The sequence below is a fragment of the Corvus cornix genome, chromosome Z (assembly GCF_000738735.6).
Source record: "Corvus cornix cornix isolate S_Up_H32 chromosome Z, ASM73873v5, whole genome shotgun sequence".
Lineage (NCBI taxonomy): Eukaryota > Metazoa > Chordata > Aves > Passeriformes > Corvidae > Corvus > Corvus cornix.
This window is the reverse complement of record NC_046357.1, coordinates 48,856,750-48,978,744: the sequence shown is the minus strand read 5'-3', so window position 1 is coordinate 48,978,744 and position 121,995 is coordinate 48,856,750. Positions and strand designations below refer to the sequence as shown.

General features: G+C 37.8%; 1 protein-coding gene and 1 long non-coding RNA gene across 2 annotated transcripts; both read left to right on the top strand.

The window, feature by feature from the left end:
• Positions 1-23,405: 23,405 nt before the first annotated feature.
• Positions 23,406-101,153, top strand: DMXL1 (Dmx like 1). Its single transcript, XM_039566513.1, is given in 46 exon segments — positions 23,406-23,451; positions 23,454-23,506; positions 33,368-33,493; positions 37,012-37,089; positions 39,148-39,226; positions 39,726-39,858; positions 42,103-42,169; positions 44,813-44,988; positions 46,330-46,519; positions 47,988-48,156; positions 52,006-52,218; positions 52,965-53,218; positions 53,310-53,994; positions 54,529-54,650; positions 55,198-55,287; positions 55,573-55,675; positions 57,433-57,549; positions 58,769-58,993; positions 59,632-61,329; positions 61,893-62,003; positions 63,323-63,492; positions 64,694-64,791; positions 65,477-65,642; positions 66,429-66,681; positions 68,316-69,403; positions 69,671-69,862; positions 71,054-71,130; positions 71,305-71,432; positions 72,893-73,141; positions 79,682-79,845; positions 80,820-80,959; positions 81,294-81,379; positions 83,240-83,441; positions 84,683-84,800; positions 86,122-86,184; positions 88,042-88,128; positions 88,784-88,905; positions 89,021-89,162; positions 92,960-93,010; positions 93,287-93,347; positions 93,836-93,963; positions 94,146-94,238; positions 94,701-94,792; positions 95,708-95,760; positions 96,865-97,082; positions 97,482-101,153. Coding segments are annotated over 46 exon segments (9,186 nt in total). The 5' UTR covers positions 23,406-23,420; the 3' UTR covers positions 97,707-101,153.
• Positions 101,154-102,709: 1,556 nt separating this feature from the next.
• On the top strand, positions 102,710-103,449 carry LOC120411471. Its single transcript, XR_005603784.1, has 2 exons — positions 102,710-102,797; positions 103,174-103,449. It is a non-coding gene; the product is annotated as an uncharacterized LOC120411471 (long non-coding RNA).
• The last annotated feature ends 18,546 nt before the right edge of the window (positions 103,450-121,995 follow it).

Genomic DNA, 121,995 nt, shown 5'->3' with positions numbered 1-121,995 from the left:
CGCCACCCTAACCCGTGCCCTCACCGCACGGGTACCGGCACCGCCGAGAGTGACCGACGAAAACAGCCCAGCCCTGGACCCGACAGCGCCCCGCTCCGCGTGCATAGCAGCTCCTGGTGCTAGTGACACTCGGGTGGGAGATTGTACTTTTGATACTGTTTTTTTAAAATCACAGCCTTCTTGTCGTTAAATAATTATCTGTCCACTTTAATTGATATTTTACTCCAGGTGCTGCAGAGTAGATGTTTAGGACTTTCCATGCTCATAGATCCCTTATACCTTCTCCTGGGCTCACACAGCTCTGGGAGAGTTTTCTGCAGCACAAGACTAAATGTAAGTTATACTGTCATCATTAAGGTAGATACGTTAATCAGCTGGTTCTGTTGGACTCCACTATACAGTGCAATGAAACTCAACTCCAAAGTTTTGCAGTTTACATTAGAGATCTACTGAAATATGAAAGCCGGTAAATTTCCACAGAAGAGATCCTCTCTTGAAATTAGCAGCTGCAGATGAGTGGGCCGGTTGTGTTATTTCCTGTTTTCTGTTCTGCATCCAAAATAAACTGTACTGTGTGTATGTATTTACAATCATCAGAGCCATTCGATGTAATTCAGGCCTCCTGGTATTAGATTCATGCACAATATTAACATGGTTTTCCTTTTAGGTTGTGTATTTTTGTACAGTACTTTTGTATTTGTAGCTCAAGCTACATATACACTAATTTTCTTGTGTGGCCATTAAAAAAAATTTTACTCATGAGATTAAAAAAAACTTAGAGACCATTGGTTCTGAAGCTGGCTATATATTTACATACTGTAAATGCAAAACTAAACAAAATAAAAGAAAAATAAGTAAAAAGGAAACTACAAATTCTAAGTTTTAGATTCGTCTATTGCTAGTATTATAGGCCACCTAATTTAGGACAGGGAGACTAATGTGGGGGATGGGGAGAGCTGAAACTTTTTTATTAAGCTGAAAGCCTCGTTACAGGGTAAATTGTTACAACCTACAGCTTACTTGGGCCTGTTGTTAGAAGGATCACAGTTGAAGTGGACAAGACAAGGAGTATTGATGACTTAGTCCAGGGTCACTTTCCTACTTCCACCTTACTGAGAAGAGTCCCCATGCAGGGCTACTAACAGCAGCCTGGATATGCTTTCACAGCTTCCCACAAGTCTTCAAAGATTTTTATCTGCTCTGCAAAGTACAATAAGCTTCAGTTATCAGTTTAAAAGGAAAGTAAACCATTGTAAGCTGTTCTGGTCTGACCACGCAAAAGAACAAAATAGATCTGCAGATAGATGCCTAAAATAAATGTAATAACTTGGTCTGAAGTCATTTTGTTCCCAAGGAAATGCATGAATGTGGCAGTGAATACCTAGAGGCTCAGCAGTGAGAGAATGCTTTTCTCTGTATGCGTACATTAGAAGAGCCAAGTGAGTCAGTTGAAACTGAAGGAAAATGGAAACATGAGATCAGGTTAGGATAACCTGGCCATGACTAAAAGCTAGGCTTGAGGACAGAGGGTTCCTCTTAGCAGAACATTGCTGTTCTGGACTACCAACCACAGCAGAAGGGATTAAAAGCCAGCTGAACCCTAGCATTTTTATCTTTTTAAACAGAGCTAATGTTTGCTGTATCTTTGTTGTTTCAAAGCTTAACAGACCAGCATCTTGTCTCACTAAAGGCCAAAAAACTAAAAATCTGACACTAAATACTAATTTTTAAAAATTCGGAGCATTATTTTTCAACCAAAACATCTTCTTTGAGTAAGAGACATTTAAGAAGAAAAATGCCTGAATAGTGAATTTTGAGACAAAAAAGTAAAAGCCAGTGTATTTTATGGCAAATTTTGATAATCTTTTGGGGACTAATAGGTATTTATGTTCACACTATCTTTTTAATGCATGAATAGCTTGAGTATTCGATGTGCATACTTGAATGCAAATTAACACCTCCGCCATCGTATTAGAAACCTGAGGAATTCACAGCATCCCTTTGAACCAGTGTTTGCAATCTGTAAATTTACAGACCTGAATGAGATGGAGTGACTGGGAGCTTCTTGCTTGCATTTAATACATTTGATGTACTGCACTGTTCCCTTTTTGGGATCATAAACGGTCATGTGTTTAGTGACTAGCTGTAGACTCACTGTAGTATGGAAAGCCCATTAAATTTTGTGGAAAGTACCATTCTGCATGTCCGATCTCTTCTGCATCCTTATGTAAACCATTTCTCTTTTATTCTAGGATGTAATATTTATTTTATTCTGGGGTTAGCCCTTACTGGGTAAGAACAAGTTACATTTCCTGCTGTTAGAAGTCAGCAAAAAAGCCCTTCCGTGCCAAGAAGTTCAAATTTAATATACATTTATTTTAAGAGATGTGAAAAAGCTTTCAGGGTGGTAGTTGTCAAAGAAGTGTATTCAAACAGAAGGTGTAGTTTTCTGGCAGCTTTAGCCAGTTTAATTCCAAGTCCTATGTTTCTACTGCCTGGTTTGACTCAGAATTTCAAATACCAGCATAAGTAATCTGAAATTCTGCTGGACACATAGTATTTTTTCTTTTGTTTTCTTTGTAAAAGCTGTATCCTTGTACAGAATGTTCCTTCATGGCAGCTCACAGATGCTGAATTCAGGCTAGCTGTGGTTCATGTTTCCCGTCCATCCCCTTACTTGTCCATGCATTCAGGTGATTGATCCAGCAGTGAAGCTGGAGGGGCTGCCTGAGCTGTCTTACTGCAGAGTCACTGGTGTCAGCAAGAGGCATGGTCTGTGTAAGTGCAGTGGGAGCTGGGAGCTTGGAAGCCTTGCTGAGCTTGGATGCTGCCTCAGGGCACCACAGATGAGCCTGGAGAACTGACTAGCACTGAGAAATGTGAGCCAAGGGGAACAAGGCTGGAGACAGGTGAGCTGGGAGATGCTCATACAAGGGCTGCCATGAGAAGGAAGGGTGATGCTTTTGTTTGTTGTATGATTCTGCCTCGCTGCCTCACAACAGAAGACAGACAGACATCTCGGTGTTTGTACAGCAGAATGGTATCAACAAAGCACCTTCTAAGCTGGAAACGTGTGAACAGAAGCCCATGTGCAATATGGAAGCCAGTATATTAGATACGGGGGTTCCAGAGCAATGCTGGTAAATACCACTCAGGGTGGAAATAGCGCTCAGTGCAGGAGAAGTGTGGGGGTGTCTGAACTCAAAACCAGGAACTGTTGAATTTTGGGGAAGAACTTGCTTTCTGTTTGACCCAAGCATGTACTGACCTGATTTGTCAGCCCACTTGTTTCCCAAGACAGGCCTTTTTGAAGGAAAAAGAATGTTTTAGTGAGACAAGATAGCTGCCCAGAATAATCATCTCCAACTTCCCACCAAGGACTTGGTGACTATTGCTGGAGGTACTGTATTTTTCCATATGCACAGAGATACTGTGAGACTTAAGGGCAAAAATTGCCTATGGCTGTCTCTATTCTAGGAGATACTATATTATCACACATTTGCAACACAAAGGGTGGGAGTAAAGCACCCCATCTTCTTTGCCTGGCCAGCTAAGGATTACCTTTCAGGGAACAAAAAATAGAAACTAAAACAAAACAAACAAACAGAAAACCAAAACAAAACACAAAAAAAACCAGAACAAAACAAACCAAAAAAACAGTGGCAAGGATTTAGCCATCCAGTACTGAAAATCTGATTGCATGGTAAGAACTGTATAACAATTACATATGGTGTATAATGTTGTCTCCCAATCTGTTGATCCTGTGGATTTCAGACATTACTCATTATATTTAAAGTCTTTGGATTTGTCTGTCATTCATGACAACTTACTGCTTTGCAAATACTGACAGCAAGTGGCTTGAAAAATGAAGAATTCATTTCAGCTATTTTATTTGCTACTGGGGGCTTGGAAGTGTCCTTTACATAAACTAGAGAAGCAGCAGCAGCAATAGAAACAACCCAGTTTGTCACTTAATCTTGCTTTGTGGTTTTTTTCTCTTGACCTAAGAACTAAAATTTGTGCAGTTGTGTCCAAAATGCTTTGCAGCAGTGATTATGCCTTTATCTGATGAAAAGTCTCCTGCAGAGCTTGTTCTTTAGCAGCTCTCTTCCACATATTTGCCAAAAAAAGAGATACTTTCCATATCCTCATTTAGTTCCCAGAATCACAGCATTTGGGGGATAATAATGTTTGTCCATTGAAACTTCCCCACAGCTTGCAGATACCCTGTAAGAACATGCAGTTAGGAACTATTTTCATGTGAGGAAATCGCCAAAAATAACATTCCATCCCAACTGTCTCATGCTATGTCCTGTATATATATTTTCATTTTTGGCATAACTACACAGGTGAGTTACAGTGAAATAATCAGGGTGTGACTTTGCAAGGAACTACTGCATCTCAAAACTACTGGTTTACATGTTTTCACATACTGTTAATACCGGGAAGTGTTCTTTCTCTTTCTCCCTTAAGGATAATTACCAGCCATTTTGAAAAAAAAAAAATAGTGAAGACAATGATACTATGAGTAGAACCTTATTTCTTTACTCGGTCTTAAAACAGTGAAACCTTTTAGTGAATCTGCATTGGAATTAATTTCAATGAAGTTATATAAAGGTATTTACTTAGTAATACTTTCCTTCCAGGAATGTGAGGAGTACTGGGGTAGGACAAGTATCAGTACAAACTGGAGCTTCGCTTTTGAAGACTCACCCGGCTTAAGCCTCAGTGGCTTATATTAGTCTCAGTTTGAAGAGAGAAACCCTGACAAGGCCAAAGGTTGGTCTGCAACTGCACACTTCTGCAGATGCCATTCATCACTTGCAAACACTTCGTACTTCACACAGATAAACTAACAGAGCCCTAAGCCTCTGGCATAGATACAATTATGCCAGCAGACATTATTGAGAGTCAGCTTTTGAACATTTTGTTTACATTTGTTACTATAAAATGTTGCTATTTATACAGAAAGATTGCCACCTCCAAATGAACTTTATAAAAACTGCGGTGCTTGGATGGCTGTTTGCAGTCTACCTGTGCTGGGAGTTCAGCATTCTGCACTTGGTGGGCAGATGCCAGTGGCTCTGCAGATATTTGTGCCTGATAAAGTAGTCACTTTTAATGGTGGATTAGCAATTCCTTCTCCTAATGAGAACTGTAAACAAACATGCACATATTGGATTCTTATGAAACAATGTTGGGTTGTTCCAGCTCAAAACTGGTGAGTGTTGGCAGGGTAGCAGGTGTTAGACGATGCTGCTGCAGGCTGCCTCCAGCCAATTTCCATCAAACTTAAATCAGCATGTTTTTCAAGGCTACATACATTCAGCAAACTTTAAAAATTGCAGTTTATTTCTAAATGCAGCAAATAATGTGAAGTTGCACAGAAATTGTCAGAGCTGGTGAAGATTATGATCTTGCCTGCCTTCCCACACTCCCTATCTTGCCTGGTGCTACTGCGAGTCCCCATGTGCCCACACAGCCACCCTGCCTGTTTCTTTCTCTATTTCCTCTCAGATAGACCAGCTGGGTTTACCCTGTGGCCAGCCAGACACTCATGCTGGCATACGCATGCTGGTGGGAAGAATGAGGAGGAGAAAAATACCCAGCTTTCCATTCAGATCTCTAGTGTCACTGAAAAAGTGAAAGATCAGTAAAAATGTAAATGCTGGGGAAAACAAACTTGCTTTCCTGGGCATGTACTGCTGCCTGCAGAGGTTGACCTTGGTCACCAGTCACTGTTGTGGTGTGGGCCAGCCCTGTGAGGAGTACAATCATAATATACTGGAAGGGCATATGGCAATACATGCAAGTATTGCCAGCTAAAAATAACTCTTCATGGCAGCTTTACTTGTGTTTTTTTTCTGTCACCCTTCCTTTTGCGAGCTGCCACTCTTCCTTTCCCATTGCTCTGCTGCTGCAGTGTTAATCTCGCCCTTGCCACGGTGTGCTGTGAAACAACCTGCCAGCCTGCTGCCTGAGCTGTTCTCCCTGCCAGCACAACAGGCACAAGGCTTCACTGATTTAGAAAATCTCTGTGTACTCAATTCTTTGTTTTCAAAAGATGTGAAGAGATCGTAGTCCGGAAAAATACACTGAATTGTAGTTTGGTTGCCTAATTCAGCTCATGAGTCTGATTGCTTTTATGCTTGTAAAAACTAACTGCTTTCTCGGTTCCTATTGATTTTGTCTGTTGCAAGTAGATCTCTCATGTTGCATAAGAAAATCACATGGAACTTCATAAAGTTATTCTATGAGGTCACATGTAAGTGTCATCTCCTTTTTGAAACATCTTAGACTGAACATCTGAGGTAAGTGAAATATATCATGTGACAGATCACTCACATTCATTTGCTTCTTTCATAGAAGGAAAAAGCAAACATTTATAAGGTGTAAACACATTTTCAAACACAGTCATTTCATCACTGATTTGAAAGTTTGGTAACTTCTGATGGCTTCTGATGGCATCATGGCTTCACTCATGACACTGGGCTAATAACAGGTGATTCCAATCACTAAGCCTGTTAATTGCAGCGTGTGATTGCAATTCTGATGACTTGGAGCACATTACAGTAATAGGTAACTGAGACCTTCATGCTAATTCCAAAACACTTGACTAAAGTCAGATTCAAAAATCAAAATCTATACACTTGTATAGAGACAAGTGTAGTTGGTTGTATAATCTTGGTATGCTGTGTATGCCATTTTGTAACTGTAAAATGCATTTGAAAATACAAAGAGCAGGTATAAAACATGAGCAGGTAAACTTCAGTGATGGAAATCAAAATAAGTAGATGATAGATAGCCTTTGAAGTACTATCTGCTAAAATACTATAGGCAAGGGTCAATATGTCCTCCAGAGATTTATAGCTTTATGGCTAAACGATAAAGCTTCTCTTTCCAGGACTACCCAGTAGAGTCTCCTGTATGTTACATGTCTCTTGGAAGCTGAAAAGCATATCAGCAGAGAATTCACTTTTATCAGCTTGTACTGCTGATGTAGATGTGGCTTGTTACAGGGAGAGAAAAGGGTGCACTATTCAGAATACTGATGGAAATCTTTGAGGTTTTTATTAAAGTCCTCTACAAGTCAATGTTCCAATCAGCTGTACCTTTACAGGGCATTTTGAAATGTCAGAACCAACCCCTTTTTCCATTCAATTTAGAAGCTTTGCATTCAGCAACTCTTTTCAAAGCCGTAAGAAAATTATGACCTAAGTGTGAAGTTTCAGAGATCTCTGTTGGAAAGCTGGTCAAACACCATAATTTAAGTATTTTTTTAGTGTTTCCTGCTCCAGTGTCAGTAATGGTATGCCCTACCCTAGGTGATCAAAGGAGACAGGTTCCATATGTCTGGAAACTGTTTCCTGTTCTTTTAACTTCCCACAGTAAGTGTAGCTGAACTACTACTGCCCGTAATTAGCAGTGAAGGAAAAAGCTTTATTAAGGGTGGATGAAAGAAATCCAAACTGTACCTGTCTTGCAATGTAATATGCAGCTTGTGCTCTCTTTCTTCTATCAGAAAGGCATATGCAACTAACAGAGATGATTTATGGGCGAAAAGAATGCACGTCTGAAAAGCAGAAGTACCTCTCTCTTTAAATCCAAGATGTTTTGGTCATTTGGAAAATATGACAATGCGAAGGGGAAATGTCAGGGCAACTTTACTCATGTCCATGTGCTTAGCAAGATCTTGCCATTTCTTAGCCTGGGCAATTTCACAGATTGGATGCACAATACATTCTATAGGATTTATTTTTTCTGATTCTGGAAATACAGTCTTCCAGACGTGACTACATCAAATGGAGTAAAAGCCTCAGGTGACAGCAATAGCACAGGAAATTCAGCTGAGTCTTCGTGTAAAGAAAAAGAAAGTAACAACATTAATCTGTAAAATGTGAGCATTTGAATTTCATCTCTAGACTGTTTAAGAAAATGATTAATAGATGTGAAAGCATACAGTAAGTCAGAAAAGCTGTCTTCTTCCAAAGCAGCATCCATGCTGCACTATTGTCCTGGATTTATATATCAAACACTAGACTGGTATTAAATAGTATATCTGGATATCTGCCATGCTACTCTAGGACTAGGCTGTAGTTTGAATACAGATCACAGTAAAATGTGAGAGGGGCAATTATGGAAACAAAAGTTCATCCTGTGTAGTAAGAGAGAAGACAATAGTATGTCACATGGAAAGAAAGGTACATTAATGAAACACATATTTCCAGTAGAAAGAACTTTGAACAAAACTATGCCTTAGTGAAGTGTACAGCACAGGAGATCATTTTTGTCTCTGTGCTAGGAAGGGTGCAGTAAGTGGATTTATTCAGGGTGCTTCCTGGTCCTGGGCAGGACCTTTCTTGGATGCTTCTAGCTCACAGGGCAGATCAGTTCTTTTACTTTGCATCTAACAGTGTAGCTGTCCCAAATCTGGTGCTATTAGGTATGTTTCTTCTCCCTATCTTACACTCTGAGACACACTGCATCTATCACAGCAATATCTTTACTTTATAGTTATTCTAATGGTTAAGCCTGAATTGTTAAATGGATGCACATAAACAATTTGGATAATTTTTAGACAACGTGTTAGCAATGGTGCATGACATACTAAGTTGCCCCTGCTTCTTGGGTTCTGGGATTCTTTTTTTGCTTTGGTTCTGATCATTGTGCTTACTCTGGCATATACTTGCTAATCCTTCCTAATGCCAGCAATATCCTTAATGGCATCAGGCATTTAAAGAAGTTAAATTCAAGTTCATGGATTTGTATCCCCTACAAAGAGTTGTTTTAAATTATAAAATTATAAAAAGTACTGTCAGGCAAAACATCCTCTTTCTTTAAGTAGCTGGCAAATCAGAGGAAGTGAAAATAAACTGTCTTATTAATTTTAGGAGTCTTATTATTTTGCAGAGTAGACAGTTTCCTTCTTAATACCTTGATTTTAATGCTTTGTCAAACCCTGATCAAATTCTTTTCTTAGGCTGGACTGATTTCTTTTTTCCCCAAGAAATATTACTTTCTAGAAAAAGTTTTGAACAGAGCTAAATAACCTGAATGTGTAGTTGCATGAGTGACCTTGCAGAGTAAATTGTTGTGGTAGTGTCGATATATTTGTGCTACTCTACCATCTGTTTGACAGATAATGAAGTAGGCAAGATCAATGCCTAACATAATTATGTCAGTAGAAACCTTGACATAATGTAGACATAATGGCCCTGCCATGTACTTCCTAGGGCAGTCCCCAGACAAGGACATGGCATCTATTATCTTTCATCTGCAACCTTAACATGACTTCAGCCAGTCTACAAAACCCCTCTCACTTTGCAACAAGTCACAACAGGGATTTTCTTAAAAGAATGGTGGATTGACTTCTCTCTGGCTCTGTCCCTTTAAGGACAGCAAGCTACGCAGAGGTTAAATGGTGTGATGGGGTGTGTTTGCACACCTAAATAGAGCTGTCCCTATGCGGACAACAAATGTAGCAGTGATTTTAATGTAGAGGATTTTAGTCATGAGACTGCATAGGAGTGATGGGGAAGAGAGGAGGGTGTTTTATACCATACTGTAGATGCCAGGCCAGAAAAATTATTAGAAATATAAGGACACTGGAGGGAGGGAGTATGTCACTATTATAAGGTAGTTCACTGCTTAAGGAACACCCTGGACAGGAATTTAAGGAGTGTGTTTGCATTTTATAGCATTGTCTAGTAAGACAGAGCATGGTCACTCAAGGTGTCGGACAGACATTTCAGGAATGAGCCTATTCTCTGGGGAATCAGAGCCAGGTTTGATAGCAGTGGGGGCAGTGAATCCCAAAGGACCTGCTGGCATCATTTTCTTCCCAAGACCAAGACCTGATAGTTAGGTCATGGGTTGGACTTGATCTCAAAGTTCTTTGCCAACCTGATGATTCTGTGATTCTGTGATTTTTGGGATGAAAAGTAATAAAATTTGTAGGGGTTGGACTAGATAATCTCCGAAGGTCCATTACAGCCCTAACTATTCTGTGATTCTGTAAATTAGAAGGCTTGAAACTTAAAATATTGTGAAATCATGGGGAAAAGGCCACAAGGTTTTTAACAAGCTGGATCCGAGAAGAAACCAGAGAAGCTAGGAGACTCATAGAAGTTATCGATTTTCTTGAATATTGACGGAGTTTTTAACAAACCAGGATGAGAATGCAATCAATGAGATTTTATAAGACAGTAAGCAGGACATAGGGATAACTACATTCCTAGGAAAACCTTCTTTTGAAAAAAATGCAGATTTCACACCAGACTGCAGAAAGGAGGGGAAATCTCTGACAATTTTTTAAACTGAATTTAAAATAATTATTCAAACACACTTCATTATATTAATCATATTTATATTAATTATACATATTTGCTATTATACTGTAATTCAAATCAAGAATACAGAGTGTGGAAAAGACTGGCAGAAGATACAGACTAGCATTTATTAAACTTTCTGGGTGTCTTAGCTGAAATAAATTGGCTAGAAATGAAATGTTAGAGAGAAAAGATACAACAATACAGTAAGTACACTGTGGTGCTTGGAGATAATCAAATACATGATATTCCTTTTGAGATATTCTTTGTGACAGAAGCAAGTTAGAAATTCACAGTATCCATTGGAAAGGTGGAATAAGTGGGTATGCCTCCCAAATTACAGTGACTGGCTCTTTTTCCCCCAGATATTACTCTATGATTCAATAATAAGATACAAACAGGGAAATAAAGATTGATGAAGCATCTGATAAGATGAATTCTTTGAAAAGTATTTGACCATTGTATCTGAAAATTATACGATTACTTATACCCAAGTAATTTCCATAGATTATCCAGTCTCAGAAAGAATGAGGAATAAATTTGCAGCAAAAGATAAGACGTTGCAGAAACTCATTAAGTCCATCCCAGTAAGGCAGACAGGAAAGTACACATTAAGTGCCTTATTACCTGCTCAATTCAGAGATACATATCACTGATGACTTACCAGTCAAGGTAATAAAATTATGTCAGTGCAAGTCTTACAGCAGGCTTCAAAAAAATATGTAGAGGTCACATAGTATAACCAACTGTAAAAGAGAGAAGAAAAATGCATGAAGTATGAAACCTGTGAAAATTAGTGAAGTGGACAAATGCAGTTCTGGACATGCAGAATCCAAACCCTGAAGTGTGTACATTCCAGCAAAGATGATTTTATGACCTTGTGTCATTAAGATGAAATTACATTAGCAGAAACCCTAATAATGAATTATGTCCCATCATACCATAAATCTGTATTTGTCATAGATAAAATATTATAACAGATGTGCTTACCAGCAGCTCATCCTAGTTGGTCATGATTTTTTTAAAAAAGTGGCGGTTTGAAGGGTTAATTGAGAAACATAACATTCCCAGGTACTATCCACTACACTGTTTACTGGGAAGTGCAATAATAAAAGAGCAAACAGGTTTTTCCTTTAGTTTAGCCTTTGACAAAGGATCCCAGCTTGGCTATGCTGAACTGTGCCTTAAAATGCAGACCATCTCCAGGAGAGCTGTTAATTAACATCGAATAGTAGCCAGAAAGATTTCTTTAACAAAGACAGCAAAAACATAATTGAGCCAAATTAATTAAAAACACTAAGATGAAATTTGTATGCACAACAGCATGTGGTATTGTTACTGAAGAACCTACTCATAGCCCTGTGAAACAAAAGCTTTTTAATTACAGTCTTTCAGGAAAAGCCTGCCATTTCTTCCTTATCCTTTGTGGGTGTTACGAAGGAAGAACATGTAACAGCGAAGTAAACAATAAGTGGAACAAGTATAGAAATCTTTTTTTACCAGCTCTCACGTTGAAAAAGGAGTCAGCAACTGCAGTGAGCAGCTGGGTTGGAGAAGTGTCTCTTAGGGATCTGCTCCATCAAATACACTCTTGAAAGGGTTCTTCAGCACTCTCAAGCTGGTTAATACTGAAAATGCTTGCCAAATAGAAGATTGTAATAGAAAAATGTGAGGTTAAGTATTTTTCTCTTGATGTCAAGGATAGGCTCACCATCATTAAGAGTGAACAAAAACTAGGTTCAAAGGACCATAGTGTCACAGGCTAATCCAGATGAGGAGAGTACTCAGGAGGTGCCTAGTACAAGACATTGCTCCTAGCACTAGAAGCCATGGGGGTCAGACCAGGCTGTTCAGGGAGGGAGGGAGTGTGCACAGCCCCTGGGCAGCCTGAGCTGCTGCTCATCTGTCCTCCTGGGGAAAGGTTTCCAAATGGCTGGTTTCAGTCTCTCCTGCCCCTCACCTGCCCACTGTGCCCCACTGAGGAGATCCCAGCTTCTGACAGTCCCTCATAGGCACTGGAAGCTGGTGTTAGGTGCTCCCAAGCCTTGTCCAGGCTGACTCAGTTCTGGAGCACCAGCCACTGCAGGCAGCGCTGGAGCAGGCTATGAGCCGGTGACCCATTCTCCCTGGGTCATGTCCAGAGACTTTCTCCCATCTACTGTAGACTGTGCAGTCCCATTTGAACTGTGAGTTCAGGCCTGCTTCCTTAAGAAACTTGAAAGATCCCCATATTCCTCTCATAAAGACTGAAAAATTCAATGGGGGATAAAATCCAATATATAAAAGCGATATAGAAAGCTGTATTTGTTTTTAAATAGTATTAATTCTGTGTGTATATAGACTTGTGTCATGGTTTAACTGCTGAAACCAGCACGACTTGTATTTGAGGACTTGGGAGTATCTTGCTGAACAGGCCTAAAATAATCACACCCTATCATTTCCCATGACAAGTATGATCTGAAGCACAGAGGAATTTAAAGTCCCATGTTGCAACACTGCAGCACACAGACTATATAAGAATGTCTGTGAGATAATAAAAGATAGCTCAATGGACTTCCTACTGAGAACAGTAAAAAAAAATCAGCATTCACTTCAGTGAAGAGTGGGAAATAGGCTGGAAGGAATATATCTCATGCAGGTTCAGGCCAGCTAAGGTGACAGTCTCATGTAAAGAAAAAAAACCCCGAGAAAAGCAGCAGCACTGCGTCTATTCAATGCTGAAACAAAAGCCACTTAACAGCCAAACAACACAAATACTGCAATTATTAAGGCTTTTGGCTGCACAATATTACACAAAGTTGCACATTTCAGAATTTTCTGTAGCTTGAGCTGCATCTGACACTGATTTTTCTGTTGTGTATCTGTGTGATCATGTGCAGCAAAGGTCTTTGTTATGGTGCTGCCAACCAAAGTTATGGAGCAGAGAAAAAGTAGTAGTGTGTCAATTTTGTGTGTCCTTCTCAGGTGTAAAATTATGAAAACAGCCTCTATGTGAAAAAGTGTGTGCTGATATGAACAAAGGTGATGAATCCATATGTAGCTTGTAAAGGTTAATCCTCAGGTTACCTTGATCTGCACACAGCTTGTTTGCTACAGCACAATAGAAATTTTGTTGTGGGATGCATGCACTGCAAAGTCAGAGAAATGTATGAATGAGCAATTACATTACTGAGAGCATGTATTTACAGAATCTTCAGTCACTCACCGTGTGCATTGCACTCCTTTATGTAGAGGTAAGGAAGTGTTAAAAGGCAGCTTTTAATGGAGAGCAGCTCACTGTAAAATAATCTGGTTTGTAGCAGTCTACAGACCACCAGGTTTGTCCTGTGCCTATGGCACATTTGTGAGGAGATTGAAAGAGGCAACAATGGGAACGGCACGTGAGTCTGAGCGGACATGACAGGCAGGTTATGCAGCTGCTGGCTGCTGCAGTGGCACCCATCAGAAAAGCGCTAGAAGGTAAGTTTGTAAAAACTTAGACCCTAATAAGGGCACCTGTGAGTAAATTTAGTGTCCCAAGCATCTTAGGCCAAGGGCTCCCATATTTCACTTAACAGTGGTAATGAATGAGAAGGGACATACTTCCCTCTCTGCTCAGTTGATTTAGTCCTGTCTACTCTCTCTTGCAAGAGGCTCTTAGGGGGGCTATTGACAAATATTTGCAATAGACAGGCAACTAAGTACCATCTTCAGAGGGCACTAGTGAGCTTCTCAAAACACTCCATTGGCAACTGCCCAGATATATTGAGGGGTAAAGTGTTCCACCAACATTTATACACTTCTATATCCATCAATTTCACACTCCAAGTCATATATCACTTTTCTGATTTACATAAAAGATGATCAAGCTCTTATTTTTTGAGTATTTAGTAGCTATAAAATGGTTTGGAAAATTTCCAGATTCATCTCCCAGTTTTTGTCATCAGTGAATAAAATGCACACTTGGCCAAAATTAGATCACTTGTTTAATAACAAATGAAGCTATTTCTAGGTATTTTTCTTATTAGATTTCTCCAAATGGGATAAAACTAACAGCTGGACAATATGTTAATGATTTGCCTTGTGCTTTAATTTCCATTCTCCTTCCTGTTGTCAGACCAGTGGGCAATATAAAATTGTGCAGCAAGTCTACTCATTTTTCCTTCTTTTATGAAACTTTAAATTTCTTCCAATTCAATTATTTTATTTAATGCAATATTACGCAAAGTGGCCTTATAACAATTACCACTTCCCACATTTAAAATGCTTTTGTGGTCCTTGTGAAATGTAACTTCACAAAAAAGAATGCTGTGATAGCATTGAATTTGGAACCCTATAAATTAAAAGTCAGAACTAAAACAAGTTTAGAATTAACATGGAAGTCACAGACTATGAAACATGAACAATTCATTTGTTGTTTTTTTTTCCCCAAGATATATTTATATCCTTTGTTAAAGAGTTCTTGGGGGTTTTAATGCTTTCGGTTTGAGCCCTGCTTTTCCTTACAGTTTTGTAAGTTATTGAAGATGACAGTTTTAAAACTGCACAAGCAATACAGAAACCAAGACATAATACTCACTGGAGCTTTCCTGAGAACACTAGTTTTTATTTACATGTACATGAACAGTTCAGTGGAAAACTACCTTTGTCACAGTAAATTTTATCTATGGTAAAACCCAAATTGTTGATTTTAATCGTTTTCATATTTTATTTTGTATTTTCTGTTGCTTATTATATAGCACATTAAAATAGTTCAATATTGATTTGTCAAATAGTCACTTGGTGTTAATGCAAAAACTGTAGTAGTGCTGCATCTTGGAAAAAAATCTATTTCATATTAGACAGTACTTGTTGTGTAACATGAAAGCACTGTGACTTCTTAGAAAAATGAAAATCTGTAATGCAAAGGCTGATGTGCTGTTGTTTGAATCATCTACCAATGACATAATTAAACATTCATATCTCTTCATATTTCAAGCAATTATTGCTGATTGCTACATGTGCTGATAACATGCCAAATAGCATGTATTGGTGGTGATTCGTAGTCTCTTTCTCCCACACAAAAACACACATGGATGGATGCACACATTTGCACACACAGACTCACAATGAGGTACACAGGACTGGTGATGTTTACGTGGACCTGAAGTGCAGGAAACAATTTACCAGACTGAACTGCCAGTTTTAGGCTTTCTGGTGCTGGTTATTTATTTGGTCTCTTGTTTAATTATTTTCCTCTCTGGAGTAGTGTATTTAAACACAGGATCTAATTATAGATTATATATGATTGCTATCAGTTTTATTTCTCTCTCTTCCTGGGGCAAGACTTGGGCTTTCTATTTTTATTTAGATAGAAGATAGAGTAAGCTGCAAATGCACACCAGAAGACATATTTTACCATGTGACTGTATTTGCTACCTTTTTTTTTGTGAAGTCCCCCAGAAAAAATAGAGGTAATATACTTGATATTAAGCACAAGCAACAATTCCTTGTAGTCATTAGACTAATTAGAGCACTTCTGCTTATTTAGCAGGGCTACTGAGTCACAATGGTCTTTGCAATGGAAATTCTGCAGTTAACATACCAAATAGGACACTGGAATTGCAGAAGAGAAATTTATTTCTCTTCCTCAGCAATGGGTCTAAGGACAGTGTCTTTACAATACAGCTGACAGTCTACAACAAGCTGATACAATTTTTTACATGTGAGCTACATGTATTTACAGAAGAAAGCTTTGTACAGCTGTTTTTCATTTGTCCTGTTGGCATTTTAGTATCTGTACGTTTAAGCAGATTTTGTGTTTTTAAATCACTGCTGAAAACCTGTCAGAATAAACTGCTTACAAAGCCATATACCTACTTGCAGAAGAAAGACTGAAACAGGCCTGTCTGCAGTCTGCATTTACAAAGTGATTTAGCATATCAAAGCAGAGGACACCAGCTTCTTGATGGCTGATGTTATGTTATTTCTTTCATATTTCCTCTTATGTTTGGTTCCTTCTGAGGTGTATGTTTCTGGTACAACTGGATCCCTTCTGTTCACACATGCAGGGAAAAAGAAATCCTACTACTTGTTCCATGGTGTTAGAAAAAAACTGTGGAAAAAAAAGCACCTTCTAGGTTTTATATATGCCCTGCCTCACAGAGTATTTCCCCATTGCTTAATCAAGTCCTCTAGGGCTATTGCAATACAAGTAATAAACAATAATAACCAAGGCATTCTTAACTTTCACTAGAAACTCGTTGAATATGACAGGATTAAGGCCTGAAGCTTTAAAAAGCTCCTGGTACCATTCAGTTGCTCAGACAGGGATTAAAACTACTGCAGGCAGTAGCAAAGTGGTAAATATTGACTCAGCAGTAAATAAAATCAGTCCATTGAGGTGGACTGTACAATATGTGGTGGAAGAGAGTCATGAGAAAGCAATATTGCTCTTGGGCAATGTACACCACAAACCCACATGCTGTTTCAGGAAAGTCATAGTGTTCATAAAATACAGTGATATTTTACACTCTTAACAAACTTTAAACAAAGAAATTGCATGTGCTTTATTTCTTAATCTGGTAAAAAATTATTCTCTTTACCTGCAAAACAGATGAAGTACTGTTTTGCTGGTACTAATGAACAACCACCACCCTTTAATATGTTTTAAAATATGCATGTGTAAATTTTATTTCCTGTCCACAACTATTTTAAAAAATCTTACAGTTTTTTGTTTATGAAATGGAGGATGTTTCAAGACCATTCTCTCCTATAGAAACACAAACACTTTATTACCTTATAATGAAAAATAGATGACATATAGGTGATCAAGTGATGAGAAAGATAGCAATTTTAATAGCTTTTTTCCAGCTTTGTTAAGTGTGTGGTTTGTTCCACTCAAATCAATAACTGGAACACCATTTTCTACTCAGCATATAACAGTCAGTGGATAATTTACCACCAGGCTGAAACATTTCATTTGTCTCAGCACCTTTGTCAAATTATATGTTTCTAGAGCATTATGAATATGCCATTGAATGGTGGAATGATGTGCACTAACACAGACAAACCGTCCTTCGTTTGGTTGCTCTTCCTTTCTCTTCCCTACTTGTGGAATAAAATCTGTATTAAAAAGGTAATATTAATCTTGCAAATGCAAGTATGCCTGACAGTTCAGACACCCTGTATTTGCACATATGAATGTGAACTATGTTAATGAAATGTAGCAATCAGAAAAAGAAACAACTTGTGAGCAGCATACCATGAAAACTGCTGGCAAAAGAACAAAATACAGGTCTACCTCACAAAATGGCTGTGAAATAAGAAGGGGTGTATGCATTTGAGGATAAAATTGTTTGTTCCACTGCCACTGGAAAGAACAATGAGCTTTTGTGTTTTGTGTTTTTTTCTTTCTCAATACTTGAATGGCCATCTGTGTACAGGTATAAGGAATAACCAATCCTCCATCAAAAGCTCAGTCATCCTCCTAAGAGGTTAAAACCTAACCATTAACAGCCTAACCATTTCAACCTTAACAGGTTGAAATAATAGCATAAAATCACTTCTTTTTTTTTTTTTCCAGGCTAGTCCTTGAGCATCTCAAGCTCTTTTAAAGGCCTAAATACAAATGTCTGTATGCAAGAGATTTGTGGAGATGTGCTGATACTGAATTTGGAAACACACATATCCAAGCTCTTGATACAAACATGAAAAGAAAAGTAAAGTGATTGCATTATACCTCAGGTAAGTTTCTTAGGGACACATATAAGGGATGTCATTCTTCTAAGCCTGATATGGAAACCATATGCCATCTGAAATACCCCAGAGAGTTCAAAACTTATAAAAGAATATTCTTTATTGGAATAGACTGGCAGTATGACAATTCATTATGTGAATATGGAGTCTACATATTTATTTACATATCACTTCACATTTCACAGCAAACTAAAAAAAATAGTATTTGTTATTATGCTCAACCTGAAATTCACAGTTTATAAAAAAGAAATAGACTTACTGAATAATTCAGAATTGACATAAAAAGGACAAATACATTCTCGTAGATAATACTGCATAATGACTATTTCAACAGCTGTTCATGTGAATCTCAAGTAACAGACTATATATCAGCAGCCTAATCAGAGTTCAGTGCCAGCAGGTGAGCTGTCAGCAGAATTTCTCCAAGGCCAGATGGAACTTCCCAGGTCTACACAAATAACTGGCCAACTGTATGGGTGGAGAAAGACTGACTCAGTCATTTCCAGGATACTGACTATAGCACCATGGCAAAAAAGTACCCTGTGCAAATGAGACTGATGACATGACGTGAAAACTGATGTGAAAACTGACTGACACATCTGGAAATCGTCACTCTTTAGTATTTGCAGTAGGATAGGACTTCAACATGTCAAAAAAGATCACTCTCAACCATGCACTGCGGAATCCACCAGTAGATATTTTTCACTGCAGCTCCATGCCAGAGCAGCCCTCCTGGCTCTCCCAGCTCTGCTGTGGTGCAGATCCATGTCCTGGCAGCAGCCTGCTGGAAAGTGATGGGCAGACTTGCCAGGGCCCCCCATCACTCTCACTCAGGGGATAAAGTCCAGCTCAGCATCCTCAGCTGTCAGGGATCACAGAATATTTTATAAATACATGGGGAAGGAGTGGACAGTTAATGTATTATCTAGCAGCCCTTTCACGATTTTCTTCAAAAGTAGCTTAAATCTCAGTTATGTGAAATGAATGTAAAACTCTGAATACGAATGGAAATTTTAAAAGCCTGTTAACTGTAAACTGTTAATTTGCAAGCCTGAAGGATCTAGTAATGGTTGACTTTTACCTTAGAATCAACTAAGCTTTATGATACTCTCAGCTGGAACAAAAGTATCACCAAAAGCCAAATAAAACCTGAATTTAATAAATGAAAGTAGCTTTACCAATACCTTGTAAAAAGGGACACCAGTCAGTATATATTTCCCTCATCAAGTAAAAGGTTATATCAGATCACTGAAGTGAAAGGCAATGTACTGCACTGTATAGGAGATGTGACAGCAACATTAGCTGTTACAAACTGTCTTTGACCAAATGAAAACAGTACCAAAAAAAACCCCAAAAAAACCCAACCAAATATCACTCTAACCTTCAGGGCACAAATATGAAACTCAGGGTACTGAAGATATGAATAAAGCAAGCTTTTTGGAAAGAAAGGTTTCACAAAGTGGTCACCTGTTTAGAACCTCACTAATAAATGCCTGTATTTATGTATTTATGCATTTCACATTTTCCCAAGATTCTGTGGTGTGTTTTGACTCTTTACACTGTTTAAAGTCACAAAAGCTCAAAAGGAGAATCAAGTAATTCTTCAAGGGGTTCCTAGTGTGATCACAAAGGGGCAACACCAGATCTTGAGGAGATCAGTAAGGACTTTTCAGTCTTAACCTCACTAACGTCCAACTTTTGCCTTGTGTATTCACAAACCAGAGAAACCCTGAAGAAAGATCAAGGGCAACAAAGACAAGGTCAAACACTGTATGAGGCGGGACAGTTATTCCCAGCTGCAGTGCATTGGTTTTTTAACATGATAGGTAAAATATAGACATAAAAAAGTATCTTACTTTCCTGTAACTAATTATTAAGAAATACAGGAAGAACACAACATTTTCTAGTACTGTAGACAAACTCTAAGCATGCCACTTAAAATGCCAACTTCTTTCAAAGCTGCCTGTATATCATTGACATAAGCGGCCTCACAGCTGTTAATGAGTGACTCGCGGATGTTTCCTGTACAGAAAGAACACAAAATATGTTGTAATTCTGCAAGTGAAATAATTTACATATATATATCAATTTTGTACTGCATTACACTGAATAATATTGTTAATATGGATTTGCTGTGCAGATGTGCAATTTTGAATTTAGAAGAGACTTGTGGGATTAAGATTTAAAATGCTCCTTTGGACTTGGATACTGCCAGGAAAATATATGCAGGATTTACTAATGAAATGTGTGTATGCATATACTTGGTATAACTTTATGGTGCATTTAAGGGCCTCATTGTTATTGAAAAAGTAATACTTTTCTCAATAATCAAAAAGTGGTAAATTGTTCAGTTCCAAACCCTTTTGTACATGCACAAATGCTGCAATTCTGTCAGGCTTTCAGAACAGCCACAGACACTGTATGTTAAAATATTGGGGAAATTAGAGTCTTTCCTTTCTGACCTTCCTGGTGCTCTGATACTGACACTATTTTGTACAGCATCCCTCTAAAAACACAAAGTCAGGGACTGAGTGAGCATATTCATTAGCAATTGTGAATGACAGGAGTCATCAGCTTGTGAGAAGAACTGCAGCTCCTGAAACACTCAAATAAAGAAGATTTACTGAGGTTAGAGGGAAAAACAACGAAAAGGAGTTTATGATGGTACTTTATAATACCGTAGCTTAAACTTTATGCCCATTCTGGTTTTTTAGTTCTTCTGAGTGAAAGGCAAACCAAAGGTCTTCTTAAAAGAAAAAAAGTGGTTTTTGAGAAGGTGAGGAAATATGCGAAATGAACAAAAACACACGAAAAAACCTGTTGTTGTGGCTGTTAGTTTTCTGAGCTTTTTTTTTACCTTTGAGAAACTGTCGAGTTTTAAAATTCTGAGCTAAACCAACTTCTGTGTTTTTGTCAACAAGACAATGTATAAATACACTTTTAACTGTATTGAATAATTTAAAGTTTTTCTTTTTAAATGCCAGTGTGCTACAGTGCATTCGCTTTGACATTATAATAAAATATACAGTACATAATTTGTCTGCAGCTGAATTCACACATGTTGCAGAAGTGAGAAGGGGCATCAATCAAACTGCAGAACACATGCTAGTGTCTGTCCTTGCCATTTCCCAGGCTGAGAAGTGGAAGAAGCACAGCAGCAGTGTCAGGGATCAGCAGTGAGGTGAGGTGTGAAAGCTCCTGTGCTACTGTGCACTGCTGACAGCAAATTTGGGAGGGGGAAGGTAGTGCCCCATTCCTGGGAGCCTTGATATGGATTTATATGCCTGACAGGTCATTACATAGGCTCTCACTCTCTCCACAGAGGAGAGAACACAAGTTAATGTCCTTTCTTTTATAAAGTAAGCCAAACATACTAATCTGAGTAGTGACAAAGATCAAACCCACTCAGAAAGGAAAAGAGAAGTTCTGTATTTTCTTAGCGTATCAGCAGGTTAGGGTTATTCTAGTTATAAATGTCATACTGTGTTGTAAATAGATATAGATTAAACAGCAGTTATCAACTACAGAGTAAAATTTTCCTTTCATTATATTTGTTGGTGTCCTGAGTTTCCCCTCCTTCCTGAATTCTTCACCTTCCTCAGACAGGGGTCTGGGATTGCTGTCTACTGTTAGCCCTCTCTTTCGTTATACTGCAAATCCTATGAGCGCCTGTGGATTGAATAAGACTTGAAGAACCAATATAGATCTGTAGCACCTCTGACCTCTTCTGTCCAGTCTATTCCAGATCAGTCCTTGTGGGAAGAAGTTCCAGCTGGCTGCAAGCAAAGTCAGAGTGGTTCACAGTGTGAGCCCAGAAGTAGTTGGTTGTGCTGAAAATTGCAAGTGAGGGCCTCTTACTGTTTTCAGTCATAATTCACTTTCTTACCTAGAACCCAATGAACAGAATTTTTGTTACCATAAAAATTCACTAAGGTTGATTTTTGACATTCTCAAGCTGGCAGAAGAATTAAGATAATTTATCAGTGATCAGTAATCCTAGCCAGATTAAGATCACTATATATTGATAGGATAATTTGATACGCTTTTTGATCTTTTGCCAAACAAAAGTGATTAGGGTTATAAGAGTTTACAATTTTCTTTGGAGGAACATCTATATACACAGATTACCAAACCTGATGGATTTTTTTCTCATATCAGGAGACTCTAAAAACAAGAGAAATCTTTCTTTAGTATGCATGAATTACCAGCAGCAAATAGTGTTATGGTGACATGCTTGTCAATCTGCTTTTCAAAGGATGCAAGACTTATATTTACTAAAATGATGTGTAAGACATCATGCCCAAAGGGTATGAGATTGACCTTGCTTATGCAAAGACTGGAAACGTACATTGCCATCTACAGATACATAGTATGACTTTATAAGTGTCCGGGGATGTGGTACACAAAGTTATGCCTAACAGTGTCAAATTATTTTAATTTTGCATTTTTTCTCGGAAGAGCTGGTGGGCAGAAAGGGGCTCTAATATTTGATACAGAGATAATCTAAGAATGAAAATTGATGCAGGACCAGTAATTTACAAGAGAAAATACTTGTAGTGCTGAAATTCCTATGAGAAAATTATAGAAGACAAAAAACTAGCTACAGTGGAAAGAAATATTAAAAAGTGCTTTCAGTGTAGCAGAGAGAGTGGCCACGCTGCCTCACGACTGGGAGACACCTCAACTTTCCGTACATTTGGTGGTGAAGAGCTGCTGGAACGGTGAGGTGCGCCGGTAGGACGGGTCCGCAGAGCCGGAGCGTACACTGCCTGCTGAGCTCGGGCCTGGCTTGACCTTGCCTGGTCTCGTCGGGCCAGACCGGCCCGCACTAACCCCGCTCACGAGCTGCAGTGCCTATCCTTCACGGCTCCATTTCCTCTCATTTTATGAGGACGGTGAAAAGCCCTGCTGCCTACAGGCAATCTGATGTCCAAGTAAAAACGTTTTGTTTCCCAAGCCTCAGGGACCCACGACTCCCTTGACCACGTGCTTTCTCTTGTCACTGCCTGATGGGAGGGCTGCGGCTGAGCCCCTGCCCTTGTGAAAAGGCTGGGAGGGGATGCGCTTGGGGTCACCGCTGTCGGCCCCAGCAGGCGGGAGGCGCAGCGGCTCGGCAGGTTTCGAGTCCGCTCCGTCACCCACCGCCTGGCTCCGGCACGGCGGCAGCGTTTTCCAGGGCTGTTTTGACAGGAAAGTCAGGTTATTTTAACAGGAAAGTCGAGTTCGCCACGGCGCAGACGAAGCCCTCAGCCACCCCAGGGCCGGCGGCCAGGCCGGGCATGCGCGGCGCCCGCCCCGCCCCCGGGAAGCGCCGCCTCCGCCGCCGCCGGGCGCGGGGGGACGAGCGGCGGTGGCCGAGCGGCCGCGCCTTCCGCCATGAACCTGCACCAGGTGCTGACGGGCGCTGTGAACCCGGGGACAGCTGCTTCTCCGTGGGCAGCCTGCACGACCAGCCCTTCACGGTGAGCGTCCCCGGCCGCGGCGCCTCCGCAGGGCCCGGCGCCGAAAGCGGCTGCGTCAGGCGCGGCGGCCGCGGCGGCCCCGGGCGCGGGGCTCGCCCCGGTAGCGCCGTCCCGCGGCGGCGGCGGCACTGCTCGAGGGCCCCGGGGGTCCCGGCCCGGCGGGGGCGGGGACGCGCGGAACTTGTCTGGAGCGGCGGCCCCGGTGCCGGAGGCGGCCCGGGCAGGGCGCGGGGTCGGCGGGGCGGCGGGCACGTGCCGCGTCCGGGAACGCGGGGCATGGTGGCGGTGATAAAAGATTACATAAACGGCAGCCGGGACGTGCGGCTCGCTCGGGAAGGGAGTTTCAGCCCTGCCCTGCAGTCGGGAAGGTGGCTGAAATCTTCTCCTGGGCATTGCTGAGGAAGACCTTGGAATACCCAGCCCTAGTGTTGTTGAGGTTTTCAAAGCGTGTTTGAACTCCCTGTCGATGTTTGTTCTTAGAGTGGAGAGAAAACACCTGAGTGAGTTGTAAAGGCCAAAGTCTTTATTAGCGTGCGTTTTCCTTCCTTTTGCTTTTGTTTTGTAAACAGACTTCTGTTGTGCTCTTCTTCCTACCCTCCCTCTGCGTGAGGCTGAAGAGGAATGAAATCAGACGCAGCAAAGTTTCTCAGGGCAGCACGCTGGGGTATTTTTAACCTTACCTTTTATGGCTGCCCCCAGCTTCAGCATGGTGTGCTTTCCAGTTTGATAGGGAAATGGTAGATGGAAATGCAGGAATGAGAACTTGTTGTTTGCTGTCCCATCTGGTGTACGCAGTTAAGTTCATCTGGCTACTTGCAGCTTGGCTCTGGGGCAGTGGAGCAAAGAGCTGCTTCCCCCAGGGTTAGGCTGGCTCTGCGGAGTCTGTCTGCAGCGTTGTCCGGAGATGTCCTTGCTTCCTATAAATAAGTTCATATTGGAAGATTTCTTAAACTACAGCAATTGGGAATTCAGATACCAAACTGTGCCAAACCCTCTAATTTTACATATCCAGAAATGTCAAAGACTCACCTGTGGTGAGAAGCTGTTTGGTAAGAGACAAGGAGGTTTGCTTTACAGTGGAATGCTAGTAAGCTTTAAAAATATGTTCTCATAAGTTTCCCATTTTGATGACATTCTTTTTTGAGGGAATTATTTCAAGTCATTCATGTCACTAGAATCGCTTTCTACTTGTTACAGCTGAACTTACGTAAAGTTTTAGAGGTCTCCAGTGGATAAGAAGAGTAGGACTCTCTTCTTGAGGAGAAAGGAATGATTGGGAAGTGTAGTTTAGGATTTTCATTACTGTGGTCTCTCTTTTGGAGGAGCTGTTTTCATATAAGCATAGTGTAACAATGTTTCTGTGATATAAATGTAATAACAATGTTTCCTATAGTTGCATTCATCTTCCTTTCATTATCCATTTCCCTGGAAGGTTATTAATGGATTTCTTTTCCTCAGGTTTAAAAAGGCTAACAGAAATATCCTTGACTGCTTCAGGGCTGTTTTTGTTGTCTTTACTGATTCTATAAGGCTGTGTGAAGTTAGTGAGATTGTTCAGAAGGATTAAGAAGTGAAAGGTACTGAAGCTAATTTCTGCTTTTTTTGGAAAGCGACGATGGACTTAACCTTTAGAAAACCCAAGAAAAAAAAATTGACCATAGTTTTTCCCTGTCTGAAATTACGATATAAGCATTAATAAGTGTAAATACTATTGAATTGTATTTTAGAAATGGAAAAAAACCCCAAAAATGTCAAACTTCTATGCTTCCAGTTTTTGTGGCTGAGAACTCATAGGAGTTGATATTTCAGGGTTATGGACTATACAAGAGGGGCAAGTTGTCTTTTTCCAACAGCAGGACTTGGTCTATAATTTTTTTTTTTAGCTACAGTATGCTTCAGGATATTTTCTGATAGGCAGCACTGAATATTTAAAGTGCAGCGTTTTAAAATACTACAGTTTTGAGTTAAAAATATCAAGATTCTTCTCTTAAACTCTGAAAAATTTGAAGCAAAATTAGTGTAAGACTGCTTGTATGCACCAAATTGTATCCACCTTTTTGAATATGTGCAGTTATGTTTTAAGGAGGTATTTCAGAGATTTGTTCTAATGGGAGCAGGTTTGTTGTTCTGACTTTGTTTTAGAATGTGAAGTGTAAAGTGGAGCACGAGCATCCTTGGAGAGAACACTGATAAAAAGTTTTTAGTCCATCTCTTATTTATAGGTATAAAAAGGCTCATAAGCATCAAGATACCATAAGATGCGTACCTGTTGTTTCTCTGCTGAGGGCAGGTGGTAGTAGCGTATGGCACACTGAATCAATGAGAACCTGGCTCTCAGAATTTACCTGTTATTCTTTATGTCCCTCTCCTGATACTGAACTGTTTTATTTTCCATGTACTTGTCCACAGTGGAAGACATCTTTTGCTTTCTTTTATTTATTTCAGATCTGAAATATTTGAGTAAAAGTTTAAAAAGCTCATGGAGTTCATCACACAGGAGTCCTCTGAACTAGTTATTACTGAAGTTGTATTTAAGTTATTAAGTGGGTAACCAGCACTGATACAATTTGTTTGCATATTCGGTTCTGATTTGGTAAAGTTTTTTTATTACTTCTCCCCACCAAAGTAGCAGAAGATGGCAGGGGGGCAGGAAATCTCAGTGAGCAATAGCAACTTTGGAAGTACAAGTCTCAAGACTCATAATGAAAGTCACAAAAGAGCAATTGTTTGTAGAGGTAAAAATATGTTAGAGAAGGATTAATTACATGGATTATTTCAAAGGAATAAAAATATTTCCATGACAGATTTCGTCTCTATGTGTGATTAAACTAATTCTGGACTTGAGACTGCTTTGTATAATTAATAGAACTGGGAACTTGAAATATGAAGTTAAAAGGCACTTGTAAAATTTGGGCTGGGTTGGGGTTTGATAGCTTGGTCAAGACCGCACTGAATTTTCTAAAGATATTGGGTTGCAATAGAAAAAGGCTTCCCATTCTGCAAAGTTTTTTGATAAATAAAAGTAATTTCTGTGACTCAATGGTATTCTTACTTATCTGTCTAGAAAATAGTTAATATTTGTACTTAGAGCTCCCTGGTTATCTGTAGTCCAGAAAATTAACTGAGTGTTCATAAGAGTCAGTCAAGAAATTACACTGGTTACACCTCACCTGCTTCTTGGTTGGGATTAAATGAAGGGAAGGAATTTAGTAAGGGAACCTTTTTAAGACTTCCTTTTTTTTTTTTTTTTTTTTAATGGTATTTCAGTTAAGCTACTCTGGACATAAGAAATCAATTGTTTCTTAACTGAATTAATCTTAAAAAATTGGTAATATTTCTTTACACATCAGTGAAAAGTGCAGTTTCAGTGAAATATGATTCTAAGTGCATGGCCAATCAATTTGGTACTTATATATACTGTAATACAGTTGTAGTATAATATTTCAAGTATTTTTGATAAATTTGAAAGTTGGGGTTTCTTTTCCAAATATGATGAAAGATTATTTCTTAAAATTCAATTTAGCATCCTAATAGAAGAATTAAATTATTTAAAAGAAGATATTTAAGTGGAATACTTAGACTAGTGTAAGTTCTGATGCAAAAGTGGGGATGGAGGGAGACCGTACTAAAATAGAAAAAAATAATTTGGCAAGATACCATGTGGCTCACGATGACTCTTTTGATTTTGACCATTCTGTGCGCAGGGCAGAAAAGTATAGCAATTATTTCAGTATCATCTGCTTCATAGATTTGTCTTTAGTTTTTATCTTGACTTTTACTGGGTTCTGCATTACCTTTCTAGTGTATGTTCATCCCATATGTGCTTGCATGTGTTTAAATATATATATATATAAAGTCTTTATAAATATGCATGTGTGCACACACGTTCTGCCGCATTTAACCACGGATAATAGCTGCAAATTAATGTTAGGTGTACTTGTGCCATTCATGTAAGAGACATAGGTTAAATGAAGTTTGTACAAGTTGTCCAAGGTAATGTGTCAGTCCTTACGTAGCTGTAGCAGAAACTACAGCAAAACCTTTGTATGTCAGTACACAGAAGAAATATGTCAAGAAGGTTGAGCGTAAGGGAAATAATTGTATTAGAGGTGCTGTGCTACGTAAGAGGTCGAGACCCCTGATCGTTTGCTTTCCTTCTGTTGATAGTAATTTCCCAGTACCAGTCTCGAATTGTGAGTTGTGTATATCAGGCTTTCATGTTAGAAAGAAGTCAGAAGAGTTCATATAATTGTCTTCATTATTTTCTGTTAAAACTCCATGCTTTTAAAGCACTGCTAGAGTCAAAATATCTGTTATTCTTCTTCAAAGAAATATTAATTTAGAAATAAGAGCCGACATTGGATTGAAAGAATGGATTGAAATGTTTTTTGGTGAAAACCCGCTTCTGCAATGCAAAATCACATTTATTTTCACAGGCCTGGAACATCTTTTACTCCCTAATTTCAGGCTTGTTTGCTATGTCAGCAAGTGAGATCCATGGTCCTGCAGTTTGAACTAGTTCTATCTTGTTTATTTCTGTAACAGAAGAACAAAGCATTGTTTAATAAACATTCCAAGTACATGATAATATCACGTTATCTGCTTGTCTTACTGTGCAAAGACAACTTTCTTGTAAATGTTCTAGGGCATTCTTAAGGTGAAAGGCTTTATGGCCTGCCAGCATCAGACCTAGAGGCTCTGCTTGCTTCAAAAACTCATCTTAGGGTTCTAATATTATTACTATTTTTTAAAATTAATACATATTTAATACATTAATACATATTTAGGAATTCTTTCTTCATTCAACTGTCTGGCAGCATTTTGTGCTCCCTTTTCCCTCCCTTCCCCTCCCTGCCAAGGGCCAGGTAATATAGGTAAGAGTGTGTGTGTGTGTATATGTATGTTATAATACATATGTGTGTGTCTCTCTATATATATACATACAAGAAATTCTTGTACTGGAATCACTTCTTGCCCTCTGCTTAAGAGAAGACTGGAATTACCTTTTTTCTTAGTTACCATAGCTTATAAAAATGCACTCTTGTTAGCTGCTGTTAAAATTAAGATGAGTGGCATGTGAACTATCGTGGACAAGTCTCGCAGTAAAAGTTAGATAAAGTGACTGGTCGGCAGAATTAATATTTGTTGTATCTGAGACACTGTTAGGGTATGGAAGATATTTCTTACTCCTGAGTACAGTCTTCTATTATACTGCACTAAAATACCTCTGCAGTGAATAAAAAAATCTAAGTGTAAAATTAGTCCAGCAGTTAATTTTATGCACTTTGTTTAGAGAAATGTCTTGGTAAGATACTGCTGCTCAGGAACCTCATTTAGAGCTGGAGTCTGGGCTCCAGTGAGTGTGTAAAAGGATTTGATATCTTGGCACAGATAGAGTCTAATGGATGAGTTGCAGGGGGGACAACAAAGAACCAAAGGACCGACACCTTAGGAGGAGGGGAATACACAAGCTTCCCTCCTAAAGTGTCTGGTCAGTGTAAGGAGTAATGGGAACAGTAGGCAACAGTAGAAAAGGGTGCCAGTTGCGGTATTATTTGCCAGAAAACTTAGTCACCCTCTTATTTAGAGACTTCTTCCATTGCAATATGTAACTTCCCTACCCTCTGCATCCCTTGACTTTTGTCTTTGAAATTGTGGTTCTCCTGCAGGCCAGCATTAACTAAACATCAGAAGTAACCTCCAAGTCATCATCCTTCTGCTTGGCTGTAGTTGTATTTGGAAGCTCTTTGAAAATGTCTTTTTTTCTCTATCTCTTTGGGAACAGATCAGCTCCACAGGCTTCAGAGGTAGTCAGTGGTTCTGCAGCTTGTTGGGCACTGGGAAGCCAATGTGACCGAGTATGATCTAATCTATGTGAACAGACCAATGTCTGAAGTGATTCTTTTTTCTCCCCAAATATCATTTTTTTCAAGTAGTGTGGAGAAATACTAGAACATAAGGGTGGAATTATTATATTTTTCTTCTAAAGACAAAATTTTGAAAGGGCAGTCATCTTACCCTTACCTTCTTACAAGTGCACTTACAATTAATTGGTTGAACTGCTAGGATGAGAAGATACTCCCCAAGTTTTTATCACAAGTTTTTATCATCCCCAGTTTGACAATTTGATGTTTTTTTAAACACCTGGCATATGAAGCTATTATTGAATATAAAATAATAGCCATGTTTAAACATAGCAGAAGAGAGGAGGAGGTATAGTTCTCATTTCATATTCATAAAGGGGACACCTTCAGGAAACAGCAAGTCTAGGATGCTTGAATCCTTCTTTAATATTTCTTGTCCATCACATCCCAGGTTAGCAGGAGCTAGCCTGCGTTCTGGGTTTTGAGCAGCACAATGTAAAAATGGCATAAAGCTATGAGAAAGCATCCAAAGGAGACAGTGAAAGGTCTGGAAGCAAAGCCACATCAGCAGTGATAGCCTGGCTAAGAGGAGACTGAGGGGAGACCTCATGGCAACCTACATCTTCTTCATGAGGGAAAATGGAGGGGCAGGACTGACCCCTTCTTTCTGGTGATCAGTGACAGGACTCTATGGAATGTCCTGAAGGGCAGGTATAGGCTGGATATTAGGAAAAGGTTGCTGTCTCAGAGGGTGGTTGGGCACTGGAACAGGCTCCCCAGGGAAGTGGTCACAGTACCAGCCTGACAGAGTTCAAGAAATGTTTTGACACTGCTCTTGGGCATGTAGTGTGATTCTTGGAGCTTCCTGTGTAGGGCCAGGCGTTGGACTCCGATGGTCTTTGTGGGTCCCTTCCAGTTCAGTATATTCTGTGATTCTATTTAAAATCTTTTCTCCTGGTGCACTGATGAATATGCCAGTTCCTCAAGTCTCCAATGTATAATATTTGATAGTTACTAACAGAGTTCTTTTAGTGCAAAATGCGAGGTGTCCTGAGGACTTAAAACTGATGGAGTTATTGATCTCATTAAAATGGTTATTTTATGAATTTCGTAATTTCTACTAATAGTATGTGTTACTGCATGTGTTGGTCCCTGCTCACTATGATGGAAGTATAGAGCTTTATATGAAGTTTAACAAGTCCAGGTGCAAGGTGCTACACCTGGGTCAGGGCAGCTCCCAGTATCAACACAGGCTGGGGGATGAACAGATCAAAAGCAGCGAGGTGAAGGACTTGGGGATGCTGGTTGGTGTGAGACTGGACATGACCCAGCCATGGGCACTCACAGCCCAGAAAGTCAAACGTGTCCTGGGCTGCATCCAAAGCAGCGTGGGCAGAAGGGGAAGGAGGGGATTCTGCCCCTCTGCTCTGCTCCGTTCTGGTGAGAACCCACCTGGAACACTGCATTCAGGTCTGGGGTCCCCAGCACAGGAATGACATGGACCCTTTGGAGCAAGTCCAGAGGAGGGCCATGAATATAACTGGAGGGATGGAGCACCTCTGCATGAGAAAAGACTGAGAGAAGAAGTTCAGTCTGGAAAAGAGAGGGCTTAAGGACTACCTCATTGTGGTCTTCCAAAAACTGGAGGGACTCTACAAGAAAGGTGGAGAGAGACCAAGAACGTGTAGTGACAGGACAAGGGGGAATGGCTTCAGACTGAGAATAGATTTAGATTAGATGTTAGAAAGAAATTCTTTACTGTGAGGTAATGAGGCACTGGAATAGTTGTCCAGAGAAGCTGTGGATGCCTCATCCCTGGAAGTGTTCGAGGCTGGGTTGGATGGGGCTCTGAGCAACCTGGTCTAGTGAAAGATGTTGCTGCCGATTGCAAAGGAGTTGGAACTTTTAAGGTCCCTTCCAATCCAAGGCATTCTTTACGTTCTATCCTATGATTGTGGTGGTGGCATGAGGTGATTTCAGGCTTTCCTGTAAAACTAGAAATAGGAGCAGAAGAAGTAGATATGAGTAGTAAGTCTTTGAAGTGCTCATGAGGCCTAGGGGGGCATACACAGCAGGTGGGCTTCATACAGCCTTTGACACTTAAATCTTAAATACATTTTTAATAAAGCTATGTCTATGTTTCTATGTTGTATCTTTACATGGAAGCACTTCTTTTTGTTTGTATTTGTTTTCCTTAAAACTGCCTCTGTACAGAACTCTAAATTCTACAAAATGGCTTTGGGAAAAATTGTGCATAGGATACTTTTGAAAAAGCTTTTTCTGGAGAACTGTGGACTTCACCAGTGAGTCACCAGGTGAGATCGTTTTTAACTGAAGAAAAAAATGTTCTGTGATGAACAGGTCTAAAGTTCATGCCTTCACAGTATCAAAATAATTACTTTAACATTTGATCAAAAATTAGTACTCAAACTCCTCTTTTGGAATGAGTTTTCAGTTAGATTGCTTTGGAACCTGCCGTTCAGTATGTCAGTTAGTAATAAATGCTGCTCTTTTTACAAGAGGAATTACACTGCTTGAATGTCTTGAAGCTGAAGGGGGAACTGGACAGGAAGGGGCTCAAAAACTTACCAGTAGTAAGTGATCATAAATAAATACATGGTTCTGTTTGGTCTGCAGAATTATAGACAGCATTTTCAATTATGAGGTGGTGCCTAGTGTTCTGCTGGTTGCAATGTGGTAACTGAATATTGGCTGGTAATGGCGGTCACAGTCTTCTGGCTAAGACTCTTTTTTGAAGCATCACTTAATCCTTTGTGGGGAAAAATGTCTTTGAAAATCTCCATATTTTTAGTTTTATTTATTTTAAATGTGTGTAATGGTACATTAGTCTATGCCAGCCTTGGTAAAATATTATTTCATGTAAAACACCTGAAAACACGATCATCAGACTTCCAATTTATATATCTAGCCTTCAGTTATTCTGCTTTTGTTTTCAAGTCCACAGTTTTTATTTAATGTATCAGAAATTAGTAGAGGAGTTGGTTGTAAGGCATGATCATTTTTGTCAGTGTATGGAAATCTTCCATCTTCAGTTTCTGTGAGACTGTTCTGCTCTTGAAACTTTTAGTCAATTAAAATGGTATTTTTGATCCTTTTATCACTCTCTTGCTCTCTAACAGAACACTGTTGTTTGTGCTCTTAATTTTGTTGCTGTCTTTCTGACTAACGTTTTAATGGGCGTGCATTCCTTCTTCCAGGACTTTCATCCTTGAATGCTGCTTTCTTAGGCTAATTGGATGATGCTGCTCACTGTTGTTTCTACAAGTTTCTCCAGCATTTAATCTTCTATTTTTATCTGTACTCAGTATCTTATAAGACTTAATAGAATATAGGAAGAAATTTTGGCTCAAACATTGCAGGACTCAATGAACTGGCTCTGAATGTGTTAGATATATCAGCATGCTCAGTGAAACATAAACTTAAGAGAGAATAGAATTAATGCGGATAACAGGAGACTCAACAAGTCTGAGAGGACAGGTTTGCTTTTGTATAATTAAGCTTCATTTTGTTACCCTTTTGATTTTTTCCCATACAAAGTCCTTACTGAATGTTTCAGTAAAATAACTTCTAAAGTCTGTCTCCAGTCTAAGAAATATATTACTTTTTCCTAGATTGCAAGAACTTTGGTTTTTATGCTTTTCTTTTAGATGTTTTTGTATTTCCATCTTTTGTTTGCCTTTTCTATCATGAACCACTATTTGCTTGTTATTCAAGTGTTGTGATGCACTTGTAAGCATGGAGAAGGAGTAATTTGCCACTTCTGTTGCTCGGTTTTAAATTGCAGACATCTGTATGATCTCTGCAAATACCTCTGTTCTACTGTCTGTATAGTTTTTTACATGGATAGGATGCATGGACTATACTGTTTCATACTTCACTGATACACTGTGAGTAGATAAAGCTTTACGCTATTTTGGGGGGTTTTTGTTTTCTTTGGGGTGTTTTTATGTATTTTTTTTTTTTTTATATACTTTAGGCATATGCATCAGGATGTGATATTGTGGTACTTGGGACTGACTTTGAAAGATTACAGATAATCCCTGGAGCAAAACATGGAAACATTCAAGTGGGATGTGTGGACTGTTCAATGCAACAGGGGAAGGTATGTGGTGCAGTGTTTCTAATAATGTTCCGGCAATGTCATGTTAAGCACCTTCTCAGGAATGTGGATACTTGCAAGGTAGGGCAAATATACTACAATGAATAGTAAAATGACTGATTGCTTTCTGTCTTTATTTGTTGTAAGCAGCACAGTAAATGTGAAATAGTAACCATAGATATGATTGATAGTTGTAGAAGATAGGTAGGACTGCACGAAGGCTGTGGATTCAGGGCTACATAGAGGACATGGCAAGAATTTGACTATAGGATGACTAAGTTGGAAGCAAAAGTAATTTATTCACTATGGCTTTGCACTGCTAGACATGTCATTGGCATGCGTTGACATGTTAGGGGCTGGCAGGAGATGAGTGCCTCCACAAAAATTACTTTCAGATCATCCAGAAAAATGACATCTGTTTCAAGCAATTCATAAAGCCTCTCTTGGATGGGGTTTGCTGTCTTGAATTCTTAGCTTTTGTTTTTTGTAGGTAAGTCTGCATCAGAAATGTTGTATTTTAGACAAGATTGGGTTTTAAGTCTTTTTAACAGAGCATTTTTAAAAAATTTTCCTGCTAGAGTGAAAAAGAAATAACCAGGTAACTGTCCTTTGGGATGTCACAGTTATGTAACACCCTATTGGGATGTCACAGGGATTAAACTACTGACCAGTTCAGTAGGAACTCTGTCTGGATAAATATTTGCTCATGTAAGATGGGTTTTCTACCTCTTTTGTTTCTTTAAGCCTGTCCTTGTGAGTAGATAACATCAGCTTTCTGCTCATTACCACAAGCCTTATAAGCTGCTGAGACCTTTGGTTAGATTCTGGTGTCCATCTTGAGACAAGACCTCTGATGGAATCCAGTTTGTGTTTACATGTGAACTCTGTGCTGATGAAACCCTGGCCACGCCCTGTTCCTGCTTATTAGCATTTGAGTGATAAACTCTTGCAGTGGTAGTAAAGGAACGAAAATGAAAATGAGGAAATGTTCTCTGTGTCTCTGGCCTCTCATAGCCATAAAGTCTGCCTGGGTTTCTCCACTGGCTGCTGTTAACTAGAAGTTGTTTTTTGAGTTCACTGAGCATTATTTCTCTGAATTTGCAAGGTCATCTTGATTACATGATACCAATCCTGTATGCATTTAAATGACAAACTGTCATTGAATTATAAGTTAACATGTGAATATATCATACTGTAAGGCTTCCTAAGCTTCAGAATTTTTTCATTTCTTAAGTAGACCTATGAGGTCATTTTGAGTTGGCATGTTGGTATTGTTTGCTCTCAGGAAACTGAATGTGTTTCTGGAGTGCTGAAGTACTAATGGCTGGCTAGTGGATGGCTAGGAATTTGCCTATTGACCAGACTGATCAATGTATTTTCAGGCCTTTCTTAAAAGGATGGAATTTCTTCATAGAGCTTCTTCACTGGTGTTAACACACAGATTCCTCTTTGGTTTGTTGAAATGTTGTACAATTCCAACACACTCAGTGTGTCTTTATTGGAAAAGTACTCCAGCTCTCAGACCCTTCTTTGGACCCAACATGTCCATGTCTTCCTGGTGCTGAGCACCCTGGGTGTGGTACTCCAGGTGGTGTCTCACTAGGATAGGGAAAATCACTCCCCTCACCCTACTGGCCACCCTTCTTTTGAAGCAGTCCAGGACATGGTTGACTTTCTGGGCTACAGACACATGCTGCCGGGTCACGTACAGTTTTCCTGTCCACCAGTACCCCCAAATCCATGTCCATAGGGTTGCTCTCAATCTGTTAGTTTCTCTAGTCCATACTGAGAGTATTGATTTTGACTGACCCAGGTGCAGGACCTTGCCCTCGGCCTTGTTGAAGTAGATGATGTTCACATGGTCTCACCTCTCTAGCCTGCCAGGGTCCCTCTGGCGGGCATCCCTTCCCTCCAGTGTGTCACCTGCCCCACACGGCCTGGAATCATCAAGGAACTTGCTGAGGGTGCTTTCCATCCCACCATTATTCTTTTTGGTGGTGTGCAGCTCAGTGAGGATGAGGGCTGAGTGGCTGCATCACTGCGGAAGCCTGTGGGGATTTTCAAGGGGTAGCAGTTGCTCTAGACACTACAAGTTGAGCATTTTGGAATGCTAATCTTAGTTTGTCTTTAAAACCCATTAAACAATAAAATATGGAAAAAGTGTCCACATTTGGAGAAAAAGGAAAAATCTTATCAATATGAGTTTATATAAATTTTTTGCTGTTGGGTGTGGAATGGAATTATTCGAGAAAAAAACAGTAAGTGAGTTAGTTAAAGAGAATTAGAGAGGGCAGATATTAGTCTGAGATACAAAATGCCTGAAGAAACTTTTTCCTTGCAAATGTGACAAAATTATTCTTGGCATTTTTGGGTCAGGCTGATGTTTAGGTTGTTAGAAGGATAGAAATTTATTTAACTATCTGTTCTTCTAATGTAGAGGGTTTCTCTTAAGGCCATGGATCTGTGGATTTTAGGATCTGTATGAATCTCTGTGTTTGTATAGATCTTAGGTATGATGGTTTAGCTTTGTTATTTTTCAAGCTTTTGTGGTTGATACTGGAATCAAAATATATTTTATAGTGTAAATCTAACTTTCTTTATTATTTTTAAAGGAAAACTGTGAATACTTTCTAAGTCAGAATTTTACAGCAATACAAAATTGATTATTACAGCGTATCGTATCTGTAGATGTTCTTTTAGCAGCAAACATCACTTCAGAATGCAGGATGTCCGTTCTGTGTGAAACTGTAAACTCCTTCGTTTTTGTAATTCAGAACACTTTTTGGCAACTTTGCTCTGTGACAGTTCTCTCAGGCTGTCTGCCTGAGGTCTTCAACATACATTTGGCTTGTTTGGGCTCTTCCTAGCAAGCTTGCTTTTATATGGATACCTTGAGACCAAATACTGTTAATTTGTCTTGCTGCAAGTTTGAGGTGGATGATAGCCTGTAATGTAATAAGACTTTCAAACATCAGTTAAATGATCAAATGACCATATTGCAACTCTTTCTGAACTGTTTTATGTTAGCCTTTAGTAGTAGTTCTATATGCAGTTTTCTGCATTGAGTGTTTTGCTTGCATAGTCTTTTGAAAAAACTTTTTAAAAGATAGCCTGTTCTATGCTTGGAAAGTGCCCAAAAGTACTCTGAGCATATATTGGTTCCATGTCTGAGAATGTGAACTCTGCAGACTGTTTTGAGTATTTACCTAATTTAATATGGAAAGAATGTTGCTAATAATCTGATTTTTTAAAAAAAGGTACTTGTCCAGCTATAATCTCAGTAGTTCATCATGATTAATGAGTAAATAGAGGTTTGTATTTTTATTATTCACAACACTAACTTCTTGATTTTTGGTAGATGTCATTTTTCTGTTATCAAAAGGAAATATGGATGTGAGCTTCAATTTTATCTTACAAGCAGGGTTAAAAGTAAAATCAACCATTTGCATTTTGTTCTTGTTTGTTCAAAAGCTTGTTTCTTCTATGTGTGTTTATATACATTTAAATAAATACTACTTTAGGTTGCAGCTTCTTACGGCAAGGTGATTTGTATCTTTGAGCCAGTTAGCCTCTTGAAGCAGAACAGCAGTCATCATAATGTGAGTATTTCATCACTCCTTAATTTATTTGAGCAGTTACAAAGCCTGACTGATTTTATTGGTTTGCTTTAAAGTTGGAGTTACTTTGATGTCTTCTTATAATGCTAGAATAAAGTTGAGACGTAAGGTGGTCCTTGGGAAGTGAACATGGTGGGATAAGGAGAGAGGCCTGTAATTCAAAATAGTTTTAAGGAAGATAGGCTTTATGATAATGCTTCATATTACTTATTTATGTAACCCTGCAGTTCATTACCAAAATATTCCAGAACCCAAAAAGACGTACACAGCCCCATTCTGCAATGAGTGTAGCCATTAAAATACAAATTCCTTTTTGAACCATCCTGTGTAGCCTTTATGTTTTGATGTATTTTACAGTTCTTACTTTAACTTTAGTTTATGTATTTACATGCCCTTGGCCAAATTGTAATAGTTTCAGAAATCTGTGGCTTTTCAAGAATATCTGACTGGATGATTATATTTCATTGTTATAATGGTGAATAAGAACAATATTTATTCTTTTGGGGCTTACTTTTGGTGACAGTGGTTTAGTGATTAACGTCCAGAATCTTAATTTCTGAATAATATGATTTAGGGCAAGTTATTTAACCATGCGTCTTACATGAAGAGGAATATGGTTATAATTAGAAGCATTAGATTCTAATTAAAGTCAGTTTGTCGATATGAGACAGCGATTGCTCCAGGAGCTTCTGTCTCCCTCTTCAGGGGTTTGGTCTCCCTTTGTATTAACAAATTGTTTATGTGGCCGTCTAGTGTATTCCCCTCTTTGTATTAACCGGCTCAGTCATAAGATTCTTGGTGTACATGTAAACCTGTGGTATATTATATATTAAATAAATAGTTGGAAGTGAACACCTGTGTAATATTTACATCACTGGAAAACAGAATAAAATTATGGTAAGATGTAAGTTCTTACACTCCTGTGAACACTTTGGAAGTACTGCTCTTGTTTTTGGTCCATCCACCTCATTTTTCAGTCCTTCCTGAATGTTTTTCTATACTGGTAAAGAATACACTTAGTTTGAAACTTCAAAGTTAGAGCAATAACTGTAAGCAGAGGAAGCACTCACCACCCATGCTTTGCTTTCAAATGTTTATAGTTGAAGAAATACTCTGTTACTTCATTATGCAATAATTTCCAGCATATTGTTCAAAGTTATTGTAAGCTTGTCTCTGTCTTCCATTTACTAGAGTGTTCAGGGTCCAAAAACCCCAAGCAAACCAGCTTTGCAAATACTTTGTTTAGATCCTTATCTGCAGCTGCTTCTTACTGTCTTTTGCCAAACTTCTGAGAAGACCGAGTTGTCATGTTTTAACTTCACATCTATTTAGTGTGATATTTTTGGGGTGAGGGATGACTACTTTTAAAAAAGTCTGTGAATTAAGAAAGAAACCTGTTGGCTCCTAAAATTATTTCCAGAAATGTTTTAATTTTCTTCTATAATTCAAAACATCAAGCCTTTGTGGTCTATTAAGGAAACAGACAAGATAAATATTTTGTGAACTTAATCCTCAACTTGTCTTAGAGAGTGAAGTAGTGATGCAAAAATGAAAGATATTTGACAGTCCTAAGGTATATTTTTAAAAAAAAAGGGGGGTGGGGGGGAAAGGGGAAGTATCACCTCTGTTATCTTAACCTTTTTGAACTCCTCTAATTCAACAGCAGTACAGATATCAAATACCAGGTACATTTAACTTGTGTCATTTTTGATATCTTTTCTTTGTTCCAAAAATAAAATCTTACTTCCTCCTAAAAGAATTCTCAAATTCCAGGGTTTTTTTGTGTACTGATTTTTTTTCCAATCTAGATTTTTAAAATAAGAACTTAAAACCCTCTATAAGTATGGTCATATTAGTAAAAGGCTATTTTGTTTTAACATCAGAATGAATCAATTTTTATTAGATCAGCAGTAATTTATGTTAAACATTTTCATAAAATTTGAAGAATGCAGTGAACATGAGCTATTTAAAATTATAAAAAGCGGAGGGAGGAGAATGAAGTGTTTTCATGCTAATGTTTGTAAATACTTAAAATTTCAGGTGTTAGATTACCAGTGGCAGAAGAATGCTCAAATCTCACTGGATGCCATAGCACATAATCTAACATGGGATCCCGCAGGTAAAAACAGATTAAAAGAAACACTTATCTATTTGATACCACAACTGATTTCTTAATTTTAATTTTTTCATTCCTTGTGGACAAGGAAAAGGTTTTTGTTCTGTCCTAGCATGATAGAGAGCACCAAAGCAGAGTGAAAAATGTACCTTCTGTCACTTACTACAGGGGAACTAACATACTAAGTGCATCTGTATGGTCTGACTTGATTCTTCTTATCTGAACAGATAAGAAAACATGGCTTAAATGGTAAATATTTGTTGAGAAAGAGGAATGTCTACAGTAGACCTAGGCATTTTTTTTAGAGCATAACTAAAATTTGATTAATTTTCATGGTTGTAATTGTAGATGTTCAAGTCTACCAAAAAAAATCTAGTAAAGGTGTATCTGCCAGATTTTTTTCTGCAGTTTCAGATTTGTAGAACTTTTTTTCTCTCTCTTTACAGAAGTCTGTATTTTGGTACTTGTTTTGTAGTTAGATTTTCATAAATATTTGTTCCAGGAACTCGCCTTCTGACTGGTTCCAATTGTCTTCAACTTTGGTCCAGTGTTCCTTTGGAAAACCCTACTGACAATGACAGTACTGAAAGAACAGATGTTGGACTTGGAGAATGGAGATGTATCTGGCAATGCAAGTAAGAAACACATTTAAAGACACGTAATTCCTTTTTCCTTACTGATTCATACCTTTGGGATGAAATAATTCGTGTAGTTGAGTGAAATGCCATTGCATACTGTTATTTGATAAATATTATTGATATGAGATAAACTTGAATCATATTTTCCTTGACTATGTGACATTCTTTCTTCTTACAAGATCAGTTGCAGTTGGTTTTGGGACAGTTCCTCAGTTACACAGAACACTGGTAAAATGCTGAGGGAAGGCTAATATTGAAGTTGTCCCAATAGGCACTCTTCCTTGTACAAGAAATAAGGTGAAAGCTGTGTGATTGAAAACTATTGTGCTGGCAGGACTGATTAAAAAAACACTTCCTCCTGTGTTCAGTGTACTGCCTTGTTCTTTCCTTCTCACATCCCCCTGCCTTTCACTCTTACTTCTCAGTTTATTCTGGGTGTTTGGTACAGTCATGTCAAGATTGATACATTCTCTTTTCTGTGTCTCTGAATTCTTTTTGTATTCATGTTGAGTTTGATGTTTACAGCTGTGTATTATACGTTCAGAGGAGTTTTAGTTCAGTACTTAAGTTTATAAGACAATTTAAATCATGGTCCTTCTGCCATAGGCAGGCTTTTCTAGTACAGTGGGGTGCATTGTTCACTCAGGAGCAATGTACCATGTGACTGTCTCCTAAAGAAGTTTACCGAAGTGGCTGACTGGGCAGACCCACCTGAAATTCTTCTTTTTGAAGCATTTAGAATTCTAGTAGGTAGTTCTATAGGTAGTTCTCTGCATGTACCAGAAGAACGTCCTTTTTATAATCCTTCAATTGTTCCTTTTTCTCTGTACTTCAGCTTTTATCAATGACGTGTTTAAAAACCCGAGATCATCCAAATGACAACTGAAAAGCTTTTCTTTGCCTGTGATAAACTTTCCAAATACAAGAAGTTGAAGACTTAGTTTATTTTTTGAGACATCTCCAGGTGCTCATCTCTCAACCTAATAAGAGAAGTCAGGTTATAGACAGAATGCCATTGAGTGTGGCTTTAGAATCTGGGGTGTTGGTAACAGTAGTCAAAATCATACAGATAGTACTTTTCTTCTGTCCCTTCTATAATAGGTTTTGCATTTGTATCATGTATAAAGACTTACAGAACTCTTCTCAGGTCTCCACCTGCTTTCCTCTCTTTAACTCTTTTTGTTGGAGATAGAGCTTGGTGTCGTCTTCTTTGAAGGAGTAGGTCCTGGAAAGGATCAAGAGAACCTGCTTTTTTTGTTCTCCTTTGATGCCTGTATGCTGGCATTTGGACTGCAATTAGATTTAGAATAGGTTTTTCTTGTAGAGAAGTCTGCAAGAAAGTGATTTTGCCATACTACCCTTTGCCAGAATAATTTTTAATGCCTGAAGGAAACATTCCCAAATGTTTTCATATTTGCTGCAGTAGGAGAATTTTGCTTAAAACTGGGTGGATTTCTTTCATACACGACTCTTGTAATTGCCTTTCGCTTGTTACTGCACACACTAAATGCATCCTACTTGTGTTGACCTGTTGGATAACTTAATCCCTCTTGAAAGTTGTACCTCCACAACTTGTTACACATGTATTAAATTCAAGATGAAAATATACACCATATCTGTGCAGTGCAGTTAAATTCCTGTCTGTTGTTCTTCTTATTAATAAGCTTTGTTACTTAGTCAATAGCTGAGTGCTTCAAACCCTGTAAAAGAAGCTAAAACACTACAAAAGTTAACCACATAATTAGGCTTAGAATATTTTGGTGTAGCATCTTATATCAGTGTGACCATTCAAGTAAAAGCTACTTTCAGATACTTTTTAACTACATTATTCTTTTTATACCTTTTTGTTTTCCTAAGTTGTAACTGTAGAAAATATGAGAAGTGGAGCTATCTTTTAGAGAAGTTAGAAGATAATATGGTACAGCAGAGACCAGTTCAAGATCCGTGTTATCATGAAGTCGGAGCAGTTTAATCTATTAGCATCTGCTTTTCTCCTATGATATTTTTGAATATTGGCTATTCAGCTACAAGGGTTTGGTTCTCTGGATCACTACAGCCATGTGTTGTACATGAGTTTACGTCTTAGTCCTTTTGGACTTTGTTAAATCTTAACTGTTTCACACAACGCAATACACACTTGTATTTAAGAATTAAAAACCTCTCATGAGTTCAAGAAAAAGAATTTTTTAGAATTCTATAAAAGTTGTTAAAATTAATTTTCTCTTCTTCTTTATTCCGTAGAACTGCTTCTCAAGTTTGTTTGATGAAATTCTCACCAGATGGGGAGTTTTTTGCTACTGCTGGAAAGGTAAGCATTTTTTTTCTTTATAGCTTTGTACTAATTCAGGTAAGCTATTAAAGCAAACCAAGAAAAACGCATTAAACAAAAGGCTACTTAATGAAAAAACCACTTTTTTCATAATTTTTGCATAGTCTGTGTATGTGTCTTTACATTTTGGTAAACATGAATTTGGGAGAAAGGTAGTTAGAGGCAGGGAGGTAACACACTAAATATTCATTGCTTACTGTTCTAAAACACTAATTTTTAATTTGTACCAAATTATAAGACATCAGAAAAAGAAGAGTTTTGGGGAATGGGGGAAATCTGTGGATGAGATCACTGCTGGATATCCTACTAGTGAGGAAATATAATCAAAATACCAAAAAATTAAAAAATAATAAAATATGGCTCTTTCATATGTTTTTGTGTAAACATATCTGTATGCCTTTTTGTGTACATAGAAGAGAATTTGCATTCCCCTCTGTAGTTGTATTGGCACATAATTCATGCCAGTGTTTGTGGCCAGTCTCACTAATTAGTTCTGTATGCTCAACATTGAGCAGTTTATCAGCAAAAACAAAACCCCTTGGCAAAATAAGCAAAAAAATTGAAGTAAAATGTCAGTCTTTTCCTGAAACAAACAAATCTTTTATTTATACTCCAAAACTTGTTGTTCAGGTTTTGTAAGAGAGTGATGTCCTTATAAGTCAAAGCAGAAAAAAAAATCAAGACTCTGTAGAGGATCCAGTGAACAAATATGACAAACCCATACATGAATTTATACTGCTTGTTAAGGAATATGACTGAGATAAGTAGTTGTTTTCTGCATCAAGTTTCTGCTGCCAACTAAAGAACTTAGGAGAGGCTGCAGAATTACTAGATACGAAACAAAGTGCCAATATGTAAGGTTAATTAGAAGAATGCAGTTGCTGAGATTGGTGAAAACCTGGTTTAAGTGTCACAGAATCCTGAGTAGTAGTAACCTGACAGAATGTGTTTCAGACTGAAGAATAAAAGACAGTTTTGCAATTTGCTCTAGTCTGTCTTGGAAGTATGAGTGAAAAATAAGTGTGTGCACATAAAAAGTGGTTAGAACAGTGTTTGATTTAGTAATAATGTGGAACTTTGCTGTTTGGGTAATAATGTCTCTTAATACATGCTTGAAAAATAGAGTCAAGGATGATTCAGTCTGCAAATACATTTTGCTTTTGAAATGTAGTTGTCATGCATATTTTTGCAATTCAGTTACGTGTATCAGGAACAGATGAGTAATGTGCATCTTGATTAGTTGTACGTGTTTGTTTTTTCCTTTAAAGCTTGCTATCTCAGGTCATCATGCTTGATTGGAAGATTAACTTTTAAGGCATTTGCTATCTTTAAAGAAGAAACAAATCTGTAAAATCACCTAGATTTCCTTTTTCAGGGAAAATACTCCAACTGAGGAGCTTCCAACATATAAACTGAAATACTAGACTTTCCTAGCGATAAATTATTACCTGGATAACAACAAAGCAATAAGTTCTAATGGTCCATATTTTTGTGTTTATTTGAACGTTGTATTCCTTGCTGTAAGTTCTGTGTTGCCTTTAGCCATTTACTGACTGAAAGGAGAGCCATTCTAGCCATGTTTCAGATAACATAAAAATCTATGAGTATATGTTTTATGTAAAAATCAACTGTTTTTTCATTGTTGGCAATATATACTATATATATTCCCCCTTTTTTTGATGGGTAGCAGTTAATATTTTTTTACAAGCCAAGTTTGAGGATTTCTAATGTTACAATTTGATGGAATTCTGGAAAAATTATTTAATCTGCAAGTAGCTTGTATAGGGATAATATTCTTGCAGAGTTTTTGACTCTTATGTCACTTCTGTCCTGTTATCTTACATTATAAACTCCTGCAAAGCAAATTACTGAATAAGTAAGAAAATCAGTAAGTAGGAGAATTAGTATCATATTTTTTATCATAAATGCCTAAGTTAGTTACCTGCCTGGAGAATCTTTAAAACACATCTTTGTTCCTGGGTCTTATTCCTTTACTTAATTTTTTTATGGGGGATGGTCAGCAAAACTAACCCCTTCTCCCCCCAGTAGGGTAATGTTATGTATACCCAGGTTAATTCCAACTTTCAGTGCCATTCACATTTAGTAGCTGATCAACAACTTGTGAATCTAGGTCCAGATTAATTTATCTAGTCCTCGAAGGCATAATCAATATATGTGTATATCTGAAAAAAGCTGGCTGAGCAGTACTGAGCTTGGTTTTTGAGGTACCATCTGTGACCTTTATTTGTTTTCCTAGCAGTTAAATTTGTGCAGGCGGTTTGGGTGGTTTTCTGACAAGGTAGAATTAGTCATATTAACATTTGAATACCATCTCAGGCGAGTACAAGTTGTATCCTTGTCATTAAAAATTGGCAGTTAATCAGAAGGACCAAAATGAAATCCAAGTTAGTAATGGCAACAGTTAAATGGAGGCTCTGGTGCTGTGTTTCCTTTAAGATCAGGTTTTGAAGCTGTTCTTACAAACTGTTTCTCTCTGATCAGAAAAGTATTTTACTTTAAAGAAAAATCAAACCTCAAGAGATGAACTCAAAAGTACTTGAAACAAATCATATTCTTATGCAAGGTAGTCTTATTTACTGTCTTTTTTTTGTCTTTCCACAGGATGACTGTCTTGTGAAAGTATGGTACAACACGGAGAGCTGGCGGTCAGCTGTAACACCACCTGGTGCCAGTCCAGAAAACCAAGCAAAAGAACTTGATTTTTCGTTTGTTTATTTGGCTCATCCTCGATCAGTAAATGCATTTTCATGGAGAAAGACCAGTAAATTCATGCCACGGTCAGTAGTTCTAATAACATGAGGTTCATGCAATGCCCAAAAACCCCCTCGCTCTTTGCAGTCTGCCTCTCTCTACAGTCAACAGTCACGCTATTGTGTGGTTTACTTCAGTTATTGAGTGTGCACACCTTTTATACTGTTTGTGCTCTTGAGAGGATGGTAAGCATCCTCTTACCTGGCAAAGAGCTGGAAAGATAGAAGAGTAAGTCTCACAGACTGACTTAGGCATTGAACTTAATACAGAATCAGCTCTTGGAAAACCATTTCTCTTTGCATTTTTTTTGGTTGCACTAAATGTTCATTCATGCTTTTAAGCTCGACTTGTTCTGTCCTGATGGAATCAGAGCAAAGTCCTGTGACTTGAAGTCCTCTTTCACAAACATTCAAATATTTTCATGTCTTTTCATTTGTTTCTTAACCTAGTACAAAGCTAAATCTCTGTCAGAAGTAGTATCTGGAAATTGAATTCAAGTAATCATTTGGAACTGATATTTTGAGTTTGGGGTTTTAGGGTTGTGTTCAGGTGATTCCAAAATGACCTGTCCCTAGTTTTCATGAGTACTTGCAGTCTTAAACTGAAGTAGTGTTAGCAGTTTAGTTTTTTTATAGCAGTCTTTAAGACTCTTCATAAAGCCATTGCTGTAGTTCTTACTATATAGGTCACTTTTGAAAATCCACCTGCTCCGTGATTCCTAAGGGAGTTTGCTGCTGGACAGTCTGGTCATAGCTTTCAAGCCTTAGTTAGAGCTAAATTGTGAACTTACATGACCAGGAAACCTGATGATCTGCTTAGTTTTTTTACAGTGTACAGCTTAAGGTAATTGGATTTTTTGGCTATATATTTAACACAAACTGTACTTGGGAGAACAGTAATTAAAAATTCGTAGACTTAAATTTTCTGTTGTATCCCTTTTATTACCTGAGTTTCTTTCTTTTGGATGTGTAATTTTGTAAGTGGTAGATACCAGTAAGATCTGGAATTAAGATCAGGTATCCAGTATTATTATGGGCTTTTTATGTGAATGACTTTAAAAGATAAAAATACAGATTTTGCTGTTCTGGGTATGAATTTTTCTTTACATCGAAATCCACAATTTGCTATTGCACTGTTGTGTGATGGCATGTGAGGTAATTTATAGTCAGATACTTGAACAGATGGGAAAGTCTTTCCTACATCATTTATTTTCCTAACAATATATTGATGAGTTTTTCTTTTGCTGGTATCTTTAAGTTGGTTCAATTCCAAAAACTGATAGTGGAAAACTGTTTGGAACTGTTGGTTTATTTTGATGCTGTGTAATAGTTAGCAGCTTCTTCACTCCTTAACTTTTCTTTCATTAGTGGTGCTGTCTGCAATGTACTCCTGACTTGCTGTAAGGATAATGTTTGTCGTCTCTGGGCAGAGACTTTGTTACCCAATGACAGTCTGTTGTATGGGGGAGGATACAGCAATTGGAGTGAAGCGGCGAACTTCACAAATAACTTCAAGAGAAATATTTCAAGTAAAGAAAAAGTGCAGAGTGCATTAGAGGTAAGAATTGAAATTGAACAGTGAGAATAAACACACGTACAAACCTGTCATTTTAGACATGTTTGTCCTTTGTAACTCAGACATGTATCACAAACTGAAATCCTTTATACCGGAGATGTGCATAAAATGTTACGAAAGGATGAACTTCCTTGAAATCTTCCTTGGGCAGGCTAAGCTGACAGCTCTTCTGCTGAGCTTCTCACATTGAAGACACACTGTTCCAAAGTCACAACTGCCTATTTTGGTCTGGTGACTGAAGAAAAGTGCTTTGCAATATTTAGTTCAAAGGGCTAGAAACAGTATGGAGCACACATTATATATACGTTTTGTGAAACCCTGGAGTGATGCTGCCTTAAAATGTATGATAGGGGGGCTCACTTGTTACCTCTGATATTGTGGGATGCTCTCTCTGACTTCTGCAACTGGAGGAACAGTAATATGGAGGGAAGAAAAATAACTTTTCTGCTGTAGTCCTCAGAGCAGACTGCTCATAAGCATTAAGGCAAGTGATTTTTACTAGATAGTGTTTTCTAACCAGTGGGAATTAGTAAGAAAGTGTAGCATTAGTGGTCCGCATCAAAGGTATGTAGAACATATGTGGGCATTGTGCCTTTATCTTAATGAACTGATGTATTTTGCATGCTCACAGTGCTTTCTTAGCACATATAGCATACCTGAAAAATATGACAGGCTGAAAGGCACAACAGAGCAAGGAAAATAGAGAGGAGAGAAAAGGAAGATGGAAAAAGTTCTGTCTTCCTCTGGAGAATAAAAGGCAACATTAGAGATCCAAAGCAACAATTATGTGAGAATTGAGAGAAGACTGTTTGATATGAGCATGCTGTGTTAAGATGCAGAGCACAGCAAGTGAAAAGGAATACCAAGCATGTAATACCATCCTTAATACAGATTGTGTACCGCTGTGTAGCTTTGGGTGCTTGCATAGATGTCTACAGCACAAAAGGCTTGAACTGTGTGAGTCAGTCTTAAAAACTGAATATTATTTTTTTGCGTGGAAACATGTATTTATATAAAAGAGGAAGACCTTAAAACTCATTGTGCCCTTTTGAGGGGTGTTGAAGTGCGGATTTAATTAGATCCAAAGTACAGATCCTGTTTTTCAGACTGAAATGAGATTACTCAGATTTGCTGCTTTGTTCAGAATCCTGAATAAGCATGGCATATGTTTATGAAACCCAATAGTATCTTCTGTGTAAGTATAAAAATTCTATGAAAATTGTGCACTGAAGTAGTTACTATGTGAAGGTATTTTGTGGGCCTTCATAAATAAATCTAAAGGCACTGGTTTCTCTCAGCTGTGGACTCAACACAAACAATTTTGCAAGAAACAAAAATTAGCTTTTAATCTGAAAAGTAGCATTAATTAGTGCCTAGAAAACCACTTACAGATGAAATCTGCCTTTTTCTTTTTGGAAGGATTTTAAATGATACCTTATTCTTCATGCAGTTAAACCTGAGGCACTTCCGGCGAGGAAGGAGGAGGTCAGGTGCTGTTGTAGCACATACTGGATATGCTCTGCATCAGCAAGATCCTCATGAAGCTCACAGGAGCATTCCTCCTCATGCAAATGCCCTTTGCCACTTCCATATTGCTGCCAGTATCAATCCAGCCACAGGTAAGAAATTTAATGCTTGCTATGAAATAAACTCCAATTTCTGTTAGGTACGTGTTCTCTCTGGAAACTTAGCAGGTGTATTTGTAGAGTATATGATCATGCAAAATTGCTAGTATGTTGGTTTCATTTATGCATGAAAGGACTTTCTACAGTAATGAAATGATCTGAATAAATTTCCTCTGCAATAATCCTTTCTTTTATTTTGTATGTCTCTTAAGTGAGATTGATAGTGTCTAAGATGGAGAAAGCTAAGTATTTGTATCTGTGTTCAAAATTTACTGTGAATTGTGTATGATACTGGGAACCCACTGATAAAATAAAAAATTTCTAAGCTTCTTAAAGTGAGCACCTGACACTTAATTCTTGAAATAACCACACATTCCTGTACTTTTGTCTCAGAACCAGACAAAACATGCCTTCACCCTGCATTCCTTATAATTTGATATTGCCTTGAACTGGAACAACGTGTTGATAGGGGTTGAGGTAACACCCCTATAGCTGCTGATACTTCTGTCTTTATTATCTTTGGTATGCTGAAAATGAAGTGCCTGTCTGCTTGTTGAAAAACTGAATAGAAAAGCCATATTGACTAGCCTTTCATGAAGGTTGTGATGTGGTTTTCTGTGTCTAGAGTTAATGAACAAACATACTGTGTAATTCTTTTCTTAAACTAGTTAAGCTCTGTTTCATAGTATTGTTTTCCTGTTCCTCCTGTTTGAAAGGCCAGTTTTAAGCTAAGGGCACTCATGTTTTGTTCATATTGGTAGCTGTACAGCCGTTGGTATGATTGGAAAGAACAAGTAGTTTCCATTAACACTGCTGCACTAAGGAAATCTCTAAACACTTTCTCCTTGATTAGTCTTCAGTGTTTTGAGTAGTGGTTCATTGTTTCATATTTTAATAGATAGGACAAGAATCACATCGAGCCTACCAGAAGGAAACTTCCTGCATTTTTTTGCTGTACCATCAGTGCTATCCTATTTCTACAGTAAAAGTCTCCAGTGATTATTTATTACTGCCCAATGTCACACAGGAAAGTTTCTCGAAAGCTTCTTGGAGATTTGTAGACCTCCTCTGGTTTTTTTCCTCTTCATATTACGCAGTGAGCTAGCTAACTTTTTCATGTGGCTAGCACATAATCCTTGACCCCTTTTTTTTTTTTTTAACCTACTCTTAATGCATTTCTTATTTTTGATACAGAATAGCTAATGTCATGGTTTAACCCAGCCCTCAGCCAAGCCCCAGGCAGTCACTTGCTCACTCCCAGCAAGACTGGAGAGAGAATCAGAAGGGTAAAAGCCAGAAAACTTGTGGGTTGAGATAAAACCAATTTAACAGGGAAAGTAAAAGCTGTGTACACAACCAAAGAGAAACAAGGAATTAATTCAGTGCTTCCTATTGGCAGGGAAGTTTTCAGCCATCTCCAGGAAAGCAGGGCCCCATCACAGGTAACCATTACTTGTGATGACAAGCACCATCACTTCAAGCTTTACCTTCTTCTTGTTTCTTCCCCCACTTTATATACTGACCATGATGTCACATGGTCTGGAATATCCTGGTCAATTTGGGTCCCCTGTCCTGGCTGTTTCTTCTCCCAATGTCCAATGCAGCCCCAAGTTCTTCTCCAGTGTGGCAGTACAAAAAGCAGAAAAGGCCTTGGCTCTGTGCAAGCCCTGCTCAGCAATAACAAAAACATCTCTGTATTTTCAACCCTGTGTTCAGCACAAATCCAAAGCACAGCCCCGTACCAGTCACTGTGAAGAAAGTTAACTCCACCTCAGCCAAAACAAGCACAACTATGCAAACTTGAATTTTGCTTTTGATAGACTTTGCAGTATAAATATACCAAGCAGCAAACACATAGAATGAGGATAAAAATAATCTTGAAAAAGATTAGAAAAATATTTTCCTAGGTACTTAAAACTTGGGCCTTTCTAATCTTGTATTCTTTTAATGTTACCTGTATTAATAGGTATCTGTTTTAATAATGTCTTTTGGATCACTTGGTCTTTAATTCAGTCGATTGGAAGATAACAGGTTGTTCTTTAATGCGGAACCTCTGAAGTAACTGTCACATTTTAAATCTTAATTAGAAGAAATATATGTTCTCCCTTACAGTCAAGTCCTTAAGTACCTCAGTCTAACCGAATTCTCTAAGTAGGCCTTTTTGTTTTCCCTTTTGAAATTAAATTTAATTCAAAAACCTAATTGTATTTCCTTTCATTCAATTTAAAGAAAATTGGTTTGTGATCTCTTACTTGAACATTTTCCATTACTAAAATATTTTGAAGTACTTGATAAAAGCTAAAGCCAAAACAGCTTTATCTCTCATTCACTTCACGTTTTGAAGAATAATACTGTCATGTATATTTATATAAGAATAAATATCATGTGAAACTAAAATCTTTGAGACCTAATTTTATAATGATTTTACTTTCACTGGTGTTCAGCCTGGGTGGAATTCAGTGAAAGGAATAAGCGGTGGTTGCTAGGACAAAATTGTCTCTAGGCAATTTCAGGAAAAGTTACTGAATCCTAAGACTTCAGAAATTTTCTGGGAAGAGTGATTGTGATTTATGAAGCAAATAGAAATTCACTAAGAATAATGTCCAGAGATGAACATCATTTAGAAGCTGGTAGTTTTAGATGGAAATCGGAAAAAAAAGTGATTTCTTTAGTGACTTTGATAAGTACTCAAAAAGCACATAGATTTATAATCTAATCTGAAAAGTAATCTTTCTAGTTCACTTTATTCACATTTACTGTAGCTTCATCTTCCAACAAGGGTCAACAGAATTTTTCCTTCCAGGTTCTGTTACTTGCCAGATGTATTATGATACTTTTGAGACTGGCATTGCCCTGTGTAGGAGGATAGACTGTATTTCTTAAATGAGCTGTGCTACTTTTGCCCCCTTCCCCTGCTATACCCCCTCTCCACAACAAAATTGCTGGTTGTCCTGGTGCTCCTTTCTTTTATCTGTGTGCTCTCAGTTACAGTTTTCTTTGGCTAGATTGGAGGATTAGTAATTCAAACCCATCACTGATTCTGATAAAAACAACGGATTTGGAGTGAAATGTATTTTGTCTCCCAGGACATGGAATTTAAGTAATGCTGCATAAATAGGGAGCAGAAGGAAATGACTATACATGGAGACTTCTAGGTGGGAATTATATGCAGTATGAGATTTTAACATATTGCTGTATCATGGATTTGAGGAAATTGCTATAAGTCACCTACCTGCTTTTTAGCCTTGCTTAGTTTTGATTATGTTACTCTGCAGCAGTCTCATCCTTGCTTCTGTCACACACTTGTGATTACTGCTTTTTTTTTTCAGAGCAACATGGAACACCAAATACCATCAAACAGCAATGTGAATTAATAGAATATATCAGAACCAGAACTCCTGGGGTTTTATGATGGTGTGACAGAGGGCATTTTCTGGTCTCTGTACTAATTTTTGCTAATGTAAGCCTGTGGTCTTTGATTACAGTGTATATCTACTGCAGCATCCATTGTAGACTAAATGTTGGGAAATTATGTTTAAATGGTTTGGTTCATACTGAGCTGTAGTAGCAAAAAATAAGGTAAATTAACCTATATGGACAGTGTTACATCAAGGAGATACGACATTGCAGGACCCTACTGTTATCCTAATGTAAGCACACCAAAGAACCTCTGTGTGGAACAAGTCTGAAAGCAGATGATGTTGGTGAGAGGAATGGCAAGTGGCAATACACTTAGATTTATTTTTTTCATTGTGGGGTTTCTGCTTAAAAAACATTTATCTAAAATTTTTTTTTGACCAAGCTTGTTTAGTTCTCAGAAATGTCAATATCTTTTTCTGGTAGATATTCCTCTACTCCCTTCTATCACATCTCTAAGTCTTGGTGAAAATGAAGAAAAAAGTGGACCTTTTGTTGTGCACTGGCTAAACAACAAAGAACTTCATTTTACCTTATCTATGGAAGTGTTTTTGCAACAACTTAAAAAGAGTTTTGAACATCATTCTCCTGAGACTAATACTGAGGATTCTAATCAGGTGGATGGCAGAACAGAAGAAGGTAAAAGTCATCTACACATATGTCATATAGAGAAATGGCCTTCAGTTTATAAAGTAATTTGTAATGTTCCCCCAGGGGAAGTAAGAGATGGGCAACTTGACATGTAAGGATACAGGCAGATTACAGTAGCATTTCAATGCGTTTTCTTCCCTTACACTGAAAGTATCTAAGTGACTTTAAAAAAATTTATCTGGAAATTCTGATTTCTCTTTTTAGAGAGAAGAATTCCAGAAATTTTGAGTTATATATGCTGAAAATGGTATTATTTAATTAGGCTCAACTGGAGGCCTTTGCATGGAAGTGTTACTTTAATATTAAGGAAACAGGAGCAACTTTAGAATTAACTTTCTTTTTTTCGATATTAATGTACAGCTAATTTAAATAGCTTTATTCTATAATATAATACAATACAGTCAATTAGTTTGAATATATACATTCTGGAGATTATTGCCTTTGCTCTGTCTATGCATGCAAAAATTAGTATAAAATAGGGGAAAAGAAAAATATTTCAAATTAAGGTGCGACATAAACTATTTTGGTTTGTTAGACACTGAGCTCCATTAGAGGATTTATGGTTATAATTTTCATTCTTTTAAGTTAGCTCTCATAGGAGTGGCTTATAAAAGGCCTGAAATTAGCTCCAATGCGTGAATAATGCTGCTTGTTATACTTCTGGTTTTGAATATTATGTATATATATCTCTCTCTCTCTATGTATATCTATCTATCTGTATCTGTGTATTCTAGAAGCTGATGAAAATGGAGATGAACAAAAAGGAAACCAAGAAAAAAAGGAACTGGATGATGAGAAAGCTGCTCCATATTCAAACCTTGTTCCTTTATCCTCTGCTATTATTGATCATGAAATTGAAATTCTGCTTTCTGAATGGGGTAAAAATGCTGACATGCTCTTCAGTATACATCCTATGGATGGCTCCCTGCTGGTGTGGCATGTGGACTGGCTAGATGAATACCAGCCTGGCATGTTTCGCCAGGTGCAGGTACTTCATTCCTCCTGCATTTTACACTGCTGTTCAGTGAGAAGTGTGAGGGGGAACTCTAACACTTACTCTTTCTTTCTTAAAATTGCAGGTGTCGTTTGTCTCGAGAATTCCTGTTGCATTTCCAACGGGTGATGCAAACTCTCTTTGCAGAAGTATAGTGATGTATGCTTGTACCAAAAATGTTGACTTAGCTATTCAACAAGGCAAACAAAAGCCTCCTGGCCTTACACGATCTTCATCTATGCTTATCTCTTCTGGACACAGTAAATCAACCAACAGTTTAAAACTAAGTATCTTCACACCTAATGTTATGATGATTTCCAAACATGCAGATGGGTCACTGAACCAGTGGCTAGTGAGTTTTGCTGAAGAATCTGCTTTTTCAACTGTACTCAGTATTTCACATAAATCCCGATACTGTGGTCACCGTTTTCATCTTAATGACTTGGCTTGCCACTCAGTATTACCACTGCTGCTTACAACCTCACATCACAATGCTCTAATTTCACCAGATGTTGAGACAGCACTACAGGCAGATGATTCTTTAAAGTCTCAGGAGTCACCAGTAAGACCTCAGAGTAGAGGCAATGCAAATGTGACGTCCCAGGATCCCAACGCTGTTTACAGTGAACTTATTCTTTGGAGAGTAGATCCTGTTGGGCCTTTGTCCTTTTCTGGTGGAGTTTCTGAACTTGCTCGGATCAATTCTCTTCATGTTTCAGCTTTTTCTAATGTTGCATGGCTGCCCACACTTATACCCAGCTATTGCCTTGGTGAGTTTCATTTTCTGATTAGTGAGGTGTTCTAGAATAAAATTAATGTAACCTAACAGTGCTCTTAAATAGATAATACAGATATACTTGAATGTACTGAAAAAAATGTTAAGCATGGGTCCTTTATTTCACAAATTTGAAGTTGCTGGTACTTGGGAATTCTTTATTCCTATTTGAAAAGTTGCTGTGTTCTTCTGTCTTTTATGTACTTGGTATTTTAGGAGCTTATGCAGTAAAGTTCTTTTAGACTAGTGCATACTTCAGAGCATGCTGAAGATTTAAAAGCTGAGGGAGATATAGCTCTAGTTTGCAAATGGAATTCTTATTTCCTTTCATACACTTTGATTTGGTTGCTAAGTGCAGCTTTAGACTTTGTAGTTCTTGCTTGCGAATGGCAATTAACAGGAGATTGTTCTTTAATGTTGTATTGTTTTTCATCATAACTTCAAAATTTCCTCTTATCAAAAAAAAAAAAAAAAAGGAAGCTATATGGTGTTTGAATATTTGAGCACTTTCTACCTTCCTGCTTTTCAGGTGCATACTGTAATTCTCCAAGTGCCTGCTTTGTGGCTAGTGACGGACAGCATTTAAGATTATATCAAGCTGTAATAGATGCTAAGAAACTTCTGTGTGAGCTCTCCAATCCAGAAATTTCTGTAAGTGAAAAGCCGTCTCAAGTTTTTGCGTATTGCAGCTTCATTCAGTTGCACTAGACTCAGACTTGTTGGTGACTGACTAAGCTGGTTGCTGAGGATTTCACAGATGATTCTGCTTGTAAAAACAGATTAGGTAAAGGTTTTTTAGCCATACTGTATTTCATTTAATCTCAAGCTATGCATATTGAGGCAGGTCCAGGTTTGATTGGGAAATATCTGTGAGGTGCTTGCACTACAAGGAATAATAACTGTGTGTGTACATTGCCATCCTAACGAAAAGTTGAGACAGTAATGCAGCTTTTGGGGAAAGGACAATAAATTGCTGCGTGTGGGGCTTTCCAGATACTCCTATCACCTTTCAGCCGTCAAAACCAAATGTGCTCTTCATAAAACAGGGAATGTTACTTGTGTTCTTACTGAATCACTACTAGTGTATTTTTAATGCTTTAGTTAACACTTGCATAGTGATGTTGCACCTATCTAGCAGGCTATGCCACAGAAATGCACAAGAGTTAACAAGACCACTCCCCTGATTCTTTTCAAACAGAAGTATGTCGGTGAAGTTTTTAACATTGTAAGTCAGCAATCTACAGCTCGCCCGGGATGTATCATTGAACTGGATGCCATCACAGAGCTTGTAAGATCTTTTGCTATACTCATTTTATGCCATATAATTAGCTTTTTAAAAAGTGTAATAACAGAGGCAAGACTTGTAGCTCTCCATCAGGTGAACTGGAGGTACTTAAAGACTGTTTTTGACATGTACTTGTTTTCAACAGTACCTGTAAATGAAAAGAGTGGGAGTAATGAAGGTGCATTTTCATGAGTCGTCTTTTGTTGATGTGTTTAACTTACTGAGAGAGAGCAGTCCTGAAAAGTATACGCCATGGTGTTCACTTCTTGTGTGTTTTTACTTTCTTAGCATGGCCGGAAAACACAGTTATTCCATGTTTTTCAAGAAGACTTTATTTTAAGTAACCTGGAGAGGGAGATGCCTTCAAAGAAGAACAATTTATCAGTCTCTGGTAAAGAATTCTGTTTCATAGAACATTGAGGACTGTTTTATTTTTCATTCCACAGAAGAAAAAGAACTTGTTAAATGGTTTTGATCATTTTACTGTCAAATACCTTATTTGAGATCTTCAGAGGAGCGTTTGGTCTAATGAAACTCATGAGTGTTTCACTTCCTTTTGAGTTGTGTGCAACCAAATTTTCAATCAAGTAGTTTAAATCACAAGATACCCATTGTATACTGTATTCAGCAGTCCCTTACATGAAGGGGGAAAGAGTTTTAAATGTGAAGCCTGTAGTTGTAGGGTATATGACACAGACAAAACTTACTGTATTCTTTCATGGTAGGTGCTCTTCCTTTACATCAGCCAAATACTGTTCCTCAGGTAAATAGTATAAAAAATGGCAGGCCAAACAATTCATCCTCGCTAGAATACTCTTGAGTAGTGTGTGGATTTGTAGGTCTTTGGACAGATCTGAATTGCTCTGGAATACATGATTAGTTTTCCTCGGTGAAGTGGCCCAGTTACCATGTTATATAGCCATCACATTGTTCTCTTCCAATGAAATAATGTGGGGGAGGAATAGGAGTCAGAGTAAAGTTTGTGATACCAGGTCATCTGCAGTACTAAATGGAGTCCTGAGTGAAAGGAAGCAGAGGTGTGAAAAAGTGTAAAAGGGACCTAGGCAAGTATTACTTGAACTGGATATACATAATGATTATTTGGGAATTGGCTCTTTCTACCTGAGGAAGAGATTTGGAGTAGTGGAGATAATTCCAGCCCTCAGCAGAGTTCAAAAAATGCAAATGGGATGTTGAAAATTAGGAACAAAATAAAGAACAAAACCAGTGTTACTCTACAGCATAATTGTATGTTTACATCTTGAGTGTGATATACAGAAAGAATTTTAAGAGAAATATGGAAAATATCTTAGACATCTGTATGTGTTCTGAAAGTCTGTATAGATTGCTGCATGCTATCACTGTAAGGAATTGGGCTAAATGAACCCTTTGAAAAACTGTTAAATTAGAACTGTATCATTTGCATGCATTCCAATTTGAAAGTATTTTGTAATACTTTTAAAGCTTCTTTCCTCTTTATTAATGCATGAAGGTAGTTATCTCATGTTGTTTTTAAAAAGAGCAAATTAACTTCCATACATTTTTCTATGGTACCACAAGCACTGCAATGTGAAAAGCACAGGGCAAATACAGATTATTCTTGATAATGTTTGATGTATACATGCACCTTAAAGGGTTGGAGGAATCATGGAGGAAAAAGAGTCACTAAATTAACTATTCCTTCTTGGTTCTAATGGTTTGACTTGAAAGGAAGAGAATGCATAGGTGCACCCTCCAGAAATGGGCATCTATTGATAGTACAGCTCACATCCTCTTCTCTTTGTGTAAAACTAGAGCAAGTGAATTCTTGCAGAATTTAGGAAGAAGCATTGTATCACTTGTGTTCCAGACTATACTGTACTGATAGTACATTCTGGAATTTAACTTTAAATGTAGCAAAGTCAGGCAAATACATTGTCATTTCTGAATGAAAACATTGACAGCTCTTACATGAGTGTACCTGTAATTGTAGTGGTTGTTGGTTGTGATAAAAGACTGAGAAAACTAATGTAACACTTAGATACAGTCAGACCTTGTATTTCAGTATTAGTTCATGTTAGCTTAATATGATTATTTGCTAGCCAGCAAAATTTAGTTCTCCTTTCAGGTGAATAACCCCTAAGATCTTCCTGCTCTCAATTTCACCAGGTAACCAGCAGAAGGGATTCTCAGAAAAATTCTACTTGATAGTGATAGAGTATACACAAAACCATTCATTGCTACATATGTGGCATTTACATTTGAAGTCAGTTCCTGTTTCAATAGGTAAGCCCTCTTTCTTGTATTTTTCTTTTAAAAAACCCTGCTATCTAGTGAATATGTGCTGTTCAGTGTAATCTAAATTGTATATCATCTTTTTGAAAAGATTCTGCAGTTGATTACAAGATTTTATCACAACCGTTCTCTCTTGGTTACTTAATTTTCTGATTGCTGAAACTCTTCAGCCTGAGCCCAGAGTTTGTTATTTTTCATGCTTTCTGAGGCCAGCTGTGTTTAACTGGCTTTGATACAGTCTAACAGTTAAGTTGTTTTGCTTTTTGGAAGGTTTTGTTCTGCAATTTTTGAGTTTGTACATAAGTTTTAAATTGGACCATAGTCTGAAGCACCTAAGCATCAGTGATGCCATTACGATTCCAAAAAATTTTGATGTTCTGAAATCTGGTTCTCTTTCAAACTACCAAACTACCTCTAAAACTATAAAGCTTTAAAGAAAGGTAAGATATGCTTTGGTAGTGTTCTGTTGACACTTGAAGATTTTAAGAAAATGTAAATCTGATATTCTCCACTTACCAGAGGAATCTGTTATATTACATATTTGTCACATAAACTAAATTAGTATTTCTTATTGTTGCTTTCAAATGAGAGATGTATTATTGCAATTAGTTTATAAGTTAGTGAGAATAATAAAGATCTAAGTTTTCTGATACACTCATTTGATGAGGAGATGACTGATAAGGCTTTTCAACAGACCTGTTGGAAATTTTCATGTTCCATCAATTTCATACTTCAACTATTGTTTTATTAAAAAAGGGAAGCATTCATATCACATTTTCTGTAGGTCTATGTTTGAAGGAATAAAATAGCTGTTATTAAAACTTCTCTGAAAAATAACTTTCACCAATGTGTGAGTTAAGACATGAAGGTCTTAATTTTTTCTAGCTGTAGGTATTCTTTGCTTAGTGAAACCTTATTTTCAGTGGATAGCCACATACATACCTTTTTGACTTTTTGACTACCTTTTTTGTTATACTTCAATTATTTTATAATTTCTCAATATTTCTGATATCTCAGAAGTATTTAATCTGAGATGTCCTCGCATTTCTCTTTAAATCTGAATACGAAAATGCATTTTATTAGAATGAAAGTAAAATTTTAAGTCATGTTTTGTCTGTCTCTTTTGGAACTGCTAAGGTGAGTAAAATCACTTCTTACATTAAAAAAAATAATTGACCTTTTCAAATTAACAATGCAAACTTTTTTTTAGATGAAAAGATAGGTTCATATCCGTCTGAAGAAGCAACACAAACAGAAGAATTGTATTCTTCACCAGATCCAGAGAAGATCCAGTCACCTTTCACTCAAAAGTATCGGGCCTGTAGAGCAAATCTTCAGAGCACCAGCCGGCTTACTCTGTCTTCCAAAATGGTGTATAGTCAAGAGCTGAGTATGCCAGAAGGAGTAGAGATAATAAGCGTAAAGCCATCAGCAGGTTTGTGATCTTTTTTAAAAGACTAAAACAGGGAATCTCTGCCTTTCTGCCTTTGGTCTTAAAATAGAAACAAAGTAATAGGAAGTTTTGGATTTGTTGTTAGAATTGAATATTTGTAGGTGAATCCAAAAGGTTTGCTAAAATGTACTTCCCTGACTTAATATCTCTGTCCTGGAGCTAACACTAAAATGAAGCTCTTATCTATTTACTGTATTCCACATTATTGCAATAGATAGAATAGTAGAAACACAAATGTTGCTTTGCAGTCATTCATGAAATTTTTTGTAGGATCTGTACTAAATGTTAAGGTTTTCGTCAGTACTCTTTCAAAAATAGAGAGTTTTAGATTTTTCAATAGCGAAATGTTCATTTGACAGAAGAGAATGTATGTTAATATTTGTGTTTAAATAATATGATTTGTCTCCTCTCTAGAGCACAAAATGCCATCAAAAGGTAGAACAGTTTCATCGTATGTTTGTCATATTGTCTCATTTGTGAGGCCCTGTAAAAGACCTCTTTGTGAGGAAGCAGTAATCCTTTTTTTAACTTGGAGTAATAGAATGGTGGCTGAATAAAAATGTTGTTGGTTTTGCTTTTTAATATTTCCCCTAGTAAAAGTGTATTTTATTTCATTTTAGGACATCTCAGTTCTTCTTCCATATATCCTGTTTGTCGTGCGCCTTACCTGCTGGCTACTTCTTGCTCTGATGAAAAAGTTCGATTCTGGAGATGCAGGGTTGTCACTGAATCATCATCTTCTTCCGTGCCGGAATATAGCACAGACAGTGATGTTAAATATGTATGGGAAGAATGGCCATTACTGATTGAGGATGGACTTCCTAGTAGTAGTGCTATTAATGTTCCAGGGAGGCCAACTGAAGTTAGCTGTGCACACACAAACAGATTAGCAGTAGCATACAAGCAGGTAGCATCTGAAAACAGCCATCTTTCTCAAGATTTTGTGATGCACGTTAGTATTTTTGAATGTGAATCCACAGGGGGTTCTTCATGGATTTTAGAACAGACACTTAATTTAGATGAGATAGGCACCATGTTGGACTCTGGTGTTAGTGTTGATAGGAATTTAGTGGCATATAACCAACAAGACGCTTCTCTGTCTCATGGTGGGAATATTATACCCAACACTAAGCACTTGGTACACTTAGATTGGATGTCTAGGGAAGATGGTTCCCATATTCTGACAGTGGGAATTGGATCAAAACTTTATATGTTTGGTCAGCTGTGTGGGAAGAGGCAAGAACAAAATGGTAATGAGATTGTAGCGATCTCCCACAGTGGCAGTCCTAAGGCTGCAACCCTTTCTGGGTTTGTTCTGCTGCGTTGTGTTGACTTGGTTTCATCTGTAGAGGGGTCACCTCCTTTTCCTGTTTCCTTGTCTTGGGTGCGTGATGGCATTCTTGTAGTTGGAATGGATTGCGAAATGCATGTTTATTCTCAATGGCAATCTCCTTCTAAGCAGGAACTAGTTGGTACAGATTCCTACAGTGGAAGTATGCCATGCATAACTAGCTTAATGAAACAAAGCCAGTCAGCTGCCTCAGGTTTGCATCCACCAAAGAGAACCTTGACCAGATCTATGACCAGCCTTGCACAGAAACTTAGTGGGAAACGATCTGCCTGTGATCTGTCTATGGAAATGGAAGATTCTGGTCTTTTTGAAGCAGCTCATACATTATCTCCAACTTTACCTCAGTACCATCCATATCAACTGTTGGAACTCATGGATCTGGGTAAAGTACGCAGAGCAAAAGCCATTCTGTCCCATTTGGTGAAGTGCATTGCTGGAGAAGTTGTTGCTATAAATGAGTCTGAGCCTAATCATGACAAGAGGCTCAGATCTCTGACAATCAGTGCTAGTGGAAGTACCTCAAGAGATTCCAAAACGTTCAGCAAAACCGAGACTACAGACTATATCGAAATAGACTCTGTTCCACCATTGCCTTTGTATGCTCTGCTTGCTGCGGATGATGATTCATCTCACTCCTGTTCAGAGAAGTCCAATAATCAAAATAGTCAAAATAAAAAGGATATGCCCAATGACAGTTACGAAAATCTCTTTCAAAATACTGTTATAAGTACAGATGACCTCGTCATGTTTGAGGCAGATGAAGACAGTTCAAAACCAAAAGTCATCGATCTTTCTCAGTACAGCCCAACTTACTTTGGACCAGAACACGCTCAAGTTCTTTCTGGTCACTTGCTTCATTCAAGCTTGCCAGGTCTGACTAGGATGGAGCAAATGTCTTTGATGGCCTTGGCAGATACAATTGCTACTACCAGTACTGACATTGGAGAAAGCAGAGACAGAAGTCAGGGTAAGTTTTCTCTTCCAAGTTAAACGTGCTACTGTGCGTCACAATCTTTCCTGGGATTTCTTCCTATTTTGGAATATTTTTGTGGCTTAAAAAGCAACGATGCACCTTCATTTCATAGTATAACTGTGCCATCACAGTATTTACTATTTAACTAGACTTTCAAGGCCTAATGCTTTGATAAAAAGCAGATTTTCTTTTGCTATCTGGTAATGCCACTGTGAGTCCATCAGTCCACATACTATAATTATTTTTAATTCACTTTCGAAGAGACAGCTTTCGTAATGACAAATATTTGTTGTACACTGTAGAGAAATTGAGACATAATTTGGTTTACTTTTTTTAAACCAAAACTTGTTTCTTGCATTAAACAGAACAAATAACTTCAAAAGGCTTTATATTTGAAATTTTCTTCTTTGTCTTTTCTTGAAGGGAAGAATTATAGATTAAGCAATCATACGTACAAATTTAAAGCGTTAGCAGTCACAAAATTATATTTCTTCTGTTAAGATACACAATACTTTGAGTTATTTCTGTAAAGTGTGTGTAAAAATACTTATTTCCAGGTGGAGAAACTCTTGATGAGTGTGGTTTAAAATTTTTATTGGCTGTTCGGCTTCACACATTTCTGACAACAGCGCTTCCTCCTGTGCATCGAGCTCAGCTGCTTCACCAAGGTAACTGATGTGTTTTCTTAGATGAGTTGAGTTTTAGTGATGTAGCTGTACATATGACTGGTGTGCTGTTGATGTTCGTCTGCAGAATCAGTGATTTAATTGGTTGGGGTTTTTCAGGAAAATATTGTCCAATATGAATGAATGCTAGAGCAGAAAATATTTTGGTTTTGGTAAAGGTCTTGGAACTGAAGTGATTTTTTTTTTTTAACAAGTTTTTAGTTGGCAGGGGAGTGTTTCCGTTTCCCAAGAGTAAATGGCTTTCTAGTACCATGTTGTTCCAGTAACCTTCTGCAGGAATAATATAGTAGAAAACAGTACATATGTAGGGGTTTGGTACATAGTTGGAAAAAAAAAATTACTACTCAGATATTAAATATTTCTATATGCTTACTGTAATTATACAATCAACTATTTCATATAGGGTTGCAAGTTTTTTTATAATTTAACTAGTTCTATCCTGATATTGCAGATGACAGAATGAGATGGATTTGATTAGTCATAATCAGATCTAAAGGACTGGCTGTGATTACTCCTTTAGCAATCATGACAGTTGATGGCATTTTCAATCGCATGGCTTGTCACCCTTCAGCTGAATCAGAGGTTGGAATTTGCCAGGACAGCCACAGCAGAGCATTGCAGAGTTAGCTTTCTGATGGAGTAGTTTTAGTTGCAATACTTCTGCTTCTGGTGAGCTCAGAAACTAGTGAGAGTGAGAAGTGCCTCCGGGGCACACACGGAGGTGCCTTTCTAAAGAAGCGTCTGGCCCTCGCTGGAGTTGCAATTGTCCATAGCCAGCTATGTTGCTGCTTAGTAATTGCTGTCTTCCTCATGAGATTTTTTTACTTCAAGTTTTCTTTTGTATCTTTATCCTCAAATGTGTTTTCTGCTCTGATTATCTCAAGCCTGTGCATTTTCTAATCCAAGTCAAAATAGTGAACCTACCTTTCAAAAGCCTGAAAAATTTAACCAATACACTGCACTTTTTATCATGGCTAATCTTAGTGCCACTTACTATCCATATATTTGAACTTCGTAGAGAAGCTCTGCTCTTTGCAAACTTACCTAAGGAGTTTGCAGATGAAAAGTTGTTTCCAGCTGTATGATTTTTCTGTAATATTTGATACGGAGTCCTAAGAAATACTCTTAAATTTCTGTTGCCTCATCAGCAATGCACTTAAAAATTCAGTTTGACCTTCTTCCCTTTTCCCTTTCCCATTCCCTTGTTTTCAGATTCTGGATTATTTTATTAATGAATGTCTCCTGAATTTTCTGTTGTTTTGTTTTTTGGTTTTATTTTTTCCTAAATGTTTATTATGTAGGCTTATCTACCAGTCACTTTGCCTGGGCGTTTCATTCAGTAGCGGAAGAAGAACTCCTGAGTATGCTCCCTGCAGTGCAGAAGGGAGATCCAGCATGGTCAGAGCTCAGAGCTATGGGTGTAGGATGGTGGGTTCGAAACATCCACAGCCTGCGGAAATGCATAGAAAAGGTAATCATAGCATTCTTAAAAAAAAAACCAACTTACCAAAATCTTTCCAAACAGCTGTTCTCCAGTGTTTACTTTCTGTTTATGTAGTTTTAAGTTTTTAGATAATGAAGTTTTTCTGAATGTTTTCCTGAAGTTTTGTGCTGTATTCTTTTGTATGTGTTTTTTTGTATCAATATGAACTTCTGTATTTAACTAAATTTTTCTTAGTACTTTAGATTTCAAATTCCAGTGTGGAGTACATTTTTTGCTCTTAGATACTCCATTTTAAAGGTAATATTGTGCCATGCTTATTGTGGATGCTCAAGATACAGATGGAGCATACAGGTTTCTTTTATGGCAAAATTGAGAAACAAGTTGTGGGAAAAGGTTCTCTTTAGAAACCTATCAGAAGTGGTAACAATTTAGGTATTATATGTACATCTGTCTTGCAAATTGATTGTTTTCCATGATAAACAAACTTTCTACTGTTTTGTTTTGGCTTGGTGGGGTCTTTTGTTTGTTCGAGAATTTTGTTGGGTTTCTTATATTAAATATTTTAATCATCACAAATGTGGCAGTAAGCCTAACCTCATTATCACTTGTTTTAAGCTCTTGGAAAAGCCAAGTATGTTGAGCTAAAAAATGACATGCGCAAGATACTTTGACTACAAAGCATGAAGTGGTAAAATGCATGTCTCTACTTTTACTTTGAAATCTTCAGTAATTAATCATCACTTTATGAAACTTAACTGCCTTGCATTAAAAAAATTCCAGATATTCTGGGCCTGAGTTTAAGGTTACCTTACATGGGTCTTGAACTAGTCTTGCTCCCACTTACCCTGTTTCCTTTCCAACCTCCAAAAGTAACCTATAAACCTTTTTTCCTGTTGTGACTGGTCCCATCCTGGTTTTCAAGACTCCATCTGTCCTTTGGTTACCAGAGAAATTAGTAAATTAATTTTGTTATGGTTTTAGAAACTGATTTTGGATATAGGGATTTCCTTTTGATCTGCAAAAAAACTTCTGGAACTTGAAGAGCATGAGCTAAGTGATATCAAAGGGGCTGTTGTTCTTACATCAGACTCATAATGAGAGGAGGGATCCTGTATAAAAGAGAACGTCAGAGCATTATGGGGTATGGCATGCCAGAAGCAACAAGAATCCCATTTAAGATTAATTTAAATTGTGGTTGGTTTTTTTTGCTTTTGACCTGTCTTCACAGGTGGCTAAAGCAGCTTTCCAGCGAAACAACGATCCGCTTGACGCGGCCATTTTTTACCTTGCGATGAAGAAGAAGGCTGTTATCTGGGGATTATACAGGTATTCAAGCTCTTACATGGAATTTCACAGTCTAGTATAATTTTGGGGAAAAAAGTTGAATGTGGTGGTAATCCAAAGGAAGCACAAATATTACCATTGAAAGCTGGGGTGTGATTTCTAAACCAGTCGTTACATTGAATGAGTAGTTTCTGATCTTATATTTACTGAAGGAATTTAATTGCTGTTTCTGAAGGTAGATGCTTAAAGTTTTAGTCTCAAATGTCCTGTAATTTTAATTACCGCTTAATTCTGATTTACTTTTGAGAAATAGCAGTGTAGTGTGTGAAATGCCATGCCTATCTTTTGCATGAGTGTTTGCTGTTAAAAATTTTACCTTAAGTTCAGGGGACTGAATTACGTCTTTCTAACTGATGTTTCATAATACAGCATTCAGTGTTGCAAACCTTTTGAAAACTAATTTGCATTGTCACTTAAGAGCTAACCTTAAGAAAAATGAGGTTTTCTGTACTTGTATTGGGTTATTGAAAATACCATTAGGTTTTGTATTTACTACAGTTTCTGCTATTTTTAAATATGTAGCCTTCTTAACTCCCAGTGTGGTGAGAGACTCTGCATTTCCTAATGTGAGATCTGTGTAAAATTATACTGACATCTGAGGAAATGAAGAACCATTGTGCATCTAAGAAAATGTAAAATGTTTTTATCAATTATGTTTGATATGCAGGTCCCAAAAAGATACTAAAATGACACAGTTTTTTGGAAACAACTTCACTGAGGACAGATGGCGTAAAGCAGCATTAAAAAATGCTTTTTCTTTGCTCGGCAAACAGCGTTTTGAACATTCTGCAGCATTTTTCTTGTTGGCAGGACACTTAAAAGATGCAGTGGAGGTAATAAAATTTTTTATGTTTAAGACTGTTACATTGTCCCAAATATACAGATAGACTGAATGTGGTTTGCATTTTGCATTAGTATGACCCCTGAAGCTTCTTATGCTTTCAATCCGTGCTCTTCTTTCCCACCTGAAATCAATGAAAAATACAAAACCTTCATCTTTACATTCTGAATCCTTTTAGCTGTCGTATTAGTGACACTGAAAAGTGACGTGGGGGTAATTTCTCTGCTCTAATACTAAGGGGCCTACCTACCATTAGTTTCCTTTCAGATTGTCTACCCAGTCCTATATGAAGACAACATAGTTTCTTATTAGGAAGTTCCAGACATGGTGTTTTGGCAGTGATGTGGATTAGCTCCTACAATCCCTTTACAAAAACCAAACCAAACAAAAATTATGTCCTCAGTCTGTTTGAATTGCAATATTGTGAGGAAATTAATCTCTTTGATAATGAAGGATTTGTTCTGTAAAGCTTTGTAACTAAAACAACCAGAATCAAGAGGTAAGAGGTGGCATGTGCACATTGACAGTGATCTATTGAAGCCAGTCAATTTCAAAGATCTGTTGTCATGCCATATCTAAACTGAAGAAATGCGAATCAGCTCTTGCATGTAATAGTTAGCTACATCTGTTCTGTATACTTCTTGCTCACTTTTTATGGAGTTGATAGTCCAACTTACTTTAATCTGAGCAGATTTATTTCACTTCCTGTCCTGTAATAATTTTAAACTGAGGAGAAATTACAAAGTCTGGTCGTTTAAATATACTTACTCTCAATTAGGTCTGCCTTGAAAAACTGCATGACATTCAGTTGGCTCTTGTAATATCAAGACTTTATGAATCGGAGTTTGAAGTGTCTAGTACTTACAAATCTGTACTGCAGAAGAGAGTTCTGGGAAGTGTGTCTACTGGAAAAGAGAGCTCAGGAAACATACACTGTGACCCCTTTCTGCGAAGTATGGCATACTGGATTTTGGAAGATTATAGCAAGGCTCTTGACACTTTAATTAAACATTCTGTTGAAGATGAAGGAGGTAAGAATACAAGTATTTGGCCTGTTCAGTTGGTTTTAACTACATGTTCATTTCAGCCACCATTTCTTAAAGTGTCATCTGAACAAAACCACACAGTTCCTCACCATTGTTAGTAATTAGCTTGCTGCAGCAATGCATGTGGACTTTAATCTCAAATATAGTGACTGTATTGTTATTATCCTGTATCCAATGAATACATACTTTGTCCTCTAAGCATGTGAATATCAGGATAATGGAATGACCCTGTAGTAATGCAGCTGTTTTTCCAGAAGCGATTTAAAGAGACAAAGTAACTTCTTAATTAATTTTACTTCATCACAGCCTAAAACAAAATTCTGATTGTCCAGTTACATAGGAGAGTCTGAAAGACATGGTGTTTTGTAGCTTTTAATCCTTGGTAAAAACAGTTGACTACAATAATAAACTCCCAACAGAAAGATTTTGAAGCTTCTTATGGAACAAGGAGGCCTATGTGCATCCTGACAGCATGTGAGTCTTCTAGAGCAGTTAATTTCTATGTTCATTTGCTGGCTTTGTAGGCCTTCTAAGAATCAGTTGTATTGTTTCCTGAAGGTAGTGTTTTCACTGAAGTTAAATGCTTCAAGTTCTTGGTGGTTAGCTGGTTTCAGTCCTGGCTGCTGAGAGAAATTGGAAGGGAATAAATGAAGGCTCAAATACTTAACACTGGGTAACTAATTTGTGAAACTGATTTCACTAGAAGTTACGTGCCGCAGGATGATTTTGAGCAAATGAGGAATATAATGTTTGGTTGTTTCTATCTTGGTCCCATCTTTCTGTGTAAAATAATTTTAAAGTTATTCTGTGATTCTGTGTAATTCTTCTGTGGTCAGTTCATTGTCTTGTTTGTGGTGTCTTGCTTTATTTTCTTACCTAGAAGGTGCTTTTTGATGTACCTCTCTCTGTTAACTGTCATCAGTTGTGCCACAACTCCTGACAGAGGAGAGAGTAGGGGTTTATTTCTGCTATCCTGAACCCTTTGAAAGCTGTGTGAATCATCCTGTGCTGATGCTTCTCTCTCTTCAGGGTTTTTCTTCTTGTGGACATGAAAATAAAATGACTAGGTGTTGCACTGTTGTGTAATTCATTTATTTGTATGTAATACTGCCACCATTATGTATAAATGTTATGGTTTTTCTAGTTCTATTGTAAGTTGCATTTCTTTAAAGATGTAGACAAAAAAAATATACCAATCTAAACTTTCTAAAATGGACTTTAAGTAAAAAATCTGTAAGATATAACACCTTTTTGTCATTCAGAGATGGATGATGGAGACTTCAGAAATCTAAAATGAACCGAAAAGTAGTCTTGTTTGGCTGCAGTAAAACCGGGCTGACTACAAGGAAAAGAAATAGCAGCTGTTTTAATTTAAAAAGTCTTGCCTGCTGCCCCACCCTGCTTCTTTTTAGTAGGTTTGGCAATGTCCTCCCCACTGAATTATTCAAATGATAAAGGTGCAAAGAAGGGTACAGTGAAGTAAACAGTAGAATGGATGTATGAAGTAGACAATAGAATTGATATTAAGACCTAAAAGCCTTCTGATGAACTTAGGACTTTGCAAATCGGTTATTTCATGTGGAGTGGTAGATTTTCCTTATGCTGCCATATCTTTTCAGATGGAGATGGCTCATCAAGTTGCAACCCTGCAGTGTTTAACTTCTATAACTACTTAAGAACACATCCTCTCTTGCTGAGACGTCATTTTGGCTCTTCTGATACATCTTCCACACACATTTGCCTAACAGTAGAAAATGGATTAGCTGACAAAATCAACCTAGGTGAAAGACGGCTGTTTTTCACCACTGCATATGCTCATCTAAAATCTGGTTGTCCTATGTTAGCCTTAGAAGTGTTATCAAAGATGCCCAAAGTTGTCAAGAGGTCAAAGTCATTCAGTAAATCCCCTAGTTTAATGGATACTGGTAAAGATTTCTCACCATACTCTCCATTTAAAGAGTTTGAAACAAAAGATCAAGCTTCCAGTATTGATTGGTCACAGCCGGTATTCAATGGTCTAGGTTCATCTTCAGATTGTTCATCAGAAAAGCATTCAAGTTCCACTCTTTCCTTTGATTGGAGCCAGCCAAGTGCTCTATTCCAAGATGAACAATTTCAACTACAGTCAGACAGTGATGAAAATGATGAGAGTGAAGATTCTTCCTTGGTAAAGAAAGAGCTAAAACCTCTGAAGAAAACTGAAAAACTACATGAGACAAGTTCTAGCTACACAGAATCTTTTAGTGTAGTTGATTACAAAGATATTCTAAGTCCATCAGAAGATATCCTTTCAGCACAGCTGAAGTTTAGAGCATGCCTCAAAATCCTTACTGTGGAGCTTCGTACACTGTCCACTGGCTATGAAGTAGATGGTGGAAAGTTGCGGTATCAGCTTTACCAGTGGCTTGAGAGAGAAGTGGTAGCTCTTCAGAAGACCTGTGATTATGGTGTTGAAGAAGAAGAGATACAGCCAGGAATTCGAGGGATGCCAGAAGAAGCTACATTACATGAAAACACTGAAGACTTTGCTGACCAACAAAAAACTATGCTACAGAAAGAAGACTTTCAGAAAAGACGTCAATGGCTTTTGAAATACCAGTCACTCCTAAGAATGTTCCTTAGTTACTGTATACTTCATGGCTCACATGGTGGAGGCTTGGCATCTGTCAGAATGGAATTAATTCTGCTGTTGCAGGAATCTCAGCAGGTATGTGGGGGAGCTTAGGTTGTGTTTTCTCTGCTTCAGGTTTGTAGATTCATTTGAAGTGTTTTGTAATATTTTTTAAGTTTTCCTGCTATAGCAAACACCTGTTTAGTAATAAATCTACATCTGTTTTTAACAGGTTATGTTTTTTGTAGATTGTTTATTTTTGTTGTTGATTTTTAGAATACTTTTCCCTCTTTCAATAATTCTTATGTTCCCTTAAAGAATATATACTGTTGCTTTCTCTGTGTGTTTCTTGCTTGTTTTTAGGAGCAGTCAGTACAGATACCTTCCAGCCCTCCACCAGAGCAAAGCTCCATACCTCTCCTATTTGCTTGCACAGCTAGTGCCAAAACAGTGGTGGCTAATCCATTGCTACATCTTGGCAATTTAACTCATGATATATTACATGCTATAATAAACCTTGATTCGCCACCTCATCCAGATACTCAGAACAGCAAGGTATGTATTTTTTTACAGTTGTTTTGTTGTTGTTATTATCTGGTTTGCTGAAGTCACAAATTTTTTTCTGACAGCATGAAAACTTTGTGCTGTGCCTGTCTGTGACAAATAATAAAACCATGAACAATAAACATTTTCTGTAGTACTTGTCTTGAGCTGTCCACTGATCATTACTCATTGTTGAGGTGTTGAGCATCTGGTTCAACAAGCTGTTGTAGATTGGCCTCTCTCAGAAATGGATATTTGTCCAAGAGGACATTATTGTGGAAAACATGTTATACTACATCATCAGCATCATATCTGTCTTTATGACAATATGATCATTACTTCTGTTATGTTAATGGCAAATTCTGCATTTCATTCTTAGACCTAAGTAAAATTAAATGTTGAGGTATAAAAACTGGTTGTCAGCAAAGTTCAGTAAACCCAGACTTTTTTGTGAAATAGTAGTTTTTAAAAATAATTTCTGTAAGATTTCTCCTGTATTTAACCTTTGACTGGAAATAAAACTTAGTCTTTCCTAAAGTTTTGTATTTGTTAGGTCCCAAATCATGTCTGCTTTTACTAAGGATTTCTGGAGAACACTAAAAGATGGCTTAGTTCCTAGTTAGCTTTGTTTTAGAGGTAGCAAAAAATAAATATAATAAACTGTTTTTGTTTTAATGGAACCTTTATGATCAACAGATTCTCTAGCTTTTACCTAAGTGTGTTTTGGGATACCTTAGGAGAAAAGTATCGCTGTGTTAAAAGTAGTGATCAGTGTGATACTGAGTAAATTGAGTGTGTGTCCAAGAGCTGCACAAGAATTGGTCAAAAAGTAAGCTGCATTATAGTTCTCATTCTGAAATTAAGTCTTTGTATTCTGAGCCAGCAAACTGCCACTGTCTTAGGGTGTAATTCTTAGGACTGTTTTATACAGGCTTAATATGTTGCTGTTCATTAGCTGAAAACATTTCGGATAGAGCTGATCTGTGATTGTGTTGGTAGGGTGAGTTTTCCCCCATCCTTTTAATTGCAAAGTGAACTGATTTGTCTGATATAAATTCTGAAGAGAAAAGTGGCTTTGTAAGAGAAGTACTTATACCTTCCATGTCCAGTGCTTGTTACAAATCCCTATGCAGAGTGAAAGGCTGTGATACTAACCACAGGTTACTTTGGGTGTAATATGTTCTGTAAAACTTTGTCTTACAGATATATGTCATGCATACCTTAGCAGCATCGCTCTCTGCTTGCATCTACCAATGTCTCTGTGATGGCCACAGCTACAGGTAAAGTCTATGCAAAGTGATTTTTAGACAGCTGTCTCATTGTAGTTGTGATAATAGGTAGGGCACCAGAAGGCAGTATTGACACTTGCCTACCTGTAGAAAGTGCTATCACTTGAATAGTTGTAACCATAACTTTTTAAAATAAAAATGATTTCCTGCTTTTCTGTTTCACAGCTCATTTCACGCAAATCAGTTCACTGGGACAGTGTATCAGACAGTCCTGTTAACTCAGCATCATTCTTTAAGAACAACAAGCTTAGAAGAAACAGTGACTCCCAACACATCACCTGCTCAGTGGCCAGGTATCTGGACTTGATTTGTTTCTTTCCTCTTAAAGAAAACTGAGTTATCTGTACGAGCATGTGGGTGTGCTCTGAACTTTCTAGTAGTATTTGCAATAGCTGTGTGGTAAAATTGAGTTCTTTGATTAAAATGTTGGGGGGTTTTTTTCAGATCCTCTTAAGTTAGTGCTTCTGATTATTCACTAAGTCAAGGTTGTTTATATTGCTTTCTTTAGCCAAAAACTGTTACTGCTGGATCTAGTAGGGAGCAACTAAACAGGAAGTAGGATAAAGTCATGTCCTGTGCTCTACTTGATCCTCCTGGAGCACCAGTATAGTACGTCCTTACTCCTAAGAAGGACTGGGAAGGCTATCTTAGTTTGTACTTCAACTAAGAATTATTTTACCTTTCAGACAACTTTTGAACTAACTTGAAACTATTAAAAATAAGACATTAATAATAAGTCATGTTTTTTTGTAGCTCTAAAATTCATGTCGGATTTCAGGTAATATTAAAGTGTGCTGAAAATCTATGCTGGTGAAACTACACTAGGGGGCTACATTAGAGGGAGTGTTATCAATGTGATATATCTAGGTATGAGCTTCATTTTACAGCACTAACTTCAATGTAAGCGTAGCCAAGAAATATGCTTACTTATTATGAGATTTGTTCTTTAAATCAGAAAATTTACCTTTAAAAATCTTCTTGGAGAGCCGCAACCAGTCTTTGTGTTTGATACTATGCCATTTTTTCTTTTCTGCCAAACATTGTTACTGAATCTAGAGGTTTTAGAGAGAAACCAGATTGTCATCTGTTTTATTTTTATTTAATTAATCACAGAGTTAAATTTCTGATTAATGGGTCAAGGAATTGTTAGCAGTTGTTCTTATGAGTAACATGACCTTGAACTGATTTTTCTATTTTTTAATGGATTCACATGCTGTATGTGCAAATTGGAGAGCATGACAAAAAGCAGAATTCTTTGGCCACCGCTATTTGCACTTTCACTTGTGTGCACAAAGTGTCACAGTTGAAGCCACATCTGAAACCACACCATTTTGTGGGAGCATAAAAACACTACACGATGTTTAGTACTTGGGTGAAAGAACACTTGCCAGACAATGTAGCCCAAGTTGATGCTCATGGCTTTTGGTTGGTTTTACTACTGTAAAGTGGGAAGATAGAATTTCAATTTATGGGATTATAATGTAGTTATAATAATAGAATAATTGTTATACATTTCTTTAACCATTAGTCCAAAATGTGAAGCTAAAAAATGAATAAATTGTTAAAAATAAAGAGCACGCCTCCTTCTCCTGGAGTTTTCAACTTAGATTTCCATGTCTAGAACTTAGAATTTTTCTACACTAGAAACTACTAAGTAACAGAGATTGCCAGACAAAATACCCATGATAATTTGGAGTATGTTTACACACACATATGTGCTTTCTTAAAGAATATGTTTGTTTTATATATATAGGAATGACAGCTCTAATACGTCTCTTGAATTCTGCTGGTGAGGAAGCCCAGCCAGGTCTCACAGTTCTACTTTGTGAAATTCTGACTGCAGTCTATCTCAGTCTGTTCATCCATGGCCTCGCAACACATTCTAGCAACAAGCTGTATAGAATTATGGCTCATCCACTTAACAACAAAATGTGGTCTGCTATCTTTGGAGGAGGAGCTCATACACCCAGCAAAGGACAACAGCAATTAAAGACAAAAACTGGTCAGTTCTCTTGTTTTATGTATATTTGTCTTCTGGGTTTTTTAAGAAAATTATGTGACTGCTGAAAGCTTTTTTACTTTAAGTAGTTTGTGTTCAATAAGAATTTGGTATGGTTTTGGATTGGCATAGAAAAACAAGGATCTTAAATTATTGATGTAGATACTGTGTAGAAGAGAATAGTGAAGCGGAAGTGAATGCTACTGAAATAAGGTTTCCAAGTAGCACAGCTGCTCTAATATGAGGGAATTAAGTTGATCTTAGAGAGTTTCCAATACTATTACAGCCTAGTTTTTTACGTTTATTTTAAAGCTTTCCAGTTCTCTCATAACTGGAATATATTCCCATTTTATGAATACAGTATGTTTTCTCTCTTTGACAGGTAGGCACTTCCCAATGCCTAGCCCACATCAGGTAGTAGTGTTCTCCATGGAATGCGTGGGGTTTTCCAAATCCCTTACCTCCTTCAGTACTCATAGTCCTACCAAACCTTCAGGCAAGATCCTAGATTTAGTACTAGGCCTCTACATGCAGTTTGCTATGTGTGGTTTTTTTTTGCATATGCAGAAAGACAGAAAAACTTCTGTTTGCAAGCCATGACATCAAAATTTAAAGTAAAATTTTGTAATTAAAGAAGCACATGAATTGGGCACTTTTAAAAAAGAAAATTGCTAGTGCTGTCATATTCTTACAGCTCTTCATTTGAAATCAATATTAAATATATAATTACTTTAACCATGGTTTGAAAAGATCAGAAGTGTTTCATATCTTTGGAGAGCTGCTTGTTTTGCTTTTTGAATATAAGCATTATTATGCATGTGGATTTCTAAGTGTTCATTCCAGACATTACAATCGAAAGGTGTCTTGTTGATATTCAAATTTGATATTCTAAGAACCCTTTAGAAAAGCAAACAACCTTCAAGTTTCAAATTCAGGTAATGATAAATTTTCCTCAGGTCCAGAATGAATTCCTGTAATGGTTTTATTTTGGTACAGTTACATGCTTTTTAATTTAGTTGGACTTCTATAAAACCAAGAGCAAAAATGCTACCATTAACCAAGTTTTTTAAAGGAAGATTTTGTAAAGATAAATTTACTTAAACTGTGATGAATTTCTAAATCACATCTGAATATATATGTAGAGAGATAAAATGTAACTTTATATATTTAAAAAAAATTTTATTATTTATATTAGATATATGTTGCATATCAAAATGTCTTACCTTGCATTCAAGTAAAACTGTAAATGCGGCTTGTTTAAGTATCTTCATCAAACTTTTAGGGAAGTGTTTTCGGAGTAGAGATCTTTAACCAAGAGTGAGCTCTTATGCTAGATCTGATTAGCTTTTTCTGTGGTATTGAATAAAGATGTCTCTTTATGACTCTGGTAAGGTAAATATGTTTGCTGTTACAGAATTGTCAGAAGCCATAACTGGCTTTTGTTGGCAATTCTGCTAACTAGGTGTTGGTAACTGTGTACTAAGCTGTGTTAATGGTTTACCACTGATTTAAAATTATAAGTATTTTTACAAAGAAGTGTATTCTGAAATGTATGCTAAATATAGCCTGTCTGTTGCATGTTTTTCTTAAGAAGGAGTGCTGGCATTCTGATCACAGGTTTAATAAAACTGTTGCTGGAAGAATCCAGAAGCTCAAACTAAAAATTTAAGGACAGAAGGGACATCTTTAAATACTGGTTTGTAGGGCTAATCACTAGAAAGGGGCCTAGAGGGGTGGTGGAGTCTCTATCTTTGCAGTTACTCAAGAACTTGAACACACTAGGCCATCAATTAAGTCAGCCCTGTTCTGAGCAAGGGGTTGGACCAGGTGTCTTTCAACCTATGTAATTCTAGGATTCAGTGGGTTATTATTTGTTTTAATGTGTGTTTATGCAAAGCAAATTTGGGGGAAAGGTATTTCTCCAACATCTTTTCTCTGTCACACTGAAAAAAAATGGTGGGTGAAGAGAGAAAACCCCCAGACTTCCAAAGAAGCAGAGGGATTAGGATTAGAATCAGCTGTATTTTTTGTGCCTTTACTGTTTCTGACACCAGAAACAAATACTGAGAAGTGACTGAAATGCTTGTTCAAGTCAACTATGCCATATTCTTCCATAATATTATTTAGATCTTTTCTATAGCTTACCATTTTGTTATGCTTAACTAGACTCTTTTCCCTTATATGTACTTTTATATCTTTGTGAAATGTTTGCACTCTCAAACGGAGATCAAAAGCTAAAAGTTCTGAACACTAATATTTCTAATGCAGTAAGGCTATACATGTCTTCTCTTTCTTGCCTCCCTTCCAATCTTTTAGTACATACCTGAATGTGGATGTTGATCTCCAAATTTGAAACTTATTTTAAGAGATCATAACACTATGTACAGCATTGGTCAATAAAGTTATGTTATTTCCCTTTCTGCTCTTTGCTTTAGTTGACTTGAGCACATAGTAGCTTTGAGTATAAAATTTCACTTAAATAAATATGGTCTTTCTCTTAGACTCAAACTGTGAAAACAGGAACCAAAAACCAGTACCTGGTAGTCTTATAAATTCCTAACCTCTATTAGGAATTAAGTTTTTTATGAGAAATCGGTTTTATTGCCTCTGTCACATAAAGATCAGACAAAACATAGCAGTTTGAATGCTTTTCAGAGCACTATACTTTTCAGTCATGTTACTTGTTTTTGCAGTTGCAGCAAATGATTTTGGCAAACAGAACTAGCATGTGATGGTTTTTTTTCCAAGAGGCAATTATCATCTGAAAAAGAACCTTGTTTTTGATTACAGTAGATTTTTTCAGAATAATATTTACCATATTTCTCTTGAAAACGACCTTAGAAAACTGTTTTGTAATTTAAGTCTATATAGAGATGGTAAGTTCTCTATCATCCAGAAGGTTCTTAAGGAAGAATTTGACCTTTAACAGTTAGAAATCCATAGATTCATTTCATATATTCAGTTATTCCATGCTGCAAGAGCAAATAAAGGGAAGTTGAAAGAAATACGCATTTCAGCTCTTCCTGGGAGGGTAGAAGGGGGGTAACCGATCTTTTGATTATCACTGCATGTCTTAGAACCTGGCAGAAATTAAAGGATTTTCCTTGTCTGAAACAGCCCAATATTCTTGGGAAATAACATAAATTTTTTATTTGTCTTATAAGTAAAATGGGAGAAAAGATAAATGCTTAAAAAAAAAAAAACCAAAAAAAAACCCAAACCAAAAAACTAAAAGAGTTTTAACTAGAAATATATAAGAAATCTGAAAGGCCACGTAGTTGGTAATTTGAAATCCCAATCCCAAATGACAGTCAGAATTTTAATTAATTTTTTAATGTATTTCATTTCTTTTACAATGTATAGAAAGATACTTATATTAGTAGTGTGTTTTTCAAACCACTTAGGTGGTTTTACTTTCATTTGCCTTAAATACTGAATTTTTTTACAATGGCTAGCCTGCAGTATTCTTAAAAATACAAAGAGTGATCCAAAAGAAAGGAATAAGGTAGTTTTTAAAAGTGAAACACTTTTTTTGAATTCTGCTTAGAAAAACAACCTGCAGGCATATACTTGCTCATTTCTGTATCATGCAACACTTGTTCCTTATTTCATGCCTAGTGAATTTCTTTTTTTTTAAGCAGTTGCTAAAAATTAGCTAAAAATTCATAGTGATGCATGTGCATGCTCTTTCTTAACTGATAAGCTTTAAATAATGAAATGAAAATGTTTTGTACTGCAGTTATTGTGGTTTTGACTTTTAGAAGAGGTAAGTGGATTTCAAATACTATCCCAACACATAGTGTTACGATATTCCTGTTTCAAGATGAAAGATATCTTCATCTTTTATTAGATTCCATATATAAATTATTTTGTAGCTATTGTGGTTTAGCTCCAGCCGTCAGCGAAGCCCCAGGCAGCTGCTCACTCATTCCCCCACTGGCGGAACCATGTAGAAAATGGGAAGGGTAAAAGAGAAAATTCATGTGTTGAGATCAAGACAGTTTAATAGCAAAACAAAAGTTGTGCATGCAAATAAAGCAAAACAAGGAATTAATTGACTGCTTCCCAGTGGCAGGGAGGTGTTCGGCCATCTCCAGGAGAGCAGGGCCCCATCATGTGCAGTGGTGACTTGGGAAGACAGACACAATCTCTCCAAATGTCCTCCACCCTCATCCTACTTCCCCCCACTTTATGTACTGACCATGATGTCACATGGTCTGTAATGTCCCTTTGGTCAGTTGGGGTCACCTGTCCCAGCTCTGTCTCCTCCCAGCCTCCCATGCACCCCTGACTCCCTCACCAGTGTGGAATACAAACAGCAGAAAAGGCCTTGGCTCTGTGTAAGCCCTGCTCAGCAAAACAAAAACATCTCTGTGTTATCAGCCCTGTGTTCAGCACAAATCCAAAACACAGCCCCTGTATTAGCCACTGTGAAGAAAGTTAACTCTACCCCAGCCACAACCAGCACAGTAGTTCAGCTGCTTGTGATGATAATGTTCGTCTTCATATGGGGTCAAAAATCTTTCTGAATCTTGGAATAACATGTTTATTCCTGGTTCAGAAATGATCAGAAATAATGGATAAATTCCATCAACTAGTGTGAGTACAGATAATTTGTCCATTTGAAGAAAACAAAACATGATGAGGTATAAAAAACCTGGAAATTTTTTTTAATGCTATGTATTTAAATCTTACATGGCTCAGAGTTAAAAATCTTACAGTTAGCTCAGTATGTGTTGTGAGCAAATAAGTCTTATATATGGAAATACCTGTTTGTAAATTACCACTTCTTCTCTCGTTCAGAGTGTTAGACCTTCTGTTTTCAAGTGATTGGAATACCTGTAACAGTTTTGAAGGACAGTCCTATCAGGCACCTACCAAGACTCAGAAAGTTTCCTGTGGATAAAACATTAAAAGAATAAGGGTATAGGAAATACTTCTTTGGGGTAGTGTACTCCAGGATTACATAGGTGTGCTGACTCTTCTTTTGCCATCCCCAGCATTATTTACAGAAGGTAATTTTGGAAGCTGCACTGGTTGGTAGTTTTGTTGGCCCTTGGTAGCAGAAGGGAATAGGAAAGTTAAAACAATAATAAAAAACAACATATTGCATTTGTGATGTTAATATTAGTTCATCCTTGCAACCGGTCTGGCCCAACATGTTGGTGGTTGAACTCAGTGGCAGGGATATCTGTTCATCAGGTGAGCTCTTTAAGCCTACAGAATTGCTTTCTTGGCTCCTACCTATTACTGCTGTTCGATCATAAGGCAACCCATACTCCCCTCTGCTTAAGAAAACTGACTCAGTTAAATAGGTGTTTGAAGTTCTGTGGACTCCAAAACAAAGTTCAAAAAATCAACTTCCTTTTTATCTTCATATTTTATCTTTCTTTGTTTTACCTAAGTCTTGAAGCCACTCCTTCACTGTAGAAACTGATCTCTGGACATTACATGTATCTATTTGAAAACTGAATAAAAAAACCTAAAAACAACCCCCAACTGAATAAGAACAAAAAAACCCCAAACACAGCCCCCACCTTTTACAATCAAGTAGGAAATTGATTCAAGTCCATTTTGTCTGTTATGAAAGATGGCCAACAAATCTCCAAATACAGTGTCTTTTCTCCCTTGTCGCTTTCACTTCTGATGTGTTTGGAGAGTCAGAACACTAGCTTACTTAAGCTTAGGGACAGTGACAATTGGTATCATTCTTCCTCTACTAATAGGAAGGCTGTATTGGAATATGATCCTAACAAGATCCAAAATTACTTCAGGATATCAGGTGATACAACTGTGTTAAGGTATTCGTGAAAGGTTGGATAAACTATTTCCTTGAGTACTGTAGTAATCAAGACTGTAAATAAAATCTTCCATTGACACTTAGTTGGAAGAAAGTCAATGTTGGGGCAAGTGAGGGGACCTCTCTATTCCTAGGATTTAGGGTGTTACTGCAAATAGTTAGTCTGTTCCTGTTTAATAAGGTGTATATTAGATTGTGTTAGTTAAAATGTGATCTTTTATATTTGCTGGAGAAATGTATTGTCAGGGCATAGTGATTTAGCAGAATTGTACCCTTTAGAAAAAGTACAGATCTCCACTAGAGGGAGACATGGAGTTAAAAGTTGGAGTAGGAATGGCAAGCTTACATATTTGCAATACTCTGAAAAACAAGACTCCAGGCTTGTCTTAAAAGCAATTATAATCAATATTCAGTAATTCTTATTAATTAAGTTTTGCAAGATTATTTTTTGTGTAATAATATTCACCTTTGTAAGAAGAGAGCTTCTAATGCCGTTATGGATGTATTATTTGTGCAGGGAGTTTTTACATTCTGGAGTTCTAGTTGCACATTAGTTTTATGCATTTGAGGATTAACATTCTCTATGTTTAATTGTTACAGGAATGCTAAGATAAAATTCTGAAATGTAATAATGAATGTAATGATGAAAATTTTTGCTTTTTATTATTAATCACTTTATTAAGAGCAATCAGGAGGTAAAGCAGATGGTTTAAAGCAACATACTGTATTTTCTTCTCCCATAGATGATGGAGAGAAACAGCAAAAACCTTACAGGCTTTCATCAAAAACCTCTCCAAAAGAAAGTTCTCAGTTGCCTGCGTTGCCATTGGTAGACCAACAATCATCATCTTACAAAGAAAGATTTATCCCTCCTGAACTTAGCATCTGGGATTATTTCATTGCAAAGGTAATTTTTTGCTGTTTGAACAATTAGGTGTTTTCTGTCACTTTTGGATTGATAGTTTTTCTCTTCTTAGTCATTATTCTAAGTATTGATAGGATCTGCATATTTTTATTGCTCAAGTTTAGCTTTTTCTAAAATGCTGCCTGCTCATATTTTTGAAGCAGCTTCCTTGAAAACTGTTGTTATTCAATTAATTTGTTTTCAGATAATTGTATGAACGAATTGTATTGGTTTTTATAAATGCAGAGTACAAATGTGTAGATAAATATGGGTCAGCTATTTAGGGGAACAAGGAAATGTGAGAAGCATTTTATCAGCTATTTCAACTGGATGAAACACATGTTGCATACCTACTGGAAATCAAATTATGTTGCCTTGTTAAGTCCGTTGTGTCAGATCTTTCTTTGTAGAAAGTTACATACTTCTGTTGAATTGTCTGCACATTTCTATATCAAATGTTACCTACATAAGCAAAATAAATTAGGTAAGCATATTTTAGGAACAAGGACAAAAAAGAAATTGAAAATACTGAATAGCACATTGAAGCACTGATAATGGGCTGATTGTAAATATTGAGCACCGTTGGGAGAGGATAGGATTTCTCTGAGCACTTGGAAGAACTGAAGAGAGCACACCCTGATGGTTTTGGCTTGTGTCTGACAAGCCTGTGTGTCCCTGGTCTGGTTTGATATATCTGGCATGAAAATATAATAAGAATTGGAAAACATCAGCATTTTAATTTTCAGCATTAGAATTTTCAGTAATGTAAAAAATAGTTAAGCTTTTAAAGTATGTATTGTTTATGGATAATTACCCTTTTCATGAGGTACAAGCTCCAAATGTTTCTAAACTGAGTCAGATGATATGTCTGCTTTTTATACAAAGCATTAAGCATTATAATGATTCAATTTTTAGAAGGTAATTTAGAATGAGATGTTGACTAGAAGACACTTACGGAATATTGTTTAAATTTTTAGCCCTTTCTTTCATCACAAAGTAGAGTGGAATATGATTCAGAAGAGAGTCAGGAAAGTGATGAAGATGATGAAGACATTGATGGAGATATGTTTGGATCAAATTCACATAATCAAGAGCATTCTAATTCAAATTCTTACAGGTAAATGACTCTTTAGAATGCAAGATATTCTGCCACGTCTAGACTTGCATTTCTGGTTTTTTATTTTTGAGATAATATACCAGTTACTGGATATTTCAGTGTGTTATCTAGACATAGTAGGTAATGTTTCACAGTAATCATTTTATTCATTTTATTAGTATGTGTTATAGTGACTTGAATTCATATAATAGTACTTAAAATATTCTAAAATATGGTTTGTAGTTTTCAGTAGTTTATAATGAGGATTTGAAGCTCTAAATTTAAAACCTAATATTGAATAAGTGAGAAAATTATTTTCCTATTAGTAGATGACTTACTAGTGCTTTCTTGTTAGTTGGTCACTGATGAGATTGGCAATGGTTCAGCTGGTACTTCACAATTTGAAGATTTTCTACCCTTTGGCTGGACATGATCTTTCAGGTAATAAGCAGCAGAGTTGTCTCTTCATACCTAATTAGCACTTTTAAAATCAGTGATGTGTTGAATAATATATGTATGTTGTAGCTTTTAGTCCAAAAGGTCTTAGTTTTTCAGTGATACGGGAATAAATGTTCTGATACTGTTCATCATACAGGTATATTTATGAGATGACATGGTGGGTGGATAAGATGAATGGGTGAAAGAGAATGCTCAGTAGTTAGCAGAGGTCTCTGCATACTTATGTTTTCTTTGCTTGTTAGTCATGTAGGAATGTTTGCAATATTTATTTCCTCATGGAAACACTATTATTTTTTTGTAATTGAAATAACATCATTCTTATTCCTTGTTTCATAGAATCATAGAATGGTTTGGTTTTGGAAGAGACCTTTAAAGATCATCTAGGTTTAACCCTGCCCACCACATTGTAGGGAGGGACATCTTTCACTAGATGGTGTTGCTCAAAGTCTCATCTGACATGACCTCCCACGTCTGAAGCATCCACAACTTCTCTGGCAACTGGTTCTAGTGTCTCACTGCCCTCATCAAAAAAAATGTCTTTCTTTTGTCTGATCTAAATCTGCTCACTTGGTGTGAAGCCATTACTCCTTGCCCTATCACTACAGGCCTTGGTAAAAAGTCTCTTTGTGTCTTTCCTGTAAGTCTACTTTAAATATTGAAAGGCTGCTATATTATGTCCCTGGATCTTTCTCCAGTCCAGGATGAGCAACCCCAACACTCTTAGCCTGTCTCCATAGGAGAGGTGTTTCAGTCCTCTGACCTATTTTTGTGGCCCTTCTTTGGATCCCCTCCACACGTCCCTGTCATTCCTATAGTGGGGGCCCCATACCTGGATGTGGTGCCGCAGGTAGAGTGTCACAAGAACAGATTAGAGGGGCCAAATTCCCTCCTTTGCCCTACTGGCCACCCTTCTTTTAATGCAGCCCAGTATGCAAAATTGGTCATGCCCAGTTTTTCATCCACTGGTATCCCTAAGTCCTTTTCCACAGGGCTGCTCTCAGTGTATTCACCACTCAGTTTTTGTACTGGTGATTGCCCTGACACAGGTGTACTTGTCCTTGTTGCAGCTTGTGAGGGTCACATGGGCCCACTCCTCAGGCCTGCCAAGGTCCCTGTGGGTGGCATCCCTTCCCTCCACCAAACCAACTGCACCTCTCACCTTGGTGCTCTCTGCCAGCTACCTGTGGGTGCCCTCACTACCACTGCCTGTGTCATTATCACAGAGATGGAACAGTACCAATCCCAACATGCATCGCTGAAGGATGCCACTTTTTACTGATTTCCATTTGGACATTGAACCACTGAATGTAGCTCTTTGGGTGAGGTCATTCAACCAGTTCCTTAGCTGTCAAACAGTCCACCTTTTTCCTCCAGCTGAGAAGTAAATATGTGTGAGACATAGTCAGAGGCCTTACAGAAGTTAAAAGTGGAGGACATCATTTGCTTTTCCCTTGCCCTCCAGTGCAGTCAGTTTACAACAGAATGCCATGAGTAGATGACTTGCGCACAATTTGCCCTTTATGAAGCTGTGCCAGCTTTCTCTTATCACCTGCCTGTCATCCATATGCCTTGACAGCTTCCAGGAGGATCTGTTTCATGATGATCTGTTCCATGATATAATTTCTCCAATGTCAGCATTGGAGAAATCTATTTGTTTTTTTAGCAATGAAAGCACAAAGCAGTTCATCCTTTTATACTTGCAAATAGCAACTTAAGGTTTGAATAAAGCTTAACTTGTGGAGATATTAAAAATAAACTTCAGCCTTCACCTGCTGGAATTATCTTCATCAAGGTTATAATGGAAGGGGGAAGGGTTTTACTGTTGTTTACTTGTCTTTCTAGAGCTTCCAGTTAGCTCCCCGATATGCCATGCAGTTTTGAAAACTTTACAGCGCTGGGAACAAGTTCTTCTCCGACGTCTTGAGCTGTATGGGGGTCCACCTCAACATTATATTTCAGTTCATGCTTCTGAAGATGCTCTCGCTGCTGGTCCTGCATTGCTTCGCCACAAAACTTTACTTGAGCCTACGAACACTCCTTTCAGGTGAGTCTAATTCCTCTAAACACTGACTGTAATATCTTTGATATAAATCAAGCATTAGGTTGTTAGTGCACATGATAGATTGCAACTTCAATAACTATGTGAAATATGGAGGGTACATGTCATATTTCATGCATCTCTGGTCAAAAGCAAGAGCAGAAAAAACATACCACAGTTTCTAATTTTTTAAAATTCTTTTACTTAAGCTTAACATACAGATTTTGAGTGTCTCTGGAAAAAGTATGCTTGACAACAAAATAAAGAATAAAAAATTTGCCTTGAGAGATAATTATGGTTAAGTCACAGTGAATTAAATAACTGCCCCACCTTTAGAGGTAATAAAATTACTTCACATTCTTATCAGTATTGTTACCTAAAATCAGAGAAGTACTTATTATTTATATTTGTATAGTTGTGACTTACCATAATTGCATGTTCAGCCAGAAGAGTGTGCTCAGTCTCTTTAAGTGTCATTTTAAAAATAGATTTCTGCCTTTTTAATCTTACTGTTACTTGTGGCTTTCAGAGTAGAGACAGTCTAGTTTTTTACTGTAAAATGTTTCATCATGGTCACACTTTCAGTAACTTGAGTTGATTAAAAGGGACCATCTTAACACATATCTGCTGTCTGGTGTTATTTTTAAATTATGATTTAAAGCAATTCAGAGTTTGATGGATTTTGGCTTGTCATAAGCAGCTATATTTATAATTTTTGCTTGAGTGTGCCACTTCTAGGGATAAGCATAAGCATTTGAATTCTGGTCTTATTCTACAATCCTTTCAATTTTGTTCCCAAAAAATCATGGATGTTTCAGAGAGGTTACACAGCTGATGATGTGTTCCTAGCAGGAAGTGTTAGTCATTCATAGGCCATGTGAAAGGATCACTTGTGAGGACTAAACAGAAATGATTCATTTTGTAAAGAATGAGCTGGACTAATAAATAATCTGTGTGTTGCTCTTACCATTGTGTAATCTCTTGAAGAGATTTTTCTCAGTTGTCCCAGGATAGAACAAGAAGATGCTACATACTCTTTTTCTTCTTCCGTTTGCGCCTCCTCTCACGTGTAGGTTTTTCAGGAAGAGGGTATTAAACTGCTTTCAGATAGGCCTTGTATACTGTCTCTAGCTCTGTAGTTTTGCTTCAGCATTTCTTCTGACTATAGTTTGATTAGAATATAAAATACTGCACTCTTGTAATACATATGAGCGTGATGTAAATGTTTATTCAACTTTGTTCTGTAGATCTAGCAGTCATGTGGCACTGTCTGTGAAGAGGCTCTGGCAGTACTTGGTCAAACAGGAAGAAGTCCAGGAAACTTTCATCAGAAATATTTTCACAAAGAAGCGATGCCTAAATGAGGTTGGTATGGTATATAAAATGCAGAAAATATTGCAGGTCAATCTGTCAACTTTACTTTGGTTATTTGGCTGGCTTGTTTACTTCTGGTGCTTGAGTGGTTAATGTACTTGTCTATGACTCCAAATCTGCAGTATTTCATACAAAAAATACTTGTCCATTGTTTCATAGAATACAAAAATAATCAGACTTTGACTGTAAAATGACAACAATGTTGCTACAGTCAGTCTCTCCTTTAAGATCAGTATAAAAGCTGCCTCAGAAGAATGACAAAATGGAACATTTCAAAGATTAAAACCAATAACCTAAGGAGCTGCCAAAGTTGTGAAAGTTTTAGTTTGTCCCTACCATAGTCATCCTGGCTTTTATCCACTGCTTCCATAACAATCACGTTATGATTCAATTTTAATAAGAAAAATGCTCATACAGCAGTTACTATTTCTGTCCCTGATTATTTGTCCCAGTGTCTAGCTGGATTCCAGTTCCAAATGCAGTTAAATGTTTTTAGGTTCTGTAAGAGCTTTTGGATTTTTTTCTGCTTTTTTAGTTGGGTTTTTTTTGGTGTTTCTTTTTTTGTTTTTTTTTTTGTTTTTTTTTTTTACTTACCCCTACTCCTAATTTTGAAAGAATTGCTGGTATTACAGAAAAACTGTGGAGTAGCAGAAATGGAGGAGAAAGAAGCAGATGTGAACAAATTAAACGTGCAGGAGAAAGAATATTCATGACTAGTAAAGCCATGGCAGCAGACAGTTGTGCATGACCTAGTTTTGTCCTGTCACAACTAGAATATTAGCTTGTTTGAGTAATGCTGGCTAATTGTGTTCACTACAGAGTGCAGTTAAAAGGAAAATTGTTCCTTTTTGCCTTTAAAAGTGCACCATTTTTGATCATATCTTAACATTAACACGCTGCTATGCTGTGTGAACAGGTATTTTGGAAAATCTTAGATGTTCCTTATATGTTTCAAGGTAGGCTCATTTACAGCCTTACACAGCATAGGTGTGTTGGCTTTATTTTCTATCTTGTTGCTGGTAAAATGTCAGTGTAGATTGCTTACTTTTCAAGAAATTTGACTTTTGCAATGGACAAGCTGGTGTAACAGTACAGAATAGGTAAATCGGTGTATTCTGTACTGAAAACAGAGTTTGGAAGTTGTTAATTATTCTTACTTTGTAAAATATGTGCATGTGTGTGCAAACATGCTGTTGTGTTTCAGTTGTCCTGTGTTGGGGTAAACAACAACAAATTAAGGATTTCCTTGATACTGCACGTGTTATGTCTTATCTTTATGCTTTGTTCTGTGGTTGTTCTTTCCTTGGTGAAGCCATTAGAGGAGCACAATGAAACCATGAAAAATTCTGCAGTGGAGGAGCCCGTCATCAGTAAGGTACACAGTAGTAATCCTCAAATTTATTAGACTGTACATCGTTATGAATTTTTTTTTCTAAATGGTGCTGATCTCACTTAAAAAGTCTTTGCTCATGTAGCAAACAAACTTAAAAATTCAAAAAATGCAAGGGATTGAGTTAAACTGGTCTTGTTATAGATTATCTGAAACTTAATTACCTTAGGTGGATTAAGCAACCAGGTACAAACAATATGTATTACCAAATTCTTTAGCTTGGCCAAGTGAAGAGCTGAAGTTGAGATTTGCCCAAGTGACAAAAATTTGGCAGTAGTATGGTATTCAGTACATACAGAGCCTTTGATCAGTATGAGATGTCTACCATAGTTGCTTATAAATGAGGGTGGCTAACTGCACTTAGAGCAGTTAGTTAGCATGATAGAGTTTGCTACTGAAAACTTTCACTGACTGAGCCTTACTTTAAAGATGGTGACACATCAACCCATGTAACAGTATTTTAGCAACTGTCTTGAAGGATTGGTATGACATACTAAAAAAATAGAGTACTATGCCTAGAAATTCAAATGAATACCATATTCTTTAAGCTTTCTTTTACAAAACTTGTGTGAAGACAGAAATGTGAACCCTATGGTGTCCTTGGGCTACTTTGTTAATATTAATTATGTGATAAAGCAATATTAGCAAGTAGGTCATTGGAACTAACTGGGGGAAAAAAAAAATTAATTTCCTGCGGGTTTGTTCATCACCACACGTAAATCATGGTTTTCTATCTGTTTGCCACTGCAGTTTTATGCAGTGTTATATACATAAAATCAGTGAAGCAAAAATTTTGTCTTGACATTAAAAAAGACATTCTACTTCTTTGTCTGTAACAGCTATTTTTTTCAGATTTTGAAAAAGATCATTTGCAGTTCTCTGACAGAAGAATCTTACTGTTTTCTTTTAAAGCACAGAAAATTAAGAATTTGAGGATATGAGGCTGGAAATAGTTCTGAAATAATTATTTGGGTTTTTTAAAAAAAAAAATTTAAATACTACATTTGTGATTCAGGTTTGAATTCACAGGTCACCATTAGTTTGGCAGTGTTACTGTTTTTACTGTAAAATAATTTTGGAACTGCAACAGTCTGGGTCTGTAACTAATCAATTTAGTACTTGCAGTGCTGATCTCTTTAATTTTGAAAAAGACTGCTACAGTGCTGGTAAAGCGTAGAGTTTTGTTGTGTGCTGGCATGTACCTGGATGCATTTCTAAAATACAAAATGGGAGGCAACATTCAAATCCAACAGTATACCACATTGAGAAAAAAAAAAAAAAAAGAATATGTGTTAGCAAAAGGTTTATGGTTCTGGAATGTACAGGATTCCAGATTTATTTAATTGTAATAATTGTGAATAGATGCACTGACAAAGTTCAAATTCTCCTGTTACATTTTCCTGTTCAGGAGCTTGCCTGCACATTCTTTTAGACTATCTCAGTGGGAAAAGGTGTTTGCTAAGAGCAATCAAAGTCTTAGCAAACTTTCTTGAGAGCAAAACATCAAGATTCAAAATTTCAATCAACAGTGTGTTGCGTGTAGCCTTGCTGGTTTTCAGCATCCCTGAAAAACCTGAGAATGAACACAGTACTGTGTCTTCTGTGACAAATTACACTTTTTCTCTTGCTGTGGTAATCTTAACATGGCAATGGGAAGCTGTATTGTTACACAAAACAGGTTTATTGTAATTGTTACAGGCTATGTTTGCTGAGTTTTCTTAGAATTAAAATTAAGGAAAAAGAAAAATTTCACACAAAACACTGTTTGGTCTCTGTACTTCCAGTAAAAAGTGGTGTTACACGGAAGTTTGCATTTAACTGTGCTTTGCTTCTTAAATACAGATAGAAACAGATTTGGGATACCCAGGTGGCAAGGCAAGAATAATCCATAAAGAGTCTGATATCATCACTGCTTTTGCAGTCAATAAGGTGAGAGTATAAAGGAGGTAGAATAATCTAATTGTCGTGTACTTCCACCTGATACACAGTCCCGTTGTGACTGGGTGAGATAGGCTTTGCCAGCCATCCTGCTGTTTTTAGCAGCTACAACTTTTAGTGGTCCCATCTCTAAAGCACTTCAAAATTACCTTTTCAGAAACTTCTACTACAAATTGTCATCTTTTTGCTATTGTGTAATGGATTGATGGAAGGGAGGGTGGCTTCTACTTTTTCTTTAGGCTTGTGTGTAGGAGTATTTGTCCTTTTTTATCAAAGAGGAAATAATCTTTCCTTCTCTGTTCAGCCATGTTCTGTTCAGCCTTCAGAGCTGGAGGAGGGGAGCCTGATTGCAAGCCATGTAGTATAGTTACCTGTTGCTTATCCTCTGAGAAAAGCGAGGAGATACTTGAGCTGCTTGAGAGGTATAAGATGCAAATAGTGTGTGATACTATCCCAGATGCAAATAAGTTTTAAAAGGAAGATGTCAAGTATAAAGTTACATAGATTTGTAGATGTAGATGTTTGGGGTTTGTAAATTAAGTGTGTATTTTTATGAGCAACAGTGCCGTAACCAGAAAAAAAATAAAATAAATGAATTTTTGAGGTTTCCTTTTGCATCTGTCTTTCTGCATGTTATTTTTTTCAGGCAAATCGGAACTGCATTGCAATAGCATCAAGTCATGATATTCAAGAATTGGATGTTTCTGCAATTTTAGCTACGCAGATCTATACCTGGGTTGATGATGATACAGAAATAGAAAATAAAGGGTATATATTCTTTGTTTGCAGTATCACACTTGACTGTGCATAAATCAGAGTACCAAACATGGTATTTAGTGTTGCTGTTCGGAATCTTAATTCAAAATGTTTCTTTCATTTATAGGGCTGATGATTTCCTAGTTATACATGCTCGTGATGATCTGGTAAATGTTCAGGGAACCACTCCTTATACTCATAGTAATCCTGGCACACCTATCAATATGCCTTGGCTTGGTAGTACACAAACTGGCAGGGGTGCATCTGTGGTAAGTCACTTGTCAAAGGTTAGCTTTATGTATTCTGTCTACTTCTCTCCTTTTGTCTGTTCAGTCTTGCTTGTTATATTTTACAATTAACATACAACTAAATATAGCATTTCTGTGTAATCAAGGCAAGCTGGATTTTTTTATAACAATTCACTTAATAGGTTAAAATGCTGTGCAGAATTTAAGGCACACCAACTAAACAAGAAAAACTTTCAATCAAACCATATATGCTTTTCCTTACTTAATGCATCATTTAAAAGCAAAGAATCAGCATTTGGGTAAGAAGTTGCCCTATAATTTCTTCTTTAATGACTTGAAGCCAAATGGTTTATCTAAAAAGCATATATTCAGTAGGTTTCAGAATATAAATTCTTAAGGATAGGGTAGAAATATCTATATGAGATGTTGTGGTAGCTTTTATTTTAAGCATAATCTTCAGCTTCATTCTGAGTTTTAGAAAGAGATCTTGTGTCTGGAATGAAGCTTGGCCCTGAGCAGAAAGCTATTAGGTTAGATTTAATTCAGATCTAATTATAATTGTAGTCTGGCCATTGACATTCTTATCTTAGTTCCTGTGGAGCACAGATGCAGATCTGTTGATTAGCTGGCTGGGAGATGCTTATTTGGAGACACTTAAGTGAGCTGCAATGGTCATACAAGACACCAGCATCTCTCAGTCTTTCTGCACATGTAGTGCAGAAAGAGGAGTGTTCCTGTAACCAAATGCATTAAGTCTTGTGACTTGGCTGCACTTGCTGTCATTTAACAGTTCAAAGCAAGTCCATAACTGGTGGCAGAATGAAATAACCGTATGTTAATTAATATTGTAGTTGGCTTTTGAAAGTAGCTGATGAATAGGTGGAATAAATAAGGAATAAGCAGTATAAGAATGGTAAGGTTTTCCACTTATGGAAGTGGGTATTGTGCCAGTACCTACGCCTCTGCCTTCACTTTGGGAACCAGTGATCCTAGGTGCCAGTGTTACAGCTCTGCTATCACAATCAGGTCACTTCTACAAGTATTCTTTGAATGCCTTTGCCACTTTCTCCTCTCACTTCCATTTTTTAAATATATATATATGTACATAAAGAATTTTTGTGTTTGTGTATTTCTCAACATTAAATAATTGCAAATTATTGCATATAATTGCATATAATTAATGCAAATGGTACTTACATGACCTTCTATTTTGCATGCAGTAAAACTTTCTTCCTAAATATATTTGGCTATGCTTGTGTGGAATGCATTTGCTATTAAGCTTTGGACCTAAATTTTGTCTGGCATACTGTTTGACTGTGGCAGAGAACCAACCACAGCACAGAACGGCACCTGCCCACTAGGGAGGAAAGACAGAGGTACCTAATGAAGGACGAAGTCAATGAAGGAAGAGATAGGGACTCTTGGGAGGAAATAGTGTTGCTGTAGAAAAACTCAAAGCTGGAAAAAAGGCAGCTTCACTAAGACCTTTGTTTTGCTATTATTTGCTATTTTGTTCCTTCAGATCCTTGGTGTCACCTTTGCTTTTCCATATTGTGCAGACCATTTAGCTGTTCTGTACCATTACTGGCTTTTCAGTCTCATCTTTGCTTCACTTTCATCAACAAGGGACACTCAGGCAGTTAACATTTTATTAGCTGTAAGGTTTTTCTGTCACTCTTCACTGTTTCCTGTCACACAGTTCATACAAGGTAAGTAAGGAGGGTCACCACCAGAGACTTCAGCCCAGTTTGTTTACACAGTTCTTACAGGAGGTGTTTGTAAGAGAGTACTGAAGGAAATAGTGTGTACCTACAGCTTTGAAACTCAGGCAGTGTTACCAACAGCTTGTTGTACAAGTCAGTGTGACTGACACCAATATTTACCAGTTTAGTGGTGGGGTGGATTCTACATGCATTTTTATTTTTCTGTCTTAATGTATATTAGGCCCAAAGCACCCAGCTCTTCAGCAAAGCACTGTTCTAGCCATCAGCTGTTCTAAGGGGAAACTTGAGGGCTAGCAGTGTCAAATGTCAGTTACATTATTAATAGAAGTATTTGCATTTGATAATTGTACTTGTCTTCTAAATTGGAGATACTGCACCACAGAGTTATGTTAGTGTAGCCTTTCAAAGGCACATTTCCGTAAATCTGCATTTTTCTGAAGTGTAATCCAGCAAGGGTTAGGAGATCATGATGTGTGCTTATCTGTTGAATGGAGGAAGATGACTTCCATTGACTTCTGGATAAAAGTTAATAGCTGTAAAACTCCACACAGCCCTTTATTTTAGGGAAGAAATAGAGTGAACATGAATTACTGTTCTGCCATTTACATATAGCAGATAAGTTGTGAGTTTAGAGAGCAAAGTATTGCAATTATAAGTGCACATGCCAATCCGTAAATGTTTGAGGAATATCATTTTCTGTTGTCTTGTCCTAAATTTTAAAATGTATATATAGTTTTACCAAACCATTTGAGTTTTTTCCTTGACATTTAAAGTACTCAGAAAAAAGAAAGGGAAATACATATTTCAATATCATATTTTTTATCTTCAGAAAGTGTTGTGAAATGGACATGAATAACTGAGGGGCACGTGGCTTTCTCTTCAACAATGATAAAGCTTTGAGAATTGAAAGACCTAAATCTGCTTCCAAAATGTAATTAAGAGAATTGCAGTTATTCCACTAATCCAAACCCAGGGAAATTTTTACAAGAAAGTTGATTATTTCCCTTCCAAGTACTTTTTCTCATTTTTGTTCACAAACTGATAATTTAGAGGCTATTTCTTTTAAACTCTATTGATCATATTTAGGAATATGAAGCTCGTGAAAGTTTGTAATTCCTGCCTCCATCCAGTAGACACCCTGATATAATTGGGGGCCAGGGCAGAATAGCATACTTGAAATACCTCATCACTATCTACTGCTCCATGACAAAGCAGTGTTATAAGACTGTACAAAATTATAGCAGTTGAAAGTCACAGTTGGATTCAATGATCTTAAAGGTCTTTTCCAACCTAAATGTTTCTCTGAAAGCAGTTCAGAGCCAGCTTGCTGTTGGTGTGTGGTAAGTGATAAGCTGCTGTGTCCTGGCAACAAAATTTCGTTACGTTTTCTCGTTTGAAGTTAACACCTGCACAAATATATATTTTGTCCTTCTCTAATGTTGAGGTAAATAATACATGCATGAGCAAACCAAATCCAACAATTCTCTGATGAAAGACAGTCCTCAAAGTAGTCAGATACTTTTGAGAGCTGTCAGGCCATAAAGGAATGAAAACTTAACTTTAACATACATTAATAGAAAGAAAAGAAGGGAGGAGACATCACAGGCACAGGTGTATTTCCTTGATAAGAAAATCCCTACTGGTTTTTTCCTTTTGTGTGTTGAACATGTAATTTAAATAGATGGGGTTTAAATATAATTGTCTAATGTCTCCAGTCCTCTTCACACATTCAGTTCTTCCCAGTATATATAATATATCTAATAAAATAAGAAAAACAAAAGTCTTGGTAATGCACTTTGCACAAGGCAAATTTTGGAATTTAGGAAAAAATATGCTACTGAAAATTCATTGGATCTGTATTTGTGAAATTATAAACACTTTTGAAGAATTTTTAATTTTTTTATTTTTTATACCAGTTACACGGTATATTGCTTATTCTGGATGGTCACAAATAACCACTTTTCAATCAATGGCAATAAGTTAACTAGACTTGAAAATAGATATATTCCTTCCTAGATTTTACTTCTGTTAAAGTTTGTTTACCTCTTTCTTTACATGCTTCTGCCTCTCTCTTACTTATCTTACAATATTCAGGAATATTCCAATAAATTTAATGGAATCAGAAAGGAATTGGCAAGAAAAGAGGTAAGACTGCAGTCTAAGGAGTGTTTATATTTGGATCCATACATTTCTGAAGCAAAAGTTTAATATTTATCTAGATATATAAAGCTGCAAAAGTGTTAACATCTACATTATCTTGGAAGACACTGACTTCTATCTGAATCTCTAAACCCAGTACTTGTTTTCAGTAGAGCTTTTGATTGGAAACAACTCTGTGCAGTCACTAATTATTCTCTAGTTTGATAACTTCTGTTCAGTAAAACTGTTTAATTTTTTTCTATTTTTTTATATATTTAACAGATGCTCAAGAAAGCTATTAATAATGTCAGAAGAATGGCTTCTCATCCAACACTGCCATATTGTAAGTTCAGGTTTTTTTAAAAAGAGGAAAGTTATCTAAAGACTATATATTTTTCACTCACCTGTTTCTTAGTGTGCTATTTTGTACTAGCACAGCAGTTAGTATATGTTTCGAAAGGTGTTTATAAGCCATACGTACTGAAGCTACTTTTCATTTTAAAAAACATGGGGGGGATGTAGAATAGCCTTTAGAAACAGCAAAAAGTACTGCATTTCTCTCTTATTTATGACTAGAATGAAAGATAGTAGGAAAAAGGTGTGTTATTACCTCCAAGTAAATAGCTTCATATTTCATGAGCATCTAAATACAATTCTTAATCAAATAATGAATAACATGACTTTAAGTTGCAGTGGTATGTCCTGCTCCTACACTAAGCCAGATACTATGGCATAATTGTGGCACAAGTTATTTTGAGATGGTGTGTGTTTTCTTGAAATTATAGAAGCTACAACTCTTGTGAAAAGTCATGTCAGTATTTTCTGTTGCAGACCTGACAGGTGCTCAAGATGGTAGTGTAAGAATGTTTGAATGGGGTCATGCACAACAAATCACATGTTTTCGATCTGGTGGCAACTCAAGGGTAACTCGAATGAGATTCAATTACCAAGGAAATAAGGTAACTGACAACATGCTCCTGTACGCGTCCTCTCCCCTCCCCTCCCCTCTCCTCCCCTCCCCTCCCCGTAAATTAGCAGAAACATCACATGCTTCAAATAGAAAGTATTTTCTCAAAATTGTGGCTATTTTTCTCTGCAAGACATACATATGTATTTACTATTACTATATATTTTCTTTCAGTTTGGAATTGTTGATGCTGATGGATATATAAGTTTATATCAGACAAATTGGAAATGTTGTCCACTTACTGGAACTTCACCTAAGCCATATTTGGTAAGATGAAAACTAAATTAGTTTCCATAAACTTATGTTGTGTTCCTTACTTCTGTTCCCTTCAGAATAGCTTGGAGAGGGCAAGGATTGTGCTGATAACCAGTATTAATCAAGATTAAGTTATATGTTGCTGCCATCCTGTGATCTGTATGACAGGTTCTTACATTCTAATCATACTGACTAAGTGGAGACTGGAAAATGTAACATGAGATCTGAAATAGCTTTAATGTTCTTTGAGACTTGTCAATAGTTGTCACTTGTCAGTTAATTGACAGTTACGCAGGACTGCAGAGTGTATTTCCATGAAAAACGAAGAGTCTTACAGGGCGTACCAATACCTTTATATCCCATGTTCTTTAAATTTCTTTGAAAACACCTTTCCTTCTCAAGGAAGTTTAATATTGCCTGCTTGCACAAAATAGATTCCTTTTTAATTAATAATTTCTAACTGCAATTTTTCAGACATGGCAGTGTCATAACAAAACAGCCAATGACTTTGTTTTCGTCAGTTCATCATCTTTGATAGCTACAGCAGGATTTTCTTCTGACAACAGGTAATATCTGTTGTGATAATACATAAAAGTGAAGTGGTGCCATATTTTCTCTCCCCCACTCTGTTTTTCCTATGATTCTTCTTGAGCAGTTTAAGAGTACTTCTGCTTTATTTCTTAGCAGGAGGGGGAGAGAAGCAATGTTTGCAGCTGAATTCATGTGCCTATTAAAGGAGGTTTTATAGGGAAGCACAGATATTCTGTTCATGTTCCATATGAGGAAGGGAAGTAGAAAGGGAGGTCCTGAGTGCTTCTGTCAGAATCCAGTGAGGGATATGTGGCAGTGGCTTAAAGCTGTGCTGGGGGTGGGGGGGGTGGGTTGAGACTGGACATTGAGAAGCATTTTGTTACCAAGAGGTTCAGACACTGGAACAGGCTTCCTTGAGGTAAATCCCCAAAGCCCGTCAGAGTCTGAGGCATTTGTTCAATGCCCTTAATGACATGCTTTAACTCCTGGTCAGCCCTGAAGCTGTCCACTAGGTGGATTACATGATCCTTCTAGGCCCCTTCCAGCTGAACTATTCTGTTCTGTTCTGCACACATGAACCTGTCTTAAATTATTTTTATAGCTGTGGGGGATTTGCATAGCTGTCCATTTCTCATTTGTTTTCATAAGTAACTAGTGATAAAAAAATATCAAAACCTGCTAACATTCCAGTGAACTCAGCTACAAAATATTATTAACATAAATCCTTTATGGAAATAGCCAGTCATAGAATCATTTGTGTAGAAGCATGTTCTTGCAGTGTATGTTAAACTATAGAAGTAATTTGGGGTCTGCTCAAAAGTAATCATTGAAAGTCTGTTTACAGTGCTTTTATGCCTGAAACAACCTTTTTAAGGTGCAGATGACTTTTCAAGTGTTCAAAATACCTTAGAACATTTGTTGCTGAATTAAGCCATATTTTTTTTCTACAGAAATATTTGTCTTTGGGATACTCTGGTTTCTCCTACAAATAGCTTGGTGCATGGTAAGTAAAATGCAACAACCAAAATGTTTGACCATGTTACAAAAAGGTGTATTTGTGTCTTTCTTTATGTGTCTCTCTTTATGGAAGAGTTATTGTGGGAAGTAATTTTAACATTGGTGGTAAAATGTCTTTCACCGTTCTGTGTGAGTGCACCAGTTGGAATATAAAACCAGATTCTTGAGAAATTACTTGGTGTTCTGTGTACATGATTGGTTTCATGGACATGAGCACCTTCCTTCGCATACTTTCTGTCCCTGCAGCACAAGTGCAAGCCAGACATTTCTGTTCTTTTTTAAAAGGTTCTGGGCAGCTCCTGCTTTAGAACAGTTATTCCTCTAAGTAGGATTTTGGAGATGCAATAAATATTTAGCTGGGTTTCATTAGTTTTATTACTAATATTTTGTTGCATGTAATACAACAAATGCCTTTCAGTATCAGAAATACAGAATTAAGATCACAGAGTTGTGAACTCCTTGTACTTAAAGTATGGTGAATGCCTAAGTGTATTTGAGAGACAGATGGAATTTCTAAATGTAAATTCATAGGCCCTTTGAACTACAAGTACAATGTACCAAGCTGTGTTCTGGTAATTGTAATTTTCATTCACTTTTTCCACGCATTTAGGGGAGTAGACATAGCCAAATAAATGTGAATAGAAACAAATTAACACTAAAATGACTGGTGGAAACTTGCAAGAGATTTGGGCAGGTCATTTAGGAGGAATTTCTGGTGGGTGTTATATGACTTAAAATAACAAACAAATTATATTACTTAATATAACAAATAAACCTGTTACTTTAATAGCGGATTATTAAAATAATCTATTTCTGGATTGATAGATTGTGATTACATAGGCTTAGAAAAAAGGATATAATATTTTGTTAATGCATATTTTAATTTCTTAATTTGAGAATACTGCAGTTCAGAATGTCTGATGGGAACCTGGGTTTACATATGTATTGGTACTGCAATAAGTGGACTGGGTGTGGGCAGCTGGATTACATCATCAAAGTCACTGTTGCTACTGTCTTGAACTATTAGAGGTTGATTGAAAATTGAAGTTAATACTGTGTTTTATTTAAATTACTTTGCTTTGGCTTTCAGCTTTTATCTGTCATGATAGTGGAGCAACTGTGCTAGCATATGCTCCAAAACACCAGCTGTTAATATCTGGAGGCAGAAAAGGTTTTACCTGTATAATTGATCTTCGCCAAAAGCAGCAGCAACAGTTACTCCAGAGTCATGATTCTCCAGTCAAAGCAATTGCTGTTGATCCTGCAGAGGAGTATTTTGTCACAGGATCTGCTGAAGGCAACATAAAGGTATTAATGAGGGGGAGGGAGCAGAGATGATGTGTACATTCGGAAAGAATCTTGTGCAGGTGTGGAACCATCAGATGTCATATGTACTGCATTTGTTCTTAACTCTGACCTTCACATGAACTAATTTAATTATGAAATGTCAGTCTTACCTCTTTTTAATGCTGATACCTCCTTTTAATTATTGATACCTTAGTGTCTCTCTATAGTTCCTATTACAGAAAATGAGTATTAGTATTCTCTAAATGTGTCATTACATATTGCTACATATTCTTCTTTTACAGTTAGTGTCAGAAAAATAAATGCAAAATGCAGTGCAATTTCTCCACAATTCATTGCTGATGATTTTTAAGGTCATGATAATTATCTGTATAAGAGGTTGATGTTTTGATGCTTTTTCAGGTATGGAGTCTGTCTACATTTAATCTTCTTCACACTTTCATCAATGAGCATGCTCGACAGTCTCTCTTCAGAAACATTGGGACAGGAGTCATGCAAATTGAGACAGGACCAGCAAATCACATATTCTCCTGTGGTGCTGATGGAACAGTAAAGATGAGAATCTTGCCTGATAGATTCAGCCCTTTAAAGGATGTGTTAAAAAATGATGTGAAGTTTATGATCTAATGTTTTTTTCAGAATAGTGAGTAACATTCCCCTTCTGCCATCCCTGAAAGTATTTTTCCTGGAACTAACCAACAAAGCAGATGCACAATGAAAGCTTGTGACACAAGATGTTTTGGGCTTTTTTTTCTTTCTCCCCTTCTGCCACCAACCCCCTATTTATTAATTACCTGGAGCTTTTAGTCCCTGATGCACTAATGCCTTAAAGATTAAAAGGTCCTTCAGATTTTGATTGTTGCCTAAAATACAAGCTAAATATGACTCCAAATTACATCATTATAATATTATTAAGATGTTGCCGTAGTGGTTTACTCTTTCTTTTGAGGTAGTTACACTCTCACCTGGAGCGTACCATCTAGGCATGACCTCTGCTTATATTCAACACCTGGCCACCTTGTAAAAGCATGTCTGTCCTGATGGAGAGCTTAGGTAATGTTTTTCACTGTGGCAACCATAACTGTCTCACCTCTGAATTTGTTTAGTCAGCCGACAACAAAAATTTATACCTGTATGCAGAAGAGAAATAAAGTCTCCAGGAGTGAATACTCCTGGTCATGCAGGCATTCATATAACGAGCCACTCTCTTTCTCCATTCCTGAAATCCAGGCTGTTTACCTCTCTAACTTGCCTGATCTCCTTCCTCTCATCTAGAGTATAAGAAACTGAAGGATGTTCTGTAACTTGTCTTTTGTTCTATAGCTTGAATCACTGCCATCAGGATGGCAGGCTTACCTTTTAAAAATAAATATATTTTTAACCCTGAACACTCCCTTTACAAGAATAAAATGTAAATATGAATGGATATCTTCCTAGTAAAATAGTCAAGATTGTGTGTGAAGCCTTAGACTTGATCAAAAAGATACAGGAAGATACTGCTTTAGGATATGGCACTAGAATTTCTTCAAAGACTATTTATTTAGATGTCTGTAGAGGAAATAAAAGAAAAACTGAACCTAATTTATTTTTACTTTCTTTTTTCCAGTAAGACTTTAATTTAGCCCAAAGATAGTTCATTCTTAGCACTTAACATTTGTCTGTTTTTCCTAAGTACTTTAAAAAAGGAAAAAATTAGTTCAACAGGAAAGTACTTCTACACTGTCAGTCTTTCTTTCTTGATGTTTATGTTTACATCTGGTGTCAGATGAAAGAAAACAAATTGGGAAGGATAGATGTAGAGGGTTTTTTTTGCCAAAAATATTAAACTGCATAACTTAAATGTTTGACCAAATTATTAATGCACAAGGCCTTTACTTTTTATTTTAGTCAGCTAAACTGTTTCTGTATGTATTTTGGTTTACTTTTCCTTACTTGAGAGCTTGACAAAGGTTTAATTTGTAAATTATATGTGAGGCTGGATTACTTGAATGCCAATGGTGTACTTTTTGCTAAAAGATATTTTGTGAAATATAGCACCAAGATATTAACTGTAAAATAAACTTGTCAAATTAGGAACTATGGGGATAAATAAAGCATAGCAGAAATGAAGGGCTTGTATAATGAACTATGTAACATTCTCAGGATGCTTTTATCTTAAGAATATAAAGTTGTTTAAAAAGATTTTGTAAAATGTATTAAGGTCATTTTAAATGTATGTTTCGCAAGTTGCAGTGCAAACACTATGAAGGTTTTTATGCACATAACCTGAATTTTCAAATTGTGCAATAAAAAGAATGTGAATGTTATGCCGTGAAGAAACATGTGACAGCATTTCAAACTGGAACAGCTGTTCAGTGATTCAGTTGTAACTGCTCTTCCTTAAAACTTACAGATTGAAATGGATCTTGATATCAAAACAGTTTAAGTACAGTGATGGACCAGAAAAGTGACTAAAAGTGACACCACCTTACAAAACAGACTTGCCCAATGAGTACGTGTTATCTGCTCAATGGCTGAGTTTCTAATATTCTTTATTCTTATGGAAGAAGGAAAACAGTGGAGTAAACAGTAGCACACTCCTTTACTATCAGCTGACTTCGTAGCTGCTTATATACATGCATCAGTTTTATACATCCACTGAACTAACAATGTTACATGTGCAAAAATCATGGCAGTATTAATATAATTGTCCTTGATGTTTTGTCCCTAAATATTTATATCTCATTAGCTTTAATACGTCAAGCTCAATTCTATTGTACTGGCAATCACAAAAAGCTGTCTTACCATCTGTGAAATGAGCAGATTTTATATGTAATTTGCCAAGACGTACAATGTTGTCATTTTTCTGAGTAAAGCTGCACTTTGAAAAATCCTGGCAAAATTATGCTTATACCAGAAAAGTACTGACCATGAACAGGCATTTTCAATAATATTTATAGTTACCATAAGCTATTCTCAAAACTATATTATGTAAAATCAAAATGTATTTGCCACACCTTTATAATCTTTCCAATAAATCCTGCAGAAACTCAACCTTCTAGAGTTCCATGTTGCTGCTATTTCATTTACAAATCAGTTGTTCACTTGCATATTGTTCATTGATGTTTAATTATTATAAGAAAAATTATCAATAGCTTTCTTGTAATGATGAAGTCAAAATGAGCTGAATTTTGTTGTATCTGAAATTTTTAAAGGGACACTCTCAACTTCTAATCTGGTCATTGGAGAAAAACTGAACTCAGAACTCTCTGGCTGTTGCCCTTAATTTCCACTGACTTTTGTCCTCCAGCAACTAATGCTTTTTCCCTGTTGCTATGCAAGTTACTCAAACTTAAGGGTACTAGTGCCTGTAGAGGTCCCCGTGCTTAAAGTAACCGTGTGCACAAATTGAACATAAAATTTGCCTTTGCCAGTGCTTAATCAATACTAATTTACTGCCCAGACAAAATAATTTAGCTTGTAGTTGATGATGTCCCTTTTAAGTATCATAGACTGGGAGTTGTGACTTGTGTTTGTCTGTGTAGCAATACATAATGCTGTCAGAGTGTGTCATTCTTGTGTTGCTAACTGATTCCATTACCTCAGATACATGATCCAAGTTCTTTATGATTACTTCAGTAACTTGTGGAAGTTAAAACTCTGGCCATCTGGGTACTTAAACTGGCTTACTGTGTGACTTTACACCAGAAAATTCTCAGCTGACAGCTGACATTGCAGGATGTTGATGGAGAAAGGTGGAATAGATGCAGATTTTGTACTGTGCCGTGGTGGTGCAGGGTGAGGTCGTACATGTTCTACTGCATTTTAGGAACCTCAGAACCAGTTGCAGGAAATAAACTATGGAGATATCCTACGCTAGGTACCCCCTTCCTATTAAAAGCACCCAGTGTTAGATTAGATGCAATAGTTATGAAAAAAGCAACAGTGATTATGGGGAAATAAACTTGGAGAATTATTTTCCAAGGTAATTACTTTCAAATGTTTATTTTTACTAAAAATAGCAAAACCATCGCTAATGGCAGGTTCAGCACACTGATCAAACTTTCTATAAAATAAAGATATTGATTTACCAAGTTTCTTAGTGTTTCTTATTCCTCCCATTTCTAGCTCTAAAATATGCATGATTTAATATTTCTTTTTTTTTAGTGTCTTATCATCTCATGCTTTTTTATCTTTCCTTGTTCTAGCTTTTTGGTGTTTGGGAGGGAGGGCTGGGGTGTGGTTTTTTCTTTTTTTTTTTTTTCTTTTTTTCAATGCATAAGTAGCAGAGCTGAATAAAACTAAATTATTTTGCAGTGTAATGCTGATGTAGTGATGGCACTTTCTGTTGTCTGCCACAACTTAACCTTTGAAGCCCCTTTTCTGTTTCATTTAAGCCTGAAAACCTGTGAAGGTCTTGGGGAGCTTCACCCACCTCTATGTTTCCACATCTAGTAGAGGTACAAGGATGAATGCACCTGTAACAATCTGATTAGTGAGAGAGGCCCCAATTAAGGTGCAAACGAGACAGAATGCCAGTTCGACAATACTGACTTTATTTTGTAGCTTTTAGTGTGTAGGAGAAAGAGAGCGTCAGCAGGAGACCGTCACCACCTGTGGACCCAGCGCAGTCCTTTTGGTCCTTTTTCACTCTGGGCTTCTCAGTGGTGTGGCGGGGGGACCTGGTTCATTCTTCTTGTAGTAAGTCCTGTGCAGAAAGGGGTGTTGGGTACACAAGATCAGACACTGACTATGGAAAGTTTTCACTATGCATTTTGCAAACAAAGGAATTCATGCTTACTGGCTGCAAGTTGCATAGTTCTCTAGTTAGTACTCTGTCTTCCATTGGTTAATGATTCCATTGCTTCTTGTGCTAATTGGTCAGTTCTTTCTCTTCTTTTGTGTCAGTGGTTTTCTTGGAGGGCTGTGAGCAGGTGGTTGCAATCTCCCTGTGCTGGAGTTACCTTTTATCCAGTCAGAGATGATTGTAGCACAGTTGCTGAATTGGATTTATTAGTCTTCGGAGTTCTGCCAGATGTCGTTGTGGCCTGTGCATTTTGCGCTTTTGGTATCCACTGTCAGTGGTACATCCTTCTTCACAAGCTTTGTTAACCTTCCCCTAGGTCATTGGACAGTACTGCTTTATGCAGTCCAGGTTCCTGGTATCCACAGAGCCCTGTTCGGGGGTACTTTGGAGACTGTTGGTGGTTGCAGAGTCTGTCTGTTCTTTCTTCGGTGATAGGTCTGTGAGCTGCTGCTTTTCACACAGTCTGTCCCAGCGGGGATGTATTGACCAGGTTGTGCTAACCAGATCTTGCCGCTGCCAAGCCTGGAATTAGCACCGTCCTGGCACAAATTCGTCTCTTCTCTGACCGTAATAGCGTTTAAGACAGGTACCTGTTCTTAACTTCTAACAGCCCCTACGCGAGTTCACACAGTGGGTGTGAGTAGAGCACGCATCTCGTCAGGCTCGCAGCAAGCCGCTGCCAAAATTTAAAATACCTCGGCACACGGCTCAGTAGATATAAATTTTATTTAGGCTTGGGCGAGAGGCGGCGCGGGGGGTCGAGCCGGACGGGCGGGCCCCGCCCCGGCCCGGGGCGAGCGCAGGGCAGGGCAGGGCCGGCTGCTCGCCCCGCCCCGCCCCGGTCCCGGCGGGGAGCCCGGAGTTGCCGCCGCCGCCGCCGCGCCCGTTCCGCTCGGCACCGCCGCTGCCGCCGCCCCGCGCACTCACACACAGTAAGTGCCGCCGCCGCGCTCCGCGGGGCCGCATCCCCGGCCCCGTCCCGATCCCGCCGCGCCAGGCGGCCCCGGCCCCGGCCCTGCGCGCCCGCGGCAGCCGCGGCCGAGAGCGGCAGCGGGGCGGGCTGGGGCCGTCGGCGCCCCGGCAGCAACGCTGGACTCAGCGCGGGGGGCGAAATGCGGCGCTGGGTCTGGGGCCGGGTCGCCGCCGCCTCCTGCCCCGTCGGCTCCCGGAGCCGCGCTCCAGGTGGGAGCTGCCCGGAACTACGCGGGGAGAGTTTCCTCACCGCCGATGTGTTTGGGTGAAGGCTGCTCTGCTCGGGGACATCGAACCTCCGCTCCTCCTGGGCTTAGCTTGTCGCTGTTTTTCCAGAAATGTTTCTGTTTTCACCCGGAGTGAGCCGTCCCCCTCGTTCGGGTGTGCTTAGGCGCGGACTGTACTGGGCTGTACGCAACTGACCTGTAGCTCTTGAGACAGAGGCAAGCGTCGTGATGCAGCTGAAGTCTGCACGGTGGTGCAAGGCAAACTTTTCTGAGAAGTGCCAGTTTGGCTTTGAAATACTACTAGCAAAAATCCTGACATTCCGCCAGTAGAATTAGCTGTATCTTATTTACATACTACTAATTAAATAAGAGAGATCACAGTTCAGTGTGGGCTTTTCCTTTTTTAGAAACCTGAATGGTCGGACCTTCCACGTACGAGGTCTGTGTGTCTCTAGAGGTACATATTCACAGTCTTACCTGACCACTCTCCCACGAATAAAGCAAAACACGGTCCAAGTGGTGCTTCCCTCTGTCTGCACGTGTCTGGTTTCAGCTACGCTCCTTTGCAAGTTGTTTGTGTAACTCATCAGTGAAACCACTCACGTTACAAACTGCCTGGTCAAAGCTTCTCCCAGCAGTCGTTTTCGCACTCTCTGGCTGGATTGACTGCTGCCAACTCTGTTTATCTTTTTTCAGCTCTAAATAGGGAATTTGCTTTGAAAGAGCGTCGGCAGTGGAGCCAAGAGAAAAAAAAAAAAAAAATTCTGGAGGGGAGGAGTGTTGTGGTGGAAAGAGGTCCAAGACCTGTATTTGGAAGACAAAACTTTGTGAACTTAGAACATGCTTAGAAGCAGGAAGAAGGAACTAAAATGTTCTAGTACATTTACATTTAGTACTGGAACCGAAACGTTCTAGTACATTCAGTATCTTTATTTCACCTGAAAGCAAATTTCACGTGGAACACTATTGAAATAGACGTCACGGTGCAGATCTTTGCAGGAGCACAGAACACTGCATCTTGACATGGAAGTTGCTCGCTGTTTGCCCTGACAACAGGAAGCTGCTCATTTCCGTTAAATAGTAACTAGCCTAATCTGACTAAACGTAGATTTCAGTGTGCTCCATGGCTTAATTTATCTGTTTTGAGGTTCCTTTAAATAGCTGCTGCTAGGTAGAGAATAATAATTGCTTCTTGAAAAGGCTAAGCAGATAATTACATGGTTAGGAAATCTCAATTTTGGTCAATTTCTTATTTTGGTACAACAAGGCAAGTCCTCCAAGTGATGGACAGTAAAATGCCTAATTGTAATTAAAGCAGATAACACGTCCTTACAGATTAGTTTTATACTGAATAGCAATGTATGGTATGTAAACAGCAGCTGGTTTGAGATAAGTTACATCTTAGGATGAATTTTCTTCCAAGTTGCAGATGTTTGCTCTTGAGTTTACCACATAATAGAGGTCTTGGGCTAGAATTTGCCTTTATGTTTTTTATTAATTCTTGTAAATGAACAGTATGAAGATGAAAAGGAAAAAAGTCACCAAGTGGTATTTGTCATGATTTACCATCGTATATATCCTTTTAAATTGCCTCCTTAATCTAAAAGGTTGGTATTATCTTTTCCATAGTTTATTTCTATGTTTATTACATTCTAGCAGCTTTGACCACTGTCTAGGTAAATTTGGTTACAGCTTCTTACATCCCTAAGTTAAATCACAAGGCAAGTAGACGGTGCTCTGCTTCTTTTCCTTTTGTCTTTCTTTTCCCACTGCCTTTGTAGGTAGGTTTCTTGTCATTTTTTACATTTTCCCTATATTAGAAAGATAATTTAAACTACTTTCATCTTCTCCCACTGACAAATTTCTTACACTGTGTTTAAGTCACATTTTGTGAATCAGATTGATCTGATGAACAAACCAAAATTTTACTGAAACTTAAGTATATAGGAAGAGGTTTTTTATAGGGAAAGTATTCTTTGTACGCAATATATCTTGAACAAGTGTCAAGACAAATTCCAGTAATGTGCACCTCAATTTGACAGATTCTAGTGCTCTTTGGTTTTTTTAGAGTATCAGTACACAGACTGTGGTGCTCCAGGAGCTATGATTTAATGTCAGAGTAACTTGGGGACTTTCTTGGGCTGATCTGGGGAATTTTTTGTGTCCATCTACTAACAGTCATGAGCAGCCATGTCATCAATTGTATAAGCAATAAAAATGTTTATAACATTCTTCAGCTGTGATGTAGTGCAAATTCTAGGCCTCTTTATTTGATACTAGCTTTTCAATCACTGGAAGAGAGTATGGCTTGAAATTAGGTGGTTTTTTTCCTCTTATGCCTCCAATGTCATCAGATCATAAGACCCAGAGTAAATGTTATGTGTGTTCAAGTCAAAGTTAAGATGGCATTTTTCAGTTAAGCATGTGAACAAGAGGTTTCACACAGCATTTTTACATTCTCTTTCTCAAGTAATGTTTTGCTCAAACCAGAATTTCCTTTTTTAACCTAGAGATGGATCTCACCCCCACTGAGAAGCAAGCTCTGTGCTCTGAGACTAGGTGTGTAATTTGCAGAGCAGTGGTAGAACTTGGCTGTTTCCTTGGCATCCCCAACAAGTCTCAAAGAAGGGGAAAAGTGTGGAATACAGGATTTGTATTAGAAGCTGTTAATCCTGTGTTTCAGGTGCTGAGACAGTTCAAGCCAAAACGTCACTTCTTTCTTCATTTCATTGTGGTGGTTTCTGGAATCTCTGTAGTAAGGCAGGTGTGTGAGATGGAGTATTAAACAAAATACATAGCTTTTAAATTACATGAGTTAAAACTATTCCTTAATTTCAATACACTTTTGTTTGGAAATCCAGATAATGAACAGTTAAGTGTCTCAGCCCTTGAGCAAACTTTACAGGGACTTAAAAGGTGTTACATCAGTTTTTGATGATAAAACCCTTAGTTGGCATTGATAAGTTGTGTGTTGAGGATTAAGTCTGGAAGACATCTGCATTTCTTTTAATCTTTTCTCATTAACTAAAATTGTATCTTCTTCTAAATTTTAGTTTTAAATATGCCTGACTTAATCCAAAATCTCATCTTTCTTCCAGAAATAGGGTTGTGTGTTTTTAAATAACTGTTTTTGAAGCTCAGTTTATATAATGGGATCAACAAAACTGGACACATTAAACCCCAGCATTTTCTCCCACTTTATAGAATAAGGCAGTGAAGAAAGCAGGAGTGCACTGGTGTTGGCCTTTGGAAATGAGGCTGGGTGCAGTTGTGGCTAATGGTAGTTATTTGGATACACGTCTGACCCTGAGTGATGGGTGACAACTCGTCTGAGGGAGGTGTGTGTTTGTGAGCCGTGGGCTGGGCTCTCTGCCTTCGCAACAGAGTGTTTGGTCTGTTCTGTACCTGTGTCTGGAGACCCCAGAATGAACTGGTGGAACTTCCATTTGCCATATCAAGTTGATATTTATTACTTGATAAATTGCAAAATTTTTATTGTGTGTTGTGCTTAAACCTTTCTCAACTAATGGCTTCATTTTTGCTGTAGTATCAGAGCCTTACTGGAGCATGTCTGGATGATGTGGCCATGCTAAGGAGGTCTTGAGAGGAATTCAGGAAATGTCAGAGCAAAACAAAGTGTTTTAAACAGAACTGGCATCTATAGTTGAAGACTTTACATGCTTGCTTCTTTTAGTGTCTTTGTCTGGTACTTGTAAACTAAATTTCCAGATAACCTAGTATTTTTATAGGGACAGTATATTTTTTTCTTGTTTGGTGTTTTGTCTGTAGAAGTTACTGGGGCTCAGTTATACTCAGAGTGAACTGTAAATAACTGAAGAAAAACATGTAACTATAGTCCATGTCATTCCTCTACATACTAATCACGTGTAAAATGAAAGAATATATTGAACTTTAAAGTACTGAGAAGCAGAAAAATAAGCTCCAAAAGGAGAAAGCCTATACCTGCATGTCATTGTCTGCTAAGGTATTTGTCTCTTGAGCTTTGAAGTTGAACACCTCTCTTGTGAAGGAAATAAAATCCACTACTTACCAATAACTGATTGTCCTCTCCAGCATATATATGGCACACAGATAGTGTTGTAATTTGGCTGTCTTCAAAGGCATTTTAAAGTAACAAGTGATCCAGCGAGGCAAAAAAAAATATGCCTGTTAGGTAAAAAAGTGTTTAGGAAGGAGATAATAATTTTATCTAAATACATGCTAAATTGAAATTTATCAAAGAAAATGTTACCACATTTGAATTATTGATTGTGCAATATGATGTATGTAACCACTGTGATTCCTTGAAGAGGAATTTCCCTTTAGCTTCCAGCTTAAATAAGTTGGTTTTGACCCAATTCCCATATACCAGTGTTGCCCACTTCCAATTTGATGCATAGTATGGAGCTATCTAAAGTATGTTGGCGTTACTGCAGAATAATATACTTGCCTGAAGAACTTTACCTATAAGTACAGCTGAAATTCTGGAAGTTAATCTTGAAATCCTGAAAAAAAAAGATGTTAAGAATCGGGCTTCAGGAGATGAGGAGCATTCTCTGTCAGAAGTCTGTTGGGTGTATGTGCTAACTAGCACTTCCAACCTGAATACATTGGTTGCTCTCACTTAGTTCTGAAAGAAACAAAAGTGTAACTTCCTGCTTTTGCCAGTTCTGCAGGAGTCTTGAGACATAACCAGGTCACTGCTATCACTGGAATATTGTTGATGGGATGGGGATAAAATAATGTCTATCGGTTTCTTACGGACATGGGCACTGAAAATGTTAAACTTTGTATTGGAAAGTATAAAAGTAAAGGATATGTCTGGGCCCATAAATCTTCTGTTATGTTCCAATTTCAAAAGGTAGTGTTTGTAGCAAATCCTTTTTATCCATAAATGGTCCAGTGTATAGCAGAAGGCTTATCCCCCCAACAGCTAAAAATAGTGAGATGCTCTAAAATATGATTCAGATTTTTTGTTGCAATGTTCAAAGTAAATAACTGCCTCTTGAGTTACTGAAAGCGTTCCAGTGTGTAGTGGGTTGACCCTGGCTGGGTGCCAGGCACCCGTCAAAGCTGCACTATCACTCACCCTGGTAACTGGACAGGGGAGAGAAAATAGAACAAAGTGTTCAAGGGTTGAGGTAAGGACCAGGAGAGATCATCCACCAAATAGTGTCACAGGCAGGATAATGAGAAGTAAAATAAATGTTAGAAACACCTTCCCCACCCTTCCTCCTTCCCAGCTCTACCTTCTCCTCTCCAGTGGTGCAGGGAAATGGGGGATGGAGTTTACGGCCAGTTCATTTCACGTTTCTGCTGCTGCTCAGGGAGAGGAGTCCCTCTGCTGCTCCAGCATGGGGGCCCTCCCACAGGAGACAGTTCTCCATTAACTTCTCCAATGTGAGTCCATCCCATGGGCAACAGTTCTACATAAAATTCTCCAGTGTGGGTCACTCTTCCATGGGGTGCAGTCCTTCAAGGACAGGCTGCTCCAGCGTGGGTCCCACACAGGGTCACAAGTCCTACCAGGAAACCTGCTCCAGCACAGGCTCCTCTCTCCACAGGTGTGCAGGTCCCTGCCAGGAGCCTGTTCCAGCAAAGGCCTCCCTGGGGTTCACAGTCTCCTCTCAGGCATCCAACTGCTTCGATGTGAGGCTCCACCATGGGCTCTGGGTGGATCTCTGCATCCCTGTTACCTCCATGGCTGCAGGGCCACAGCTGCCTCACCATGGGCTGCACCACGGGCTGCAGGGGAATCTCAGCTCCAGCGCCTGGAGCACCTCCTGTCCTTCCTTCTCCACTGACCTTGGTGTCTCCAGAATTGTTTCTCTCACATGTGCTCACTCCTCTCCTCTCAGCACATTTTCATCTGCCCAATAACCTTTTTCTCCTTCTTAAATCTGTTATCACAGAGGCATTACCATAATTTCTGATTGGCCCAGCCTTGGCCAGTGGCACATCTGTCCTGGAGGCTGCTGGCATTGGCTCTGCCAGACAGGGAGGAAGCTTCCAGCAGCTTCTCACAGAAGCCACCCCTGTAACCCCCAATACCAAAATCTGGCCACACAAAACCAGCACATAGTGCTATTTTTATAATAACAGTTATGAAGGGGATTTTTGTGCTACTTTGCTTTGGGGAACAGAGAGGAAGTTGCTGCTAAGTTAATTGCTATTAATAAAGCATCAGCATTTAAGATTAAATGCATTTTAGAGCTCTCTCTTGTATATCATGGTTATCTAATATGAAATAAGTAGCAAAACCATACCTGCATCTTTTGCGAAACCTTTGGTAGATGGGTTTTTTTGAGTGTTTACATACTGTGGTTTCAGAATGTAGAAAATAGTAGTTTGGTACTAGAAGGTACCTGTGACTTTCTGACTCATCTGCTGCAGATGGTTCTTTCTGAGTGGTAGGTATGTGCATGCTTAAAAAAGATAAGGTAAGTCTAGTTAAATGGCCTGCAATTAAGCCCTGATTATTGAGTTGGTTTGGAGTATTCATTATTAGATATGTGTTTATTTATGATATCCTTCCACTTCTGAGCAGAAGGTTGTTTGTTTTGTATATATGCTTAGCCCATTTCCCTTAGTGTATTAAAGTAATTTTCAGGTTCTGTGGAAGAACCTTTGCCCACCTTCAGCTTGTCCCACATCCTTCCTCCTCAGTTCAAAACACAAAATCTGCATTTTATCAGCTGCACTTCAGATGACTTTTTAATTTTATGCTTTACAAGGTGAAACAAAAATGAACAACAACTGTTCAGGAAATTTTTTTTTTTAATTCCAGCTCATCTTAGTGTTTTATTTTCAGTAACTGTTGATACTAAGATTTTGTTTAATCCTGATGTGTATAGTACTGTCTTTATGACTAACTGCAGAATTGTTTTATTAAAAAAAAAATCCTCTTCTGAGGAAACATTGTTTGCCTTTATGTCTTTGATATGGAGGAAAATATTTTGCTACTGTTGGGCCTCCAGCTTGTAGTGTTCGGGATTCCAGACATAAAATCTGTGTCTCAAGTAGTCTAGAGTTGATCTTATTTATGGTATTGCTAGAACTTTCAGTGTTATCTTTTTGGTATGACTGGAATGATTTTGTAGGCAGCTAAATGGGGTTTAGTGAAAATCAATTATGGTTTTTATGAGATTAAAAAGTAGAAGTTTTTTGCAAAAGCTACAGGAAGGAGGACAAGAGGATCGGGCAAGAGAGACAAATCTGAGTATGTTGTAGGAGCCTTGAAGTTTGCTTAGTTGCAAGTCAAGTTAGAAGAAAGTAGTTGATAACTTTTATGTTTAGATGTTTAGTTATGGCTAGTATTACAGTGAAACAGGGAACAAGAAAGCTCAAGGACTTTTTGTATCTGTGCTGTACTTGAAATTTTTGTGTAACAAAAACAAGAAGCTGTGCTGTTCCATTTTGTTAACCTCGTGATGCAAACTGACTGTCCTGCATTTGAACTAGATTTGCATTGGTGGGATAATGGGTTTAATATTTTAAGTTTCTCCTCCCTCCTCTTATAACTGCTTATAAGTTAATAAAAGCAACCGTATACAATATGTGAAGTTCATTTGCAGGGTTATCTCCTCCTGGAGTTTCAAGTGGATCCAAGATGGGTGTAGCAAAGTTTTTCTGAACCTCTTCATTAAGCAGCCCTGTGGGGGAAGACTTGGGGGTGATGATTGATGGAAAACTCAACATGGGCCAGCAGTGTGTGCTCACAGCCCAGAAAGCCAAACATGTCCTGAGCTGCACCCAAAGCAGCGTGGGCAGCAGGGCGAGGGAGGGGATTCTGCCCCTCTGCTCTGCTCTGCTCTGGTGAGACCCCATCTGCTGTGTCCAGTTCTGGTGTCCCCAACATAAGGAGGACATGGAACTGTTGGAGAAAGTCCAGAGGAGGGACATGAAGTCAAGAAAGGGACTGAAGCACATCCCCTACAAAGCCAGGCTGAGAGAGTTGGGGGCTGTTCAGCCTGGAGAAGGGAAGGTTGCATGGAGACCTCATGGCAACCTTGCAGTATCTGCAGGGGCCTGCAGGGAAGCTGGAGAGGGACTCTTGATCAGGAACTGTAGTGACAGGGTAAGGCGTAATGGGTACAAACTGAAAGGGGGGAAATTTAGGTTAGATATTAGGAAGAAATTTTTTACTGTGGAGGTGGGGAGATACTGGAACAGGTTGCCCAGGGAAGTTGTGAGTTGTCTCATCTCTGGCAGTGTTCAAGGCCAGTTCAGATAAGGCCTTGAGCAACCTGGTCTAGTGGGAAGTGTCCCTGCCCCTGACAGTGAGGATTGGGACTTGCTGATCCTTAAGGTCCATTACACCCCTTAACATTCTACGATTCTATATTCCTGTGATTTCCAGTGGTTTCAGAATAATTTAAACACTGAGGGGAAGCTGATGGTCCTTCTCTGTTTGACTACAGTTTTAGTTTCTTGTATACTGAGTAGCATTTAAAGTTACTGTGTATTTAAAGTTACAGGATGTTTTAGCCTCCTCTCTGATCAACTAATGAAACAATACAGATCTGTTACTATAGGCAGTGGAGTAGGAATCTCGATACTTTTGTGTAGCTGACAGACCTTTTTTTTTGCTCCTGTACTTGGCAACATATTGAGAGATGAAATTTTTTCTTGTTTGAAGATCTTATTCTAGAAATGGTTTGCATGATACACTTGTATTGCCATGAATTTCATACCAAGATCTTATCTGCTGTTTTTGTGAATTCAGTTATTTCCAGGCATATTTACTTAAATTGCTCTCCATTAAGTTGCAGTACTTCAGTGCATTAGATTACCCTCATGTTAAAGAAAAAGAAATATTCAAATCTTGTTTTGATTGAAGCTTTTGAGAATTTATTAGATATTACAGGTAGAGTTGACTAGTAGTAGAAATGTGATTAACATTTGAATTGTAGAAGAATCTGTGTAATCCAAGCAATGAATTTGTGTTGTATTGGTCTGCAAAACACCACACTGGTCAATGATGCAGAAAGTATGCTGATTGTGACCAAATGCTTTTGTGCAGGTTTGCCAGCAGTATTTGCTGTACAAGTGGTTTTGAATATGCAGGTGGATAGTTTAAAGTCACTTGATATGTCAGTTTTGTTGTTAATACCAGGAGGATAACTGGGGAATAGATAAGGGGGAATAGTGAATGTGAGGTCAGTGATACGCAATACAATTCTGTATGCATTTTTATTTATCCCTGTAAGGTGTTCTAGTGTAATCTCAGGTGATTAACAGTTTACACATTTCTTCTGCTTCAGATATTACATTGGATAATATAGAGAGCCTGAATTGCTACTAAAAGAGCCATCTGCTGAAACCATGTTCTAGGCAACATCAAAAGATGAAAAGCACAGGACATAGTCCTTACTGTTGACTGCAGCTTCTACAGTGCTGTCCATCTCATCTGGGATCCCTAAACATTGGTTGTTTGCCTGTGTTTTCCCATGAGCTTTGTCCAAGTTGTTTATTGTTACCTGTCGTTTTTTAGAAGTTTCTTAGCATTTCAGCATACTCATTTTTCTAATTACTTGATTTAAAAGTTAAGGCCTGTAAAAAAAAAAACCAAAACATACTGTGTTTGTGTAAAGATCTGCTTTACAAGGAGTACCAAGTTCTACATATCAAGCCAAGTATTTAATTTCAGTGATCACAGAACAGGGTGTATTGAAAAAATTTCAGAGTGTTTGGGTCCACCTGATGAGGATTAAGCATTTGAGACCTATAAAACCTCTAAGTGCCTAAAACCAGAGTATGTGCTGTTTGTACACAGGACACCATGTCACAAAACCAATCCTGCTTTCTGCTCAAGCACAAGAAGTTTTATGTATGTTACTGAGGTTGGGGAAGGAGAGTGTGGGGTTACAGTGGACTTTGAAATTTAGTTTTTAATTATAGGAAAGCAGACCTCTCTACTAGCCAAGCTTAAATGCAGCATGCAGCATTTAATTCTCTCTAATTTTCACAACTGTGCGTGAGAAAATAGTACAGAAGTCCACAGCTAAAAATGCAGTTGTGACCTATTACAACTTTGTCTTAAAACAATGTTGTTTGAAAATTGAATAGCTACAGCACAAATCTGAAAGGTGGTGTTCTGTGTCTTGACAGCAATAAATACATTGATGGAGAAGAATAGCAACTAACAGATAGGCAAAGGAATAAAGGTTAGCTAGGAGGATTAAATTCAGAACTTGATCAAATAAAATACTGGAATAAGGATTAGGAGAACCTTGAGAATCTTAAATGAACTTCCTGAGATGAAAAACAAAAGACTGAAGAGGGGAAAAAAAAGCGTGTTTAAGGCTTTATTTTTTTTAATATGAAGAACTGGGTAACACCATAATAAAGTAAGCTAAAGCTAATAAAACATTTAACAGTGCCAGGCAGAAGAGAGCCTTTTTCAAAGGCTCTTCATAGAAGAGAAGTGGTTTAGATACCCAGTGTGACGGTCTGAAACTAGCTTATCATGCAGCTTTTTTTCTGAGCTCAGTGAACTAAGGGCTTTCTCTGTCAAAGTGGTAGTGAACTAAGGCTTTTCTGGATATATATATATTTTTGGAGGGGTGGGTATGAGCTGAAAACATGGCAATAAAAATGTGTTGAAGTCTTGCTGGCTCTAGAGCACTTCGGAGCATGCACTTGCCTCAAGAAAAGCTGTCAGACCCATCTGTACCATTACAAGGAGCTCACAACTGGGGCACATCTCTCTGTGAGGGTTGATTGCTGGTGTGGTGCCACAGGGGTGTGTGGAGCAAAAGTGCCTGAAGTGCCACGCCTGCCGTGGGCATCCTGTGTTGTTTGGGGTGGTCTGCAGGGGGGCAGGCACATCACACAGAGTGCCTTGCAAAGCCCTCACCATGTGCCCGAAGTGTGGTTCCTTGCTCTGACAAACCATCTCCCTTCAGCAATGGTGCAGAATCAGACAGGAGTGTTTGTGTCCCCTGTGTTAGGTGGGTGACCAGGTACAGATCTCATGAGGCTGTGCTGGCAACAGAAGCAAATAAACAGTTTGTCAATTGATGTCACCCTAACAGTGTGAAGAGCTGTGACCATCGCCTAATTTCTTCTGCTCAGCTGGATTCGAAGTTCCCTCAAGGGCAACGCTACTGGGCCTGACTAATTTGGAGGCAATTTGTTCAGGTGCTTAGTGTTGCTTCAGTGTAACCCTGAAAATAACATGCCTTAAGCTTGTTTATACCTTAAACAAGACTGTATTATAATTATGATGTTCAGGCTCTGGAGAAAGTGCTGCTTGTGGAAAGCTGTGTGTCCTGCTAGCAGAAGCCCTTTAGCGTCAGAGCTGGGAAATCCTGTTCTCTGTACAGCCCCCATCCCACTCTCAACCCCCTTTACTGAAAGAAACTACTAGAAAAACAGTAACTTTCTCCAGAATAAAACATGCAAAGGCTGTTAGGTCCTGCTAGACTTCTCAGTGAAAAAGCACATTGTAGCATTATTTGCTCTGTTCTCCATGAGTGGCCTCAGAGCAAGATCTGGGACTCTGGGAACCTACAGCAGAGCACAGCACTAGGTGACTGTGTCCCAAAAGTTGTGCTCCCATGTCTGAAAAGTTTGGCTGAATATAGCAAGGTTTGAAATGGGAAATAGTTGTCTGTACAACTCCAGTTATTGTGCAGCAGTTGTTCTGTAATACTTAGTGTCTGGCAACTTATAGCAAAACTAAATCCTATTTTGGATATAAATCTTGAAAACTTCAAGATGCAAGATTGCATCAAGGGAATAAAAGGCAGTCAAGTGCTTCAAAACCATAACATCTTTTTTGCCTCCCATAAAATTATTTCAAGGTGTGATATTTATGCATAATTTAGTTTTTATCTATAAACAGACATTGATGGAGTAGTTCTATTACTTGAAATGGGAATCCTGAGGAGGTTCACAAATCCGTATAGTTTAGGAAAAATGTTAGAGCAAGGATATTTTTGCAGTCTAGCCTAACTGCTGAGAGAAGGTGGGAGGATAAACTGATGAAGGTACTCTAACATAAGCTAGTGAAACAAGAAGATGAAATTCAAAAACTGTGGGAAGACTTCAGGCAATACTTGTCAGCTCCCTTAGTAAGTACCCTCTTCTTTTCAGCGCTCTAAAGGAAGTAAGCGGATTAGTTTTACACCCATCTCTTCTTGTAGTACCTCTGGCACTATACATGTACATGTATACATGTGAATGTTTACTCTGATTAGCAAATTTAGTAGTTCCTCTTTTTTACATGCTCCTTTTATGCAGAGCTTGTACTTAATTCTTCTTTCCCATGCTCTTCTGCTCCTGAAAACCCCCTGGAGATATTTGAGTAGTGTAAGGTAAAGGCAGTCCAAGATGTCTCAGTAAAAAATAATCATCACTAAATGAAAATGGGTTCCTCTTTGAGTACACAACATCTCTTACTCATGATGGAGGTGTGTAAGTGAGTTAGTGCTGGTGACTGTAAAGCTGGTTCTGTGATCCAGGGTAAATATCCTCCAGATACTGTTGTCTGTTTTGAACAAGTCTAAACCAAGCTGAAAAGAGTCTGTTGGGGGAAACCTTTCTCTGTGATGCTTTAAATTCCTTTTGCTTTACATGATGGGAAGAGTTCATATTTCTCTATTGGGATAAAACTTCTTTCCAAACTGTCAAATAGAAGAATTTAATTCAAAGTGTTTTGCCTTAATTCAGGTGAGGAACTTTCAGTAACTGGTAATATTAGTATTAATTGAGATAGTTTTCTTACATAACATCAGGTTTTTTACACAGTTTAGGAGGTAATTCATACCAAGCTAAACCTTGTTATACACAGGAATGTTTCTCAGACATGTAATTGTAATGCTTATTTATTGATTTGATTCATTAACTGCCATGTGCTTTAAAAGTTGTTTTTCTGCCTATGATTCATATCTCTTGATTTTCTTTTTCACAGAGTGGCAAATCCAGACACAGTTCTCTAAATTTCTCTGTAACAGCTGCATGTAGTTACATGTACATCAAGTAAGAGTAGTACTTCTGAGCAGTGTTCTCCTTGGTATTAATAGCATACAGAAACTACTATGATTAAAGCTTTTCTGTGCTTGGGAACACAAGTTAAATTTCTTCTCAAAACTTGATTTTTCCCTTATTCTTTCAATGTATTACTCTTGGACTGAAGAAAGTAGCTCAAAATATTCAGACTTGCATTTTCATTCATAGCTCTTTAAATATTTTCTTAAGCAAACTTTATGCCTATATTTACTTGAAAAATGCCTAGTGTAGAGATAATTCCAGCATGTTAGTATTCTCCTTGTTTCTTTGACTATGTGCTCCCATTTTTTCAGAATAATAGAATGGACTGGATTAGATGGGACCTTCAAAGATAGTTTAGGCCTAACCCTGGCCCCCATAGTCATCAAGGACATGTTTCAACAGATAGTGTTGCTCAAAGCCCCTCCAGCTGGTTTTGAGCACTTACAGGGATGGGACATCCACAACTTCTCTGGGCAGTATGTTCCAGAGTCCCACCCTCATGCTAAAATATTTCTTCCTTATACCTAGCATAAAACTACTCTCTTTCAGTTTGAAACTATTTAACCTTGTCTGGTCACTGTGGACTCTAGTAAAGTCATTCATCCTCTTTCTTTTAATCCCCCTTTAAGTATTGAAAGATTTGCAAATGTTTGCCCCAGAGCCTTTTCTTCTCTGGGCTGAACAACCCCACCTCTCAGCCTGTCTTCATAGGAGAGGTGCTCCAGTCCTTGGATCATCTTTGTGGTCTCCTCCAGCAGGTTCACATCCTTCTTATGCTGGGGGCCCCAGAGCTGGATGCAGCAATCAAGGTGGGAGTAGAGAGACAGGGTCATCTCCCTGGACCTTCTAGCCCCACTGCTTCTGATGCTTTTTGATGTCTTTCTGGGCTGCAAGGGCACACTCCCATCTTATATCCAATTTTCCCTATTTTTGTTTTAGATTCTGTTGCATACACTTGACCATATTTACAGCTCACACCTCTGTCAATAATCTGTGCAGCTAGAACATTACAGATGGGCAATAGCTCGTTCCAGAAAGAAAGAAGGGAAGGCCCTGTAATGAAAGTCACAAGCTGTTCTGCTTTAAGTCCCACCAGTCTATATTCTTTTCAGGGAAAGTTTGCCTAATGTTATGAAAAAAAATGCACGGCCTTAATCCTTTTGGAAAGACTAGTAAGGTGAGAACAGTGAATGCAGTCGTGTATCTGTGCCAGGTGACAGGCTTAATGGCTTTGATTACATCCCAGTGCATCCCAATAAGAAGTTTCAAGGAATATTTTATTATATTTGTGATTTTTCACTGTTTAGAATGATAAGCAAGTGAAAGAGTCTCATTTCCAAAAAGAGATGTTTTTAGCAAATGCAAAAGAAGATACAGTTTGCATGAAGCTTAATTAATTTAACATTTAGCTGTGAAGCTTCCAGATAATTCTGGTATCATGAAAGTGTTTAGGAATTTCTGAGAAAAAAATGAAATCTACATTAGATTTCTAGATGATTTACATAGAAACGTGTCATCTATTGAGATCATTAAAAGAAAAAAATAGTTGAGTGCAGGGTACTACACCTTTTAGATGAATTGGACTTTTTCTCTGCTTAGATTCAGAAAATGTATTTTTAGATTGTTTCTGTATTTTTATAAGTATTACTTACTTTGGTATTTTCTGGTTTGTTTTTTTTTCCTTAAAACTTCTGTTTATGTGTAAACATGAGAAACATTTGTCAGCCATGGGAAGTGAGCACTTTCAGCCCTTACATGCTTGCTTGGGTAGCATATGTAGATTGGGAACCTGTTTTTCAGAGGTAAAATTATGGAAATTTGTTACTCTGCTGCAAGTTATTTGTGTAACTCAGAATGAAGTTCTAACAGTAACTCAGAATAGCAGTTAAAGCACCTCCTTGTGTTAGCTACAACATCTAGCACCAGATAGTTCTCAGGAAGTGTACCTTGTCAATAGCCATATAATAAGGAAATTGTACAGAATCCTTTGTATAACAACTTTTTCTTGTTTCAAATTCATTGAACTTTGCTAACATTACTTGCTGAAGAAGATGACAAGTTACAGCACACTCCAGGATGTGCAGCTGTTTGCCTACTTGCAAAATAATGAATATATTTGTTGTAGAGACTGTGCAAGGAGACCAGTCTCTGGGTGACTGATACTTCTTTCCTTACTGGAGAGCTTGAAGCCAGGAATCTGGAGCTGTTGAGAGACTGCTTCAGATGATGCATGTTAAAACCAGCATAATTTCAGTCACAGACTGAAACCAACTCTAATGCTGCACTCATCAGCTGCTTTCACTCAGATTCTTCTCTTTCATTGTTTCTCAGATGGGAACTGTAAAAACCCCCTCATTTCTCAAGCTTCTTTCCTGAAAGCAGAAACTAAATATATAATACTTGAAGCCTGTTAAAATAATTTTTAATATGGCAGAAGTTGAGAAGTATCTATGACTTTACTAAATAATTCTTTATTTTTAATAAGAAGATAGATTTAAAGAGATTTAACTTAAAAAGTTAAATTTATAACAACTAGTTAATCAGAATCAAACTCATTATGGGGAATTTTCCTGCTTCTTCTGACAATTTTAAAAAATACTACTAGTTTTCTGGATCTAAATTTCACTGCTATTCTTCAGTTAATATTGAATGCTATTCACTTTGACTCATAGAAAATGTTTTCTGGTGTTATATTGCTTAAAGCCTTGGGATGATCAGTAAATATTTTTTGCTAAAATTTGTGCTGCTAGCTTGAAATCACTTGACAGAATTTTTGCCTTTAATAACTAAGACAGAGCTTTATAGGTTTTGTCCTGTTATACACTCATACCAATTTCGTTAGGCTGGTGGTGGTGGCTGTGCTTTAGGAAGAAATAGCTGGAAGAAGCCTGCCTTCTGAATCACAGGTGCATCTGTAGCAAGCATTTGCATCTCATGTTGTGGTAAACCTAGTTTTAACTCTGCACAGGCACTTCCACTCTTTTCAGAGGTAGGTGGGGGATTTGCTCCAGTGTTGGGGTCTTCCAATACAGTTTTACTTGTCTTGCGGCTGGCCTGTTCTCACATGTTTTCAGATCATCTTGTGAGCTAAAATAATTCTGTTACCTGCTATTCAGACCCTGGATATTTTCAGAGACTGATGTCTTCTCTGATGAGTGTGCTTGTTTAAAGAGTAAATATGTCAAACTCTTCTGCCTGCTTGTGCACTCCCTTCTCTTGACTGCTATGCTCTTCCTTTGCGATTCCCATGGTTTGAATCCTGCTCTCCCGAACACTGTAGGCAAGTGCATGCTTTTCTTTGCAAACATACATACACATCTGTCATAAATAACATCTCTAGGTGGAGTTCTGTCTGCTGGAATCACTGCTCATGATTTTTCTCTTCTGTTCTTACTAGAGAGACAGGCAGACTCTTCTGCTAAGCCTTTTCTTGCTGCCACAGGCATAGATACACTTTGGCATTAACTGTTGTTTTATTGTGGCAGCATTTCTGGTACAGCTTGGAAGAAGGTTGGACTCAATGATCTTTTAAAACCTAAATTATTCTAAGCTTCTAAGACTAGTCATCAACATGCAGGCTCATGTGGCTGCATTACTAACAGATTCTTGTGCACACTATTAGGAAACATGTGGCAAGACATGTTTTTCTTCATGCTTAGCTGTGACAGCTGCTCTGAGCAATGTTTGTGATGGTGTAGCAGACACTTTTGGAGCTCGAGGGCATATGGGGCTGTAAGGTCCTGGGTCGACCTGGTGAGGTCCTGGTGCGCAATTAAAGCTGTGAAGTGGTAACTGAAGCAAAAAGAGATGTGGCATGTTTGGTTCATTCACTTGCTGTATGTGACAAAGTGTACAGTTCCTCAGCAAATGTTGTCAGGAATCAGCCATTTGAGCTTTTAAGAGCCATTGTGGAAAATGTCTGGTCCCTGGAAATTATCCTTGTTTCAAGTGAAGGTTAAACACTGTTCTCAGCACACACTGCTGAGGTAGCTACTCATCTAGAGCTGGCCTGAGGATGAAGAAGGCCCAGTTTAATAAGATAAATAGCCAGAAGGAGAGAAGCTTGGTGATGTTTGTTTAGACATACAGTGTTTCATGCACCAGTAGGTGTTGAGATTGTGGGTACATGAGCCTGAAAGGAAGCTGTGGGGTGAATATTGTGCTGGAGCATTTCGGGAATGGTTTTGGAGTTATCTTCTTGCCCACCTCCACCATGAGAATTGTGTGCCATGCAATGAAAGAGGTGGCTGATGAAATGAATGGGATCAGCCACCAATGCTGACAAGCAGGTTTGATGCAATGACATCCATGCTGGGGACATTGTCATGATAGGCTTGAATTTGGGTCTTGAGATGGTCAAAATGCTGTCAGGTTGGGTGAAGGGTGGGTAGAGAGAAACAAATGTGGTGCACCTAGGGAAAGGGGTTGCGGGCTGGTAACTGTTACCAAGTGTGCATAATGCCTGACTGAAGGTAATGGGAATTTGGGCTGAGAAATAGGGCACACAACAGAAGTATTTTTCAAAAAGTGTGTTGTGTGAATGTTGTTACAAATGCAGGAGCCCCTGTGTAATCAAGCAGCACAGGATTATGCATGACAGATACACCAGTGGAAAGGTAGCTGCAGTAAAGGGCTGCATAACTGAAGGAAATACTGTGAGCTAATAAATTTTCAGTCTCAGAACAGGAAAGAGATGACCAGAACAATTTTTTTAACGTATGTGGTCTCTAAATGGTTAAAGAATTTTGATACTTACATGACTTTGGGTACAGGATAAAAAGCAACGCATCCTTAAGCCCTCACATTTTATGCCTGTAGTGAGTTTCTGGAGAAGAGTTGAAACTGTGCTTTATTGTTTAACCACATACCAAGTGTCTGTGTCATCCTTTGTATGCAGATGAGTGTCTTGTATGTCCCACTATTGTTGTCTTATCTTTTTCGGGGCAGTGACAGATTGGTGGATTTGTCATCATCTTGTGGCACAGGACCTTTCCCTTTTGTTTTCAGTTGATGGTATCCTCTCTGCTGAAGGATTCAGGTCAGTTGGCACTGATTTCACACTCCTGCTGCTGCCAAAAACGTCATGCTGTCCTGTTCCCATGCTTGTATTGTTTCCTTCCTTGTGTCAGCAGAAACGTTCATGTTCGTCAGAATGAGGAACTCAATAATGAGATCAGTTAGCCTTTTTTATTTTCCCCCCAGCAATCTTTTTCTGTGAATCAGTTTTTCAATCTGATGTGTTGTACAGCTGAACAGATGCTTTTGCTACCACAGAGAGCTCTCAGGCTGGGTGAAAGGAGAAGACACAGTGGGTATAACATGTCTGAGGGTTGGGAATTGTGCAACCACTTCATTTGGAGGCAGTGCTTAAAAGTTTGTGTTCATAAAAGTCTCTCAGTCTGATTTTGTGCTTGGATACCCACTTCACTGAAATCAGCCCTGCCCCGATGTGTTCCTTTTTTCCTGTGTGTGTTGTCTTTCTCTGTTAAGGATGCCTCCCAGCTTTGTGGGAGACATCTCACAAATGCTCACAAATTTTATTGAGCCAAGTTTTATTACTGAAGTTTAGATTAAATATGTTGAAAGATTTAGGCTTCCCAAATTCCGGAAGAAGTCTTCTTCTAGTCTGTTATTTCCTCTCCCAATACCCCCTGCTATCATTTTTCCTTTAGCAACTCCACTGTCCAACCTAGGTATTAATACTCACCTAATGTTGTATATATATAGTTTTTCATATAATATCTGAATTGGAAAAGGTAATAGGTTGTTTTCACATAACCCACTTTTAAGATCGCCATTTCTAAGTAATGTTTCAGTTTCTTTAACCTCGTTTTAAAAAGCATTCCATAACCTGGAGTGCTGCTGTAAACCAAGAGGCAGTAGTAGTTGGTCAGATCACTTTTTCACTGTTTCCATTCCCCTTTATTGTTTGCTA